This window comes from Ambystoma mexicanum, chromosome 1p (assembly GCF_040938575.1).
Source record: "Ambystoma mexicanum isolate Mex_15411 chromosome 1p, UKY_AmexF1_1, whole genome shotgun sequence".
Taxonomy (NCBI): Eukaryota; Metazoa; Chordata; class Amphibia; order Caudata; family Ambystomatidae; genus Ambystoma; species Ambystoma mexicanum.
This window is the reverse complement of record NC_090921.1, coordinates 607,327,561-607,471,739: the sequence shown is the minus strand read 5'-3', so window position 1 is coordinate 607,471,739 and position 144,179 is coordinate 607,327,561. Positions and strand designations below refer to the sequence as shown.

Here is a 144,179-nt window from a genome sequence, read left to right as displayed (position 1 = left end):
CTCTTTGTGCTCCCATGCAGGTGATTGAGGCTATCCCTTGAAGCCGTGGCTACTTACCCCTGTGCGGAATCGGCATAGCAGGCACAAAAAGGAGTACAATCTGGTTCATACCCGTACACGTGGTGTGATTGAGCAGACCTTTGGCCTGTTGAATGCACGGTTCCACTGCCTAAGCAGGTCTGGTGGAGCACTCCTTTATGGCCCTGAGAAGGTGGCAAAGATCCCCATGGTCTGTGTCATGCTGCACAACATGTGCCTCCGGAGGAACGTACCACTGCCACCGGACATTGACATGCATGCACCGGGTGAGAATGATGAGGAAGATGATTGAGGAGAAGCAGCACCCCTGGCAGTACGTGATGCACAAGATGGCCGTGCTGTACGCCAATCACTTATTGACGAATACTTCTGAACCACAGGGATGTTGATGGTTGTTTCAGTACTACACTGAGCACTCGGACTGTGCGGACATGGACACAGGGTGTGTGGGGAGTTGGGCACTGTGCGTTGTCATGAATAGAATGAACACACAAAATGAGAAATGTCCAGGCATGAAATGATTTTGAACACAACGGGTGTATTAAGAAAAGTGACAACATTGTGCTTCCTCCCTCCACCACTCACACGCCCTCCCCCCTCCCCAAAAACACCCAAACACCCCATATCCCCCCCAACAACCCAACCCCCTACCCCCCCAACAACCCAAACCCCCCAATGAACACCCCCTTGATCCCCTCAACACCACCAACACCACCTCCCCCCTCACCCATCGTCATCCCACACACAATGTGGTTAGAGCGGCTATTTCCTGACTTTTTGTGTGTTGGGGAGCCGCATTTATGTGTTCCTTGCACTGCACCTCGTCATCCCCACAGGGCTTGAGGGAGTGAAGCTTGTAGGTGTGGATCATGGGTGGAGGCAGAAAGGTTTTGCACCATCGGTGCTGGTTGTTGGTGCTGCATGTGCTTCAGCATCCTATTTAGGACCTGTGTGACGGCCCCCAAACTGTCACGTATCATTATTGCACTGGAATTGATGGCTGCAATGGTTCCGGCATTTGCCTCCCAGATCCCACGGCGTGTTTCCTCGCCATCGGCCACATACTGGCACACCAGCTCGATCGAGTCCTGGCGGGCCTCTACCCTTGACAGGCGGGCCTCCATGTCAGTGGATGCTGTGGAGGTGGAGGGTGCTGCGGTGTGCCATTGCAGGGCTGGCCTCTGGGGGTCTCGACAGTTGCGGACTCTGCTGTTGAACTGCTGATTCCAGCATGGGGCTGGACGGTGTGCCCTGTGTGGATTGGTGGGGGGTGGATGGGAGGCTTGGTGTGGGAGACAGTCCACATGGATGTTGCCGTCAATGACCTCAAATTCCTCCACTTGCATATCCTCATCAATGAAGGGGAGCTGTGGCTGCTGCCTCACCCACGGAACTGGTGGCAGCGGACTGGGAGCCATCAGGCTCACATTCAACAATTGTTGTGAACTGATTTTTGGCAGTCTCGTCCGTTGCTGTGGTCTCCCCCCGAGCCGGACTAGCCTGTACAGGTGCCCTGGGTTGCACTCTTGCCTGCGGTGCTGTCCCAGAGGTGGAAGGCCCAGTGCCTTGTGGTGTGCCCCTGGATGTTGATGCCCTTGGTGCAGGGTCCTGCCCTTCACCGTCTGCACCAGTGCCTGTGGGGGAACAAGAGATGCAGGGCATCAGTGATGGTGTTACATGCAAGATGAGTTGGTGCAGTACAGTATTTGATTACTCATGCATTGCATTCTTATAAGTGTGTTACACAGGGTACTTTCAGGTGGGGGGGCATCTTGGCATGAGCCGGGGCCTCTCCATTTGGTACTGATGTGTAGCAGGTGGCATACTGTTGTATTGTGGTTTGTGTGATGTGTGACATGCAATTTGTCCCTGTGTTGGGTGTCTGTTGGTAATGGGATTGGCACACAGCATGCATTTCATTGTGCCAGGGGTTGGGCCTCCATCTGGACATGGATCTGTATGTGTTCGTATGATGGGACATGCATTGGCTTGGCTCACTTTCACATCTGTTGTACTATGTCATGGTTTGCCCTAATGTGGTTTACGTGGTCACTCACCTCCATCTTCTGATGTCGCCGCACCCATCTCCATTTCACCAAAGTCCTCTATGAACTCCATTCATATGGTGGTGCTGAAGGTCTCTTCCCAGGGCATCAATTTCACTGGTGAGTGGGCACCCCCACCTGTGGCCATGGCAGGATATTACGGACTCGGAGACGTAGGTCATCCCAGAGTTTTTTACAGTCTGACTGTGCGGGGGGGTGGTGCCAACCGCTGACACCTTGCGTGCAAGCTCCTCCCATATTTCTTGTTTTCTAATGTGTGCTTCCCTTTTGAGGTTGGTGGCAAAAACCTCATCTGCACGGGCTGCTAGAGTGTCAGCCACCATGTTTAGCTCCTCATCTGAGAAGCGCTTCTTGCGCAGGCGGGGGGGGGTAGTTTTGTGTTTAGCCTTCGACAGGCTGGATGGTATGGCCCTGCTCTCTACTCTGTAGCACTGCTGGAATTAGAGGATTGCAATGGATTGTGTTTTTAAATCTGGCCGCCGGCACATTTCCCATTCCGCCGCAATGACGATACTTCCGGGTCCGGTATTACGAGCCCGTTATTAGCATGATGTTAATACCGGGTCGGTATTAAGGGGTTGCTCCTTGGCAGAGGTGGTATCGGTGGGTCCCGTGATGGCGCTATCGGGTGGTTGGAGGGCCTTTACCGGCATGGCGGTGCAGCCATTAACGGCATGGGGGTTTGCACGTGCTCACGCACTCGTAATCAGCCGCTATTAGCGGCGTCAAGGCTGCACTAGGCGCTATTACCTCCATGCCGGTAATGACTCAGTTTTTAGCGGGATTCTTGTAATGAGGCCCATTGTGTTGAAACACGTGTTGGCTGGTCTTTTGCACAAGCAAATAAACTGAATTTAACAAGCCCACTTAAGACTGTATGACTTAACTCAAGCATTACTAAAAACCGAATAATCTTTTGTCAAACATGCTCTAGAGCTGTATTTACCAAGCACGAAGCACAAGGGGTTTTCTTCTTTCTCTACTTAGTTTCAAGTGGTACAAGGGTTACCATATATCACTCTCCTCGCTGCCGGTAGACTAAACACCTTAGAACCCAGCGCAACTGGACACAGTCTACCCTTGCCTAATTGGGGTTTGGTGTATGTGCTACATCTAAAGTTGAAATGTTCAACCGTCAGCGGATCATTGGGATGTTCACTGGGATTAAGAAATGTCCCACTGTCAACAAGACAAAAAAGGTGTGCGGTTTATACACAAGAAAATGTAAAACAGGATCACTGTTCCAACAAAATGTTTGTAGGTTTTCTGGCATTTTGGACGGGCAAAATTAATCATCTTTACGAAGGACCAGGCGCTTGGCCTCGTTTCTAGACTTGTTTCTGGCTCTTCGGTTCCCAGAAAAATACACGTTTTCATATGACGTGGAGGTTTCTGCACGCATTGTTAACTTCACATTTGCATCTATTCGTGCCTTATCGGGTTGTTCAAGAAAGATTTTGTCTCCTCCATGGAGAACAGAAGCGTAACCATCTGGAGCTGGCTTAAGACTTGTCAAGTACCATTCTGAGGGGGCTGAGCTGGTAGGACAGTGGTTCTTGAGCCATCAAGTTTCAGTACCTTCACAGGAGGTGTGTAGCGCGGTCCAAGTGCTTCTTTGTCATGGATTTCATTCAGGACATAGTGCCCAGATTTCAAGGTAGTCTGTGACTTGGCTTTGCCTTGATGCTCTGGTGCTTCACCATTGATGGAATCACTTAGGAGATTTATGAGAAGCAGCTGGTCTGGCCTGGTGAGAGAACTACAAGAATTGTGTAAGTCAGGCATATACATAGCAGCGCCAAACAGCAACTCAAGGTGTTTTACCCTCACATGGACACCATTAGCTTGTGGGCAAAACTGGTTAGAGAAATGCAGAGTACATCCCCAGCTTGACAGGCTTTCTCTTAAGGCTTTGCCTGAAAAGGCTGGCCCATTGTCAGCTTGGAGCAATTTCGGTGCTGTAATGGCTAAGGACAGCACACCTTTTATGACCTCCTTACAATTCACTTTTTCTTCTGAAGAATCAGCCAAGTGATCCTTGTACACGAGTACACCACGACAACAAATATTTGAACTTGTTGACGGGTGTCAGTGGACCCATGTGGTCCATATATTTTTTTGTATTTAAGTGCCTTTGGTCAAAATTACCTTTAACACTATTAATGAAAACCATTAAATACACAAATAGACCATTAATAGATACATATGAGTACATATAAATACACACTTTACATACGAAATACATTTAAATTTATGAAAATATCCTTTTACATGGTCCGATCATAAAATCAATTAAAATAGCAATTCATATTTAGGCTACCCATGTCTGAACATGTATTTCCCTCCACTGTATGACAGCTATGATTATCCATTTTCTTTTTCACTAGCTGCCAAATATGGTACGGTGCAGAGGTCACTACCAGGGACTCGGCACCCTATATAGTGCTCCAAAACTGATCAGTACAGTATGTAGTAAAGTCATGATAGGCTTTCTCGTAAGCTTCAGAGTATTTCATGCAGAGAGTCAGTAGATAGAATCTATTTCTCTTTTGTAAAAAACGGCAAAGACGCTCTTCCCATCTAATACCAGGCCATGGCCCAGTGTTTTCTAAAACTGGCAAACTTTCTAGTTGCAGTAATATAAATCGGACCAGGTTAGGGGAGTATGTTTTAATTAGATAATTCTGGGAACGTCTGCGAACAGTCCTTGTCGGGAGTAGAGAGCATATTACAGGTCGTTGCCAGATAGGTCAAGGACTGAATTCGATCATAATGTTTAGATTTCTTCTCAAGACCAGATGTATAAAAAACATTAGCATTTTCAGGCAATCCTTGCATACCAAAGTTGAGGCAATGACTTTCAACCAACTTCTCCATTTCCCTATACCAAATACTTCATGAACAGCGTTGCTTATGACATAATGTGATACTCAATAGGGTACCTTTATCAGGGTTACTAAAACATATTGAAGACCAAAATGTGCACACAGCCACTTTCCGTATAGATGTTAATGATTGCAATCCTAACTCTTATCTAATGGCCTCATTGCTACAGCTCTTGGAAGATTGAGTAGCGATCGCAATATTTTTGCCTCTATTCTTTCCAGCCAAGTTACCGCCCTCTCAGGCAGCACCTACAGACCATAAAGAATGCCTGGCACAATTGATAATTTATAGGCGTTTAACTTAGCTTCAATTGAGCATCCACCCTGCCGATGAAGTATATTTTTGATCGCCAACCATTCTGACCAGGTTTTTGGTGCAGGGGTGCGAGGGATGGGCAGGGCACTTGTGCAAAGTGTGAGAGAGTCTTGGTGGCCATAATCAGGGTACTGAGATATCTATACTCAGTCATTTGCTCCAAATGTGAGCCCCCCACTATCCATGCAAACTTTGAAGCCCCATACGTCCACCTACCCACAGTCATGATCTTTGTCTTATCAACATTGACCGGTAACCCATTTATGTTGCCATATTGATACTTATCAAATGAGTTTTGAAGGCCAATTGCCATGCAATCTATAATGACAGTATCGGCAGCATAAATAAGACTGTGCACATGCTCGTCTCTGTTAAGGATTTCAATCAGGCGACACACACCTTGGTCTCAGCCTCGTATGCAGCGCACAACTGAAATACTTATCTTTTTATATTGATTCAGTGTTGAGATGGTACACCACTCATATAACACCCCCTTTTAAAATACCCCGAGTCACAATGGACCATGAACCAGGCTGGTTGGTTCTGAGTGCATAAACAGAAGCAGTAGGTAATGAACAGGAAACAGAATGCAAATATAACTTTCCCTCATCAAATAAGAGATTTTAAACCGCTTGCAATGTTACGAAATGGCACTCGGAAATTGATAAATAATTAATGTGCGTTAAAAACCTTGAAGCAAAAATAATTCATCACTAAAGCAACAATGCAAAGACACTAACAATAACAAAGGATGGATTACCAAGAGCATACAGTTAGAAAATGAGTGGAAAGTTTAAAACAGATTGCAGCAAAATGACACGTTGGAAACTTTGCAATTTTACAATTCCCGCCTGAAATTACTCAAATGGTTTTTAATAAAAACAGGTGAAATACACTGATTTGGAGTTTTTTGGTTTGGAGGATATTGATGTACATCTCAGGAACAATATGGAAGTGAAATTATGCCTTTAGCTGGTAAATTGGATGAGTTATGCAAGATCTAGAAAGGTGCACTTTGAGTAAAAGGCGCAAAATAGGAAAGGAAATCAGTGGTGACAAGAACAGTTTTACTTCACACTAGAGGATTCAGGCTAGTCCCCCAAAGATGGACACAGTAAGCTCCAGGGTTGATTTGCGAGTTCAACCCTATCACCCCAGTGCCCAACCCTGGCGGAAACCAGTCTGATCACTCGAAATAGGACTAATGGCTTAGGATTACACAAGACAAAATGACTAAAGAGATGGCGCTAGCACTAGAAATCAAGGGCAGGGTTGCAAGAATGATTCTGACAGTTTGAACAAGTTAGCAGGGTAAGGATAGGATGGCTTAGAGAGTGGGATAAGGACAAAGACAAGATAGGCTATGGGTTTAGATGGTGTGGCGATTATACTCACAGTTAACGTTTTAGTTTTGGATTTTGGACAGTCAACAGTTCGGGTCACTACACGGCAGGGCGTCTGGCAAACAGCTGGGCAGTTCTGTTCACTGGATGGCACTTCTGGAAGGACAATTCTGGTCACTGGATACTAAAGGTCAGCTGGATGGTAGGATTGCAGCAAGCATGCAGTTAGTGGTATCAGAATGATTCCCAAAAACACTACAGCTTTCTCCATTGGTTATTTGGACATTTTAGTGGGATTACAGAATTGAGGCCTTGCTGGGAATAGGATCAGCACTGCTTGGGTTTTGCAGTGGACCCTGGAGTAGGGTCAGAAATACTTTGGCCTTGTAGTTGGGATCTGGAGTCTGGATGGATGGAACAGGAACACAGCGCAGGAACGTTAGGAAGAGTGTGGGTCAATATATTCCACATCTCCAAACCTTATGGGATGATTCTGTGCATATCTTAGAGCAGAGACAATCAGCCACATAGAGATTATACAGCAGGGGTGTCAGAGCACACCCCTGCTTCAAGCCTACATTTGTGAATAGGGGATGGGTAGCTCACCCGCCTGGGACAATCTCACCCTTACCATTGTGTTACTATGCAAGAGCTTGATCAAGTATAATAGAAAACGATCAACACCCCATTTTTCCAGTTTTCTCCACAGGCTCATTCGATCGACGGAGCCGAAAGCAGGGCAATAATCTACAAAGCAAAGATAAAGAGTGGCTTCCAGGTATTGTAAGGTATCCGATATTAGTATTAGCACCCAGATGGAATGAGTGGTGCTGTATCCTTTCCTGAAGCCAGTCTGTTTAATGTCGAATAGGGAGTTTTGGTCAGTCCATGCAGTCAGCAGTTCCAATAATAGGTTAGAAAAAATGTTAGAACTACTGTCTAGCATGGCTAGGAGTCTAGTTTCCCAAATTGGTTTGTATACCCTTCTTAAACACGGGTATCAAAATGTACTTGTTCCAGCTAGTCTCACAAATGTGCTGAAAATATTGTTCATAATATTTCAGCCCAGAGCAAGGGGTTGCTCTTAAATACAATATTACAAATGCCATCGGGCCCAGAGCCCCTAGAAGCCTTCGTTTTCAAAATTGTTCTTACAATGTCAGCCTCCATAATATCATGCCAAACCAGTGACCCAGTCATTACACTACACTGGACTGCCATGTCAATCTTAGGGACTTGCCAATAGGTTTCGGCTATGAAAAGAGCACAGGTTTCTTCCACAATCCTACATAGAGCCAGAGTAGACTTCCCCATTCTGAAGGTGCATAGTGCCAGAATTTCTTAGAATCCAGAATCCTAATCAGTGAAGTTATGAAGCGCCAGTGTGTGTACGTTTCATTGTATTTGTATTCCCTTAAGCAGGTTTTATACTCTGCTCTAACTTTGACAATACGAGTTCTATCATCCACAAATAGGGAATTGCTTCTCCTAATTCGTTGTATTAATCCATTGACCTCTCTTTTCTTCTTGGCAATACCCATATCATATAGGACCCAAGTAATACCCTGAGATGTTTTACTAGCAACATGTGGCAGTGCAAGTGAGCAGTACTTGTCCAACATATCTTTCAGTTCCCAATTGTATGCATTCAGAACAGCAACACTTGACTCTTCTGCAAGTCTTGAGTAATGATTAAAATGTGTAATATTGAAGGCAGTCCACAGAAGTCTATTTCCCTGTACATTTGGAGTAGGGTTAGCAAGTAGACGCTCTTGAGACTTCCCAGGGAAAACCTGGCGTTTTAGAGTGAGAGTGGCATGATCACTTATACTAATTGGGCTGTGTAGGTCTGGAGAACATTTTAGGATTACTGAGTTGGCAAAGAAAAAATCTATACAACTACTATATGTAATCCATTAGACCAAGTAGGTAGAGAATCATTATTACTCATTCTTACCAACTGAAGACCAAATTCATCCAAGCCAGCCGCCACTCTGCCCTTTTTGCCTCAGCTGCACTTCTTCCCCCTTCTTAATTGTAGTTGAGGCAACCTTGCAGTCCACATTCAAGTCCCCCGATAGTATAATCCCACCCCGCGGATATCTAACAAGCCCTACTCTCAGAGTGTCAATTGCAACGGCCACCATTTTCCCACCAGGAAGATCGTACAAGGTTAGCAGCAACAGATTGGTCGTTCAGAGAGGCAGCATAGCACCTAATGGTGGTCATGCCTGCGGACGTCTTGCAGCTCCATCAGATTGTATTGAGCCTTTGCACCTATACACAATACGACTTTAGGTCGTCCCTTAATTGGATGGTCTGATAAATAGAAAACCAAAGTGTACTCATTCATAGAAAAAGATGTAGTGAACCAAGTTTCTTGTAACAAATACTTGGGTGGGGATTAGATGATCCAATCCAAACAGATGATGAAGGAATGAGTGGGATCCCAGTGTGTTCCAAGAAATCACACTTTTAAGTTCAGCGTGTCATTTGCCACAGCTGCGCCCACTTACCAGCAAGCCTTTTTGAATCTGACCCAGAGCCGATATAGTTGGTATCAGAGGAATGTAGGTTGGCAGAGGAATGTAAACTGGAATAAATAGTCCAATTATTTTGACACTTTTGCTGATCTCAGCAGGCCGAAACACCAAGAAGTCAAAACCCAAATCCATGAAAGCTTGAGCAGGTTTACCGATATGTTCAACAATAATAGGGGATATAAAAGCCACTACTGCCTAATTTGGAAGACTGTTCAATCAAGCCAGTTCTAGCCTCTCAATATCCTTAGGCATAATCGTAATTAGATCAGGGATAACCTGCAATAGTTCTAATAGCCAGGATCTATTAATAAAAAAGGGCTAAGTGCATTGGGATTAACCTCAACAATCAATGTGCTTTAACTCAACAAACCAAGGCGTGTCAGAAATTAACAGGGGAGAGTTCTACATGGGCTTTTGTAATGATTCCATTCGAGCAATCCAGGCATCTGGGGTATAGTTGTCTTCCTTGCTTCCTGAAGTGTTCGGGTGCTTAGGACCAGAACAGTTCCAGATGGATTCCGCACCCATTATCCACCAACTGTTTCCCTTGTGAGTAGGATTGGAATCATATGTTTTAGCCGCTGGTATGTCTAAATGTCCGCTTGCCGCTAAGAAGTGTGTGGAACATATTAGGGTCTCCTTTTTCACTTACCAAAGGCTGATCAGGGGCCGAAGTTGCCATCTATCATTTAATAGTGTAGTCGTATGCCCACCTCTGCTCCCGGATTGAGAGTCTGCCATTGATGTTGAGAGAGGGCCATTATTCGTTGATATCCATTTATCTAATGGTCCTTGAAGCCCAACTTGCATAACCCTGTCATCATCCATTTCATTGGTGGTGGTGGTATAGTAACCCAAGGCAGAGGGCAAAGATCTCTGGAGTGGAGGTTTGGCCGTTTTGTTCAAATTAATGGCCTTGTTATGTATTGCTCGTTTACAAGGTTTGCATATTTTTTGTTTCTTGAGGGGCTTCTACAGATAGAAGGTGAGGGCGGGCTATTTAGCATCGAGGGCTCTGTACACTGAACTTCAATGGCCTGGTCCTCGGAGGCAGTCACCCCTCTACACCGCCCTGACACACATCTATCCCATCAGCGATTAACCTGTTATCAGGGTCCGTGCTGCCACCTAGCGTGGACCGCCTCCGATTTCCTAGGACTTTGGTATTCGTCGTATCATTATGTTTTAAGGCTGCAACTTCCCTCTGACCTCGCTTTTTGTTACCAACCAAATTGCGAAATTTACAGCTCGAAAAGAGCTGAATCATGGGCCCCAGGGTTCGATGCTTCAATCAATACTGATGCCCTGCTTGGTTTCTCATGTATGGAAGTGATGTTCCTAAGAATCAAATCAACAGCTTTTGCTAGAATGTATTTAAAGTCCCTCTGTTCTTCAGACACATTAGAGCATAGTTGTAACAGCGCATCCATTTCTATTTCTAATGAGATTACGGAGGCCATGGTGCAAACCTGTCCCTGATTTCGTTGTTCAGGGGAGACCGATTCATATCCGCAAGAGGAATCCTCTGTCACTTTCACTAAAAGAGGAGTCAGAGGAGGAGAGCAAATCAGTAAGGTCCGGGGTCGCTGAAAGGTTTGTTCCAATTATATTGTGATAATTTGAGGTAGCTAGACCCACTGAATTCCGTCTGAGATTCAGACAAGAGATATTATTATCGATGGTAGGGGAGCCATCATTGTCTGAAATGGTAGTGATATGGATTGTGCCAATAGCTTGATTAAAATGTTCACTACTGCTAGAAACGGCTTCAGCAGGTGATAGAACCACTGAATTAACCCCCTCACTGCCTACGGGTCCTATGGCTTCGAGGAGAGCACTTATTTTACATTGTGCCACATCCACTTTACTAGACTTCTCCCGTTTATCCCTTTTTGGGAGAGGGAGCATATTAGTCTCTTGCTGGTTATGCACCAGCTTTCCCTTGCGGGGTGCCAAGCTCTGTATCACATACGGGTGCTGTTTATGACTAGTTATGGTGGAATATTTGTTGAATATAGGAGGTACAAGTATATGTTGAAAGTGTGTACTGAGTAAAAGTTTAGGACTACTCGCTGGAATATTCTCACCAGTCTCAGCCCAGAAGCTGCAGAACTGCAATACTGCTCTCGCCTTTGCTCCGCTTTCACGCACGCCTGCAGTACTTATGTGGACCAGGATGGGTTAACGCTCAGAGCGCTGGATGCACTCAGGCTCAGGTAATGGAAAGCCGATGCCGAGCCCATAGTGCTCCCAAGCAGTTAAAAGCGCCCGTATCAGAAGTGTAACACGCAGGTCAGCAGAGTAACAGGTTTCTGTGCTCCGTCTCCCCTGCAGAACTGCTCTCACCATTCACAAAAGGCAATGTTGCCTTGGTTAGTGTGCTTACTGGCGATTTGTAGGAATTGTGCGTCGTCTAAACATATGGTGCAATTTTCTATGTACTGTTGTACTTCATTACTAAGCCCTGGCGACCAGAATCTATCCTGCAAGAGTTGTGTAGTGGCCGAAATCCCAAAGCGGGTTGAGGCTACACTTGCATGTGTTGCGGAAATTCATTTGAATCTATCCGGCTTGTTTGGTAGTACCCGGTCAACAGCGCCTCCTTTTGACCTAGGTATAAGGACTATCACTACAGCATAGGTATAAGTAGTGGGGAACCCTTGAGGGTTAGGACTGTTGGCATCTAGGCATTCTTTTATGTCCTCATCTATTTATGTGGCTGAGTGTTTTAATGCTGCTACCACTTTGTGTACAGTCTATCTTGCAGACTGATCTTGCACAATGGAATATTTTCCATGTGTTTATGCATACCTCAACTGAGAGGTCTAGCTTTCTTTAAGTCCTATATTTTTTGACAAATTTGTTTTGACAATATTGGCTTTCCTTTGCAATCTCTAAATGAGTTGGCTTGCCACCATTGAAGGTCAAAAGCTATAACCTTGAACTCTTGTACTACATCATCTGAATCAAACACAATTAGAGTGGGCATATTTGAATCAATCGATCTTAGTGCAAGGAGGCCTTGTAACTCACCAACCTGAGCTGTTGTATCTCATAAATGTTTTTTTTTTAGTATCCTGGTGTTCAAACTCATTGTAATGTTTCAATCGCCCCTTTACAGCAGGACAGGCAGCGTAGTAGTGTATACCAACTGCTAGAACAGCACTTCCATCACTGTATAGTACGTTTGCAAACATCTAAAGTTGGATGATGGTTACTGCTGCATCTGCTTCTGGTTGTAGAGACCATTCCAGATCATACATTAGTAGCAATTCTCGTTTATGGTGATACTTTGTTTGATGCTGTCATTGCAGCCCACTGAACCCATTTGGTGTGTAGTGCCTTTGCATTTATAATACTAGAGCATATAGCTGCTTCTAACTGCACTAACAGTGCGTTTATGTGCATGATTTTGTTTGCCACTAATGTGCGTTCCTTCTGCACCATCATTTGTACAGCACCCAGAATCTCTTCTGGAGCAATTTTTAGCTCAGGAATTGTATAGACATGTGAACGGTATGCTATGGGGTTTGCCTCTTCATGGTTACATAAAACATTACTAAAAATAATTTCTACCAGGAAATAGTGTCACTTGTAAGTCCTTATCTGTGTTCCTGCCTGAAGAGGACCACCGAGTCATGTGTTGGAAGACATGGTGCAGGATGTGTGTGCTCTCCCTTCCAGTCTGTTGGACAGAAATCAGGCTTCAACAAGTCAGTGGTTTCACTAATGCTCAACGACCAACTTGGGTCCTTCCTATCATATATCTTCCCTCTCTACCTGTGGTGTTCCCCAGGAGTCTAACCTCTAGCCCTGGCTTTTCTACCAATACCTGGCAACTCTTGCCCACTACATTGCCATTTTCTGCTCACATTTCCAGTGCTACGCTGACAACTCATTTTCAGCCTGCCCTCGGCCACCTCCTCTCCTTCTCTCATCTCTAATTGCCTAACTGCCATTCAAGATTGGTGTGCCGCCAATGATCTTTGTCTGAATGCCAGCAAGACGGAGATCCTTCTCATCAGCACACCTTCACCATCCTTTCCCCTCACTCCCTGGCCGGCCTCCATTGGCCCTCCTCCTACCCCCACCTGCAAGGTTAAGAACCTCAGGGTCATCTTTGACTCCACACTTACCTTCTCCGCCCAAATCTCCGATGTCTCTAAAGAGTCAAACTTCCTACTGCACCTCCTGCCTTTCCTCTCCTTCCCCACGAAGCGCTCAGTCTCCCAAGCTCTGGTTCTTTCTAGGTTGAACTATTGAAACAGCCTCTCTAAATTTACCTGCCTTTACTCTCAGCCCCCTGCAACTAATCCTGAACAGGACTGCAAGACTTGTCCTTGGCCTCAAGCCCTGGGATCGTATTTCTCCAGCTCCGATATCTCTCCATTGGCTCCCAGTGGATGCACAGATTCAATTTAAAAACCCTCTGCATTGTCCACAAGGCTTTCTGGGGCATAGGTCCAAAATACCTTCAGCTATCCCTCCCCAAATACCACTACTCTCGAGCTCTTCGCTCCTCTAACTCCCTCAGGGTCAGTCGTTTTTCAACGAGCTGGGGGTAGATCTGTCTTCGGCTGGGGCCTCCCTCTGGAACAGCCTCCCTGCTACTCTGAATCTCGAGGAGAACCATCTCTAGTTCCAGAAGCACATCAAGACCTTCCTCTTTGCTTCTGCATTCACCCACACCCTTCTCCCCTGCTGATCCGTTCTCCATCAGCACTGTGCACCTGGCCACCCTCTGTCCTCCGGGCCTAGGTACCTGCTCACCCTGCCACCCTCCTGCACTGCCTCCTGGCCACCCCTTGCAATGGGGTCTGTATCTGTATCCAAAAAGTCTCCCCCCTTTTTTCTTCCTGCACTTATCAGACCTAGCCTGTCTGCCGCCTTTAAGCCAGCGCTTGCCACTTTCTGGCTGCACTACGTTTGTTGCCATTATTATTATTAATCAGTTTCTCCTTTCCTCTGCACTTTCCACTTCTCCCCCCCCTTCCATGCACTTTTCCCCTCTCCTCTCCCATGCACTTTTGCGTTCTGAATGTCACTGGGCCTAGTAAGATAGTCACTTCATTCTCCCCCCGTTTCCCTCCCTTGCCTTGTCACGCACTGAAACACTTGTGTACGAGCACAATAGAAATAAAATATCATTTCTATAGTCTGCCATCTATGATCGCCCAAAGTTCAAAAGGCCAAGTATGGCCTGCAACTGCTTAAGTGTACGTGGACTTTGCAAGTGTGGACATTTCTCTAGGATTTGTGGAGCAAGTCCCATTTCCTCATCAGATAATGAAAACCCCAGAAATATGATTTCTCTATGGGCTATCTTCGACTTCTTGAAAATGTAGCTCTTAGCTGCTAGTGTCCCAATGATTACGTCCGCCTTCTCCAAGTGTTCATCTAAGTCATCAACTGTACAGTTTAGATCATCTATATATGCCCAGCATGTCTGTATGCTTCTAAGAGTGATTGTATGTTACTAGAGAATAGCCCAGGACTGTTTTTGTACCCATGTGGGGGACTTGTAAACCAAAACTGGTTTCCCCCTAAATGTTATAAGCTGTGTATGTATAGCTCTCTGAATTCAAAGGTTGTGCAAAAAAAAAAAAAAACAATTCCCTAGATACAATTCAGCCTTTTATTTGTACTCAGAAGGCCCGAACTAGACATGTTCTGTACAGCCTCTCTGCATGTATTAGCATTTAAAATCCTAAAGGCAATTACCAGTCTATATGGACAATCTGGTGTGGGTACTGTTCGTAATGCTGTATTGTAGTGGCTTGCCTGTTGTATCAGAAACCCTTGAGCTAATAACTGATCCACAATTATTTTCAAATGTGGTATAGCCTGTGCTTTGATTTGATATTGTCTGAGGCTTTGGAGTTGCAAACACTGGCATTTTATGTGGAGGGCAATGTCATGCCCTGTAAATGGTTGTTGAATAACTGTGCTGCACCTAAAACAGCCCATGAGGCTGCAAAGGAGTTCACTGCACTTCACCTGAAAAGTGTGGTTTAATCACTACACCAAAAAGGCTTTCCCTACCATATAGAATGGGCCAAACATACTCTGCTAGAAGGCAATCGTGCTATATGCAAATTAGGCCAGAACAGAGCCTCCATTTCCTTTGGATGTTCACCTTTACACATTACTGTCCTCAACCACTTCTACTGTGGGAGTGACCCTCTACTTCATGATTAGTATGAATGTGATGTATAAGCGTCTTGTGTCCTTTAAATATGGAAATGTGCGTACTGTAGTCCAACTGTACGACTAACCAATCGCCTGGATCTTTAGTTACTGGTATTAGCTATTATGTGTCTGGTTTAGAGCTTTTGCCATTGTCCACTCTCAAAGCTGCAGTGTGCTTCCCTTCTCCTCCCTCCTGGCAGGCTTCTGCTCTACCTTGGGTGCCGAGCCCTGCTCTCTGTGAAGGAGGATAGCCTTCCACTCTGTATCTTTGTGGCTGCCTAAACTGTGCCCTATCCCTTAAATGTGTACTTTTTTCACCACGTGTGCTATGCGTGGGAATGGTACTCTCTTTCTACAAATATTGTTCTACTACTAAAGGTCTCTCTTTCTTCATTAACAACGGGCATGCTGCAAGCCCTGGTCTTCCCTTCCTGCCTCTAGCCGAGAAGGTATTTCTTCTTAGTACCCGTCGGAAACTAGTAGGTGGTGCTCTTTTAGAGTGCTCACCCTCACCAGATTTATTCCTTTGCCCTTCCCCCAGAGGTCTACCCAGGGGATCTCTGTCTAGGGACCTGTAAGTAGCTGGGACAATGTGACCAAACTGGATTTTCCCTTCCTGGTCACTGGGCAATAATGTTAGATGTCTGAAGATTTCTATTCTTACTTGCTTACCTTTTATTAGGGGCACGAGTACCCCTCTATCATGGAAAATTGGGCCAAGCTATTGCCTCACCCATCGTCATCCCACACACAATGTGGTTAGAGCGGCTATTTCCTGACTTTTTGTGTGTTGGGGAGCCGCATTTATGTGTTCCTTGCACTGCACCTCGTCATCCCCACAGGGCTTGAGGGAGTGAAGCTTGTAGGTGTGGATCATGGGTGGAGGCAGAAAGGTTTTGCACCATCGGTGCTGGTTGCTGGTGCTGCATGTGCTTCAGCATCCTATTTAGGACCTGTGTGACGGCCCCCAAACTGTCACGTATCATTATTGCACTGGAATTGATGGCTGCAATGGTTCCGGCATTTGCCTCCCAGATCCCACGGCGTGTTTCCTCGCCATCGGCCACATACTGGCACACCAGCTCGATCGAGTCCTGGCGGGCCTCTACCCTTGACAGGCGGGCCTCCATGTCAGTGGATGCTGTGGAGGTGGAGGGTGCTGCGGTGTGCCATTGCAGGGCTGGCCTCTGGGGGTCTCGACAGTTGCGGACTCTGCTGTTGAACTGCTGATTCCAGCATGGGGCTGGACGGTGTGCCCTGTGTGGATTGGTGGGGGGTGGATGGGAGGCTTGGTGTGGGAGACAGTCCACATGGATGTTGCCGTCAATGACCTCAAATTCCTCCACTTGCATATCCTCATCAATGAAGGGGAGCTGTGGCTGCTGCCTCACCCACGGAACTGGTGGCAGCGGACTGGGAGCCATCAGGCTCACATTCAACAATTGTTGTGAACTGATTTTTGGCAGTCTCGTCCGTTGCTGTGGTCTCCCCCCGAGCCGGACTAGCCTGTACAGGTGCCCTGGGTTGCACTCTTGCCTGCGGTGCTGTCCCAGAGGTGGAAGGCCCAGTGCCTTGTGGTGTGCCCCTGGATGTTGATGCCCTTGGTGCAGGGTCCTGCCCTTCACCGTCTGCACCAGTGCCTGTGGGGGAACAAGAGATGCAGGGCATCAGTGATGGTGTTACATGCAAGATGAGTTGGTGCAGTACAGTATTTGATTACTCATGCATTGCATTCTTATAAGTGTGTTACACAGGGTACTTTCAGGTGGGGGGGGGGGCATCTTGGCATGAGCCGGGGCCTCTCCATTTGGTACTGATGTGTAGCAGGTGGCATACTGTTGTATTGTGGTTTGTGTGATGTGTGACATGCAATTTGTCCCTGTGTTGGGTGTCTGTTGGTAATGGGATTGGCACACAGCATGCATTTCATTGTGCCAGGGGTTGGGCCTCCATCTGGACATGGATCTGTATGTGTTCGTATGATGGGACATGCATTGGCTTGGCTCACTTTCACATCTGTTGTACTATGTCATGGTTTGCCCTAATGTGGTTTACGTGGTCACTCACCTCCATCTTCTGATGTCGCCGCACCCATCTCCATTTCACCAAAGTCCTCTATGGACTCCATTCATATGGTGGTGCTGCAGGTCTCTTCCCAGGGCATCAATTTCACTGGTGAGTGGGCACCCCCACCTGTGGCCATGGCAGGATATTACGGACTCGGAGACGTAGGTCATCCCAGAGTTTTTTACAGTCTGACTGTGCGGGGGGGTGGTGCCAACCGCTGACACCTTGCGTGCAAGCTCCTCCCATATTTCTTGTTTTCTAATGCGTGCTTCCCTTTTGAGGTTGGTGGCAAAAACCTCATCTGCACGGGCTGCTAGAGTGTCAGCCACCATGTTTAGCTCCTCATCTGAGAAGCGCTTCTTGCGCAGGCGGGGGGGGTAGTTTTGTGTTTAGCCTTCGACAGGCTGGATGGTATGGCCCTGCTCTCTACTCTGTAGCACTGCTGGAATTAGAGGATTGCAATGGATTGTGTTTTTAAATCTGGCCGCCGGCACATTTCCCATTCCGCCGCAATGACGATACTTCCGGGTCCGGTATTACGAGCCCGTTATTAGCATGATGTTAATACCGGGTCGGTATTAAGGGGTTGCTCCTTGGCAGAGGTGGTATCGGTGGGTCCCGTGATGGCGCTATCGGGTGGTTGGAGGGCCTTTACCGGCATGGCGGTGCAGCCATTAACGGCATGGGGGTTTGCACGTGCTCACGCACTCGTAATCAGCCGCTATTAGCGGCGTCAAGGCTGCACTAGGCGCTATTACCTCCATGCCGGTAATGACTCAGTTTTTAGCGGGATTCTTGTAATGAGGCCCATTGTGTTGAAACACGTGTTGGCTGGTCTTTTGCACAAGCAAATAAACTGAATTTAACAAGCCCACTTAAGACTGTATGACTTAACTCAAGCATTACTAAAAACCGAATAATCTTTTGTCAAACATGCTCTAGAGCTGTATTTACCAAGCACGAAGCACAAGGGGTTTTCTTCTTTCTCTACTTAGTTTCAAGTGGTACAAGGGTTACCATATATCACTCTCCTCGCTGCCGGTAGACTAAACACCTTAGAACCCAGCGCAACTGGACACAGTCTACCCTTGCCTAATTGGGGTTTGGTGTATGTGCTACATCTAAAGTTGAAATGTTCAACCGTCAGCGGATCATTGGGATGTTCACTGGGATTAAGAAATGTCCCACTGTCAACAAGACAAAAAAGGTGTGCGGTTTATACACAAGAAAATGTAAAACAGGATCACTGTTCCAACAAAATGTTTGTAGGTTTTCTGGCATTTTGGACGGGCAAAATTAATCATCTTTACGAAGGACCAGGCGCTTGGCCTCGTTTCTAGACTTGTTTCTGGCTCTTCGGTTCCCAGAAAAATACACGTTTTCATATGACGTGGAGGTTTCTGCACGCATTGTTAACTTCACATTTGCATCTATTCGTGCCTTATCGGGTTGTTCAAGAAAGATTTTGTCTCCTCCATGGAGAACAGAAGCGTAACCATCTGGAGCTGGCTTAAGACTTGTCAAGTACCATTCTGAGGGGGCTGAGCTGGTAGGACAGTGGTTCTTGAGCCATCAAGTTTCAGTACCTTCACAGGAGGTGTGTAGCGCGGTCCAAGTGCTTCTTTGTCATGGATTTCATTCAGGACATAGTGCCCAGATTTCAAGGTAGTCTGTGACTTGGCTTTGCCTTGATGCTCTGGTGCTTCACCATTGATGGAATCACTTAGGAGATTTATGAGAAGCAGCTGGTCTGGCCTGGTGAGAGAACTACAAGAATTGTGTAAGTCAGGCATATACATAGCAGCGCCAAACAGCAACTCAAGGTGTTTTACCCTCACATGGACACCATTAGCTTGTGGGCAAAACTGGTTAGAGAAATGCAGAGTACATCCCCAGCTTGACAGGCTTTCTCTTAAGGCTTTGCCTGAAAAGGCTGGCCCATTGTCAGCTTGGAGCAATTTCGGTGCTGTAATGGCTAAGGACAGCACACCTTTTATGACCTCCTTACAATTCACTTTTTCTTCTGAAGAATCAGCCAAGTGATCCTTGTACACGAGTACACCACGACAACAAATATTTGAACTTGTTGACGGGTGTCAGTGGACCCATGTGGTCCATATATTTTTTTGTATTTAAGTGCCTTTGGTCAAAATTACCTTTAACACTATTAATAAAAACCATTAAATACACAAATAGACCATTAATAGATACATATGAGTACATATAAATACACACTTTACATACGAAATACATTTAAATTTATGAAAAGATCCTTTTACATGGTCCGATCATAAAATCAATTAAAATAGCAATTCATATTTAGGCTACCCATGTCTGAACATGTATTTCCCTCCACTGTATGACAGCTATGATTATCCATTTTCTTTTTCACTAGCTGCCAAATATGGTACGGTGCAGAGGTCACTACCAGGGACTCGGCACCCTATATAGTGCTCCAAAACTGATCAGTACAGTATGTAGTAAAGTCATGATAGGCTTTCTCGTAAGCTTCAGAGTATTTCATGCAGAGAGTCAGTAGATAGAATCTATTTCTCTTTTGTAAAAAACGGCAAAGACGCTCTTCCCATCTAATACCAGGCCATGGCCCAGTGTTTTCTAAAACTGGCAAACTTTCTAGTTGCAGTAATATAAATCGGACCAGGTTAGGGGAGTATGTTTTAATTAGATAATTCTGGGAACGTCTGCGAACAGTCCTTGTCGGGAGTAGAGAGCATATTACAGGTCGTTGCCAGATAGGTCAAGGACTGAATTCGATCATAATGTTTAGATTTCTTCTCAAGACCAGATGTATAAAAAACATTAGCATTTTCAGGCAATCCTTGCATACCAAAGTTGAGGCAATGACTTTCAACCAACTTCTCCATTTCCCTATACCAAATACTTCAGGAACAGCGATGCTTATGACATAATGTGATACTCAATAGGGTACCTTTATCAGGGTTACTAAAACATATTGAAGACCAAAATGTGCACACAGCCACTTTCCGTATAGATGTTAATGATTGCAATCCTAACTCTTATCTAATGGCCTCATTGCTACAGCTCTTGGAAGATTGAGTAGCGATCGCAATATTTTTGCCTCTATTCTTTCCAGCCAAGTTACCGCCCTCTCAGGCAGCACCTACAGACCATAAAGAATGCCTGGCACAATTGATAATTTATAGGCGTTTAACTTAGCTTCAATTGAGCATCCACCCTGCCGATGAAGTATATTTTTGATCGCCAACCATTCTGACCAGGTTTTTGGTGCAGGGGTGCGAGGGATGGGCAGGGCACTTGTGCAAAGTGTGAGAGAGTCTTGGTGGCCATAATCAGGGTACTGAGATATCTATACTCAGTCATTTGCTCCAAATGTGAGCCCCCCACTATCCATGCAAACTTTGAAGCCCCATACGTCCACCTACCCACAGTCATGATCTTTGTCTTATCAACATTGACCGGTAACCCATTTATGTTGCCATATTGATACTTATCAAATGAGTTTTGAAGGCCAATTGCCATGTAATCTATAATGACAGTATCGGCAGCATAAATAAGACTGTGCACATGCTCGTCTCTGTTAAGGATTTCAATCAGGCGACACACACCTTGGTCTCAGCCTCGTATGCAGCGCACAACTGAAATACTTATCTTTTTATATTGATTCAGTGTTGAGATGGTACACCACTCATATAACACCCCCTTTTAAAATACCCCGAGTCACAATGGACCATGAACCAGGCTGGTTGGTTCTGAGTGCATAAACAGAAGCAGTAGGTAATGAACAGGAAACAGAATGCAAATATAACTTTCCCTCATCAAATAAGAGATTTTAAACCGCTTGCAATGTTACGAAATGGCACTCGGAAATTGATAAATAATTAATGTGCGTTAAAAACCTTGAAGCAAAAATAATTCATCACTAAAGCAACAATGCAAAGACACTAACAATAACAAAGGATGGATTACCAAGAGCATACAGTTAGAAAATGAGTGGAAAGTTTAAAACAGATTGCAGCAAAATGACACGTTGGAAACTTTGCAATTTTACAATTCCCGCCTGAAATTACTCAAATGGTTTTTAATAAAAACAGGTGAAATACACTGATTTGGAGTTTTTTGGTTTGGAGGATATTGATGTACATCTCAGGAACAATATGGAAGTGAAATTATGCCTTTAGCTGGTAAATTGGATGAGTTATGCAAGATCTAGAAAGGTGCACTTTGAGTAAAAGGCGCAAAATAGGAAAGGAAATCAGTGGTGACAAGAACAGTTTTACTTCACACTAGAGGATTCAGGCTAGTCCCCCAAAGATGGACACAGTAAGCTCCAGGGTTGATTTGCGAGTTCAACCCTATCACCCCAGTGCCCAACCCTGGCGGAAACCAGTCTGATCACTCGAAATAGGACTAATGGCTTAGGATTACACAAGACAAAATGACTAAAGAGATGGCGCTAGCACTAGAAATCAAGGGCAGGGTTGCAAGAATGATTCTGACAGTTTGAACAAGTTAGCAGGGTAAGGATAGGATGGCTTAGAGAGTGGGATAAGGACAAAGACAAGATAGGCTATGGGTTTAGATGGTGTGGCGATTATACTCACAGTTAACGTTTTAGTTTTGGATTTTGGACAGTCAACAGTTCGGGTCACTACACGGCAGGGCGTCTGGCAAACAGCTGGGCAGTTCTGTTCACTGGATGGCACTTCTGGAAGGACAATTCTGGTCACTGGATACTAAAGGTCAGCTGGATGGTAGGATTGCAGCAAGCATGCAGTTAGTGGTATCAGAATGATTCCCAAAAACACTACAGCTTTCTCCATTGGTTATTTGGACATTTTAGTGGGATTACAGAATTGAGGCCTTGCTGGGAATAGGATCAGCACTGCTTGGGTTTTGCAGTGGACCCTGGAGTAGGGTCAGAAATACTTTGGCCTTGTAGTTGGGATCTGGAGTCTGGATGGATGGAACAGGAACACAGCGCAGGAACGTTAGGAAGAGTGTGGGTCAATATATTCCACATCTCCAAACCTTATGGGATGATTCTGTGCATATCTTAGAGCAGAGACAATCAGCCACATAGAGATTATACAGCAGGGGTGTCAGAGCACACCCCTGCTTCAAGCCTACATTTGTGAATAGGGGATGGGTAGCTCACCCTCCTGGGACAATCTCACCCTTACCATTGTGTTACTATGCAAGAGCTTGATCAAGTATAATAGAAAACGATCAACACCCCATTTTTCCAGTTTTCTCCACAGGCTCATTCGATCGACGGAGCCGAAAGCAGGGCAATAATCTACAAAGCAAAGATAAAGAGTGGCTTCCAGGTATTGTAAGGTATCCGATATTAGTATTAGCACCCAGATGGAATGAGTGGTGCTGTATCCTTTCCTGAAGCCAGTCTGTTTAATGTCGAATAGGGAGTTTTGGTCAGTCCATGCAGTCAGCAGTTCCAATAATAGGTTAGAAAAAATGTTAGAACTACTGTCTAGCATGGCTAGGAGTCTAGTTTCCCAAATTGGTTTGTATACCCTTCTTAAACACGGGTATCAAAATGTACTTGTTCCAGCTAGTCTCACAAATGTGCTGAAAATATTGTTCATAATATTTCAGCCCAGAGCAAGGGGTTGCTCTTAAATACAATATTACAAATGCCATCGGGCCCAGAGCCCCTAGAAGCCTTCGTTTTCAAAATTGTTCTTACAATGTCAGCCTCCATAATATCATGCCAAACCAGTGACCCAGTCATTACACTACACTGGACTGCCATGTCAATCTTAGGGACTTGCCAATAGGTTTCGGCTATGAAAAGAGCACAGGTTTCTTCCACAATCCTACATAGAGCCAGAGTAGACTTCCCCATTCTGAAGGCGCATAGTACCAGAATTTCTTAGAATCCAGAGTCCTAATCAGTGAAGTTATGAAGCGCCAGTGTGTGTACGTTTCATTGTATTTGTATTCCCTTAAGCAGGTTTTATACTCTGCTCTAACTTTGACAATACGAGTTCTATCATCCACAAATAGGGAATTGCTTCTCCTAATTCGTTGTATTAATCCATTGACCTCTCTTTTCTTCTTGGCAATACCCATATCATATAGGACCCAAGTAATACCCTGAGATGTTTTACTAGCAACATGTGGCAGTGCAAGTGAGCAGTACTTGTCCAACATATCTTTCAGTTCCCAATTGTATGCATTCAGAACAGCAACACTTGACTCTTCTGCAAGTCTTGAGTAATGATTAAAATGTGTAATATTGAAGGCAGTCCACAGAAGTCTATTTCCCTGTACATTTGGAGTAGGGTTAGCAAGTAGACGCTCTTGAGACTTCCCAGGGAAAACCTGGCGTTTTAGAGTGAGAGTGGCATGATCACTTATACTAATTGGGCTGTGTAGGTCTGGAGAACATTTTAGGATTACTGAGTTGGCAAAGAAAAAATCTATACAACTACTATATGTAATCCATTAGACCAAGTAGGTAGAGAATCATTATTACTCATTCTTACCAACTGAAGACCAAATTCATCCAAGCCAGCCGCCACTCTGCCTTTTTTTGCCTCAGCTGCACTTCTTCCCCCTTCTTAATTGTAGTTGAGGCAACCTTGCAGTCCACATTCAAGTCCCCCGATAGTATAATCCCACCCCGCGGATATCTAACAAGCCCTACTCTCAGAGTGTCAATTGCAACGGCCACCATTTTCCCACCAGGAAGATCGTACAAGGTTAGCAGCAACAGATTGGTCGTTCAGAGAGGCAGCATAGCACCTAATGGTGGTCATGCCTGCGGACGTCTTGCAGCTCCATCAGATTGTATTGAGCCTTTGCACCTATACACAATACGACTTTAGGTCGTCCCTTAATTGGATGGTCTGATAAATAGAAAACCAAAGTGTACTCATTCATAGAAAAAGATGTAGTGAACCAAGTTTCTTGTAACAAATACTTGGGTGGGGATTAGATGATCCAATCCAAACAGATGATGAAGGAATGAGTGGGATCCCAGTGTGTTCCAAGAAATCACACTTTTAAGTTCAGCGTGTCATTTGCCACAGCTGCGCCCACTTACCAGCAAGCCTTTTTGAATCTGACCCAGAGCCGATATAGTTGGTATCAGAGGAATGTAGGTTGGCAGAGGAATGTAAACTGGAATAAATAGTCCAATTATTTTGACACTTTTGCTGATCTCAGCAGGCCGAAACACCAAGAAGTCAAAACCCAAATCCATGAAAGCTTGAGCAGGTTTACCGATATGTTCAACAATAATAGGGGATATAAAAGCCACTACTGCCTAATTTGGAAGACTGTTCAATCAAGCCAGTTCTAGCCTCTCAATATCCTTAGGCATAATCGTAATTAGATCAGGGATAACCTGCAATAGTTCTAATAGCCAGGATCTATTAATAAAAAAGGGCTAAGTGCATTGGGATTAACCTCAACAATCAATGTGCTTTAACTCAACAAACCAAGGCGTGTCAGAAATTAACAGGGGAGAGTTCTACATGGGCTTTTGTAATGATTCCATTCGAGCAATCCAGGCATCTGGGGTATAGTTGTCTTCCTTGCTTCCTGAAGTGTTCGGGTGCTTAGGACCAGAACAGTTCCAGATGGATTCCGCACCCATTATCCACCAACTGTTTCCCTTGTGAGTAGGATTGGAATCATATGTTTTAGCCGCTGGTATGTCTAAATGTCCGCTTGCCGCTAAGAAGTGTGTGGAACATATTAGGGTCTCCTTTTTCACTTACCAAAGGCTGATCAGGGGCCGAAGTTGCCATCTATCATTTAATAGTGTAGTCGTATGCCCACCTCTGCTCCCGGATTGAGAGTCTGCCATTGATGTTGAGAGAGGGCCATTATTCGTTGATATCCATTTATCTAATGGTCCTTGAAGCCCAACTTGCATAACCCTGTCATCATCCATTTCATTGGTGGTGGTGGTATAGTAACCCAAGGCAGAGGGCAAAGATCTCTGGAGTGGAGGTTTGGCCGTTTTGTTCAAATTAATGGCCTTGTTATGTATTGCTCGTTTACAAGGTTTGCATATTTTTTGTTTCTTGAGGGGCTTCTACAGATAGAAGGTGAGGGCGGGCTATTTAGCATCGAGGGCTCTGTACACTGAACTTCAATGGCCTGGTCCTCGGAGGCAGTCACCCCTCTACACCGCCCTGACACACATCTATGCCATCAGCGATTAACCTGTTATCAGGGTCCGTGCTGCCACCTAGCGTGGACCGCCTCCGATTTCCTAGGACTTTGGTATTCGTCGTATCATTATGTTTTAAGGCTGCAACTTCCCTCTGACCTCGCTTTTTGTTACCAACCAAATTGCGAAATTTACAGCTCGAAAAGAGCTGAATCATGGGCCCCAGGGTTCGATGCTTCAATCAATACTGATGCCCTGCTTGGTTTCTCATGTATGGAAGTGATGTTCCTAAGAATCAAATCAACAGCTTTTGCTAGAATGTATTTAAAGTCCCTCTGTTCTTCAGACACATTAGAGCATAGTTGTAACAGCGCATCCATTTCTATTTCTAATGAGATTACGGAGGCCATGGTGCAAACCTGTCCCTGATTTCGTTGTTCAGGGGAGACCGATTCATATCCGCAAGAGGAATCCTCTGTCACTTTCACTAAAAGAGGAGTCAGAGGAGGAGAGCAAATCAGTAAGGTCCGGGGTCGCTGAAAGGTTTGTTCCAATTATATTGTGATAATTTGAGGTAGCTAGACCCACTGAATTCCGTCTGAGATTCAGACAAGAGATATTATTATCGATGGTAGGGGAGCCATCATTGTCTGAAATGGTAGTGATATGGATTGTGCCAATAGCTTGATTAAAATGTTCACTACTGCTAGAAACGGCTTCAGCAGGTGATAGAACCACTGAATTAACCCCCTCACTGCCTACGGGTCCTATGGCTTCGAGGAGAGCACTTATTTTACATTGTGCCGCATCCACTTTACTAGACTTCTCCCGTTTATCCCTTTTTGGGAGAGGGAGCATATTAGTCTCTTGCTGGTTATGCACCAGCTTTCCCTTGCGGGGTGCCAAGCTCTGTATCACATACGGGTGCTGTTTATGACTAGTTATGGTGGAATATTTGTTGAATATAGGAGGTACAAGTATATGTTGAAAGTGTGTACTGAGTAAAAGTTTAGGACTACTCGCTGGAATATTCTCACCAGTCTCAGCCCAGAAGCTGCAGAACTGCAATACTGCTCTCGCCTTTGCTCCGCTTTCACGCACGCCTGCAGTACTTATGTGGACCAGGATGGGTTAACGCTCAGAGCGCTGGATGCACTCAGGCTCAGGTAATGGAAAGCCGATGCCGAGCCCATAGTGCTCCCAAGCAGTTAAAAGCGCCCGTATCAGAAGTGTAACACGCAGGTCAGCAGAGTAACAGGTTTCTGTGCTCCGTCTCCCCTGCAGAACTGCTCTCACCATTCACAAAAGGCAATGTTGCCTTGGTTAGTGTGCTTACTGGCGATTTGTAGGAATTGTGCGTCGTCTAAACATATGGTGCAATTTTCTATGTACTGTTGTACTTCATTACTAAGCCCTGGCGACCAGAATCTATCCTGCAAGAGTTGTGTAGTGGCCGAAATCCCAAAGCGGGTTGAGGCTACACTTGCATGTGTTGCGGAAATTCATTTGAATCTATCCGGCTTGTTTGGTAGTACCCGGTCAACAGCGCCTCCTTTTGACCTAGGTATAAGGACTATCACTACAGCATAGGTATAAGTAGTGGGGAACCCTTGAGGGTTAGGACTGTTGGCATCTAGGCATTCTTTTATGTCCTCATCTATTTATGTGGCTGAGTGTTTTAATGCTGCTACCACTTTGTGTACAGTCTATCTTGCAGACTGATCTTGCACAATGGAATATTTTCCATGTGTTTATGCATACCTCAACTGAGAGGTCTAGCTTTCTTTAAGTCCTATATTTTTTGACAAATTTGTTTTGACAATATTGGCTTTCCTTTGCAATCTCTAAATGAGTTGGCTTGCCACCATTGAAGGTCAAAAGCTATAACCTTGAACTCTTGTACTACATCATCTGAATCAAACACAATTAGAGTGGGCATATTTGAATCAATCGATCTTAGTGCAAGGAGGCCTTGTAACTCACCAACCTGAGCTGTTGTATCTCATAAATGTTTTTTTTTTAGTATCCTGGTGTTCAAACTCATTGTAATGTTTCAATCGCCCCTTTAGAGCAGGACAGGCAGCGTAGTAGTGTATACCAACTGCTAGAACAGCACTTCCATCACTGTATAGTACGTTTGCAAACATCTAAAGTTGGATGATGGTTACTGCTGCATCTGCTTCTGGTTGTAGAGACCATTCCAGATCATACATTAGTAGCAATTCTCGTTTATGGTGATACTTTGTTTGATGCTGTCATTGCAGCCCACTGAACCCATTTGGTGTGTAGTGCCTTTGCATTTATAATACTAGAGCATATAGCTGCTTCTAACTGCACTAACAGTGCGTTTATGTGCATGATTTTGTTTGCCACTAATGTGCGTTCCTTCTGCACCATCATTTGTACAGCACCCAGAATCTCTTCTGGAGCAATTTTTAGCTCAGGAATTGTATAGACATGTGAACGGTATGCTATGGGGTTTGCCTCTTCATGGTTACATAAAACATTACTAAAAATAATTTCTACCAGGAAATAGTGTCACTTGTAAGTCCTTATCTGTGTTCCTGCCTGAAGAGGACCACCGAGTCATGTGTTGGAAGACATGGTGCAGGATGTGTGTGCTCTCCCTTCCAGTCTGTTGGACAGAAATCAGGCTTCAACAAGTCAGTGGTTTCACTAATGCTCAACGACCAACTTGGGTCCTTCCTATCATATATCTTCCCTCTCTACCTGTGGTGTTCCCCAGGAGTCTAACCTCTAGCCCTGGCTTTTCTACCAATACCTGGCAACTCTTGCCCACTACATTGCCATTTTCTGCTCACATTTCCAGTGCTACGCTGACAACTCATTTTCAGCCTGCCCTTGGCCACCTCCTCTCCTTCTCTCATCTCTAATTGCCTAACTGCCATTCAAGATTGGTGTGCCGCCAATGATCTTTGTCTGAATGCCAGCAAGACGGAGATCCTTCTCATCAGCACACCTTCACCATCCTTTCCCCTCACTCCCTGGCCGGCCTCCATTGGCCCTCCTCCTACCCCCACCTGCAAGGTTAAGAACCTCAGGGTCATCTTTGACTCCACACTTACCTTCTCCGCCCAAATCTCCGATGCCTCTAAAGAGTCAAACTTCCTACTGCACCTCCTGCCTTTCCTCTCCTTCCCCACGAAGCGCTCAGTCTCCCAAGCTCTGGTTCTTTCTAGGTTGAACTATTGAAACAGCCTCTCTAAATTTACCTGCCTTTACTCTCAGCCCCCTGCAACTAATCCTGAACAGGACTGCAAGACTTGTCCTTGGCCTCAAGCCCTGGGATCGTATTTCTCCAGCTCCGATATCTCTCCATTGGCTCCCAGTGGATGCACAGATTCAATTTAAAAACCCTCTGCATTGTCCACAAGGCTTTCTGGGGCATAGGTCCAAAATACCTTCAGCTATCCCTCCCCAAATACCACTACTCTCGAGCTCTTCGCTCCTCTAACTCCCTCAGGGTCAGTCGTTTTTCAACGAGCTGGGGGTAGATCTGTCTTCGGCTGGGGCCTCCCTCTGGAACAGCCTCCCTGCTACTCTGAATCTCGAGGAGAACCATCTCTAGTTCCAGAAGCACATCAAGACCTTCCTCTTTGCTTCTGCATTCACCCACACCCTTCTCCCCTGCTGATCCGTTCTCCATCAGCACTGTGCACCTGGCCACCCTCTGTCCTCCGGGCCTAGGTACCTGCTCACCCTGCCACCCTCCTGCACTGCCTCCTGGCCACCCCTTGCAATGGGGTCTGTATCTGTATCCAAAAAGTCTCCCCCCTTTTTTCTTCCTGCACTTATCAGACCTAGCCTGTCTGCCGCCTTTAAGCCAGCGCTTGCCACTTTCTGGCTGCACTACGTTTGTTGCCATTATTATTATTAATCAGTTTCTCCTTTCCTCTGCACTTTCCACTTCTCCCCCCCCTTCCATGCACTTTTCCCCTCTCCTCTCCCATGCACTTTTGCGTTCTGAATGTCACTGGGCCTAGTAAGATAGTCACTTCATTCTCCCCCCGTTTCCCTCCCTTGCCTTGTCACGCACTGAAACACTTGTGTACGAGCACAATAGAAATAAAATATCATTTCTATAGTCTGCCATCTATGATCGCCCAAAGTTCAAAAGGCCAAGTATGGCCTGCAACTGCTTAAGTGTACGTGGACTTTGCAAGTGTGGACATTTCTCTAGGATTTGTGGAGCAAGTCCCATTTCCTCATCAGATAATGAAAACCCCAGAAATATGATTTCTCTAGGGGCTATCTTCGACTTCTTGAAAATGTAGCTCTTAGCTGCTAGTGTCCCAATGATTACGTCCGCCTTCTCCAAGTGTTCATCTAAGTCATCAACTGTACAGTTTAGATCATCTATATATGCCCAGCATGTCTGTATGCTTCTAAGAGTGATTGTATGTTACTAGAGAATAGCCCAGGACTGTTTTTGTACCCATGTGGGGGACTTGTAAACCAAAACTGGTTTCCCCCTAAATGTTATAAGCTGTGTATGTATAGCTCTCTGAATTCAAAGGTTGTGCAAAAAAAAAAAAAAAACAATTCCCTAGATACAATTCAGCCTTTTATTTGTACTCAGAAGGCCCGAACTAGACATGTTCTGTACAGCCTCTCTGCATGTATTAGCATTTAAAATCCTAAAGGCAATTACCAGTCTATATGGACAATCTGGTGTGGGTACTGTTCGTAATGCTGTATTGTAGTGGCTTGCCTGTTGTATCAGAAACCCTTGAGCTAATAACTGATCCACAATTATTTTCAAATGTGGTATAGCCTGTGCTTTGATTTGATATTGTCTGAGGCTTTGGAGTTGCAAACACTGGCATTTTATGTGGAGGGCAATGTCATGCCCTGTAAATGGTTGTTGAATAACTGTGCTGCACCTAAAACAGCCCATGAGGCTGCAAAGGAGTTCACTGCACTTCACCTGAAAAGTGTGGTTTAATCACTACACCAAAAAGGCTTTCCCTACCATATAGAATGGGCCAAACATACTCTGCTAGAAGGCAATCGTGCTATATGCAAATTAGGCCAGAACAGAGCCTCCATTTCCTTTGGATGTTCACCTTTACACATTACTGTCCTCAACCACTTCTACTGTGGGAGTGACCCTCTACTTCATGATTAGTATGAATGTGATGTATAAGCGTCTTGTGTCCTTTAAATATGGAAATGTGCGTACTGTAGTCCAACTGTACCACTAACCAATCGCCTGGATCTTTAGTTACTGGTATTAGCTATTATGTGTCTGTTTTAGAGCTTTTGCCATTGTCCACTCTCAAAGCTGCAGTGTGCTTCCCTTCTCCTCCCTCCTGGCAGGCTTCTGCTCTACCTTGGGTGCCGAGCCCTGCTCTCTGTGAAGGAGGATAGCCTTCCACTCTGTATCTTTGTGGCTGCCTAAACTATGCCCTATCCCTTAAATGTGTACTTTTTTCACCACGTGTGCTATGCGTGGGAATGGTACTCTCTTTCTACAAATATTGTTCTACTACTAAAGGTCTCTCTTTCTTCATTAACAACGGGCATGCTGCAAGCCCTGGTCTTCCCTTCCTGCCTCTAGCCGAGAAGGTATTTCTTCTTAGTACCCGTCGGAAACTAGTAGGTGGTGCTCTTTTAGAGTGCTCACCCTCACCAGATTTATTCCTTTGCCCTTCCCCCAGAGGTCTACCCAGGGGATCTCTGTCTAGGGACCTGTAAGTAGCTGGGACAATGTGACCAAACTGGATTTTCCCTTCCTGGTCACTGGGCAATAATGTTAGATGTCTGAAGATTTCTATTCTTACTTGCTTACCTTTTATTAGGGGCACGAGTACCCCTCTATCATGGAAAATTGGGCCAAGCTATTGCCAGCCCTAAACTTATTGCTGCTTCTGCTTCCTGGGAGTTCACGCTCTCCCTCAGAATGGCAGCAACACTGAAAACCAACTATCACAGTGTTCCACAGGTAGAGTACAACCTGTTGGCATTAGAATTGCAAGCACACTTGGTCTCTGCTGAGGAGTGACCTGTGGGTAGGCTGCCTCTAGCTGGCTCAGCTTAGTGGAATACCATCAAGGGATTTCTTGTTGCCTTGTTGGGAAAGGGCCCAATAAGGCTTTGAGGGCCTGGAATTGAAGTGTTCCTTCCTCCCCTGCCATTATTGGTCTGGGTGCTGCTGAAGCAGCTCCCAAGGCTCTATATTCTACAGCTTGAGCGTGGACAGTGTCAAAATGTCGATTAGAATGTGATAGTGCTCCCTAGTAGATGGGTCATTTGCCTCCCTATTTGTGTGGAACCTAAGGCTGAGTACTAAAGTTAACCCTTCCCATAACAACTGAACAAGGTCTAGCCCTTGTAGTGGGATAAACACTCTTGAAACCAGTACCTGCTGCATAGGGTGTGTGCTACATTTGATCGAGATACCTCCTAATGTGTAGGGTCTCTAACACACCTCCTGGCTGGTTACCAGGTGCCTTCATATATGTGACCAGGGTTTTCCCCGTCAATCCTCCAGGCACTGCCATGGTGAAGTTGGTGTTGGTATTCCTTACACCTCCTTTCTGTAACCACCCGGTTACTGCTGGGCAGCAGTTCACAGGTATAGGGACATCAACATGTGGGTTAGCCATTTCGCAAAGCTAGATAGACACACTGCTCTTCACTAGTGTGCTCTAAGCTTTATTGTTAGACACCCTGCTATCGAGTGTGTTAATGCCTCTTAGATAGCTGTTAAGAGGACTTGCTTGAAAAGCTACCGTGCTATTTAGAGTGCTTTATGCTTTGTTTTAGACCCTGCTCTTCACTAGAGTGCATATTATGCTTTGTAACACTAGGTATGTAGCATCCTCACTGGCCCCTCTTCAGTAGCCAGGTGGGGAGACTATCATTAGGGTGTTGGAAAGGTAAGAATATGCCATCTGGGAAGCTGGAGTGACGTGACTTATCAAGCCTACCTCCAGAGCCTTCCCTCCACCCTCAGGGTACAAGGCCTCCCCAGCAGGGGCTGTGGTAGGAATAGGGAAAAGCATGTAGCCATCGCAATATCAGTGACCAACATCTTTTTTCTATAGCAAGGACTTTGTCATCCAGGACTATGAATCTTTCTAACAATAGTGTCAGCAGATGGCGTCTAGTCAAAGGATCGAATCAAAAGGGTCAACAGGTCAAAGGAAGATTTTTTTTAATTATATATATTTTTTTAGGTTTTCGTTTAGGAAAAAAAGTGGTTTTTAGCAAAAAAAAGGGGGATGGGGACCCCCCCCCAAAAAAAAAAATATGTGAAAAAGAAATTTAAAAAAATTCGATCCTTTGACCCGTCGACCCTTTGGTGTCGATCCTTTGACCGGTTGACCCTTTTGATTCGATCCTTTGACTGGCAACCTCAGCAGACAGCACCAATCCTGTGTAAACTACAGCAAGGACATCGTTTTGTATTTCTTCCACATTTACCTATTTTGCATGGTTATATTTCGTTTACTATTTATAGGAACATTGGCCTTCGTCCCAGAAAAAGTCTACAGGGCAATGAACAGCTTTGCGTATACAAAATAATCATAATGTACCAGGCTCAAGGTTTCTGGCCATCGGCACATACTACTGAAAAACACCCACTGATGTAATGTATTTCAATATTTGTAAGACCATGCTCGCAGCTCACATTTACTGAATATGCAAGGGTTTGCATCACTTTTTGTATTCGCATCAAGTCCGGGCCTCCCGCTCATACCACATGTCGCTTTAAGCATGGCAAAATTACAGGGCAACCCAATTCAACAAAACCACAATTTCCATTGGAACAGATCCAATCCTGCTCGCACTATCGGCATAAGATGACCTAAACAGACATAAATTAAAGATCATATTTACAACCGGTGTAATCGTGACTGTTGTAACAAATGCGCGCAATATATCACAAATGTACCACTAATCACTATGAATGTATATTGCACTATCCCCTTTTTGCGCCATTTTTACCCGCAGCTCTTTGCAGTAACTTGGCTTGCATTAAGTGCACTATAAAACAGCCAAGCCGCTTGACCTCAAATGCACTTAAACACCACACTAAATGATAGTAAGTAAAGTGTTGCTGTTTGAAGAGCCCGGGTTCCCTTTGATTTGGAAACGTGCAAGCAACCCTTATGTTCCACAAAGAATTAAAAGGTAATTTGCCGCATTGCAGTGGAGGGGATGCAAGACTTTGACCAACATACCCAGAGAGAAGAGAAGCTCGCCAGAGCTGGTACTACCTGCTCACCCAAGTAATTTGTTTGAATTGGGCCTCCAAATTGTCTAAAGGAGCAGAATATTTTAGATCCACTTCATATATCCAGTACGCTAGAACCAGAGCCAATATACGGAAGGGATGCTCTTCAATTTCTATTGAAGAAAAAGTTCCAGGCACAGGAGAGCCAGATTCTTTTTGTGCATTCCAAAGAACCAGGAAATTAATTGCAAGTCTGTTTCAGAAGTGGGTACTTTCTTCAAGCCAGCATCTGAATCAACTTTTCCACTTCCACATATAAGGTAAACTGACCGCAGCTACAGCAGATGCAGATTGTTTTGGGGGACAAAGTTCGAGGAGCTTTCAGGTGGTTCGGAATTCACCCCCAAACGGTGAGGAATGAGCCAGAAGAAGGGGAGTTTTGTTTAGGCTTGGACTCTGGAGAAAGGACTGCTCCCCAAACAAGCAAACAATGACAGCATCAAACTGCTTCTACATTCAGCCCACTGCCATATTAGTCAATCCTGGAACTCGCAAAATCCCCCAAGATAGAAGAATTTGAATGGTTGCTTTGTTAAACTAGCATACTTAGCAGTCCGGGTCAAAGTCTTTTTCAGTTCATCACTTGATGCATGAAATGGATCAATTTCTTGAAACGTAAGGTCCAGTATGTTCTCCTGGACGTCCCACTGACACTTAAATGCCTTGGTTGCTGACTGTCCGTGCCAGGACACATCATACCTGCAGTAACAAAGTAAGATTGAGGTTGAGAATGTAAGGAGACATCTTCTCAGACATTCTTTATTAGGGACATTTATACGTTTTTTTACACTGGAGGTTCCGATTAAGGCTCGTACACACCTTGATGACTCCCCCCCCGCCCCTCTGTCCTCGTTGAAGAAGCTTCCTGTTTTTGCGGTTACCCAAGTATTCCGGGGTGCCCTGCATTCACTCGTGTCAATCACAGGCAGAAGATACCAGCTATTTCTCTGGGTGAGACCAAGGATAAGGGTAATCCCTTGTCTGAATCTGGTTGATCGTTTTCATGGTTTTTGGGATGTTCAGTTCTTGGGAAAAGGAGGAAAAGGGAGGGGTCGAGGCATTGTGATGTGGCAGCAGTGGTGGCTGGTTTACCAGTAACTGTGGAGCAGGCAGTGGAAATGATTCTACATTGTCAGAATACTACCCAATGGGGATGAATTGATGGGAAGATTTTCTCCTCAGTGTTTTTACCTCTACTGAAATCTAAATAACCCCTTATTGCCTTCAAAGTCACCAGCTTCAGTACTTTAAAAAAAAAATGATTAAAAAAGGGTCCTTGCATGAAGATGGGAGGGATTAGATCCAGCCATGTCCCATGCCTGTAGGTGGCAGTTTTTCATAGGAGGATGGTGAGAGGCTGCCCAAATCTTGGTTTAATGCAAGGGTGAAGAATTTGACTGAATCTAAGAGGCCAACGTCAAGGAGGAGGGGGGTGTTCAATCCACTAGAGAAATGAAAAGATGTATTTTAAAGACTAATGGATGGAAGAAGAACTATTTGGCATGACCATGGGCCCCATCAAACCCTCAGGATTATCTACAGGGGTGTCCGATCTGGGTAATCTTGGAATGACTTGGATGGAAGAGGATATAACCTTTTTACAGCATGTCCTTAGACACCAGTGTGACATTCTGGGAGTGACGCCCGTCGATTGGGTCTGAAAAGTCCTCTCCACCTCATTGGTCCTTTATGGGGCCAGAGAAACAAATAAACCTGTTCCAAGGGTGGGGAGGTAGAGGGTAAGAAAAAAGGGCAGCAAAGCAATACTTATTTTTCTTTCTGCATATCAGCATGGCCCTAATGCCATCAAAGGATGCTTGGCAAAGAACCCTTTCTTGAGCCATCCTCCAAGAATACAAACAGTGCAGGCTGAGATCTCAGGAGCAGTCATGCTAAAAGCAGAGATTCCAAGGACTGGATGTGCTACAAATAAGAACTACATAAAGAAAACCCCATCATATGAAGCATAATGGCAGTGAGAAGCTTTCAAAGTGAGAAAAAAAAACAGAAGCCCAGAAAAGCAAAATCCACATGAGCAGAAGAAGGTTCCCAGTCTGGTCTGAGGAAGGCATGGTATCACAGTAGACACAGACACAATAGATGCAAGTTTGGAAAACCTTTATTTTATAGTTAACTTGGGTTGAGGAAATTCCTAACAGGCCCCAACTCTGAAATGGGAGTAATCTCGACCATAAAATAAACAAGTCCAAGTCAGTCTAGTCGAATTAAAAGGCCTAAACTAAGAAAACCTAACCTTACCCTCCTTCTCAAATGACATGTGTAAAGGGAATACAAAAAGGAAAAATAGGGTCTTGAAAGAAATGTTAGAATGACTAAGATAACCAACCCTCTAACCCACGTTCAGAAGCACAGGGTCTTGAGAGTTTAACAAGGATATTTGGATAGCACTGGTTCTATCAGTCTTGCACACACTGGCTTTCTGGTACAATTCAAAAGTACAGACTTGGGCTTCAAGCATTTCAGTCTAATCAATTCATTAGGCGTCGTCAACCTTACCGCAAATACACAGCTCTTCTCCTGGCTTTCACATTGCCACTATTCAACACAGGCTTCCCTCTGCCGGGCTCGAGTAAGCCTCTCTTCACATTCAATGCTTCACTTCATCACAGCTCAGTACAGGCTTCCTTCGGCCGGGCTCGAGCCTGTCGTTCTCTTTTTTAAATGTTTTATTTGGTTCATTACAAACCTTTAAACATTTTGTGATTACACAAGACAAGAAAACAGATCAAAGATTATTTGCAATATTTTTATCACTGGTTTCACTGGTTTAGGGTTATCAGTCCTTTTTATACCAATATTGTTCACGCCCCAGGATTTGTGGCAAGTTGCTCAGCGATTACTTCCAACAGAATTGTCAGTGCAAAAGTCAACTTGTTGTTTGTTTTGTCAAAGCACACTTGCCACCAGTCTTCTGCAGACACTGAGCTATTGTTTATTATCCACGTGCCAAGGTGTTTAGTTCTTTCATTTCTTAAGGCTACACAAAACAATATCAAGCGTTTTAAGGTTTCATCCAGTTTGTTACAGAACCTACATTTTAGGTCCATGCCAACGTGCTTAGACCATCAACTTACTTCTTTAGTTCTGAAATGATTTAGCCAGAACTTTATCAGCAGTGTTCTCCGGTATCTGTCTGGAAATTTCTCCAAGTATTTGGGAATTCTATTTAAAGTTTTGGCCTTTTGCATGATTTTGAAATAGTTTCTTAGATCCCCTGTATCTATCCAATCCTGAATCCAGAGTTTTCTTTTTTTTAATGCATCAGGATTGTTTTCAAGAGTGTCTTTGTCAGTACTAAGATTGTCTAACATTTTCTCGCAGCGTTCCCCCCCATAGACTGAGGATGTTGTTTTTATCACCAGTGCTTGGATGATGTAAGATGTTAAATTGCGGAGGTCCGGTCTTCATGATCATCGTTCGATACATTGTTAGCATGTTGCAAAGAATTCTTGCGTTCAGAGATAGCAGACTCAGCTTATATCGGACGCACAGTGTAGGAGTTCCCTTGTTCAGCCGTAGAACTTAGACCAAAAGAGGTTTTCAAGGGTATCCCAGACAGACAAAGGGCATCCCAGGGCATTTTCATCTCCATATATCATTGCTGGAACTGCGTTTATAGAAATTTAGCACAGCCCGTTTTACTGTCAACGGCTTTAACTCAAACGATTTTACGTAGACCTCTGCATGACCTCTTCAACCTCCTTTTAATAAATCGCAATCTTCACACCACACCAATGCTGCTTAGTCCTGGTAGTTTTACTTTTGCCCTCTTGGCAGTTTGAAAAGCAATCATTATGAACTTTGAAATCAAATCAACTCTCGTTCGGTATCGTGGTTACTTTGTCTTCGTTTCCCGCTTTCCATTACTCAGACCATTTCACAGAGACTTTTGAATGTGCGATTCCACTTCGCAGGACCACTCTTACTTTGTATACTTTTCTCAGCATTCAATCATGTTTCTCTTCATTACTCAGCACACACGCAACCTTCAACTCTTGATACATGCCTCTTTTGCCCTTAACAAAAACCAGGTTTTTGTTCGCCTTTGATAACTCACCGGATGTATTAATTAGGCTCTATCTTCAATGCTTTTGCCATAGCAGTCAAGATCGTTACCAATGCCTCGTCTGTTCTCCCACACCTTTCTGCTAACTCGTTTTCGGCTGTGGAACGCAAACAGCTTCAAAAAAAGATGGAATTCTTGCCTGGCTCTCCGTCGCAGCCATCGGCTCCTTGGCCTTCCATATTCCATAGCTTGGTTTGCATCAGCCCTGAAAGAGCTGTTCCTTCACGCAATCAGCCTCGCTCAGAGTGTGTGTGCGTGCCTCCTTTTAGCCCAACAGGCAAAGTTAACAAGTGGCAGGTGTATGTAATTCGGTTACTTGCCCGACTGCCTGAGCTCATTAGAGTGACAGCCACTGCAAGTCAGTGGAGGTAATCCTCGAGCATAGAATTATAGGAGTTGTTTTCCATAAAATAAGCAGGGCTAAGGGTTAGATGAGTAAAGGAAAAAAGGGGCATACCATGTCTCACCATCCGGTGCTCACCCCCACTCCACAAGAACCCCCTAACCCAGGTGATCCTCCCTCGCTTGTCCACCCCACAGGATCCGGATCCAAAAGCGATTGACTTTCCCTGGCCACCCGAGTATGGGTTACTCAGGGACTACGCTGTGAAACACCCTCTGGTTTTTCACACTGGTCATTGTGGAGAAAACAGGGGGGGGGCAAAGCCAGATAGCAGAGGTGCAAGTCCTGAAGATCTATGAATTAATTCTTCTTCTGTGCAAAAAAAAACCATCAAGTTCTGTCCCTAAAGACAGGACCGCTAACAGAGCTTGGAAATCTGAAAAACAATAAGGTTGCCAGAGCAGAGATAGCAAAGGGTTATCATTAAGGAACAGGCTTACAGCAAACTTTTTTTTCTTTTTTTCTTTTTTTTTTTAAACAGCCAATATAGGCTGAGCAGTACTCAAAAGACTAGGCCAAATCTTTGCGTCCCCCAAACCAATCTGACAACAAAGATCCGAAAAATATTATCTTGAGTAAGGTTATGTATGGTTGGTTAAATAACTGTCCAATCCAGAGTTGCTAAGAGTCTATGGGCCAAGTGGATGCCCCGGTTGAAGCTCCTATATGTCAGACAGGTTTCTTGCTCTGTTCAAGGCCCTACTTTTGGGGCTTTCCATAATACCATTTCACAATCCAGAGACATTCTTCTTCTGTTATTTTATAGACTTGATGCAGGGGGTAGATGCAATGCTCACACCTTCTAGTATGGAGGCAGGTTTGTCATTTTACTCTTGTATAAAAACTTAAGTCTGTCGTTGCATAAATGTATCAACACAAAGATGATAGATTTTCTCCCTAAGGGGCCAGCTTTTGAAATGGAAACATCTCTCACGTAAGAAAAACCCTGCCAAAAGTGCATTTTAAACTATGACCAACACAACAAAAATAGTTTAAAAACGACATACCTATCTGGGGCCATACATATTCCAGGTTTGCATGTTCACATCCAATAAGAACTGAAGCAAAGTAAATATGGAAGCAATAACCTCAGGAAGTAGGGGCAGGGGGGGCATTACCAGCAGATGAAGCCCCAGGTGCCACATTACAGGCCCGAGCAAAGGGGGCCTTTCCAGAGGGCCCTTGGGACATTACCTGCCCGTAATACTCCCAACCGAGGGGTTTAAAGCCATTAGCACCCAGACATGAATTTCCTGAAACCAAGGGCGATTTTATTTCTTTAAGTTGAGAAACAAAAGAGGTGACCGTTTCTCAAATGAATAACTACAATACAAAATGTCCACCATGGACAAAGGGAGAATGCTCCTACTTCTAGCCACTACACCCTTTCCATGACATCTATTGCTGCAGTGGAGAAGGAGGGGCTGAAAGCGGGCTTTGTGGGAGGGTTGGGGGTGACAAAGTGGGAGACCCTGCTACTTAGTGGGCAATAGTAATATCAGTCTTCCGAGAGCCCAGACTGTTTGGGATCGCAAGAGACATCACCTCCAGTGTGCAAATTTGAAAAACAACCTACAGTCTTACCTTGATGCATACTCCTGAAGTAACCACCTCCACAGAGCATTACCCCACCTTGTGTGGATTTTACTGCAAGATCAACTTTAAACATTCTCATCCAGACTTACACACCACATTATGTCTGAATGAGAACAACTAAGCTCTGTTTCGCATACATGTGCATATGCTTTATTTTCTAATAGATAAACTACAGAAGAATTGAAGAATGTACAACAGTAATATGTTTCATATTTTACAGGCCATGATGCAAAAATGTTGGGGTCTCAGTGTATCTTGTTCCATGCTTTGAGTAAATTTAAAGCCGTGGTGGTCCCATGATTCTCCAATTTTCCAAATTGGCCATCTTAGCTACAGCCGCCATACTGCCAAGAATCAGGCACGCCGAAGTCCCAGTCATATAGCTGTGAGCTGCAAATTTAAAAACAGGCATAGATCAGTTATCATTGATAAAAAACAAACACAAACCCTTTAAAACCACCATTAAATCCTTTTGGAGAAGCGACCAGAAAGATAAGGTTCTGATGTCAGACACGTTTATACGTTCTGTACAAACAGTGATCACAGGCAAATAAAAGGGTGTTGGTCACGGTTACAAATTACTCAAAAACGGCCCATTTGAATTTAGCATTCATCTTCTACCTTGACAAATCAGTACAAATTCAAATACACAAACTGTACTCTAGGGAGGGAATTGGGGAAGGGGTGGAGGTAAGTTACCTTTGCTGTGTTTTTTTCACACAGTTTTGTGTGTTATTTGTAACAATGTTAGGTACCCGATCCACCTACAGGACTGCCTTTGTGCACTGTCAGCAGCAATAAAAGGTGTGCATGCAGGAAAAGACTTGCAGCCCTAATGAACCGTACCTAGCTTCTTCATTTTTCCATCTAGATCAGGGGTATCAAATTCAGTCGGATAGAGGGCCGGTTCGGATTGCAAAGAAACTATCGCGGACTGCACTACTATTAAAATTAACTGCAAAGTACATAATGGCAGCCAGTGTGCTATTAAAATGGTTAGAGCAAGCAAGCAAGTTCAGTAAACCAGCCCCAAACTACTCCGGAGGGTCCAACAGGCCAACATTTTTCAGCATATATATAGGTTAAAAAGCCATTGCATTTACATGAAATACTGCAAGACTTCAGACGTCGATAACCAACAGTACACCGATCATTTCACTGCAGTGGATCATGAACATGCCCATCAGAAAAGCATGCTTCGACTAAAACAATGTATGCAGTGTAGACCAACATATAGATTTGTCGCATATCACTGAAGAAGGGCATGATAAAAGTTACCAATGACAATGAATGGGTAAGGGCTGTTTTAAAGTAAGGATGATATACTCCTCAAGAAATGAGAGCTGGCAGCTAAATAAGGATTGAAGATGGATACTAGTTTCAGATACTAAACAGCTTTGAAGCATGGCAACCCTTATATTATTTTAAAGAATCAACCACTGGTGATAATGGCTTTCTCTCACACTATCTAATCAGAGTACTCTGCATCAGAAGAGAGCCTTATCTTTTCTCTCCTCTGTCAATGTGCACTGTCCATGTGTCGAGCCTCATGAAAGGGATTCAGGGGCCTACTCATGTGCCTTATGTTGGACAAGCCAGATGTATATCACAGTAGAGGAGTTTGAAGATTCTTCAGGTTTATGCTACCTAATCTGCTTTATTAGGAAGATTTTGGAAGCTAGCAGAAAAGCAAGTCTTTAAATGAACCACCAAGACCGCACTGAGCGTCAGTTTCATGGTCCGCGATTCCTTTTCCTCAGCCCATGCAAACAAACCAAAATGTATGCATTTCCAACATACTGTGGTTGGACAAGGAGAAATGTGATGCTGCAGACCTTTTCAATTGGATCCCTTTCTAATCATTGAACCACAAAGATTCCCATTTATATTTAGGTCCTACAGTGGGCCTGTCATAAAAGAACAACTTGAGCTGCTCCTATAGAAGAGATCTTTCCTTTACCACATTTATTAGCCACCTCATTTTCCATTCTCTGGTTAAAGCTTTATTGCAAGTCATGAGGGAGTTGCCCAAATTTCAATGGTGGCCCATTTCGATGCCCGACGATGAGGCCAACACTTATTTGATCCAGTAGGCTGTGCACAAAGTATTCTTATAACACGATTGTCTTCACCGCTGGATGTAGCCACAAGTTCTAGGTTGTCAATTAATGCATTATTTAATGACAGATGTATTCTCATACTTTTGAATTACCAGTACCCACAAAACAATTTTGGCAAACCAGGAGATCTTCCATAATTAGTTACTAGTAAACATGGATGCAATGGGATGCACAGACATTACTGTCAACCATTTCCAAAAAATAAATCTGAAAAACCGCTTCTAGACTAAATGGAAAGATATTGTGTTCGGTCTAACAGTTTTATGTGATTTAAAATTCAGGTCTTTAATTAACTAATAGTTCAATTGCCAAGGACAAAAGATTACACATATGGCATACGTAGAGCAAGGAATAAGTTACTAACCTGGAACTCCTGCTCTGCATCATTGGTATCTTATGGATTCACATGCTTTGAATATTCCCTGTCGTCAGCATGGGAATCCCTGATAACATGAAATCAATCTACCTTTATATATTTCTAAACTGCTTGTCACTTTAGTGCTCTATAAGAGTCATGTTGGGTCATACAGAACACAACAAGTTAGAGAGGTCCACTCCTGGTGTCCATCTTCAGATTGGCAATGCACCTAATGTAGCATTAAGACCCAGGAAGAGCCAGAGAGGGGTATGAGGGAGGGTCACACATAAATCCATCAAAGATATCAATGCTGGAGAACAGGCGTTACAGGAAAGTAACGTGTTCCTTTTCCAGCATTGGATCCTTCATGTATTCACATGCTCTTGAATAGGATTTTATAGCAGTACATATACACAACCAAAACGGGCGGAGGCACAGCTTAACAGAAGCAACCAACTCCTCATGCGAAGCGGCTGCGACGCACCCCCTGACCGATTCATGACTCCTCCCTGGAGTCCCCATCGAAAGTGATGGATAGACCTCCACATGACTGCCCAGCAGATGTCGAGCAGGTGAACACTGGACAAGATCACCATAGTAGAAACCACGGACCTCTTAGAATGTGCCTTCCGGGAACAGACATCTCGCAATGGAAGACTTTGAAAGGGCGTTGCCCTTGCAGGCAGGTCTGAAGGTACCAAACAATTGTGACGACTTTCAGAACTCTTTAGATCGAGCCACATAGAATTTGACAGATCGGGCGACGTCTGAAGCCTGAATGTACAACAGTCCCGAAGTGTCAAGTTGTACACCATATCCCAAAGCACTTCCAATTGCTTCTGTAGCAGGACAATGTAGATGGCGTTCTTGCCCCCACTAAGAGGTTCTGCAGGCTACAGGCAGGGGTCTGTTTTCCGAAATTCTAATAATGCAGGTGCCAGGCCTTCAAGTTGGACACTAGATCGTGATGTAGGACGGACCCGACGTCTCTGAAAAGATGGTTGAAGAGCGGGGGCAACCTGATGCAGGCAGCCACTGACCGGTGAAGCAGGTCAGACTACAAAATTTCCCGGGCCATCAGATCATCATGCAGCTGTTCTGTTCGAGTGTATTGAGAACTCAAGGTAGAGGGATAGAGCGGGGGGGATGGGGAGTGCAGTGCGTCCCCCAGGTTCTGATCGCAAACTGGTGCATTACTTATGCAGTAGGGTACAGGCTGATCTTGGCCTTGGTGAAGCTCCCATTTCTGGCCTTGGGGAAGTTCACATGCGTGGCACAGGGCCAGAGTTCCCTGCTGTGCGAATCCGCTATGCTATTGTGGATCCCTGGAAGACGGAGGAACATGTTGCACGCCTCACAGACAGTAGCAGAGAATAAGTCCCCAGCTTGCAAATATAAACATGGTGGTGGTGTCCATGAAAACACAAACCACCTGTGGCTTGAAGGACTTCAGGGCCCCGAATGCTACCCTCAGCTCCAGAAAATTATTGTGTAGGACTTTCTTTGGGCAACCACAGGCCTCTGGCATGGAATTCTCCCGTGTGAGCTCCCCACCCAGCCAGGGAGGGAGGCTTTTGTGGTTACTGTGACTTGATGTGCCAGAAGGTGAAAGGGGGCAAAGTGAGGATGGAACGGCAACCCCACCATAGGAGGACATTTCAAAAGGAGGGTGTGAGGCAAATCTTGTCCTTTCAAGACCCTGACATTTGTTGCCAATAGGCATCTAGGAACTCCTGAAGCGGAAGTGGTCTCATTCGGAGTCTGCAGTGTTGGACCAATGAGATGCACAAGTGCATCATTCCCAGGAGGGATTTGAGAAAGCGGACTGAAGCAATCGGTAGGAGTGACAGAAGCTGGGCTCTTCAGAATAGTATTCACCCTCTCCTCTGAAGGCCTGGTGACACATGCAAGAGTGTTGAGGCATGAGCTGAAGAACAGCAAGTAGTTCTGAGTAGGATTTAAGCAGGGTTTAGCAAAAGTTCACCGAGAACCGCACTGATGTTAGACACAGCATCATCGCTAATGGAAGCGATGGGGCGTGCACCAGTCGTCCAGATACAGGTAAAGGTAAATGCCTGAACTCCACTACTGGAGCCGGGCATTTGGTGAAAACCCTTGGTGCCGATTTTAACCGAAAGGGCAGAGCTTTGAATTGGTAGTTTTCCTGCGACATAGAATTAAAGGAAACGCCTATGCCGCTGGTGAATGGGGACATGGAAGTACACATCCTCTAGGTCTAGAGGATAGAAGAAATTCCCTGATCTGGTCCAGGATGCGCTGCAGCATCACCATGCAAAACCTTTGCGACTTGGAGTTTGTTGAGCCTTCTGAGTTCTAGTATGGGTCTCCAACCTGCAGATACTTTCGGGTGAAGAAAGAATTAAGCCGAATACTCCAGTGCCCTGCAGGTGTACTAGAAAAACTTTGATCACCCCTTTTTGTAGGAGGGACCGTACACCTCTTGTAGCATCAGGGATAATTGTTTTTCCACCTTTGGGACAGGAGGAATGGAAGGAAGTGGACAAATGATCTCCAAGGTATGGCCCTGTTGAATGATAGATATCACCCATTTATCGGTGGTGATGCATTTCCACTGTAACAAATTTGGCAGGCCACCGCATTACAGGGCTGGGGGCGGGGTCAGGCCTGCTTCAAAACTTGGCTTCTGGAGCAATATCTGCATTGTCGCTGGTTTCCTCAATAAGCCTGATCGTCTGTTAGGGAGTTTTACTAAAGACCACCAGCAGAGGGAGTGTAGAAGACTCACTCTTAGGAGTACAGGGCTCAAACACTTAGGTTTGGCTTTAACTAGCCTTGATAGCTATCGTCGAACAGCCAGGCTTAGTCTAAAGAGGAGAAGGGCTGTAGGAAAGTACAAAGACCCGAGAGCACACTTCTAGTCATGAAAACACTCACACACTATAGCTTTATAAAAATATGGTTATTTGAAACACTAAGGCAACTAACACATTACTAGGATTTCGGGTAAGTTAACTTATTCACATATCTACAATAAGACAGTTGCGCATGACTCAATTCACTGGTAGACTTTAGATGTAGTCAGAGTAGTATTCAAGTTAGCAAATCCATTCTTTAGCCAACTTTCAATATAATGCAACAAGGATGCTGTTAAGTAACTTCTAGGCAGCATATACTTTAGAAAGCACTGCTCTATCTGGGAATGAGAGGCTCAAAGTCAGTTGGGACACTGGGTGACCAGGGCCCATGGGCAGAAGAACAGAAGAAGGCTGCTGTCAACGTTAAAAGTTTAGCAGGATTCTTCAATGTTGCAGGTAGGTAAAATGTTTAGTATAAAAGAGGGTTTGGTGTATTGTAACCCAAAAGGACAGATGTCCTTAGGCCTGGGAGAACACTTTTGGGTTGTCCACCCCAAAGTGTCTCAGGCAGCTCAGGAGGAGAACAGATCAACACATCGGGCACCCAGTAGGCACCTAGGAGTGGGGCAGTACCCTTTCAGATGAAGAACAATGTCACCGGCAGGTCCCCAAGACGAAGCGACAGCAGCCCCTACTCGGATAGGACACCCAGCAGACGATCTTCATGATACTGGCATGTTGGAACTCGGCACAGGCTTCAGAGTAGCGACAGTTGTCACACAGCAGCCTTCCCCGTTTCTCAGTCCCCGACTCGGAAGAGGAGAGGTCTCAGAGCGGGAAAGAGTCACTGTAAACCCAGAAGAATGCCCACAAGGTTCCAGCTGTAACCGCTCTTCAATAGACTATGCACATCAAAATGGTCCAGGCGCAGCCCTGGAAGTTCGCAGTTCGAGGGACGGCTCAAAATGCAGTTTAACTTGCGACTGGTTAGGAGCACCAGTCCAAGGGAGGAAGAAGTCTGATCTAGATCTTCTGTCTCAAGTAGAAGAGGAGGTTGGAGCAGCAGCGGTTACCAACTGGTTGTCGCTGCTGATGTCCTTCTGATTCTTCTTTCCATTGGTTGACTCCACTTTTCTGCTTCAGGACCCTCGCCTTTTATGCAGGAAAACCATCGGGATTCACCAATCACCATTCAAGCCTTCATGCAAATCTGGGTGCTGGCTTGTCCAAAAGGACAGGCAATCTCCCAGCTCGAACTGGATCCAGGAAGACACACTGCAGGACGTAGACCAGGATAGTTTTGGTCTCTTCCCCCTCTTCATGTCCTTTCGGGCACACAGAGAGCCTTGGCGGGCTTTCACAAGGAAGCCAGCCAAAGACTAAAGACCTAGCAGGACCTCCTCCACCCAAGTAGATAGATGAAGGCTCAAGAAAGGACAAGACATCAAGAGTAGGTGGAATAAAAAAAGGACAGCTATCATGTAGGTCAATGGTGACCTATGTGTCCCTTAACGCAGCTGCGGTCTACGTGAAAAGTTCACAAAGTCAGTAGAAATCATCCACTGCGACCAGCCACTCAGATTAATTTGTCACTGTAATTAGAAAATTACAGGAGAAGTGGAAGGGATACATTGGGCCCCCTCAGTATTCTACAATGTCAGGTGGTATCCCCCCGTCCTTGGTAACTGGTATCCCCCCCGTCCTTGGTAACGTTTGTTATCAAGGAAAATAAATGAAAGTGCCATTTGCTGCAATATTAAAGTGCAGATGCCTTTAAAGATGGAGGAAAGCAGGACTCCAAAAAGATACAGCCAAAAGGGTGGAAAAAGGTTCCCAAAGGTAAGAGTAGAAAGTGAGTGTGGAAAACGGTTCCCACTCACTCAGGAGAACTGACAGACATCCAAGAGTCCAGCAAAAAGTGTTGGGGGACTCACAAGTGGGGAGAATTACTCCCATACAGCGTCCCCGATAACTCTCTTGAGTCGTGCCAGTGCAGGATGTCTTTGGATCTATATTCCTTCGAAGTCCTTGAAAACCTTAATTTTCCAAAGTGAAAGGACTGTTGACGCCGTTACAGAGTGCCCAACAAACGAGCCGATTCGGTGTCCAGGATCTCAACAACCTTCCGTTAGGCAAGATCGTATACAATACCCTTTGGGTGCAATACAACAGCCCGACCTCCTGGAACTAGGAGCCCAATCTTTGGTATAAACTTGTACTATACAGGTTGGTAGCGTGTTGAGCAGCCAGGCTTATCTCAAGAGGGGTCAATGTGAGCTGAAGGGGAGTTACACAGGGATTCACACTGACAAGTATTCAATTAAACACTTACACACAAGGTTTCGTGAATAAACAATTATTAGTCAGTTAGGATAAGCCTTCGTCAGAAGGGAGCAATATAACATAACACTCACATATACTTCACAAAATACACACTCTTAATATCTCTAAATCAGTGAGTACCCTTTTGGGATGACCCACAGACACAACCTAGACCCTCAGGTGACTTCAGTAGCTAGGGTGCTGGGGAAAATATATCACTGTTGCATTTAGAATCATTTAGGAGTAAGCCAAATGAAAAGGTTATTTAGAACATACAAGAAACCACAAATATTCTTAAGCAAGCAAATACTTTCAGATCCCCCAATAAGAGTCATTCAGTAGAACAGGCTAAGCCAAAGTCAATGGGCAAAAGTCTATATGAGCTGAAGTACTTCTTTGCAGGCAAGTAAGAAAAGTCTTTACTCACTGTTTTAGAAGTCTTTGAAGGAAAAGAAGAATCAATTTAGGGCCACAAGCCGTTAACTCTTGCAGTAGAGTTGCTTGCATCTTCTACTACTCGCAAGTCTAAGTTCTCTAAGACTTTTACAGTACCTTTGTATTGAAGAAAAAAGTGCAGCAGATGACTTCTGTTCCTGAGCAGCTCTGCAGATCTCACTGTTCCTGGGCCTCAGGCGTGGGGACAAGAGGGCAGACTTCTGGGGACTCCTGCACTGCAATGGGATGGTCACCGCTCGCAACCGGCAATCTTCAAACAAGTGGCTGTTCTGTGTTTCAGCTCCTCGAGTCTACCGCAAATAGCAGTTCCTGGCTGTTGAGATGGGCTTTCCTTGCTTCTGGGGTCCCGCATCTGTTGAGGGGATTCAGGCTTGGTCGGTTCTGCTTCCAGGGAGTCTGGAGAATCTTCCTGGAGCTCTTGGCAAGCTTAAAAGCAACGCAGACAATCTGGTGTTTCTCTCCCTGGCATTTCGATTTCTAGCAGCAACTGGAAAGTCAACCAACTCCAAGAGAATGTCCAGGTGGCTTATTTTGGAGTGGATTTGTCCCTCCAATTCAAGTGGGGGGGAGGCGGGGTGGGTGGAGTCGTCCTTGCAGGGCCTTCTCTACCGATACGAATTTGGGGTTTCAGCACAGCAGCAGGGCTTCACCAGGCAAACCAACAGTCTAAGAGGATGCCTGCTACAACTCCTGAAGTTCTTCTTCGGTTCCTTCGACCAGTGGTCAACTGCCTTCCAAGCGAAAAGCCTCGCCTTTTATTCAGTTCTCTCCCATTCATTCCAGCCTAGCTGTCAGTCAGCCAGCCAATCACTACAGAGTGCATTTGGGTCTCCTAGGAGACTAAGCACAGGGAGTTTCGGGCACCTACCTAACGTCCTGCCCACCCCAGACACCCTGGAGCCAGGGACAGGCTTCACTCGTGAATCCCACCAAAGGCAAAGCAAACAAAGGGACTAAACCTGGTTTGGCACGCAGGGTCAATCTCAAGAAGAAACTTTCCACAAAGAAACGGCGAAAAAAGAAGACCGGGCCATTTTGACAAAAATGGCACCCTTGGGTGCTTTACTGCAGCTGTGAATGCAGCCTGCAGTAAATGCACACTATGGTAGTTAAAAGTAAACCACTGCCACCAGCCATTCATCGAGGAAAGGGTAACATAAAAAGGTTACATGAGAAGCTAAGCAAAGGGGCTACTAGGTAACCCCTCCAGCACCCTATTGCAAGATAGTGTGTGCTGGGTCTAGAAAGTTACAAATGTAAGTAAAGTCAATTTCACTTTACTGCTCTGGGAAACAGTAGTTTATCCTGGAGAAGGTATTTAAACCTTTGGGAAATCTTGAAGACTTCCCTGTGTCACTGCACTGAAGGTGCAGTGTGACCCAAAGCAAACGATGATGCCTTTGGAGTTTTGTCAGACTCCATAACCAAAAGAAACAGTTCAAAATCACATTAAAATACATCAGTGGGAAAAGTGTCTCACTCTCCAAGTAAAAAAAAAAAATCAACTCCTCAAAATCCAGCAAAGTTGCTGGGGGTCTCTAAGGTAGAGGGAATATGCAAATTTCTGAAAATTCTCCCCAACACCTTCTCCCCAAATAGATTGATGCTGTCAAAATGCATAATCAACACCTTTGGATGACTTTCAGACAGAAATGTGGTGCCTTAAGCCAACCTCTACAGCGTAACACTGCCCAGTTTCCCCATCTGGCAGAATACTGTGTCCGCAATGTCTACAGCAACAGACGGCATGAGCCAATGCAGCTTCTCCCTCAGGCAGCAGTGTAAGTGCCTCATCTCGCTTGTCAGAAAGAAAATCCAGGATACAAAAGGACGAAGCCGCACATACGGGCGGCTGCAGAGGCAATGGAGTCCAGGCAGGGGTGTGCATGTGGGCGTCTGGGACTTTCTATTTCTTCTCAAAGTGTTACGCTCACCCACCTGGTCTCTGCGGAGGCGTTGGGGCACGGTTGCAGCCCTCCCTGAACTTGAATCACCCCGTCAGGCCTCTCCCCCAGTAGAAAAGCTGTGAGCGGTGGTACATGGTGATACTGCTGCTGCGTGGAGATAAGAGTGTGCGAGTGCGCCAATCTGCGATTGTTGTACCGCTCGAACCCTTCACCCCAAAGTACGTTTTCTGTGAGCATACGCCGGCCCATAAAGCTCATCTGTAAATTATGGAAGATAAGTTCTCCTTCCTGCTACTTCTGGCAGGGGGCAAATCGAATGGGATCTAGTTCCTTCACTGATCCCCAATAAGGATTAGTCTAGTCCAGTCCAGCTGCGACTATGCTTCTCTTTATGATTGGTAAGTCTTTCTTGAGCTCTTGTGATGCTGTTCGTTCTCTTTAATGTCTGTATATGTTGCTCCTATTTATGCCTGCAGTAATGTCTCTCTTCGGTTTTCTTCCCTTAGATGGAAATGCGGCCTCAATGCAGCTGTGAGACGCGAGACGCGGCCGGATGGAAGATGGATGTAACCGCAATGCTCGACAGCAGGTTTAAGGGAAACCGCGAAGTATGGGAAAGCGCAACCTTAAACTGACTGTTTTTTCGATGTTTAACTGGTCTTCTGTTTTTCCTTGCAGGCACTGCTGTCGACGATGGAGCGTGTCGTGCTGCGGTGCCAAGATGAAGATTTCGGCGTTCCGGAAAGTGTAAAGATGAATACTTGGTTCACCGAAGAGATGTACAGGCAAGAACAGCTTCCCCCAGTTGCTAAGTATGCTGGCAGGAACCAGGATGTCCAGGAAGCAGGATCTTCAAAGGCAGGTCGGAGCTCAGGCGACGGTGAGCGTTACGCTGCTAGCAAGTGCAGAATAACGCGAAGCATCGGTCTTGAGGATCGGGGCAGTTTATATAGCTGAGATCGTGGGCACGCCCATTAGGGCTGGCTTACCAGCCACACCCTGCCACTCAGTGTGAGCCCGTGCAAAGGCAATCCATTAGCAGCCACACCCAAGAATACACTTGGGGCTGCTTAATGGATGGAATGCTCAAGGTTAATGCATCTGAAGTGCCATGTCCATAATAAAAGTCTTTTGGTGTTAAATGGATGTTCTTGTTTACTTTTGTTCATGAGCCTGGTGCCAGGACAGTGCCCACCCAGGTCTCCTGTGCATGCGACCCCTGCATGCCTGTGCCCCTGACTTCATGACCATGACAGCACTCCCCCCCCCCCCCTAAGCCCCTGTCTAGGGTGGTTCTCCTCCCGGTCCTGGTTTGGTGGGATTATTGCGATGGAACTGTCTGATTAAACGCGGAGCATGGACGTGTTCACTGGGTTCCCAAGTTCGGTCTTGAGGTCCGTAACCTTTCCAGTCAATTTTGGTAATAGAATTTTGATCAAACCACCTTGGAGTCCAGGATGGATTGGACTTCATATTCTGGTTCTCCATTTTAGCGGAGTACTAAACCGTGTATTGGATTTCATTGGTTTGAGGAGAGAGACATGAAATATGGGGTGAATTTTCATGTGAGATGGTAACTCCAATTTCATGGCGACAGGATTGATTATGGACTTTATAGTATAGGGGCCCAGGTATCTTGGGCAGAAAGCTCTTGGCCCCTTCAGGGGAATATATTTGGATGCTAACCACACCTTTTCTCCAATCTGGTAGGCGGGAGCTTCCTTCCGATGTCTATCAGCAAACAGTTTTTGTCTTTCCTTAGCCTTGGTCAGATGCTCGGTCGCCTCTAAGAACCTGAGTGATGGTTTTATGCAAGTTTTTTATAGCTGGCATTTCCAGTGTATCATGTGGATCAAATACTGATGCCCTCAGATGTCTTCCATGTTCAGTGTAGAATGGAGTTTGCCCTGTGCTTGTGTGAACTGAGTTGTTGTATGCATACTCAGCTATCCAGAGTATATTTCTCCAAGAATCCTCGGACTGTTGCAACATACACCTGAGATATTGCTCTAAAGTTTGGTTGGTTCCTTCAGTTTGCCCATCAGTTTGAGGGTGATGTCTTGTGGACAAGCAGTTTGGCAATTGTACAACACTTTCTCCAAAAGGCAGAAACAAACTGAGCTCTGCGATCAGATACTAATATTGATGGAAATCCATGCCTAATGATTTGCTCTAGTCACACAGAAGCGAGAGTTGACGCAGTTGGGAGTCCCTTCAGAGGGATGAAATGGGCCGTTTTGGAGAATAAATCCACAACGACTAATATGGTGTTGTATCCATTGCAGGGTGGAAGATCTGTGATGAATTCCATCGACACGGTATGTCAAGGTGTTGGCGGTACTGTTAGGGGATGTAGTAAGCCAGCGGGGTTGTATTTGTGCACAGACACCGCAGGTTTCAATAAATTGGGCAATGTCTTTTCACCAGGTTGGCCACCAGTGGTTTTGTTTCACCTTAGCCTGAGTTTTGGCTATTCCTGGGCGTCCTATTCCCTAATGAATCGTGGTAATTTGTGATGATTTGCTTTTGCAGTTCTTGGTCTTGGACATATAAACGTCCTTGGAAATACGGTAGATTGTCTTCGATGGTGTACTGGTCACCTTTTAACAGCCATTCCTGTTGTGTTGATTGACCCATCTGGGATTGAAAACTGGTTATTTGGTCATCCACACGCTATTCTGGTTTGAATCCTTTCCTCAGGAATTATGGCCACGGGGTCGGATGCTATAAAAGCCTCTTTCTTCACTCATGCGTGACAAGAGCGTCTGCTTTCCCATTGCGTACTCCAGGTCTATAAGTGATAATAAAATTGTATTCTGCGAAAAAGAGCCCAACGAAGTTGACGCGAGAATTGTGCTTTGGCGATTTTCAATTATTGCAATTTACGGTGGTCCGTGATTACAGTGACCGTATGTCTCGCCCCAAGAAGTTAATGTCTCCAGGCCTTGAATGCTGCTTTAATTGCCAGCAATTCCTTATATGTGATGGCCTACATGTTCTTCCATGGAATTTCAGTAGATAAGAATGTCGTCAATGTAAAAAAGAGCGCAAACGTCCAGTAGTTCACATCATTCATAAAGAATAGGAACGCTGCAGGGGCATTGCATAGCCCGAAGGGCATGACCTGGTATTCAAAGAGACCGTACCTTGTGCGGAAGGCCGTTTTCCACTTGTCTCCCTCTTTTACTCTTACAAGATGGTATGCTCCTCTTAAATCCAGTTTTGTGTTAATTTGAGCATGTTTCACTTGGTCCAGGAGCTCTGGTAAGGATATCAATGTTTTACTGTGATCTGATTGATGGCTCTATAGTCGATGCAAGTTCTTCAGTCCCCCTCCTTTTTAGGCACGAAGAATAAGGGCGAGGAGGCATGTGACTTGGAAGGGCGAATGAAACTCTTCACCAGGTACTGATCCAGGTAAGTTCTAAGATGCTGATTTTCCTGTTCTGTCAGAGTGTAAATTCGGCTGCAAGGGATCTGGGCTCCGGGTACAAGATCTACTTGACAATCGTAGGGCCTGTTAGGAAATGAATTTCCTAACCTAGCGAGTCCCCCAGCAGCTTTGCTGGATTTCTGGAGTTTGTTTTTTTTCACCTGCCAAGAGTGAGACTCTTTCTCCCACTCTTGGACACGATTTATGGTGTTCCTTTAACTGCTAATGTGTTTTATGGGCTATGGGGTCCTTTACTCCATAGGGTCTCATGTGTTTTTACTATGTGTCCATATGGTCTCATGTGTTTTTACTATGTGTGTTACACAGCACCCTCCGTGCAGTGACACAGGGGTGTCATAGTGACACCCCACCATAGACTCCATACCCTGGGACTGACTACCGTCTCCCAGGGCATGTAAAGTCACCCTTGGCTTTACTAGTCCCAAATTATGAACAGAAACCCGTACAAACCATCATATTGTGGACGTACTGGTCGGGGCAATTCGATTGCCCCGGGGTCTGTTAGTCGAGGGGGCACGTCTCCGTCCCCCCCCTGATCGAGTTTTGGCTGGTGGCAGTGGATACTACTTTTTATATTCGACCGCGAATATATCATTATGGGATTTTCCCATTGTTCGAGGCTACCAACTTTAATTATTTAATTCTCATAGCCTCGAACATACCGCCGGTTTATTTATTTAATATTAATTTGCCGGTTGCTATTTTTTGCCAGGACTCGATTCTAAAATGGCATTTGTGTTCTCTTCTGTGACTCCAACCCAAGTCGAGCCCTTTGTTCCACTTTTTGGTGGGCTTCTCCACAGAAGCCTCCAAAAGTGGTGCCACTCTGTCTGGGTACCACAGGGGGTGTGGGAGGGGGTTTAGGCACCCTGGACTGAGTTACCTTGGTAACTCAAGTCACACTCTCGTGTGATTGGCCCAAGTGGTGAGCCGGCCGGCTCACCACTTAGCATGTTTAATTGACAGTTTGATTGACAGCTAGGCTGAGTGAATGGGGGTGTGCTGCATAAAAGCAGGGCTTTGGGGACTGGAACTTCAGAAGTCGCCACAGGACCTGAGAATCCGACGAGGGAGAAGCTGAGCCGACCTACCATGACGACACCACCGGTGGAGCCCTGCAGAACCGACTCCCCACTTCCCGACGACAGAGAAGATCTCCCGGCTGGAGAGGCTTCTTCCCCTGACTGGTGGGCACAACCAGTTTATCTTCTTTTCCTCGCATCCCAGGATGTCTTGTGGTCGAATTGCCTGTGCCAAGCACCCCGGCAACCGGATAGCCACTTACCACTGGACTGCGAATAAAAGGACCGCTCCTTTTACCTGAGAACTCCGCGGCTGGTTTCTTCCCTGGCAGTGCAACGGACTCCTGTCTTTCCCCTCCCCTCCCCCCCGACGAGATCCTCTCTTCCCCGGACGAAGCACCAACTTGCATCCGCTGCCAGGAACAACTGCCCCCGCTGGAGTATTCTCACCACTTTAAGGTACCGTGTCCGCCAGGCCTCCCTTTCTAAAGATTGCTACAAGGTAATAATAATCCCTTAACCTTCTGGACTGGGCTGGCCGCCTTGACCATCTAACTGGTCCCTTTCTTTGGTCCAACTCTTTCTGAACCTTTTCAAGACTTTTGTGCACTTCAACCGTGTGACCTTGGACACATTTTGTTCTGATCCTCTTAAAGTGGATCCGGCCTTCTGAACTCTAACTTCACGGTTTTACTTTGCCTTCCTCTCTTTGTGTTCTTGTGAAAGTGTTGGGATCTGTTTCAAATTATACTCTGCTTTTCTCTCCCTTTTTAAAACAAATTATTAGAGTGCCATCTGCGTTAAGCGCTCACCGCTGTCTGAAAATAAGTGGGGCTTTCAAGAATTGTCTAATATTCTTTTAAGGGAGTGTATATCTTTTAGTGACCGTGTTTTTGAACTGCTTAACATTAGTGCCTGTGTGTTTTACTAGATGTGGTTTTAAATAAATAATTATATCTCTTTTACACAAAGCTCTGGTCAGTGTTTACTTGTTCTACTGTGTTCTTTTGACCTATTGTGAATACTCTGTATACTGCCCAACTCTTCTTGAGGGAAGTCTGACTGCTCAGCCACAGCTACCAAGTGAATCTGTGTGGTACAGAATGCTACCAAGTGGGTTTACTGCCAAACACCTGTAGTCTTAAATCTTTTGCAGTGGTCCCAGAGGGAACTGCACAGGTTTCTGCCTAACACCTGTGTGGGGGCAGAACGTTGGCTTGCTCTTTTTTGAAGACATCCTGGTAATCTTGGTATTCAAGCGGTAAGGAGCTGATGAGACCCAGCAGGATTCCCTTCTTTGGTTTCAGATTGTTGTCATTTTTTTGTAACATCATGAGGAAATGTCAGAACTCGTTTTCGCCCGTCGATCCTAGGAGTGTGGGTCTCCAGCCAGGGCATTCCCAATATCATCTGGAACTGAGGAGCACCGATGAGATCGAAAGTAATGTCCTCTTGATGCCCGTCCTGACACAGAAGCTTGACTTTCTCGGTGTACTGTGTCACCGGGTTGAATGATAGCTGAGAACCATCCACAGCAGTGACTTTTCGATTTCTGCTTCTGTCGGAGAGGAAGGCCTATTCGGAGAGCTAGATCCTGGTCAATGTAGTTAGCCACTGCTCCACAATCAATATATGCCTCCAAGGCATGTATTTTTGATGGTTGCTTGTGATTCACCAAAAGCACTGGAAGGACTAGATGTGAGGTCAGTACAGATTCCTTTTTCATGCTCGACAAGCGATCCCCTACACTTGCCGGGCATTGGCGTTTCGTAGAGTTCTGTTAATCAGTTTTGTCTGTTGCCCCAACCGTTTTCTTGGGTGGTTTTTCCACATGCGACCCCTACATGCCTGTACCCCTGACTTCATGACCATGACACAAAGCAATCTTTCTTGGGTTGGAATTCCTCATCACTAGGAGGCCGTCTTCGCAAATATAGTGTAGCACTGGAATGGCTACCACTGACATTCTGGCCGATTCCTGCCTTTGATAAAGGAATCCCTCCTTTTTCTCCTCCTCTCGAAGGAGATCAAAGAGCTTTGCTGCTCATGACATTAGAGCATGAAAGGAGCCAATCTCATCAGGAGATGAATCTCTTGGAGGTAGATCTGCTGGCTCACCATCACCTGGCACCAGATCATTGAGCTAGTCTGTAGAGTGAGTATGTGGAGAAACGTCATTCGGCTAGTCAGTGTCTGAATCTGTGAGGGCGACTGGTGGCAAACGTGGGGCCCCTGCAGGGAAAACATGGGGCTGTGTTGGAGACAGCAACAGTGCTGGAGAAGTCAACAGTGGAGCTGGAAATCCCTGCTCCGAAATTAATGTCTGTAGCATGGGCGAGATGTCTGTATACACTTCCCTTGATCCGGAGGGCACAGGAGTTTAAGGCGGCCCAGTGCATGCCCATTTGGGGCAGGTGCAACTGGAGAAGGTGGAGCAGGGCCTTGCTTTAGTGGAGCTGGTGGTGGCATGTCAACACGAGAAGGCACAGCATCCTCCTTGTCAGAGAATACTTCCTCCAGTGCATCCATGTCCGAATCAGCACCCTGCCATACTAGGTGTTCAGGAAGGGCCATGGTCGGACAGGGTACTGCAAGCGGTGCATATGGAGCCACTGAAAACAGTGGCTGAGCAGGGGTTGGCCTCGGAGGTAAGACAACACTGACGGGACATACTTGTCCACAGCAACTCTTTGGAAAAGAGGAAGCCAAGGGCCTTTGAACAGTCGTCGTGGACAATGCAGACGTGCTTGGTTACAGAATAAGTCGAAGATGACGACAAGGTAGTTGGCATAGTGGACATTCAGTAGTCGCTGGGACCAATGCAATGGATTTGATCAACAACGTAATTGATTTTGTAGTTGACGAGGTGCTTGACAGTCATCGATGGGATGATGGTCGTTATCGACAAAGATGACTTGGAAAATCGACGAGGATGGCGCAGAAGAAGGAACTGTAATCGTGGACGAGCATTGCTTCTCCCAGGAGTGCTTAGATGACAAAGCTGCTGACCAAGGCGTTCTCAATGCCAGTAGTTAATGAGGGAACCGTAGGCGTAGATGAAGACGATAGTCGAAGGGGCGGCCCGGGCATGTGATCCTCCCACAGGAAGATTCTTCATGCGACCTTGACCTCTGAGTGCACTCTAGGGCTATGCTGTGCCTGGCAGAAGCATAACTGCAGACAGAGGCAGAGTTGAAGGTCCGGCACCTTCATCCAACCAAGCCACTAACCTCCAGTGTGTGTTTTGGCTGAGGTCGACTGGCAGATGGTACCGTTGTTACAAGTTGTGATACGGGTACAGACGGACATTGCTCATGAAGATCCTCCATGTACACGTTCTTAAGGTGACGAGTTGAGCAGGCCTTAAACAGGGTTTTCTTCCTAGTGTCCGTCATGATGTCAATAGACTCCTTAAGGCCTAAGATGGAAGTAGAGCAACCCCAGAGGCAATGGAATGGGCCGAGAACTTCACACCAATCGGCAAGAAGCAACAGCACCTGGGTGATATGATGGAATTTTTTTTTTTAGATTTTCTCAGACTATTTTGGACAAATTCTTCTTCTTCAATACGAGGAGCATAGTCGCATACGCACATGCTTTACATTTGACACGTCTATAAAGTCCAGCTGTTGGCTGGGTGAACCATGTACTTCCCTGTATAGATTATTTTGGAGTATGGTAACTCGAACATATATGGCCACCTAGATTGGGAAGCCTTCTAAATGTTGAAGACTGAGCGCACAACCCAGATCAGGACCCTGGCATAATAACGAAGATTATCCAAAGGATTTGGTACCGATTTCATTACGCTGTGAAGAATAAGATGCACAATCTAAGATGCACAATCTAATTTGGTCATTTTTGACAGAGGTTGGCCTCAAGTCAAGCAACTGGTCTTCAAACTCCTATTGTAACCTGCTTTAACATGCTGTTGCCAGTAGTCATGGGCTGAAAATTAAGACTTGATATTTGCAAGCTATCTGGAGCACTACATCTTTGCTATAGTACCTACCACAACATATGAATTCTCCTGCTGGAACACGCCAAAATGATAGAGCAAGTGTGGGTTTAGCTGGCTTGAAACATACAATTTACTACTCTAGATCTTATAGCAATTCTTGAAGTGTATTCCATGAGGGGGGGCGTGGCCAACAGCCATGCTGTGAAGAAACACTTGTCAGCTCCTGCTATATCAGTCTTGATACGAGCTTTAGCTACAGCTGCCTATATGGTACAGCGTGCATGCCAGTGGTTAGCAGCGGTCAGGAAGACTGTAAAAAAATGAAGTTCTCACCGGTACGTAATTGGTGAGCAACGCCAGCATCCGACTGAGCAGTAGTCCGCTGTGTCGGAACTGCGGTGGCAGACTGCATGATCAAGATGGCGCCCTGTACACAGTGGCCGTAGAAGTCCAGCCTGTGATCCCACGTGATCCATTAATAGCCTCGGCAACATCAAGTACCCACCAACTGAGCACCCCCACCACCCTGAACAGCTACACCGAACACTGCGGCAGGCAGACTGTAGCACGGAGGAAGGTGCCAGCACGGTCTGCCACTGTTGGAGGCGCTGCAAAGCAGGTACTTCGGCCACTGCAGGGGAAGGAGCCAAAGCAGAGCGCTCTTGGGAGAGGAATATAGGCTCAAGCACATGCCTTTCATAAGATGCGCGATAGGCGACTCCACAACCTGCAACGTTCATCTTAATGGCGCATCGCATCAAGCCTATGGGTACCAACAGATCCTCGTACAGAGGCCTCATTGTAGCTTCAAGACCATGCGATTCAGGAAATACTAAGGCTACCTTCATACAATGAAGTGGGCATGTGGGACCCACTTATTCCATAGGGTTTGCTGGAGCATTGGGATAGTGATAAGGCTGGTATAGTGCAGAATGTGGAATATAAATAGCCCAACAACCAGACCCGGGCAGTACAGGCCCCAATGGTCACATGCAAGCTTCCCTACCAAGTGTAGCAAAGGATCCAGCAGTACAAGAAGCACTTCCAGGAAGACCCGGTGCAGCCTATAACCCTGTAGTACATAAGCAAGCAATTCAACCATGGAGACACCATTGTTGTGCAGGAAATAGAGTGCGGCAACTATGAGACACCGCCTAAACCAGAATAACTTTTTCAGCAATAAACAGAACTAGGAGCATATGTGCCATAACTTCGGCAAGGGATTTGCATAATTAGTAAAGTACTGTGTAAAAACTAATCACAGCAGAAGAGGGCGCATAAAATACAAGAAGGGGCAAATCCACAGGGGGAGGCAGCCTGGCTTGAGAGGCCAAACAACAAGCTAAATAATTTGAAGCCTGTACAGGGAAGTAGAAAATACAAAACTTCCAACAGGGTGTGACTGCTAGGACTCCTACCTGTCACCAACCACAATAGAAACATACACGAAACCTCCAATGGCTGCACCGGACACAAAGTTGAACCTGCTTCACTCGGCATCAACGAAATAACAAAAACAAGGGGGAACAGCAGATCCTTTTGGCCATTATAGCCTTAAAATCCTCCTTAGAATTCAAAATGGGCGCCATTATCGTTGACGTAGGGCCCCTAAAACAAGATGTCTGTGCGTTAGCAGAGGGAACTGGTACATTAGAGAAGCAAGTTGCGTTTAACACTTCAAATGTAAAGACAAAGCTGGGAGACATCAAGATATTGCAGCTAAAAGTAAACCAACTGGGTCGAAGATGCATAAAGGAGGGCTCAGAGAAACATCATCAGAATAATAGGCCCCCTAGAGGGCACAGAAGGAGTGTATCCCACAACATGTGGAAAACATGCTGTTGCAAAAAATAGACCCTGGCAAGCTCACCCAAGGCTTCACAGTAGAACGCGTGCATAGATCGTCAAGTACAAAAACCCTGCCAGGTGCGCCACCCCAAACCGATAAAAGCAAGGATAATGATTTACAAAGACCGGGAGAAAATCCTGGCGTTCTCAAGATCCGGATCCGGGAGCTCCGTATGAAGAGCATCAACCAGACTATACCTTACAAGTACAAAGGCGCAGAGCCCAATTCGGCTTGGTGAAAGAAAGAGTCTGAAAGGTCACCTAAAATAAATGCCGATCTATCTACCACGACTAAAGTCTTATACAAGGGCCGCACCACATATATATATATATATATACACACACGCACACACACACACTGAAAAACAGGCATCATTGCAGGAATGATGCCCCCACAAGTATGCTGCATCTGCAATCAACTACACTTTCAGGATGGTCCGTGGATGAGACGACAATGCTGCGAAGCATCACACTCTGCACTTTCCCAGCACCAGAGCATCGGGATACAGCGGGCTGCATGCGACTGGATGGCACAGCCTTTCGCGCAATGATTCTACAGCAAAACAGGAGCAGACACGTGTAGGACCTCCCATGCTCTGTTGCAAACAGGGGCAACAGGCGGCTTGAACCCCATTGTAGTTACTCTTTTGGATACTAGTTGTACGGTATCCACCCACTACACACTTGCCACCACAAACTTGGACTGGGTGGTACTCGTGTGAACAGCGGGAACACTTCAGCATTATAGGTATAGCTGGGCAACAGTTGGGAGTTGGTTTGTGGAGGGGGAGAGTTTCTTATGGGTTTGTTAGTACAGCCTATGCTAGCGGCTGTGTTGGTATTTTAGGAATGAACGACAAGTTGATATTTTTAAGTTCAACGGCCCGTACTCACTGCAGGCCTCCTTACATTACAGGTACAACACATGTGGTACAAAAAGGCAATGCAACACCAATGTTACAGCAAATTTACTACAAATGACATAAGGTCTTAAAGTGGTAACCTGGAATGTCTGTGGTCTCAGAGAAATAAGGTAATGACGTTCTTGGGTAGACACAAAGTCGATATAGCATTACTTTCAGAAACATCTCACAGGATGTAAACAAATTACACTCGAGAGGAAATGGAGTGGCACAACAGTAGGGTCGACATATTCAACATATGCTAGAGGAGTATTGATCTGACAACGAAGGCAGGATGATCCTAGTGTACGGGTTGCTAGAAAATAAGGTAACATTTATAATCAATACATATGCCCCAAATCACAACGCTACAGCCTTCTTCAGATCATTGTATTCAAGAGTGGGGCCCATTTATAAAATAGAGCCATAATATGGGGCGGTGACAAACTGTACCTGAAATCCAATATTAAATAGATCAGATACCAAATTCATGCATCCCGGGCCCCCCGGCCAAGACATTGAATACCTTACTAAGTTCCTTCGACTTGGTCGAAATCTGGAGGGAACTCCACCCAGACTCGCACTACTCTGCTCCACATGTCATTCACACTAGAATAGATTACCTTTTTACCAGCATAGAAACAGTAGGTGAATTCACTGTAGCAGAATATAAAGCATGTGTTTTATCAGATCAAGCCACACTCCTTTTCAAATGGCAGGCTGTTCCCCCTAGGGCGAGTATCCCGACTTGGAGATTAAGAGGAGAAACTCTGCAGGATGAGACGTTTACAGACCACCTGCAAGAAGGTTTTAGGAGATCATTGGAAAACAACACTGGTAGGGTTGCCACGGCGGGCACACTCTGGGAAGCATTCAAGGTGGTAATCAGAGGCGGAAACGATAGCCAGGTCGGGAGGGATCCAAGTTACAATACTTAAGGATTTGCTAAAACGGAATGCAAGATTGAAGAAATAGAAAAAAGCGTTTGGGGAGGGAGGCGACGTGCACTCAGCCCCCATACGCAATAAAACCAAAACAAGAATGCATGAAACACCGGGATAGGCTTGACAAACAATTATATGAAATATATAGAAAAACAAAATGGCAACAAACCTGGAAGGCTACTAGCCTGGCTCTATAAGAGAGAGACGTTAACGTGACATGATCAGCCCTGGCACCTTACACACAACGCAAATAGATATAAACAGAACCTTCCACGAGTACTATAATTCCCTGAACAAAGAAGTATCCGAAGTTCCCCCACTCAGAACTGGAAGCAGCTCTGGGCCGGATTACACTCCCTAGTCTAGACGCTAGAGGCCCCATCACAATAGAAGAACAAGTAGCCACAATCCAAGCGTTGGCCACAGGTAAAACCCCTGGTGCAGACGGTTTGCCGAGTGAGTTTTATAAAGAATTTGCAAGTGAAGTGACACAGCCTTTACTAGACATGCTTAACGAAGCATACAAGGTGGACACATCGTTGAGAGAATCTATAATTACACCCCTCCTCAAGCCAAACAAACCTGCCACAATCTGTGGCTCCTACAGATCTCTATCCCTATTAAACCAAGGCAGCAAAATACTTACTGCATTATTGGCAGACACTCAAAAAGGTAATCGCAGATCTAATACATCCAGACCAAACAGGATATGTGCCGAGGAGGAATACAACATGGAACTTAAGAAGACTACACCACATCATAGGTGCACCAAACATAGCACCAATCATTATGCAGTAGCTTCCCTAGATGCTGTTAAAGCATTCTATTATTTATTCTTACATTTGTAAGGTGCCCAATTCCAGGGGCATCGGGCGCCGTTGCAACCGGTTACACTTGAGGGAAAGAATTATGCGGTAGGTGATTACAGTCGGGAGTACGGAGGTAGGAGTCCAGATTATGCAACTAGCCACGCTTTGAGGGCCTTTTAGAACGGCCATTAGGACACGTCTGCTCTCAGCTCAGGCGGAAGGGAGTTACAATGTTTAGCTGCCATAGATGAGAAGCTCGCACCTGCTCCTCTGGACCTTTTTGCCTTAGGCATTTTCAGTCCGTTTGCATAAGCTGCTCTTACTGGTCTGGTGGAGGTAAATCGTTCCATCTTGTGGCACAAGTAGGGTGGTGCCGTATCAGATAGGCATTTGTGCGTGATGGAAAGGGTTTTGAAAATTATTCTTTCCCTAACAGATAGCCAGTGGACTTTTTCATTGTGTCCGAAATATGGAGTCTAGCAGATCAAACAGAGGCGTAGTGAAGATGTTGTATCCAATGTAATCTCTCGCAACATCAATTGTTGAATGCATCTTTTCCAGGCCCTACTTTCCCACTGTGACCCAAATACCCGGAGGCCCTTCTGCAGCTCAGTATGTACGGAGGACCCCCAAAGACAAACCATGGTGACCCCTGCAAGTGTAAAGGAGACACCTCCCTATCCCTGTAAAGTCAATGGGGATTCCTCCCTTCTATCCCTGGCCTGCCGTGAACCTGCCCACTCCTTTGCAGGGAGGGTGTGGTCTTTGGGTCAAATTTCCTGCATCGCCTCTAAAAAGATACCACCAAGGAAGCAGACCGCACTGGAGGGGAGGGCCAGCTTATTGCACAGTGGAGCCGAAACTAGGAAATGGGGGAGCAGGTAAGTGGATTGTTGGAGCTGGGAGTGGGTGAAGGCGGGAGGCAGTCGTGGAAAAGACAGGTGGGAGGGATGAGGAGGGCGAGGGCATGGGGCATCCGTGGGGGTGAAATTCCTTCCTCCCTACATTGGTAGCAAAATCCCACCAACCGGAGGCAGTCTTTTTTTTGGGGGGGTGGGGTGGGGGGTTGGGTAAATCCGCCTCCAAAAGGGGCGATAGAGAACCATGTGTTCGGGGTTCTGAGAGCAGTACTCCTCCGCATCCTGCAACATTTGAAGTTATTCCCCTACCCGCACCCCCACCTCTTACCTGTACTGCCCCTGGAGAAACCGGCTTCAGCAGCCGCAATGTACTGTGGGAAACCCAAGGGTATTCTCACTCCTACTCCTCTTGGATTCTCTGCGCAGGTGGCCAGGGAAAGGCCATCGCTTTTGGATCCTGACCCTGAGGGCGGAAAAGCGAGATAGGATCGCCTTGGTGGAGGGGTGGAGGGTCCTTGATGATTGGGAATGGGGTACCCTCAGGCGAGACATGGTATCCCTCTTTCCCTATTGACGACCAACCTAACCCGACCCGACCCTTATGACACTTGACAGTACTGAGACGAGGAAGAAGCAAAATCAGAGTAATGAACACTATACAATTTCCACACTGGTACTGGGATGAAGAAGATGCCTGCAGTGTGTTGTGAGGGTCAGGCATGTCTCCTTAATCATGGTCAAGCAAGTCTAATTGAGAAAGCACACCTGCAACCCGTTATAGGGTTGCAGGTGTATGAAAGGAGCAGGGAAAAGCAACACAGGGAGGAGCATCAGGGAGGCCTGAATGATCAGCAGGGAACCTTGTTGAAAGAGGCAAGCCGCTGGAGGCAACTGCTGTGGGACGGTCTGTTGTGTGCAGCACGCGGAGATGCTGGGGACTACAAGGAGAAGTGGTCTGAGAATGCGTGGCGGAGCTGGCACTGCATGGAGCAGAAGGCAGAGAAGGTCACTGTGTGGAGAGGCTGTACCTTTCATCAGAAATGCTTGTTACCCTGTGTCAGTGAGTCGGCACAGGAGTGCCCAAGTGCCTATGGGGCAGAGGGTGGAACCCTGACAACAGAAGCAGGAGTGTGGGTGTTCCGCTCTACTGGAAGAGCCATTACAAAGACCGGGAGTTTCTACCAGGTGAGAAACCTGGTGCGCATATTAATGAACATTTCCGTTGTTACAGAATACATCATATTGGAGTGGCTGTGTGTCTTAAGAAGAATGTTTCCGAAAATCTCAAGAGTGCTGGGCATTTAAATTAAAGTGAAAACAAACATTAAACAGCGGGCTGAATTAAAATATACTAAACCAGAGCAATACCTTTTGTGTACCGAACTGAACAAAACCTTCACCATTAAGCAGAACTTTAAGCTTGTTGAATCCCGAAGTGAAGGGAACTTTACAATTTAAGCAAAACCATTACATGTTTAATTCTGAATTTAATGGAACTTCAAACTTAAGGAAGATTGAATTAATAGAACTTTACAAAAGGGGCAAAAGAAAGGCACAGCGGATATCAAATTAACTGAAACCTTCAAAAGCCTAAATATATCTCGAAGTGAATCCTATTACAAGAAGAAGTTTCTGGTCCATGGAAATAGAGAAAATAGCCAAGAGTCCCACCTGTAAAGGGGTGATATACTTGGGGAAGGGAACCCTGAGACTTCAGGAGCTACACTTGTTTTGAGCACGCGGTCTCAAGACCCTATTGTGTTACCCGATACCTGGCGAAGGGAGCCCTGAGGATGGTTTAGAACTGTAGAACCGTGAGACTTTCTGGAACTGGTTCATACTTGGGGGAAGGGAGCTGAAAGTAAGCTGGAAGAAGCTCGGAATATTATTTTTGAACACTGTTCCTTTGGTTGCCGACTTCCCTACACATTGTTTAGCTTTAGTCACGAGGGCAAGGATAGGTTTTGGACACAGACAGTCTTAAATTGAACTATACGACTCAGACTCAACTTAGTTTTGTTCAGGTAGGGAAACAAATAAATCAAACTGTAACATAGGCCAAGTCAGGCCTTCCACCATCCTGACATTTATTTTAATAAAACCTTTTGTTTTGAACCTGTAGTCTGTGTCTTGCTTCAAGATGCCTTCACAGTACCCTTAGAGCATGAGCTACAATAAGCAGACCAATGTTCATCAAACCTGTCCTGTAAGGGAATGGGCTTGGGCGAAGCCGGGCTATTCCATTTTGTTACATGTAGACAACAGTGTGTTGATATCCAGGACACAGACTGCATACCAGAAGTTGATTGACGCATGTTCTTTTCCTTACAGATAAGGGGTTGACAGACAATCATCCAAAATCTAGGTAATGCATCTTACAAGAGCAAAGGCACTAAAGTCTTGTTGGAGAATGTGTCACCACGGCTGGTGGTTTAACAATAGTGTTATTGGAGCACAAGGATGTTCCTCCAACTTATTCCACATCTTTGACATATTCCACATCTTTGACATGCAATGTCCACAGCTGTGCACTTCAGAAACTTTTTCAGCAGAGTGCGTCCTGTGTCGATGACGTCAGGTCGATGTCCCTCAGAACGTGTGGCACCAGTCTCATGCCTGCTTGACTGCACATAGCCTTGCCCAAACATAAGCTCACATAGCAAATTCTCCAGCGGGGCAGGCTCGGAGGGTGATGTGGAATACGTTGGACGAACATCCAGTCGAAAGAACGTTACCAGTTGGTAAGTAACTTGTTCCTCGAATGGATTGTGTCCTCCAACGTATTCCACATCTTTGACAGACTACCAAAGCAGTACCAGTAAAGGGAGGAGGGAAAAGAATTTAGAGTACCCAATCAGATTGCGGAATAAAGAACCGCCTTCCCAAAGGCCCTACCCTGACCATGGATCGTATCCAGGGAGTAATGCTAAAGGTATGGAGCGAAGCCCATGTAGCAACATCACAAATATTCCTAACAGGAACACCCCGCTGGAGCACAGTGGAAGTAGCCAATCCCCAAGTGGAATGAGCTTGCAGCCCTTCAGGAGGGTCCTTTCCCGCCAATCGGTAACACTCCGTATTGGTGAGGATAATCTACCTGGACAAGGACTGTTTGGTAACAGCCTGGCCCCAATCGGTGTCCAACATATCCTATAAAGAGTTGATTGTCCACTCTGACCCTGGACATCCTAGAAATGTAAAAGCTCAGAGCTCTCCTAGGATCCAACCGATGGAGTCGCTCCTCTTCCTTACCAGGAGGAGGAGGAGGAGGGTAGAAAGATGGAAGAACCACCTTCTGACTAAAATGATATTCAGATACTACCTTAGGTAGAAAGGAGGGACGTAACCGCAGTACAACCCTGTCCTTGGGAAACACAGTAAGGGTGGATTACAGGATAGTGCCTGCAATTGACTCACTCAGCGAGCTGAACTAACCGCAACCAAGAACGCAGTCTTGAAGGACAATAATCTCAAAGGACAAGAGTGCTAAGGTTCAAACGGAGCACGCATGAGTAATTTCAAAACAAATTCAAATCCCAAACTGGCACCTGGAAAGGGGACAGCGGGAACACATTAGTTAGTCCTTTAAGAAATTGAGAAATCAAAGGAATCTTAACGAAAGAACATTCTTCAGACGAGCCCTTAAAGATAGACAGCGCCGCCAGGTAAACGTTAATGTTTCCCACTTGAAGGCCCCTGTGGGCCAAAGAAAGTAAGAAAGACAAAACCATAGGAATGGAGCACTGAAAAGGATCAACATTGTGATCTCTGCACCATTTTCAGAACTTGCGCCAACGGTACAGGGATTTTGTTGCAGATCCTCTCGGTAGGGAAGACTGTGTGGAGGACAGATGGACATTTCTAGAAGGTCCGGGTACCACGCTCTCCTGGCACAATCCGGAGCAATGAGGATCATGTGGGAACTGAACCTCCTTAGCCTCCACAACACTTGAGGAATGACGGGGACTGGAGAAAACGTGTACAGCAGTGGGAATGACCAATCCACTACGAACGCGTCTCCTAAGGCTCCTCTTGGAGGAAATTCCCTTGAGCAGAATCTCTTGCACTTCCGGTTGACACTCGTGGCAAAGAGATCCACTTGCGTAGTTCCCCAAAGGGTAAAGATCTCCTGAAGGACTTCCTGAGCCAACTCCCACTCGTGACACCGTGCTCCGCCTGCTCAGAGCGTCCGCCGCCGCATTTTTGTCTCTGGCCAGATGAACTTCTGAGATCAAAATTCCTTGCTGGATGGCCCAGAACCAGAGCTGCATTGCCTCTCTGCAAAACGCGAGTGACCCTGCCCCAAGCCCCCCTTTTTTTGTTGAGTTAATGCATGACCACTGCGTTGTCCATCATGATCAGGATACTCTTCCCCCGTACAGACGGCAAAAAAAAAAAAAAGAGTCTTCAGGGCTAGCCTGATGACCCTCCGCTCTGACAGGTTGATGTGGAGATTGGACTCCGACTGAGACTAACGACCGCTGGCGGTCAAGTAGTTGGCATGAGCGCCCCATCCTGTGAGGTAAGCATCCGTCACTACCATCACCTCTGCCTACGGTTGCCAAAACGGTTCATCAGGTTCCCTTCGTTGGCCCACCACAGAAGGTCCTGGGAGACCGAGAGTGGAATCTGAACAGGATCCAACACCCTGGCGGAGAACTGCGACCACTGCATCTTGAGGACCCATTGCAAGGATCTCATCCGCAGCCTGGCCTCTGGCACCAGAAAAATGCAGGATGCCATGAGGCCGAGCAACCTTAAGAATTCGAAAGCCGTGAGACTCTGGGCGTGTTGAAACTTGTCCACCATCTGCACAATGTGATGAGTCCTCACCTTGGGAGGCAAGCACTTCCAAGGATGTGTCTAACACAGCCCCAATGTACTGGAGCTGTTAGGAAGGTGTCAGATGGGACTCCTTGAAATTCAGGGAGAAGCCCAGCCTGTGGATGATGCGGCAGGTGAGAGATCGGGAGAGCGTGCCCGGATCAACCAATCGTCGGATCAACCAATCGTCCAGGTAGGGGTAGACTTGAATCCCTCCTCGCCTGAGGTACGCTGCCACCACCACCACCACCATTAGCTTGGTGAAGACCCTCGCAGTGGAAAGTGCGAGTCGCCAGCCGCAAACCTCAGGTACTTTCTGTTCTTGGGATGAATCGGCACATGAACGCAAGCATCCTGTAGGTCCATAGACTCCAACCAATCCTGAAGCTGGAGGACTTAAGAGTAACCATCTTGAACTGGTCCTTCCTGAGAACTTTGTTCAACCAACGCAAGTCCATGATGGCCCTCAATCCCCAGTCTTTCTTTGGGATCACAAAATAAGGGGAACACCATCCCTTGTTCCTCTTTGCTACAGGCACCAGTTCTATAGCGCCTTTGTCCAGCAGGGTTAAGATTTCCTGTGCAAGGAGCGGATCTGGAAGCTTCAAAGAGTTTTTCCCCGGTGGATTGTCCCGAGGCCACTGAAGGAAGGGAAGGCAGTAGCCATGGGCTACGGTATCCAGAACCCACGCATCTGAAGTAATGGCCCGCCATTCTTGGAGATGCTGAGAGAGTCTGCCCCCAACCGGCGAACCAGGAACATGGCCTCATGACTGTTTGGAAGCGGCTGCAGCAGTGTCTGAAGGCAAAGAGGAAGCTGCCTGAGCGGCTTTGGCACCACAATATCCCGGACCACCACAGGTACTTTTTCGCTGGCCCCTTTGACTGGCGGGCCCTCTCATTCTACCAAAGGAGTAGTAACGAAAAGAACCTCCCCTCCATTGCTGTCCCCTAGGACGAAATTGCGGAGGTTGACGCACAGTTGCGCTTAAAGATTTAGCCGCAGCTTTTGAGGTCTGCAACCTCTCATGGCTCTCGTCAGCCTTTCTGCCAAACAAATGTGCGCCAACAAAGGGCATGTTCAGAAGACGGGCCTGCACATCCGGAGCAAAACCAGACTCCCGCAACCACGCAAATCTGCGTATAACTGTGCTCGCAGCCATGGATCGGCTAACACTGTCAGCTGTATCAAAACCAGACTGAAGGGATTCGCACATGGCATCCTTGCTGTCTTGCAGGAGAGCAAGGAAACCATCCCTTTCTTCCCCCTCGGGAATATGCTCAGCCGCTAAAGAAACAGTTCCACAGAGTGTGTGAGAACCTTGCCAAGGCACAATTTCAAGGCCATGCTCCCAGCAGAAAATACCTTCCGAGCCCAACCGTCGAAGCGCTTGTCGTCCCAATCCGGAGGGATGGTAGGGTATGCCGCCTGCCTCAAGGTGGCCAAACTCTCAGGAGTGGGATGAGTGGATAAATAGCTGGGGTTGCTAACGGAAGGGCAGTACTTCCGTGTCAACGATTTATTAACAGCCGGAAGAGATTCCAGGGACTGCCAAGTAGCTGCCACCCTTTTCTGCAAGGTGAGATGAAACGGCAAAACCGGGTCAGAAGATGGACTTTGATCTAAGATGTCCATTAGATCGTAGGACTGGACCATCCCAGATACTCCGAGACCCTAGGCCTCAGCCTCCTGTATGAAGACTCAGCATGAGCCCCAGGCTCAGGCCAACCAAATTCCACTTCCGGAGAAGCGTCCAACCCACTGGCGTCATGAAGGGTTTGCCTCAACTCCTCCAAAATCAACTGGAGCCACATCAAGTTCACCAGGGTCTTCAAAATCAGACCTTTCTTCCTCTTCATAAATGTAATCCAGAGGGAGTTGAAACCCTGGCCTTACGACAGAAGAGGGCATAGATTCCAAAACTGGCCTTACAGGCTTCCCAGTAGCCTTCCTAGGAGGATCCCCGAGATTCGGGAACTCCACAGGCAAATTGCAGGCAAAAATACCCGAAGGCGTTGAGGGCGCCGAAGGCTTCCACGTCAAGAGGGTCAACAACCTCGACGTCGTGATCGGCGAAGGCTTCAGTGTCGACACCGGTGCAGACAGCGCCGTGGGCTGATAAGACAGCAAAGCGTTGACGTCCGAGTCGGACTGACACAGCGTCGACTAGGTCTTCGAGCCCTTAACAGGTTGCAGCGGTCTCGCTGGAGACGAGGACCCAGACCTGGAGGCATGTCTCTGGTACCTTTCCTGAGCCTTGTCCGAACGGGACCCTGAAGGTTTCCGGTGCGAGTTGCGTCGCAGACCAGAGCCAGAAAGCGTGTGAGCCGCAGTACGAGACCGGTCCTTGCCGGTTTCGTTAGAAGGCGTGACCGGACCGTGCCCTGCGATTGGACTATCGCTAACATTTGCTCCTTAAGGCCAGCCCATTCCTCAAGAGTCGAGGACTTAGTCGGGCATGCTACTTTCCTCAAGGCACCATCCTCCGAAGAGGACGGGGAAGGTGACCAGTGACGGCGCTTCCAAGAGTTCCGGGATGAGGAAGAAGAATAGCAGCAACCACTCCGGGACCGAGATCCCCGGGCCACCTCCCGACACGGAGAGTCGCCCCTCGAGTCGTCAGTGGAAACCCACTTGGATGATTTAGATTTTCGGGACTTACTAGGCTTCGAGTCCCCACCTACCTGGAGCTTCACCTTCCACTCCTGCAAGGCCGTGGCAGTCAGCGACTGGCATTTCGAACAGTCATCTGTGTCGTGCGACTCGCCCAAGCACCACAAACAAAGGCAATGGGGGTCGGTGATCGACATTTTCGACTTGCAGTCTGAGCAAGTCTTGAAGCCAGACCGTGGAGTCGGAGGGGTCGAAAAAAGACATCAACGATGCACACAAGATGCGCCGCGTTTCACAAAGCAACACGTTCGCGGAAAAAACGGAACTGAGGCTACAGGCGCTGTGCGTCCTATGTATAACATCCGGTGACGTCGCCATCGACGGAGGCCTTCGAGGGAAATCGATGCGATGTCATTGACGCAGGACGCCCACTGCTGAAAAAGTTTCCGAAGTGCACAGCTGTGGACATTAAATGTCAAAGATGTGGAATACGCTGGAGGACACAATCCATTCAAAATGCTCTGGTCAGATCATTAAAATCAGCATTCAACTCCAAGGCCAAGAGACAGTAGTCATCATTAGATCGCACTGGTGCTACAGTAAGGACAGTGGCACCCCCATTTCTGAAACAAGACAGCTGTGGCAATTGGTTTATATGATGACATGGGATTGAGCTAGAGTAGAAAAATTACAACATACTAACATTTCGCCATCGCTTGGAGGAGTGGGTCAAACCAACTACCATTATCTAGAATATTAATATGGAACTACATAACTGATCAATTAATAAGCAGCTCACTTGGGCTCTGACAAAAGATTCTCCCACAATATTGCAGCTTGTTCTAAAAGATTGCGCTAAGGGTGCTATCACTGACAGATTCCCCCTGCATCATGAACTTGAAGAGCACGATTGCATGTCTAAGGTTCAGGGAATGATTTTGGCAATTAACTGCTTATATTGTACCTACTGAAAAGAAACAGCAGACAAAATTCAACCTATGGTTCAGGCTTATCCTCCTTTCCCTCCATCCTCACGCCCTAGTGAAATCATTAATCAATTAAACATTATCCTGGTGGTGGGGATGGGTGTGGAAGTTTGCTCTCAAATACACAACTTGGCTATTTACCATTATGAATACCGATTGGGCACAGTGCAGATTCCGACATGGTGTGCCTTTGTGATTCTCCATCCAAAGAAACATCATACACTCCTAAGGGTTTTGCCATTTGAGCATATGAGAAGTTTTGACTTTGAGAACTAGCTGTACACTGCATATCAAATGCTTATCTGCATCGGTCATATTTATTGTCACTCGCTACCAGTGGGCTACAATCGCATTGTCAGGGGTGCTCACTGATCAGCAAGTACATTCTGGTACACCGAGTGGTCCGTTTCTCTCTTTCTCTGCCTTAATGCATGCATGTTCTCTCCATTTGTCTTGCTCTCAGTCTTGTCTGGTACACATGCCCATTTCCATCAGGATTCCTCTCCTCCCCCATTCCCACCTGCCCCCTCAACCTAACCACCTTCTCCTTCTCCCTCTACCCTACTTCCTCAGTCATTTTTCACAACACTCGTCCTAACAGTAAAGCATCGAGTACTCCCTCCAACACACTCACCATTCGGAGGGGAGTAAATTGGCCATGACGGGAGTCATTCCCGTTTCTGTAGTGAATGCGTCCTCCCTAAATTCGGGGATGGGGATACCTCGAGTTCTCAGCATTTTATAGGGAAGAGCTGCAAGGGGGTGCAGTCTCAGGTTATGGATGTCTGCATTTGCGGCTGTGTCCATGCACATGCTTAGTCCCCAATGCAGAGACATCATTCAAGAAGGACATGAGGATTAAGACAATGCAAACCTATGCTATTCTTTCTTTTACTGATGCTCAGACCATGGACTTGTTGAACAATGGAGGCATGGAAATGGGGCCCTTAGCATTAGATTCAAGAGGACCACTGGATCTAGGTAGTGTATTCAATCAACTTCTATTTGTGTTTGTTTTAATCCTTGCCATTAACCTATTGCAGACTTAGCCATGTGAGCTACAATAATTCATTGCTACTTGAAATATTGCATTTATCGATTCTACCTCTTCATATCATGAGAACCTTACTCTGGGATGGCCATCTTCCTTTTTAGAACTGCAATCTCAGTTTGTCAGGAGAGTCCTTCACCCACCATTCCTGTTACATGGGCATTCCACAGGTGTCGATACCGTACCCATGTTAATCAACCTCAACAGAGAGCGGTCGGAAGAACTGCTTGAGGTCTCAGGCATCGCCATTCACCAGTACGCCGACAACCCCCAATTATGGGCAAAGTTGTCTTTGTTGGCAGACGTCCTCCATCTGGGTTACTATCTGGGTGCCATTGTACACCAGACACTCATACATCCCTTAAGGTTAAATCCTCACAAAAGTGCTTCACATTCTACCTCATTCATCAGTTTAATCTTGGTTAGCTTGTTTATTCTTGGGAATGTCTCCCACTCTGCTTTCTTCAGTCTATTCCTTAGAATCGACTTTAGAGTCTTCTCTGAATTTCCATCTCCACTCTCTCAGAATGGTTTCCTTTATGTTTACTAAGAGGCATCAAACCATTTCTCATAGTTTCAGACTGTCTATAATTCAAGGATGGATCATGGACCGAAATGTGCTCTTAAACAGGTCTACATGGTTCCACTGTTGCACCCTTGAAATCTGTTTTCTGAACAGTGGCACGGTTGGTAGTGGGTGCGTGAAATATAATCATATCAATCAATTTCTGCTACCTTTAAACTGGCTTCCCATTCACCTTCATATTTAGATTAAACTGTGCTGCCTAGACCGATGGGAGTTCTGTGGATTAGGTCATTATCACTGTAATAGCATTTTTTGCTTTTTTAAAGAAAATTACTATTGCATTTTTATTCCGTGTATGTTGATGGATGTTTTGTTTGTAATTATGTAGAAGATATAAATGAAATAAAACAGTGTTTTAATAGCTTTAAAGAAATTCCAAAATAAACCAACCGGGGGATGCTGATAAAGTATCAAGCATGTCTTCTCAGCAAGCATATCTAAGTTACAGAAAAAACGACCCAGAATTGTATAATTTAGTCCGTATTTATGAAGTTTGTCATGCTGACAATGGAGAATTCTCATTTCTGTGCTAATTCCCTTCACCCTTAGAGACCCCCAGCTATTTTGCTCGATTTAGGACTTTTTTTACCCTGAAGTGAGATTTTTTTCCTCACAATCGTGTTTTGACCTGATTTTGATTATGTGTTTTCACTGTTTTTGGAGTCCAACAAACTCCATAGGCATCTACTTTTTCTTTGATGACACACAGCACATTCAGGGCAGCATCACAGACAATTCCTGCAGATTTCTCACAAGGTTTAAATACCCTTTTTTGAGTGAACTACAGTTCCCAAGAATAGTAAAGGGAAATTGGCTTTACTTACCGTTTCTCTTTTTAGGTCCCACACACCATCTTAGGTTGAGTGCAGGGGGGGGTACCTAGTAGCCCCTCATCTTACATTCTCATTTAACATTTTTAGGTTGCCCTCACTATATTACATGGCTGGTGGCAGTGCCTTAAATTTTCCTACCATTGTGCTTTTCTGCCGCCGGCTGAACCCTCAGCTGCAGTACAGCATTCATGGGTGCCCATTTCATCAAAATGGCCCCCAGTCTTCTTTTTTGCCATTTTCAAATTGTGAAATCTTTCTTGGGTTTTACTCTGCGCAGAGACAGATTCAAGTCCTTGGTTTGTCTTGCCTTTGGCGGACTTCAGCCTTGAAGCCCGTCCTTGGCTCCAGCGTGTCTGGACGGACAGAATGTGAGGGAGGGTCACGAAACTCCTCTCGTTGTCTCTACGAATGCCTGAATGTAACCAGTCCTGATTGGCTGGATGTCCTTTCAGGACAGCCACCCTGCTGTGCGATTGATAGACTGAGCTGTGCATGGATGGGTGAAACCTGCTTAAAAAGGCAAGGGTTTTAGGACTAGAGGTAGAGTCGACCACTGGGAGAAACACCCGACGAAGAAACTGTGAACCAAGCTTGCTGCATTCTCCTGGACCTTTGAATTGACCAGTGAAGCGCTGCTGCTTAGCTGATTTTGACAGAAGCTCCGGAAGGGACAACTTCTCCCCTTGGGTTAGCGGGACCAGCTAACCCCGAGACAAACTCCACTGGACCATCTTCCCAGACTGGCTGTATTTCTTTGTTGCTGCAAGAACCGAATGCCTGGAGTAATCTGTAGTCGAGTAAAACGTCTGATGCAAACAACAAATCTGGCTAGAAGCGCCAGAAGACCCTCCAGAAGCAGGACGACCAGAGCTAAAGTCCCCTCACTAGAGTGCAGGACCCAAGGAGTGAAGGAAGCCAAACCGGTATTCGAGATCCACGACGGTGCGGTTTGCTAAGCGCTGAAACCGCAAAGTGCCGCTGGACCAAAAAGAGACCGTAGCTGCCAACGAAGGCGTCCAGAATTCATCCCTCTTGTCCCCACGACTGAGGCTCAGAAACAAGGGTCTGCAACGCTGTAGCAAGACAGAATCCAGCTGGACCACACTTCTTCAAACCAGAGGAACCGTTTAGGATTGGGGTACTTCCTCATTGCCTTTTTAGCTGTGAGTTTTTCAGTTGGGAATTGCATTGGCTTACTTTTAGAGTTTGAGTCCTTGAGTCCAACTCTTTTTCCACATACAGCTTGTGACCCTACAAGTGATTTACCACAAACTCTCTAAAGTTGTGCAATACTTTTTCTGATATAAGAAGTGCCTTGGTTCCATAGACTGCTTTCCATTTGACATTGGCTATCCTGGCTCCCTAAAGACTCTTCTAGTCCACTGACTTTGATATTGTTTGTCCCTCATAGGTGGTAACTTGTTGTAGACGGTTACTGCTGGGAAGGGCTGGTCTAGATTTCATTGGAAGATTTAGTTGTCCTCACATTTACTGAGAACCTGTTTAACCTTTTCCTTCCCTAAACATTTCCTTATTTCAACCTCAGAATCAACCTCTAGTATAACTAGCATGATATATAAATGCCATTACTATTCTTGTGATTGAAGTCACCTCAGGGTGTAGTAATTGCGCAAGAAGCATATCCTTTCTGAAAAGTAATTTTAAAGTATATTCACATTGTTACAGGAATTTAAAGAACACTTATTTAACATTGAAGTTTTAAATAACTATTTATAACTGAAACCTTGAGTATAATAAGTTACTTGTATTTACGGATTTCAATTGTACAGCTCTCATTTACCCCTCGTGAGATAGGCCTGTCAGTCACACTACCAGCATGTGTAGTACAGACCTATACCAAAAGTTGGGTTACCTAATTCCAAGTAGATAAGTGTTGTGTAGTCTCACACAGTGTGATTGCATCAATTCTTACGAACAGACAACACTATCAAAAATGTCTTCTCTACAATCACAAGAAGTTCACATTGTGAATCCTGTGGAGTCATCACAGAACCCCAGCCTAAATTCTCCTCACAACTACCTGATCCTAACCGTGGAGGTGGCATTATGAGGGAGGATTACATGGGAGGAGATGGCCATCACGGGGAAGTGGCGACTCCTTTGGGAGAGACGCAGTAGTTGTCTTCTTATGAGGACCCTTCAATTCCCAGATACCCAATGGCATGCCGTCACTGCACAAGCCCCTCCCACGAAACTACCCAAAAGATCATTCTATGAAATGTTATACTGACAGAATCAGGTTCATCCCTTAGGAGTCCATGAATCAAATGGGACATCCTCTAATTATCATAATTCTGTTTTGGGTAGAAGTACTAACCCCCAATGTTAAATCACTAGCTGTTTATATATCTCCTAACTCTGATAACTCTCAGTTCACAAAGCAGTCAAAACTAAATTAATGTAAAAGAACTAAAACTGCTATTCAGGATCCATAATGCCTGTGGTAGCAGCACGAGGAATAGGAACCCAGAGTTAGTAAGGATCCGAAGTGGACATTTAAACTTGAGAATGAACCACAGCTGTGGGAAGGAGTAGTAGACGCAGAAGCAGTTCAAAGCTTTGTGGTTGTTGCAGAAGGAATGCGCCAGCTGAAACCGATGTGGGAAAAGAAGGCATGCGGTTTTGCAGAGTATTCATAGCAGGAAGCAGAAGCTGTGTGGAGATGTGCTGCCAACCCAAAGTGAGTAGCCAAGGGGTGCGGGTGGACGCAGAGACCCAACGGAGCCTGTGGAGCTCCGGAGTAGAGCCATGCAGAACTATTAATCTATGCGCGAGCCGTCAACGGTTTGGGCAGATCGCAAAAGGTCCGCCACAGCAGCAGGGAATAACGCAGAGATTTCAAAGACCGGTGAGTTGGCCTGAAGGAAAAGGTAACCCCGGGGCACTCCGAGCAGGACATTATGCAAATAACTTTGTATACAAGTAGAGTAAAGAGGCAGCAAAGGTAAATCCTCCTTGTATGAAACATCAACTTGGGGAAACCTGTAACCCACATTGCCAACAGCCAAGAATCTATAAAGGAGCAGTAAAGAGGCAACTTGGGTGCAATTCTCCTTTCTTGAGATGCCAGTTTCATGTATCGAAATTGAGATTTGGGAGCAGGAGCCAAAACTAGCTCCTAGGTGTCTGACAGCACCCAGTAGGTAGGAGCTACCTCTGGGGAACCAGGAGCGAGTCTCCAGCGCACTGTAAATCTCACTGCCACATAAGTTGTACACTTTAACTTTTTGCCCATTATTTATGATCCAATATGTTTCGAGGTGTACTAGATGTGTTCCAATTCTTACTTATTAACATGATAACAAAGTTAATGTGTGATATGCATGTTTGTAAGGCACCATTTGGCCTCAGGAGCCAGAAGTAGTTCCAGGTAGCTCTTGGTTTAAACCCAACCAGCCTCTACTAGGCTAGACACAGGAGCTAAATAGTTCGTAGCTCCCCTAAAACCCTGCAGTTTAGGGAAACCTGTAACACACATTGCCAAGAGTCAAGAGACTATAAAGAAGGGCAGACATTGTTCAACTCAAATCACGTAGGATACTGGCATGGAGAACCTTGGCACAAACATTGCCAATGACCGAGACCAATTGTAGCTGTAGGAGTTTCTTCCTTACAGGAGAGTACATCAGGAAAGAAAGATTGTTTTGAAGAAACGTGGTTGTGAAAAAGTGTTATGAAAAGAAATTGTTGACTCAGTCATCCTGAAAAAAGACATTTCTTGTGCTATCTTGACAAAAGTGTTCAACTGGAAGAACAATTAGGATGTTCTTGCGTTTACTTTATCAAGTGGAAGAAACCCATTGCTTTGGGTTGTGAACAAGTGTTTTTGCAAAAGACATGGTGGAAAGACGTCTTGGATGAAAAAGCCTTTTTTTGTGGTAAACTGAATAGTACTTTGTTGAATCAAAAGCTTTGCAAAGGACTTCCCTGGTCACAAGTTGTACTTTGGGGGTGGAATTATAAGTTAGAACTTTTACGCTGTTTTGCTGAACTAAAAACACATATTTACACTAGGTCATATTTCTTTAGTATTTAGTTTGCAAGGTAGGGGCACTCTCTTTGGGATAGGGACAGATAGGAGTTTCTTTCACCCCTCTTTAATTTTAAATAAAATGGTAAACACTGAGAAAATTACACCTCGTGTCCGTCTCGCATTCTGACCCCTCACAACAAATCGTCAAGTCAATTTTCTCAAAGTTATCTGCTAAGCACACCTCACTGATATGGACACAACAGTTCAGGGAGTTCATCTGGCAATGAAGCAAAATCGTTGTGTGCAAATCCGCTGACTGTCTCCATCTAAGGCTTCATAAGACTATTGACAGATAGGTTTGTGTTAACGTCCTTCAGCCACTATTGGAGCATGGCATTGGTCAAAATCGAAATCATTAGAGAATCTAGAATATGCCAGATTGTGTCTTCCCTCACATTTATTTATTTCTTTTTACAGTAAACCGTTACCTACTCCTGAGAGTGTGGACATGTTGCAGGGACTTTCTGGTTCGCCAAGCGGCCTCTGAAGGCTGGGACTACTCCATGAACATGAGATGGTTTCAGGACCTGAGGATCTTTGGATGGGATGGCTATCCACGTGGAACCCAAGGCTTCCCAGATGTATTTGCCCATAGGACAAATATGAGGTTTTGCAAAAGATGTGATAGAAAGATCTGCCAGACCGCGAATCTCGCATCGAGGGGGGCCAGGCAACCTCTTCCACTAAACCCATTAGGTGCGGAGTGCCGTAGGGGGCCCGTCTATCGCCTATCTTATTCAACCTGGAGATGCGGCCTCTCTGTACCCTCTTACATAATCTTGGGGTGTGCTTCATTATCTATGCAGGTTATTTTCAGCTGGTCATAGAGGCTATAAGAGATTACTTGGCCGACTCTGCTGCTTGGTCTACCATCTACTACCAAATTAACGACTGGATGTCATCCAACTGGCTCTGTTTAAACTGCAATAAGACTGCATTATTAATCTTTGGTCCGAAGGCAGCACAAGCTAATTTATGCCCGGCATATTCCAGCTTTCAAATTGGTAGAAGTAGCTTCCCTGTCCTCAGCAGGGTGAAAACCTTGGGCATTTGTTCAGAGGCCTCTAAATTCAGATGCACATGTCGACCTATTGACAAAGAGCTGTAATCACACTTTACACCTTCTAAAAAATATACAGCCATTTATCTCCAAAGACAATACTGGAACGATCGCCCGAGCTACAGTCCTTGCTGGATTATTGCAACTGCTTGTTGATGGGAGCTTCTTCCAAAAATCTTAGTAAGTGTCAAGTGCTGCAGAACAGTGCTGTGCACATTAATCTTCCCAGGTGGGAGCATGTCATCCCTCACCCCCCTTTCATTGGCTACTCTTGGCTACCATCATTCACAAATGTGTGCACGGATATGCCCCCCTCCTAGTTAAAGACACTGGTCCCACAGTACTGTCCGGCCTGAGTACTGTATTCCTCAACTAAAGGGCTGATTATCTGTCCTAGGTTCAAAAGAGAAAAAGGACTGGGTAAATCTTCCAGGTTAAAGCAACTGAATTCTGGAATTCCATTCCTCTACTTATGACTCGAGACCACAATATGCCCAGTTGCCATCAAATCTGTCCTGTTCCATTTGTTCGTCCCTTTGCGTCTGTCGCGCCCTGATGTCTGCAGGCTTCCAGCGCATTAGAAACACATAAATATCAGTATTCATCCCAAGGGTCCCAAGTTCCATTCCAAATGATTTACCAAATATATCAAACTGTTCAGGACTTGATGTAAGGGATACCCTTTCCAACCTGGGAAAGGCATCTCCTAAAAGAACACTGTCTCTATGAGACACCCCACTGCATCATCAATTCCACCCACCAACCGAGTTCAAATCAGTTGGAATGGAATCTTGCTCGATCTATGCAGTCTTAACGTCCCTCAATTTCCCAGCTCGAATACCACCAGAAAACTGGGAGTTATTAAATGTGTGTACCCAGATATGGAGATTTCAATTGTGCCCTAGGGGTATACTTAGCCAGGTAGGCCATTCTGAAGGTTAGCTGACTGGAAAGTGCATACAAGGTACTAAGTACAGGGAAGGTCACAGTAGAATCACATAGCCAGTATGTGCCAGTACTATTCCTAACCCAAGGCCCACACTATGAACTCTGGTTAAACCTTCATATGACAGTATGTCTAACAAAACAGTGCAACACTGAGAATTTAGGATGCATGTGCTTTCCTGCTGTAATAAACTCAAGTATGACATTTGCCATTCTTTAGGAAATGATGCAGCTTACTTCTCACTCCGAGGAAGACTCCAGATGCGCACCCGCCAACAAAATAATTCAGTGGTTCATTTGGCTTCTCACGGATCTGTGCAGTGAGGCAGGTGGTCATGCCAAAAATTGCTCCTAATGTGGCTGTAGGGAGAGATGCACAGCAGCAGTGAAACAGCATAATCAAATTAGACACAATAAAACCCACTCAATGAGGAAGCAAAAAGAAATCAATGAAGAACAGACCTGTGACCGGATACCTTAACACAACAGTAATGGGAATATACCTGGGAAGTCAAACAATTGAGTTTTGGTGATATACAGATATATTTTCAATATCGATATAGGATATGACAACATCAAGATATATACATAATTATATATACACACAAACAATTTTGCATTTACATTTTGATATTAAAGCTGTGGTTATTCAGAGGAACCCTGTATTTGCATTTGATCAATGTGCTATAAATAAGAAGGTGTTTGCGACATCTCGCATGTAGTTGGCGGCTAGGATTTAACACAAACGAATATCGAGATATAGCCCAAAAATATCGATATTTGACTTTTGGTCCACATCACCCAGCCCTACAGAACTTAAAATTGAACCAAGCTTTGGCATGATTACGACTTAATGTCCTGCGACTTATAATGCACAGGATCAGAGTAAACCAATTTACTGCATTTGCACTTATAAAGTGTGCTCATTAGGCAGAAGATGCCATCTACTACGTTCTTGGAAAGTGCACCTTAACATTTTCTCCCCTACTGCTCCCATCTTGCCATTGCTCTGTCATGGCTCCTTATGACCCAACTGGACAGGTACTGTGTTTTAATGTTCACTCCTAATAGGACTTCATTTTTGTGTGCATTAAGCATCACCTTTCCCCGGCTCTTTAAGTGTTGTGAGACACCAAAGGGTGTCTCCCCTACTAGACCCCATGGACATCTCCCTGGGGAGGTGTACAGGGCACAGCCATCATCTTTGGATCCAGACCCTGGGTGTGAACCAGTGTGGGAGGATCACCTAGGTGAGGGTTCTTTGGGGAGTGGGGTGGGGGTGGTGAGGCAACCGATGGCGAGATGCAGTACTCCCCCCCCCCCCTTTCTCGTACCTATTCCACCCTTCTATTTTATAGGATCCTCCATGTCCCAACCCCCGCCCCCTTCTAGCAAAGAGTTCAAGAAGGAAGATATTAAGGAAGAGAGTTGAAGGTATTGAGGCCCAAGGCCTTGTGGACAATGCAGAGGGTTTTGAACTTAATCCTAGCAGCCACTGGGAGCCAGTGCAGAGAATGCCGTCCTGGAGAGATACAATACCTGGGCTTAAAGCCAAAGGCAAGTCTCACAGTCCTGTTTTGGATAACTTGCAGAGGGCGGAGAGAAGAGGCAGGTAGATTTAGAAAGAGGCTGTTGCAGTAGTCCAGCCTAGGGAGAACCAGAGCTCTGGAGACAGTGAGCTTCTGGGGGGAGGAGAGGAAAGGAAGAATACCTTTGAGGAGGTGCAGCTGGTCGATGTGAGGAGAGAAGGAGAGTGTGGAATCGAAGATGACCCCGAGGTTTTTAGCCTCACAGGTAGGAGCAGGAAGAGGGCTGAGAGAAGCCGGCCAGAGCGACAGAAAGGAGGGAGCGGGTGTGCCGATGAGGAGCATCTCAGTCTTTCTGGCATTAAGGCAGAGATCATTGGGGGCACACCACTCCTGGATTGCAGACAGTCAGAGATGAGAGAGGGCGGAGAAAGGGCGAAGAGGTGGCTGAGGGTAGCCTAAAGATTAGCTGGGCGTCATCTGCATAGCACTGGAAGTTGGGGCAGAGTGCGGCAATGCGGTGGGCAAGAAGTGCCAAGTATCTGTTGAACAGCCAGGGAGAGAGGTTAGACCCCTGGGGAACACCACAGGTAGAGATAGAGGGAGAGGTAGTCGCAAAACGTTGAGGTGGTAGTAGGGAGGCGGTAGCAGAGCAAGAATGTTGGTAAGCTCAGAGGTGTAGTAGTAGCCAGGAGACGAGTAGTAGAAAGGAGGGAGGAGAAAATAACAGCAGAGAGGGTATCAGAGTGGTATTTGAAGTGTGAGGAGCCAGGAATGAGACACAGAGGAGATATGTTTGTGGCTACAAACCTATCAAATCAAATGGGGTTTGAAAAATGTCTCTCTAACCCTAATCTAGAAGGCATTTTCACTACCTCAACCAAAACTAATGGGTCCGTCATTTGTCAACGCGTCCAAACAAAAAGTATGTCCTGTGTCCAGAATACTATTCTGGCCTCACGGCTCACCTGCGGTACTCTAAAACGAACTTAAAAAGGTGTAAAGGGTACCGTCTCTTGATTCTCCAAGTGCACAAATGTTCAAATCAAACACAAAGTTCAAATCCAATGAAAAGGTTTCTAATGGACAATATTCAGTTTCAGGGAATGGCTCCCTTGCCCAGATTCCGTGTACCAACACAATAAATTAAAAAATAATCTGGGAGGGGTCCACTCTTGAGCCCCGCCATGATTCAGCATTCATGCAAGCTCCCTTCTAGCCTGTTGTAAATCCAGACAATATCCTGGGCTTGCTGCCATGGTGGACTGCGGAACTGCAGCGTGAGGGTCCCTGCCGCTTAGCGACAGTGAATTTTCTCCTCCACTCTGGTGGCAAGGCCCATCCAGCATTGTGGACGCCTGCCAGCACGGTGCGACAGTCGCAGCTGACCCCGGCAGAGTCCACAGTGGATTGCTGGGTCTGCGGCTGCAGAGGGCAGTCGGGCAGAGAATACTAGCTGTGAGGAATGCCATCAGGAGCAGGGTGGGGGCACTTGAGGTCATACTGTAGTGTGTTGGTCGCGGTTGGAGGTGGGCCTCTGAACACTGCCCAGTGGTGCTCTCCTGCTAGGATCGGTCATCCGGCAGTTCTGTGTACATGGGAAGCAGAGAGACCTGATTTACCCGGCGGGGGAGCGGTTGCGTGAAGATGGTCATAGCAAATACTGGACCCCACGGACACACGTTCTTCACCCATAGGGGTTGCTTATTGATACCCAAACATCCTAGGAAATTTCATAAATGAACTGGTGAGGCAACGTGTGTGCTAGGCGAGCAGTGCTGGGGGGTTGGGCACTACCAGTTGCTGGCACACAGGCCTTGCTACAATGCTCCCAATTTCTGCTTTGGGGCATATTTGGCACCCGAGGTACCATGACTGGGGGTGGGGGGCTACCCTCAGCCAGAGACGGTGCCTGGGAAATTAGAACATTGTGTGCAGTCGCTGGCGGCGGGTTTGCTGGTAGGCTGGATGAGGATGAAACACTGTTGACCTCGAGAAGTGGCCCTGGGAGGGTCCCGATGGCGGTGGACTCAGGCCTCATGGAATAATTGGTAGGTGATGTCCTGGGTGAATATGGCTTTGTGATGGATCTTGATAGAATGGGTGGAACGCTCAGACCGGTTTCTAGAACTACTTAGAAGTTGCAACACATTTGCTCCACTTGTGAAACAAGTTATATCTGGAGGGAGCGCCACCATGGTGAGAGGGAATATACGTTTAGAACTCGGCATGCCAGTTTGACTTTTTTCTAGTTTCCGATAAGGGAACTGGTTGGGTCACGAATGGGATAATATTGGCCCACAAGTGTTCTGATCACGAACCAGTGACTATTAGGGTGGCAGTACCTGGATAAGCGTGTTACGGGGGCTCCTGGATATTTAATAATTAAAGCCAGGCTGATGTGGTGTTTAGAGGGGCCATCCAGGGGAGCATCACTGACTTTTTATAAAGGAAAATAGTTCTGTAGCCTCTGATTCAGTTCTGTGGGAGCATTTAAATGCATTATCCAAGAGGTATGCATAGCAAAAGAATCCTGCGTGCTTAAGACAATCAGAGCGGAGCTGGCACATTCGAGAGATAGAAGCGGCATTGAACCACTCTGCGGACCCTGCTCTGAAAGTCCAGTTGCATAGGAACTAGAAACCTTCCGCAAACCGGCTCATAGGGACAAAGTTTTGGAACAGGCAGATGCGAGTCTGGCAGTACGCCCAGACAGTTTACCGGCTCATGTGATAAAGGTCGAAGCCCCCAAATTCCAGTCATCAGAGACGAATCAGGGGTTTTAAAACACACTGTTAGGGAGATTACTCAGACCTCCCAAGAATTTTACACAATTCTTTATTCCTCCCACATTACAGTCTCCTGGGGATCACTGGAGGGGTTCCCTGATCAGTTGGCACTTTACTGGTTTGACCATGCGCAGCAGGAATGGATGGGTAGCCCCATTACCCTTCAAGAGATTCAGGGTGCCATACGCTCACTACCTGCGGGTAAAGCCCCAGGTCCAGAAGACTTCTCGGCCGATTTCCAGAAGGCTTTCTCAGCGAGTCTTGCACCATAACTTCTGCAGGTATTTCAACAGGCACTGCTGGATGGGATGTTGCCGGAGAAAAAGAGGGAGGCGGTGGTCACTTTGCTTCTAGAAATCAGGGAAAGCAGCTGAAGAATGATCCTCTTACAGGCCATTATCAATTTAGAGAAGAAAATCCTTGCAAAAATGTTGGCCTCTAGATTACCCTCCTCTTATGGCCAAATGTGTTATGGAAGATCAGGCAGGTTTCATACCTGGAGGACCACTTCCTACGCAGGATGTTCAGCCTTTTTTCAGCAATTGATCTACAGTTGCCGCCTTATTGGGCACCGAGAAGGCATTCGACTCGTGGAGTGGCCCTTTCTCTTCACATTGCTGGAGTTGGAGGGGGCAGGGGAAGAATGCATATCCTTGGTGTCCTTGCTGTATACTAACCCGGTGACGCGCCTGCGTATTAACAGGCAACTCTATGGGCCGATTAAGATGGGTAGGGGCACAAAGCAGGGCCGTCCCCTCCGTTTTTTCACTTTAGCTATAGGGACTCTTGCTGAATTGATCAGGGACCGACATATCCACACTGGGGTCCAACTGTTTACTCACAAACTTGCAATCTCACTTTATGCAGATGACATATGTCTCAGACCCTGCGGTTAACCTGGCACCCATTATTTTGGATGTCTGGATTAAAAATGAACCCCTCTAAATCGGTACTCTTTCCAGTGACTGGCCAGATGGAGGTGTATTGGGACGGACTAGGGTTTCAGTGGCACTTGGACAGTTCCAGTTATTCAGGTATAGTGCTGTCAAGATCCTCCATTACCCTTCATCAAAATAAATGTGTCAAGCTATTGGAGCCGACCTGTGTCAAGTGGCAGGACTTTTTGCGTTTCATATCTTTGTTCAGCCCTCAGACCTTCCATGCAGGGGCACCCTTCTAGTTTTCTATGCTTTAAATACAGCGCTTTCTGTAATAGGGTCCTTAAACCAACTAGCAAACAACTCAAATGCACATGATACGGTCTAATAAACCGTACTGACCATTGTACAGCATCACTGTCCCCAGTTAGCTCCACCCTAGGGTGGTTTGGACCACACAGTACCTCCATCCCACTTCACTACACACCACAGGCTCCTGAACCACCTTCTTCCCCATTACACGGTTTCCAATTTACCAAATATGGAACAGACTCTTAGCCTCACTGAAGACCAGATCAACGACATTATAAGGAGGCCAGACGCTCAAAATGCAGGGCATAAACAGAACATAGACAACATCAGGCGATGAATTACTGAAACTCAAAAGAAATGTTTCAGAAAAGGAAGTACATGGCTATTTTCTAAGGGAATATCTGAAGACAAACCTAGACCCCGTTTGCCTCACTATACGGATTGAACTGGCACTCTTTCTAGAAGACAAGGAGTAAATGCTGGGTTTTAGCCAGATTGCTACGAAATGCAGCAGGGACCTAATGATCCTCACGATAGCAACGGCCCAAATTATCCACATACAAATTAAAGAAGAGGATACGTTTATTAACAACACTTTGCTTGACAACACACAAGAAAAACTTAGAGATCAATACAACCATGGACCAGTTCATGGCTGTCGCTCTCGAGAAGAAACAAAGATATAGCCAAAGACATTAAGATAGAAAATGTGTACCCCTACCTAGCAGCAGAACATAATGACAACAAAGAAAAGACACAAAACATCATAGGGGGGCGCAAGACAAAGAAAAAAGATGGGTCACGATTTCTGACACCTCAAGTTCAGACTTGGGTCCCGATGACTATTACATCAATTATGGACCAAAAGCATACCAGAGACCCCCACTGCCTTTTTTACCCAGAGGAACACCCTGGGGTCCCGCGCCAATATAAATGTTCAGCTACCCGAGCTGGAGACAACGACACCCCAACAGAGGCATTAAATATGAATGAGATTCCGATCTTCAACCTGAGGACAGGAGGATGGCTCTGTGGCAACACGCAGGTCTTGGAAGCAAGACAACGCTAAGCTAACACGGGTTTGAATCCTGGACCCGCACTTTTTTTATTTTTTTTTAGAGCGAGTTATAAAATAACCTGCCCTTCCACAATGAAACTAGCACCTAGATACCTACAGGTTATGTGCGTTGTAAATAAGTGCAAACATAAATAAAATAAACCTCCCAGGCCTCAATCTATCCATTGAAAAACAAACTCTCTGTACTAACCAAAGGGCTCTCCTTTGTACCAACCAATTCAACTCATTGGTTCAATCTAGATAATGAGATGAAATGTTTCTTCCGAAGATACGCTTGAAATCATACTTCAAAGATTCAAACAATACTCAGCCACAGGACACTGGCCTCAGAACTAAATCTTTTTTCCCCTAAAGAAAATCAGACTGCATCTGCCATAACCACCTTTGAAAAATGTGTAACACAGGAAATTAAAATACAAACTTGCCATCAAACATTGGCCCTGATACGACCAAGATTAAACAGATCATCAAGACATTTTGGCTGTTTATTCAACTGGAATGGCTCTGAAAAGATAAATAAATCTCAATGAGTACCTTACCCATGCCAGGCTCATCAAGAAACCTACCAGAACCACGTTCTGGAACCTTGGAGACATCTCAGGACACCATCCCTGCAGAACTTGATCTGTGTGCAAATTCACCAGGAAAACCAAAAGCTTTGAAGTAGCAAGTAAGACTGGACCCTGAGACATGTTTCCAATTGTAAAACCATGAATGTCATTTACATCATAGAGTACCCTTGCGGCCTCAGATATGTGGGCCAAACCACTAGGCAAGTCAACAAGAATGGGGAACGGTGCAAGACTGTAGCTGCCCCTTGGTCTACCACTTTATCGAACACAAACACAGCCAAGATGACATCAGCTGGTGGGGGGTAGATAAAGTAGAAAACACAAATGTCAGCAATGCTCTCAACCACAAGGAAGCGTGGTGGATGTTCAATTCAAATTGCAATCGGTTAGCACAGGACTCAACGGGGCTAAATCAGTGAGCCCATATATCTGAACACTACCTTTGCCTGCCAGACATTTTGCAGGCTTAACTACATCGATCACCAGCCAGCGACTTCTCTATTACCTGTCCACTGGCAGTCCCCAGACATGTCAGTCGCAGCGAGCTTCCACCGCGGTCATGCCCTCTTTGCCGTCTTACATCACAGCAAGTTCCGGGCTAACACGTCACTAGCCGGTTGCCCCAGAAGCTCCCTAACACCAAACCGCCCTGATGGTGAGAGCGGCTACATCGCGGCCCTGACAATACTATTTTTATTATGTTGGACACAGTACACACACAACGCGATCATGTCTTCCGTGAGCCCGAGCTCCACACCCTGGATATCACTAACACTGACTGGTTGCCATGGTATCCTCCAAACACAACACCGCTCAGATTCTGGTTGCGCATGCACCCCTCCATCGCTCAGGGATCACTACCTTGGAGCGCATGCGTGAACCCATCTATGTTAAGTCAGTTGTCCTGGTCGTACTATGGACGCAGACAGCAACAAACGCGTTGCCGCCACCCACCATCAAAGTCCTTAGCAGGTAGAAACCTTGCTCCTTCTTGCGTTGCTCTTCCAGCCGCACTGCTCTGCTTTTAACCACTGCCATTCTCCTCTCCAGTGGACCTCGGCTCCAGATCCCTCTAGATCCAGGGCACCACAGACCCCTGTTCCACGGCATCTAACACCAGTGTGCCTTACAAGCTTACAGGTACACGCATTTGGACTTTCAACCATGCTGCCTCATGATACCGCTGTTGACTGTCCTCAACAACTCTTTGCCACAACATCTTCAGGCACCTGCGTTACAACTATAGCGCTTCTTTTTCTGTCACTTTACAAAACCTCTCCCACATTGATGTCTCCTGAAGCTCTTCTAAGTACAGCATCAACTGCTCCTTGACAGCCTGTATCACCACACAGAATTCTCCACTTCAAACCCTGCCAACCTCGGGGTGTACTAACAATGTCAGCGATGACCCAGCAGGAAACAATTCCCCCATTTTAGTTGATTTTACGTACTTCCCCTACCCTTCCACAAGCCTACACCCAAGTTTGCCCTTTTAGCTCCTACCACACTAAGTACTACTGTGTGCTCTTTCCCCAGAGAGACACAATCCAAGACCCAGAAGAAGGTGCCCCCAATTTCATCTGAAACATCTACATACCCAGCAACAAACTGCCTGTAGAGTCCACAATACACAGAGGTAACAATACCCTGATGTAGACCCAGGATTGGTCACGTCTGGTCAGCAGCATGACCTATGTTAGGTCACATAACACTTGCATAGATTCAATAATGTTGTTCTATGTCTAATACGCTTATATTTGATTTATAACCTATTTGGTTTATAAGGAAGCATCATTTACAAGCACTGAAGTGCTCCAAATGTGGGTTGTTTAGATGTCCGGTCTAAGGATCGAATGCAAAAGGACTGAATGCAATAGGGTCGAGTCAATAGGACCTAAAACAAAAAGGGTCGAATTTGTTTTTTTAAAATGTATTTTTTTTGGGTTTCCGCATAAGGAAAAAAAAAAAAAAAAAAAAAAGGATTTTTACACCAAAAACAGGGGTTGGGGGGGCACCCCCTCCCCCCCAAAAAAAAAAAAAAAAGTAGACCCTTTTGTTTTCGGTCCTTTTGATTCGACCCCATTGTATTTAGATCCTTTTGATTCGATCCTTTGACCTACAACCGGTGGTTTACATGTTACACACCATTATTTTTATCACCACAGTACGTTTTGTCTTGCAAAAACACGTAAAGGAAAAATTACCAGGTTACTCACCGTAGTGACCACCTTACTCCTAGTCCATAGTCCCCTTTCCGCCATACTTGTGGGACATCTCTCCGTCCTGTGGGACGGGACCGGAGCACTTTGTAAAAAGCATCCACATTTTTTTCAAAAATGTGTCCCTCCTCTCTTCCCTGCGCGGGGCCCGGCACGCGGCCATAATCCCGCCCACCTTGGCTCCACCACACGCATCGCCCATCAGTCCTTTTCTATCGCAGGGTCCAAGACCCATTAGCAAGAACAGAGGAACCTTATTAGAGGGGACGGCGGGCGGGCGTATGGAGGAAAGGGGACTATGGACTAGGAGTAAGGTGGTAACTACGGTGAGTAACCTGGTAATACTCCTACGTCCCATCCCCTTTCCTCCATACTTGTGGGAGATTCCCAAGCACTCCTTACAGGAACTATGGGTGGATGGAAATACCCCTTACTCAAACAGGTTCTTTAGCACAGCCTGACCAAACTGAGTGTCCGTTCTAGAGCTCATATCGAGGCAGTAATGCTTACAGAAAGCAGATGGGGAGGCCCAAGTAGCTGCTTTAGCGATGGACTCCCAGGGAACATATTTCTGAAAAGCAACCGCGGCTGCCTTGCCCCGCACCAAGTGTGCATGGATACCTTTAGGAGGTTTCAGCTTTTGGACGGTGAAAGACTCCGTGATACAGGCGGCAATCAGTCTGGAAATAGATGCCTTAGACGACGGCCTGCCCTGAGGGTTACTGAAGGTCACAAAAAGTTAAGAACTCCGAAACTCAGAAGTCCTGTCCAGGTAGAACCTAAGAGCTCTTCGGACGTCCAGACAGTGTAGAACCCTTTCAGCCTCTTAGTCAGGGTTCGGAAAAAAGACCGGAAGGGAGATTACTGATTCAGATGGAATTCGGTCACTACCTTCGGTAGGAAAGTCGGGTTTGTCCGAAGGACTACCTTGTCCTTGTGAAAGACCAAGAAAGGATGCTCCACCGACAATGTCTGGAGCTCACTCACTCTCCTTGCTGACGTAACGGCGACCAGAAAGGACACTTTCCAGGACACGTACTTGAGGTCAACCGTAGCCATTGGCTCAAAAGGTTTTTGGCACAGCGCCGTCAGGACATTTAGGTCCCAAGGCGGGTGCGGACTACGAACCAGAGGGTAGAGGGTGTCAAGCCAGCAAAATGTCTCTTCACCACCGGGTTAGTATATAAGAGAATAATATATATAGAGAATAAGAACACAAGTCTGTAGAAAGGTAAGCGGAAACCGCTGAGAGATAAGTCCTGCAAGACAGAACATGAACCCCTGACTCTGCTAGGGAGGATGCGAAGGACAGAACCGTGTCAATCGTTGCCACCTTCGGATCCAACTCTTTCTCCAAACACCAATGACAGAACCTGAGCCATTTACTCTTGTATTGAGATCTGGTCGAGGGTTTCCTGGCTGCCTGGATAATGCGCATGTTATCCGCAGACAAACTCAAAAGCTCTAAAGACTTGAACTCAGGCACCATGCCGCCAAGTTGAGCGATTGTGGGGAGGGGTGCCACATCTGTTCCCCTTATTGAAGAAGATCGGGAGTTACTGGTAACCTGATCGGCGGACACACCGACAGGTGTTGAAGTTCTGAGAACCAAAACCTGGCCGGCCACCACGGGGCAATCAGCAGGAGAGAACAGTTCACAGAGTTCTTCAACTTCCAAACTGCTCGATGAACTAGGGGCAGAGGCGGGAAGGCGTAAGCTCTCATGTTGTGCCATGGAATCTCGAGAGCATCCCCCAGAGAGGAGGTTCCTAGCCCCCCTCTGGAGGCGTACTGAGGAAGCTTCTTGTTTACCGCCATGGCGAAGAAGTCCACCTCCGGTGTGCCCAAACGTGAGAAAATCCATGAGAGGATCTCCGCCTTCAACTCCCACTCGTAACTGACCACTGTCGCCGGCTGAGGGCATCCGCTGTGACATTCAGCTGGCCCGGGATGTGCACTGCAAGCAGCCAGACTCCATGAAGCACGGCCCACTCCCAAATCTGGATGGACAGGTCCACGAGAGGGGGAGACTTTGTTCCCCCTTGCTTGTTTATGTAATACATTGATACCACATTGTCCTTTATTATGCGGACCACCTTGTTGACAATGAGCGGTCTGAACGCCAGAAAGATCGCCAGCAGCTCCAAATGATTTATGTGCAGGAGCTTGTCCTGAGGCGACCAGAGGTCCAAGACCTGAAGAAGATCCAACGTAGCACACCACCCCAAAAGGGATGAGTCCGTCATGATCGTCACCATGGGCGCTGGGTCCTGAAACCACGCGCCCACCGACAGGTTGCTGAGAGATGACCACCAGTCCAGGTCCACTCATGGAATCCGGAATAATTATCCGCTTGGAATCCGGGTCCACAGCCTGACGCCAGGAACTCCGAAGAACCATCTGGGTCCGTCTCATTTTGAGACGAGCAAGAGGAAGAGCCAGTACACACAAGGCCATGAGGCCCAGAAGCCTCTGGAACCACCAAGCCGGCATGCTCTCCGACTGCGCAAACATCTGACACGTGGCCAACAGATCCGCCATTCTGTCCCCGGTCAGATACACTCGGCAGTCGATCGTGTTCCAACGAAAACCCAGGAAAGTCAGGTCCTGTGAGACCGTCATGGAGGATTTCCACCAGTTCACCGACAGCCCAAGATGGAACAGGAGCTGAAGGAGAGACTGGAGGTTGCCCGCTGCTGCCAACAGACAAGGGCTGCGTAAGAGCCAGTCCAAATAGGGATACACATGGATACCCTGGAGACGAAGATAGGCCGCAATCACCGACATCTTCGTGAAGACACACGGCACCGAGCTGAGGTCAAAAGGAAACACCCGAAACTGGAAGTGCTCCACTCCCAAAGAGAAGCAGAGGTATCTCCTGTGTGGATTCCAAATCAGGATATGCATGTACGCATCCTGAAGATCCACTACGCTGAGCCAATTGCCCATCTGCAAAGAGGAGCGAATCTGGCCGGGCGTGATCATCTTGAACTTCCCTTGGGGTAAGAAAAGATTGAACTGGGAAAGGTCTAGGATGGTGCGCAGGCCAGCCTGGTTGGGTTTGGGCACAGTAAACAGCCGGGAGTAAAAGCCCTCCCCTCGCTCCCCAAGGGGAACGGGTTCCACAGCTCTGAGGTGCACAAGTTTCTCAACCTCGGCCTTGAGGGAGGGTGAGCCCGACAGCTGAAAAGGAGGGTTGAGGGGTGGGGTAGGGGGTAAAGGCAAGCAGAAGCCCGAGCGACTGACAAGGCTCTTCTGTGATGGTCTGCCACCCCTCCCAATGAGACGCAATGCATTCTCCCACCGGGGTCTCGTGCGAGCGCGGAAAACCCTCATTTGGCAGGCTTATCGGTGGCGGTGCCACCTGAACCTGATGAGGCTGAGGAGCGGGAGAAAAACCGTGTACGCTGTTGTCTACAGCGGTTATTCCCCGCAGGAGTATCCACTCTGCGAGATTTGCGGTCGAGGAAGCCCCTAAAACCAGAGGAAGGTCGACTTTGCAACAACAGTCTCTGGGATTTGAAAGCAGCTTTAACCAGAACAGACAATGATTTAGCCGTCTGAGTGCTATCCTTGGTTTTGGTGAGCTCTACATCAGTAGAAGAGTGAAAAAGCTCCTTACCATCGAATGGAAGGTCCAGTAAGTACCTTGTCTTGCACTTCCTTCGAAAACTTTGGCATGCAGCCACGCTTGCCGCGAGGTATCAACCCCAAGCATCAGACCCTGGCATCGGAAAGGCCACCTCTGAAATCTTCCAACTTCTCGACCGGAATGTGCTCCTCAAACTCCGACTGACCTTTCCACATCCGCATGTTAGCTCCCACCAAAATCAATTCTGCATTGGCCTGCCTGAGCTGCAAGGCCGAATTGGCAAAGATTTTCCTCCCTAGGGAGTCCGGGAGCCTGTCCTCCTTTCCCAAGACCTGAGTAGCCGTCGCGGAAGAGGAGGATTGCAACATAGCCGCAGCCACCACTGTGGAGGAGGGAGGCGGACAAGACGACAAGGCCACTTCTTCCGAAGAATGCAGCCTGTACCTCGCGTCAATCTTTTTATTGACAAAAAGTCCCGAGTGCGGCTTTTCCTAAACTCTTCGGACCTCGGCCAGAACGTCCTTCTGCAGGAACAGGCCCGTACGCTCCAAGGGAGACAAGATATACGCCCCAGAAAGCACGCCCTCCTGCGGAGCGGGTGCCTCGGGCACCGGAACATCTAAGAAACTCATGTCTAGCATGGAAAGCTCTGATAGAGCGGGGAAGGTCCTCATTGTCCTGATCGCCTTGAGGGTCATCTGACAGGTCAGGATCCTGCTGAGCCGTGTCAGGCACTGCCTTGTCCACTGGACAATGGTGGCAAAGGCGGAAGAGCAGGGGGAGGCACGAGGGGCAAGGGAGGCGCCAGCGGAACATGTGGAGCCGGAGGCGCAGGTGGTCATATCTCCTTGAAAAGCCCTTTGAAATATTCCCTCATGGGGTCGGTGCGCATAAGCGCTTGAAATTTACCGAAAAAGGCATCCTCAGGAGATTGTTTCGGAACAAGAGGAGGCCTCTCATGAGGTGGACAAATCCAGGGACGTAACGGAGAAGGGTGCCACACCGGCCCCTCCACCGACGTATCCACATAAATCAAGGGAGCCGCCCCCGCGGGCAACGAAACATTGTGCGGAAGAGGCATCTGGGCATTCCAATCATAAACCAGCTGGTAAGGATGCGCACAAGGGACCCAAAGGACCGAACCCTACACCAGGGGCTGATGCCGTAGTTGTAGGGGTAGTACCTAAAATGGCCGCTGTGGTCGTGGCGGGAACGGCCACCATTTTGTCCTCATCTGAGGGGAACTGCGGCACGTGAGGAAGTGAGGCAGGGGTCCCAGTCGATGGGTCAGGGGTCTTAATTTTAGCCTCAACGTAAGAAACCTCGGCAGAGCTGGTACTATGAGGCCTGGAATGTTTCTGCGACATACCACCTGCCAACTGAGCCTTCGAAAGAAGGGCCTCGGCACTGCCGGTAAAAGAAGAACCTTTCTTCTTTGCCCCCTCAACAGATCCGGTTTCACCACAAGAGCGGGAACGGTGAGCAACCGCTTTCACCGACAGGGCCTTGCCCGGCCCCTCAGAACTGTTGGTAGCCTTAGCCTCTGTACGAGTGACCTCGGACCTAGGCTCGGTAAAAGCCTTATCGGCACGGGCCTCGAACATCCGTTCGTTAACCACAAGCCCAGCCAAGGCCTCGGGGCGCACCCCGGTTTTGTTTTTGAAGGAAGCCGAAAGAGAGGCCTCAGAGCAAGCTCCGGTACTCCACGACCCAGAACTGGGCCTACAAACAGCCCACACAGAAGGGGCCACGGAGCGTACTCCGGTGTACACAAGCCCCTTACGGAGACCCTCAGAGAAAACTGGTAGAATTATTAGGCCCGACAGGCACCTCAGGGCGAACCCCGGTAACAGAGCGATCAACGCCCCTCCCAGCCCGAGAGGAACCTGGGAAGGTATCCCCCGGTCGGGGTGCTCTGAAAAGTAAAGAACTTACCGGGCGTTCTGCTTCTCGTCGATGAACGCCTGAAAATGAGAAGTAGGAGTTTGTCGGAACACCTCCTCCCACCGCTCCAACCGACGTTGAAGTGCCCGGAACGAAAGGGAGTCACAGTAAAAACAGAAGTTCCAACGGTGTTCCGGACCCAAACACTCTAAACAAAGAGGATGGGGATCCGCCCTCGCGAAGTGACGGTGACACAATGAACAGTCTGGAAAATCTAGTTTAAATGATATAGACAGACTAGTAAACGAACGCTAGCGAGAGCCAGAGAGGAAAACAGGGAAGAAAATCTTCTAAGGATGCAAGTGCGTCCGGCCCCAATCGTGCGGAGAAAAGGACTGATGGGCGATGCGGAGCCAAGGTGGGCGGGGTTACGGCCGCATGCCGGGCCCCGCGCAGGAAAGAGAGGAGGGACACAAATGTGGTGCGAATTCATGAATCAACACATAGCGTACGAAAACACAAACGGGTCAAAAACCAGAACTTGAGAAAACGACTCCACAGACAAGTCAAAGTAACCTTGGCTGCCGGAGAATTTAAGTACAATTGTGTTTTACAGATGCCAAAGTCCCGCTCTGTGATTCTCAGGAACAATTGGATTGTCGTCAAAAGGTAGAGCAGAAGCCGTTGGGGAAAGGGAGGGGGGGGAGGGAATTGCATATACAAACCTAAAAGGGAATGGAAGGGCAATAACGGTGTGCAGCAATACGATTATCGAAGTGGAGTGACAATTTGAACTGTGAATTGTTTTAATATTGCATGTAACTGTCTGCTTCCCTTGTGATAAAAATCACTAAACTTAAATAAAAAAAAATAAAAAGAAAAGGGCAAATCGCATCATGAAGTCTTACATTCCGCCGCCCCCCACCCCTCTTGCCGGTGGTATACATCCCTGGGATGCCTTTAACCAGCGAGAGGATACATACAATGTATGAGTAGGTTAGGTTAAGTATTTCTCATTTCCATGACCTTTTTCCGCAGGGGAAATGTCTTACTTGGGAAGATTTTAAAGTGTTATGACCCCACTAAGTTGGTTTTTGAACTTTCGTTGGGAAATTCATCATCTGTCTAGGTGTGGAGGAATTGCCGCGCAGATCAAGAGGGTGGCTCTTAGTTTAAGTTAATACAATTCAAGTTTCTGCAACCGTTCTATTACACTCCTGTTGTGCTGCATAGATTTTTCCCCAAAACTTCAGATGAATGTAAGCTATGTACACTCTCCAGCGTCCTTTCTCCATCTGGCCTGGCAAAACATGACTGGTCCACTTTTTTTTTTAAACCTTTATTCCATGTCATTATCCTTTGTTACGCAGAGTATGGGTACATTTAATACATTGCTTCAGAGTCTTGCTCTTCCGTACACTTATCGGACAAGTATTGTCTACATATACTCCATATGTCCCTGCGGCGGCTATGTGCGGGTAGCAAGCCAGCATAGACCTCCTCACAATCACTGGCCCACAGCATTTCTCTTTCCAGGTCATTTATTGTGGGTGGGTCCGAACATTTCCATTTCATTAGTATCGCTCGTTTAGCTAGTATCAGTCCGAGATTCAGCAGCTTACGCCAAGTGGGATTAATTTTATTTACTGTGCCCAAGATGCATATACCGGGGTCCCACAAGATAGGATTAAACAACATTTTATCGAGAGCAGTGCACACATCTTCTTAATATTTGGAGAGGCGCGTGCAGGACCACATCATATGGAGGATTCCAACCTCCTCGCCCCCGCATCTGGGACACTTCCCTTCGGTCGAGGGATATAAAGTTCAAATCCTAGCTGGGGTGTAGTAGGCCCTGTGCAATACCTTATAGTGTATGAACCGGTAGCGTGAGTTATATGAGACATTTGCTTGATCGTGCACACAGTTAAGCCCATTGCTGGTCAGTGATCGTGTGACCAAGATCAGTTTCCCACTTACATTTGTCATCCTGTGGAGGTGTCTCTCGAACGGATTGCGCAATTGTATACAATGTGGAGATGGAAGTCTTAGTTACGTTGGCCATGAACATGTATCCTAAACCTAGGTGCATCTGTGGTTCAGTGAGGAATGTATCCGACACTTCTGCCATGGCCGCCCGCAGTCTCAGGTACTGCAGTTTCTGTAGTATGTTTCCCCCTATGGTTTTATTGATCTCCCAGCTAATGAACAGTTTATCTATAAATAGGTTTCCAAACCTGTGTACACCTTTCTCCTTCTAATGTGCGGCAAGGTGCCTTATCCTGTGGGTAGAGGGGGAGAGATAGTGAGCCTCCCATAACGGCATGTTTGGATGATACAGAATCTTGTGTCCTGGTTGTCACTAGTGCAGGGTTAATAGTGTTGTAATTTCTGACTCTGGCTTCTGCCGCCTTACGTAGAAATTGCAATGGCCCAGGTGTGATGGTTTCAACCGCAGCATGTGGTGCCCGGCGATTCCCCTCTATCCAATATATAGTGTAGTATGCCTGCGCCGAGAGGCAATATATTTCAAAATCTGGATCGGAGATGCCACCCCGGGGGTATGTCTGGGTCAGCCTGTGCCAGCTTATTCTGGGTTGTCCGTTCCAGACAAATGCCGTGCAGGCCCCTTGGATTTTAGTGAAGAATGACCTGCTGGGCCATACGGGAACGGTGCAGAACAAAGATAGCTTTGGCAAGATGATAATTTTGACCAGGGCCAGCCTGCCCATTAAGGAGATAGGTAAGTAATGCGTAGTTTGAAGCACAGACAATCTGTGTACTTCACGCTATTTCGACTCCCAGGTATTGCACTCGTATGGGGGCCCATACAAGCCCGATAGTTCATTAGGCTTTTGAGTGGCTTCAGCGAGGGGGAAGATTTCGGATTTAGATGAATTTAGCTTCAACCCAGAGTATTCCCCGAATTCTTTTACAGATCGTAGAGCCCTGCCAAGGCGAGTTTCAGGGTCTTTTAAATACATCATTATATCATCCGCATATAACGTAATGCTCTCTATGGAGAATCCCATCCTACTATGCCGTGCTCTCAGCAGATCCGCGAGCGGCTCTATGAGCAGCGCAAATAATAGTGGGGATAGTGGGCAACCCTGTCTAGTACCACCTGCGCGCAGACAGGATTCGGTGAACACAGATTCCGGCGTATGGTCTCGTATATAGTACCCGTACCCATCTCACAAAATTAGGCCCGAATATATAGTTATCGAGTACCCCAAACAGGAAGGGCCAGTAGACCGTGTCGAATGCCAATGCCACTCCCCGTGTGTCTTTGGGTATAGACGCAATAATATTATAGCAGCGCCGGATATTAGTCGCAGTGGATCTGCCCTAGATAAAGCCAGCTTGGTCTTCGTGGACCATGTGGGGCATAAGAGGATTCAGTCGTGTGGCCAATATCTTAGCAAAAATCTTCACATCTGTCTTTATTAGTGAGAGGGGTCTATATGAAGGTTGCTTCCCAGGTTTTAGCAATAAAGAGACGCTTGCCTCTCTGGTTGTTTCAGGCAGTTCACCAGATTCCAAGGCTTCAGTCCAGACATCTAGGAGTCTCAGTGCCAGGGTTGTGGCAAACTCTTCATAGAACTCGGCACCCAGTCCGTCAGATCCTGGTGCCTTCCCATTTGGGAGGGATTTAATGGCTTCGGCTATCTCTAGCTGGGTCAGTGAGCTATCCAGGGCTTCCCTTGCCTCGGGCGATAAGAGTTGTGGGGATCCCGGAAAGATACCGGTCTTTATCCGTTGCACTACTCTGGGGAGTATAGGGCGGCATAGAAGTCATAAAAGACCTTCCCTATCTCTTCCTGATCGGTGACCACCGTTCCGTCAGGACGTGTTATACACAGGATATTGGTGCTGCCACGCTTTCCCCTCACCATTCTAGCTAGGAGTCTGCCCGGCCGTTATTGTTCCCCCATATCGTCTAGCGGCCGTCGGTCGATCAAAATAACGGATTTCCCCATCACCAGCTTATCTATACTCTGAGTTTTAATGTCTAGCTTAATCTGGGCTGTCGGGTTAAGGGCGTATAGTTCCTGCAAATGTGCTATATTTCTTTCACATCTTTCAATCTCACTACGAATGTCTAAGGACTCCCAGCTCTGTTGACATGGAGGCCCCCCTTATGTATACCTTAAAGGCATGCCACAGTGTTGCGCAAGTCTTAACCGTAACGTTATTTTTTAAATATTCTGCAATGTGTTGGGTCAGGGATGTCTTGTACACATGATCAGTTAATGGCGTTGCCTTGAATCCGTAGGGAGACTTTGGGGGGAAGTGCAGGGCTTGTAGGACCAGGGAATGGTCCGATAGTGTCCTGGGCAAAATTGTAGCTTCGGATACCCAACCTAGGACTTCCTGAGAGGTCAACCACATGTCAATCCTGGAGTGCATGTCATACACTGATGAATAAAAGGTGTACGCTCGCATCCCCCCCGTGTAGGGATCGCCATGCATCAAGCAGATTCAGATCGGTTATATGCATGTGTATTGGGCGTGCCACTTGAGTGAGAGTTCGAGGGCTGCTGGATGTGCGATCCAATTGAGTGCACAGTATCGTGTTAAAATCTCCACCTATGATGAGGTGAGCTGTGGGGCATTTGGCGCACTTCCGAAAGACCCCGGTGTAGAAGTCAGGTTCATCAGTGTTTGGGCTGTAGAGGTTAATGAGAAGTATCTCAGTTTCACTAAGCCTCCCGTGGGCAATCACGTACCGTCCCTCTGGGTCGCTTTCAGTAGCCAAGTGTGTGTACGGTAGTGCTTTGTGTATTAAAATAATTACTCCCCGTGCCCTGCTGGAGTAGGACGTGTAGAAGCGGTGGCTACGCCATCCTGGTGCCACACTATCCGCCTGGTATCCCAGTAAGTGCGTCTCCTGGAGGAATGCAATCTGGGCGCCCGTCCTGTTAATGTAGGCCATCATTTTCAGTGTCTTCACTGGCATCCCTAGCCCCCTCACATTCCAGCTTATTAGTGCAATACCTTTGGAGCCCTCCTCAGCCATGCTCAGCCCATTGTCGAACAGAATCCATAATGATAAAGTGTCCCTTGCTGTCATTATACAGCCAACGTGTATATGTCTGTGCATGTTTAACCTTAACTCCCCATACATTCTTGTTGCCCCCCCCTCACCCTCCCGCTCTTATCAACAAAACAATGCACCTGCATTGGGGGGTGCTTCCACGGCTGCTGAGGCCGGGATCCTAATATAATTGCCTATTGATCACAGACTTGGATGTGACCGGTACATATTATGAATAGTGACATTCAGTAGTATGGCATTGTGACTAAAAGAGTAGTACTAAAGAATGAATACACAGATTCAGAAAGTCTGCTACTGTGGCCTTATATCCATTGTTTCCAATTGTGGTATTAACTCAATTATTTGGTTTTCCCGTTCTAGCAATTGCAAGTTGTTGTCGCCTGCACCGGCTCAGAGTGGCCGAGCGATTCCAGTCCATAATGCGATCGTTAGCATACACTGGCATAGCAATGTGTCACAAACAGGATACATAACAAAATTATTATACAGATCTTTGGCAATTGCTTCTGTAGCCTTGTGTCCATCGATTCTAGTCGTGGTGTCGTATCAATTGTTGGCGTCTTCTAGTCTTGGTGATGCCAAGCCGCTATCGCTCACTCCTGTAGTCCCAGAGGTTTGCTTGGCTAATATAGGAATACTGGCCTCGATGAAGGGGGCGGCTTCCTCAGGAAAAGTATAGAAGTAAGTTTAGTTGTTATACTGTAGTCAGAGCCTGGGGGTGTACAGCATTGCATAAGGCACTCCTCTATCTCGTAGCATTTTCTTGATGCCTATAAATCAGCGTTGTTCCTGTTGCAGTCAACGTGTAATCAGGGAAGATTCGGATGACACTTGAGCCCAATTTCAGTTCCTGTTTGTCTCTTGCTGTCCTGAGGACCAGATCTCTGTCCTTATAATTAATCAGTCTGGCTATAATGGGTCTTGGGTAGGCCCCTGGTTTGGGGCGGGGGCTAGGGATCTATGAGCCTTTTCAACCACAAACATCGATGACCAGCCAGGATCGCCCAGCAGGTCTCAGAGTAGTTCCTCCACTGGTACTTCCATCGGGCCTTTCAGCGCATCTTCCAGCACCCCCACTAGTCGCACATTATTGCGGCGGGACCTAGCTTCCAAATCCTCGCATTTGTGCTTCACTGTTCCCAGATCTTTAGCCATTTCTGTCACTGTGTTCCTTAGTAACTCAAGTGCATCCGCTGTGGTGCTGATCCGGTTCTCGGCCTCTGTGATGCGATTGGTGGCCTTCTCAAGTTGGTTTCTGACTGTGGTTACATTTGCGTTAATTCCGTCTAGTTGATCTTTCTAGACTGCAAAGCCCTGTTGCATCAACGTGAAAACTGCCTGGGGGTCCATGGCGGTCAGTGTGGGTGCGGTTGCAGCCTGCATGATGGTTTCAGGGCAAGTGTTGCTCTTGTTTTTGGGGTCTGCGTCGTATATCTCTCAATGGCTCCTTTCCCTTTTTTAGGCGCTGACCCTTTGGGCATGGTCGATCCTCTTCCACACCAGCAGGGACAGGGTGATGCACGGTGGAACTGTAGGGCTATGTGCCATTGGAGTTGGTGTCACTTTGGTCTCACTGTTGCATAGAACGGGAGGCCCGCTTGCATTGCCGTTCTAGGTCACGGTTCAGTGCCCGGGATGCAAGTCCCAATTGCTGTTACAATCTGTTATGTGCCACCCAACGTCTCAGCCATGCTGGGTGTCCATGGTCTGCTCTGAATGTGTTACCATCCACCTCCTTTATATGGTAGTGACCGTATTGCGCTGGTTGCCCTCTTGGTATGGGTGCTGTATTCCTCGAAGGGTGGTATGAGTCTCTCCTGGGTTAGGTAATAGTTGGTCGGCTTATACCGCTCTGGTTGTGCCACTTCGCCTGTTCCTGTCTGGATTGCAATGACCCCAGGGGTCTGTTTTTAGACACGCCAGGGACGCAGTCTCGGTCACTCTGCGACCTTCCTGTGCTTGGTGTTTACATTAATCTGTAGTGAGTGTGTGGCGCGTGCTGTGTTCAAGTTACTCAGTGCGCCTCTGCACTCTCACACCACACTCCTCGGCTCAGGGCCGCACCCCCACCCGAGGGCACTCCGTGCAGTGTGAGGCCTGCCTCCATTTCTAGTTGGTGCAATATGTTGGCGGGTGAGGAAGGGTGGCGCTGAGCACAGGGGAGATGCCACCAGATGCGTGTTGTCAGTACGCCAGAGCCTTGTGCCCTGTGGTGGGCAGTTCAAATGTTATGACGCGAGTAGTGCACAGCAGGGGGTGGGGGGTGCATCCCATCCAACCCCTATTAAATGTGGATTGTGCGGCCTCGGGTTCCGATCCTTAACTTCTCTGGGCTGTCTGTAGCAGCCTGCGGTGCGGGGGCCGGCCGACTCGTCTCCCCGCGGGGTCGCGCATCACTTGTGGGGAACGGTCTGTTCAGTTAGACGTGCGTTGCCTCCCGGTCCCAGCAGCTCCTGCACGTGGCCAACCATTAAGTCCACCCCTCGCAGGGTGCAGTGCGTGAATGAGAGAGAGGCCAACGGAGGGCCCGTGTCAGTGTGATGGGGGGCGGGCTTGCCCCCGGCGGTGATGGGCACCTCTTGAGGTGTGGGCGCTGTGGGCTCGGTTCAGGTAGCGACAACGGAACAATCTCATCTTAATAGTTGTGTCTGAGGAGGGCAACTCCACCTGCCGTCCGGGTTCTCAATTCAATGCGTACATGTGCAGGCGCTCGACGGTAGCGCACCCGAGCGCCCGCATGTTCTACTCCTGTGTCGGCGAGTCGCGGTAATGTGTCCTTGGTCCCTGTTGGGCTTCGGGTGCACAGAAACCCGCTGAATTCGACACCACGGCTGCGAGTGACGACGCTGCTCCTCAGCGCACATGATCTCATTAGCTATCCAGTAGGCCCCTCAGCCGCGCAGGACACAATATTTCTCACGAACCAGCAGATCAAATAACTTCATCTTCGGTATACTAGCTGGCATCACCTTCATGTACCACACACACACACACACACACACACCCCCACCCCCCATAATCCAGCAGCGTGCGCAACAGCGCCCCCCCAACTTTGACCCACTTGATGGAAACCGGAGTGAAATAGTGGGGAAAGTGTAGTTCCCTCCCAACTGGTGGCATTGCTAGGGTACACTGGCGGGTCTTCTACAACTCTTAAAGAGAAGGGTGGCAATGGTCTGGTTTCGGCCTCTGGACCTTGAACAGTACAAAACGGACATTCTTTGTCGTCATGATATTGAAGCTGAATATTGTGCCGCCCTGTATCCACCTACTGCAAGACCCAGGAACATTTGGGATCCTTACAAACTGTACTTATTATCAAAGGCACAAGAGGGGTCAACGCTGTCTGAGGGGGGGCTTCCCAAGGACTATATTTAGTGATTTGACAAAGATGGGCTGTTTGCTTTCGGTGTATATGCAGTCTTGATGTCTTGGTTTTATTTTTGTGTTCTGTAAAAGAAAAGAATTTATTTTTAAAAAAGGAAAAAAATTCAAATTAATAAGATACTCCAAATGCAAGAGGATCACTCTCTCCCCTTGGTATATTCATGGTTGTCTGGGAAACTGCTCCCTTTCTCAGGTTTTCTCTTCACCTTTAATATTCAACACCATTTAAAGTGCAGGTTCCAAATTCTGGTATCTTCCTTGCCAGACTTTTCTCACACATTTCTAATAGTTCATAATCTTAAGGGCATCGGTAATCGATATTCTCTTTACATTATCATTGGCACACACTCTTCACCTGGTGTACTCTCCTGAAAGGATTTTATTAAACAAACACTTTAACTTCACCTTTAACATAAGCCCGTTACTGGTTCATGAAACCTTGTTTTATACTGTTCTTTTCATTCAATATTTCCGTTTACTCAAAGGGTCCTTTGCCCCTTGTCCAAGCACCTTAAACTTTATTTTGCTTTCTCCTTTAAGATCGGTGTCAATAACCCATTCGTAGTCCGCTTTATAATAACTCTCACTTCTTTAATGGCCTCCCCTTTTAGTCTCTTGCTCCATTTTCGTGAAGCAACCCACTTTTTTAAAACAACCTGGTAACACACTTGTGTTCTTAAGCTTACTGGTTGTTTTAGGCCACCCGTGTGTTCGGTTCCCTTCTGTCTTTGTTATGCCTACGGAGCGGCATATGCTTGTAGGCAACCCGGTAACACTATTATCCCTGGGCTAACCAGTTGCTTTCAGTGTTCTTCGCTTTAGTCTACTTCATTTTGTTGGCTCTGTGTGCTCCAAGCGATGCACTCTATGCGCTAAACTTCATGGTGTGCTGTTCCTGCTCTCTCTTTCCTCAAGTGGTGAACAGCCCGCACTTGGGCGTCTCCTATTCGGGTTTGCCTCCACGCCGTCTGCTACAGCGTGTTTCCGCACAGCCTGGTGCTTAGAGCCGGTACAGGTTGCGATGCAGTCCGGCGTCTGCAGCAGTCAGCTCTCATTCTCTGTCAGCTGTGTCGGTGTGGAACTTAAACTTCCCGGCCTGACATTCTCCAACAACTAGACTGCTGCATCGGTCTCGCAGTCTTCGTGATCTTCATTGCTCTGTTCTTTCTCGTCTCAGTGGCAAGAGGATCATTTCTTGAATGACATTGAAGAAGTGGATAATGAACTTTATGGGAGTGATCATACCTGCTCCCAGCTTCTTGCTCGTCCCAGTTGTCAATACACTATTTTTAGTGGGACGTGGGGGAGTATCCACAGTAGATCTACCAAGAGGTTGGGGTAGTGTGACGTTACGGCATGTGGCATAGAGGAAACATCCCTGAAAGGAAAAAAGGGGGCTAGGGTGTAATGTGGTTTCCTCCAACAATTCCCTGTCATCTCCCCAAGGTTCACCTCCCCCTGGTGGTCCTCCTTCATATAGCCATCCGCAGGGTCAGGAAACAGCTGCTGTCCCCTGGATACATAGGGGAAGGCTACCTTAGGGAAAAAGGGGAGGACATTATCAGATTCATCACAGAAGGAGTTCATAAGACAAGGAAAAAGGGTGGAGGTGGGAAGGAGAAGTGTAAGAGCCAGAGGAATAGACTGTGGTAGGGAGGATAACATCTTGGGACCCAGTGTAGTAGAGCGTCAGCTGAGACTGAACGAGTGACAGCTCCGTGGAACTAGGTGGCAGGCACCATCCCCAACTTCTCTAGAAAACCAAGTAGAGCCAGTCAGAAAAGGGAGTTAGGAATCCATCGTCTCAGGGAGAACCCCATTAGCCCTAGGAAGAACAGACAGTAGGCATCACCTGGCAGTATTACTAACACCCGTTAAGGACCCCTGCGATAGGGAGAGGGAAAGGTTGGGGGAAGTCAAGAATGAGGGACGGCCCTACATCCAAATTCCCCAAAGCCCCAGTGTACCTTATAATCTGCCTTCAGCTGCCAAGTTCATTATTTGTTGTAAAGATCAAAAATAAACACACTTGACCCGACTGCCTCAGTGTGGTCATTTGGGGTGAAGCCAGTCACATTTTACATTCCTCGTAGTTCATTGAGGTTTTTTCTGTTTGTTTGCTCAAATTTTGCCAAACAAAAGTAGATAGTGAGTTGGTGTTAGGCAATACTGTTGAGGTTAGGGGTTGTGCGGGGGAAATGTAGGGGCAGTGAGGGGCGGGTGTGAGCTATCAAAGGGTGAAAGAAAAGAAAAATCCAAATTCTATCGCCTGATAGCTTACCAAACTTTACTGGAATTCACTGAATCAGGCACCTAAACCAGCGAGAGGAAGAAAAAAAGTTTGGTCTGAGGTTTTAGATCAGTCTGGCTTTTTACAAGGGAACAATGTCATACAATCATTAAGTTATAAATGCTAAAAATATGGACTAGGTTAAGCCTTGCTAACTGAAAAGAAACCATCTAAAATAAATTGGTTCAATAAGATTTTCAAGAACATGAAGGTCAAAAGGCACAATTGTAGATGTAGTAAAACAGTCTTAGGAAAAACTAGTAGCCGAAATCGAAAAGATTCCATCTGGGGTGCTTTTCAGAGATTCACTGGTGACTACTGTACACTGCCATGAGCAGGCTGTGTGTGCTCCATACTTCAGAATTAACTTCAGGCCACAAGAAACTCCAAAAACCTAAAGTTTAAAAATGTATAGAAAATTCATCAAGTTTAGTACAGAAGTAGCTTTCAAGGATAGTTGGCATAATAAAATATTTAAATAACAGCCAAGATCCTTGAATAATTGAAACAAGTCTATTTAAAACCCATAGAGACATGCCTACTGTTCCAAAAACAATTAGGAATGAAGTTCATTTTTCTGAAAATACCAGATTTGGAAAGTTTCTATTCATCACGAATAAAATGTGCCTATTATCTTCCATACTGAGAAGGTATATTTAGCCACTGCAAACTGTACCGAAGAAATAGGAGTAAATCACATAGCAAAAGCCTTTGACTGATCAGAAACCATATAAAATTAAAAAACAAACGGGTGGAGCAAAGCAGGGCCCATGCTGGCAGGGTTTCTTCAAAGCTCCGTTCTTCATTGCACTCTAAGCTGGCCTGTCTATTCCAAGGCTCTACATGGGCACCAGACAGTGGAGTGTGATGCTGTGTCCTGTGGCATAGATGGGAGATGGGAGATATGCGATGTTGAGAATCATGTGGCCTCCTCAAAAGGACATTGTGGAATTACCCACGCTGAAAGCTCTGCAACAAGTGGAGAGGCAAAAAGGTGAAAGCGCATCACTGCTGGAGTGGGGAACTCAACGTTACGGCACGCCGCCTACCGAAGGGTCTCGCTCCTCGGCTGCAAAGGAGCCACAGGGGCCCAGGACAAGCTGTGGCTCCAAACGAGGAGATGTGTGTGGCAGAGGCATCTTAACTCGGTCCTCAGTGGACTAGCCATGGAGATCTGAAACCGGAATTGCTTTAGATCTCAACACGTTAGCCTATCCCCAGTTTCCCACAACAGCCATTTTTCCTAGAAGACGTAACACAGGAAATGGCAGAGGGAAACTTTTGTTAAAACTTTGCAGTCATCCCCAAAGCCAATAAATAAGCATAATAGAGAACAGATTAGATGAAGAATTAAAGAGGAGGGACAGCACTTGGTTTTAGTTTCTCTTGCAGGACATTAAGCGCATAAAAGAAGAGGGAGCATTGAGACTTTGGTCAAAGACTTGGAGAACAACATCAGAGTGTTTAGCAGGCAAGGTGCTCCATATGGAGCAGAGACCGTGGATGCGTGAATACAGACGCAGTAATTTCAGGCCAATCTGATGCATCAGCAAAACTATATCAATCATAAGCACCACCTGTAAGCAGAAACGATTAGAGTACACTAGTGGGAGGTGGCATGTGGTGGGTGGGAGACAGTCCTTGTAGGTGTTTGGTTATTTACCCACCCACTGACTTCCCATGCCCTGCTAATCCCCATGGATATTCCCACCCACTTCCCGCCCCTCCCCACCCAAGGATATCCTGCCTGGAATCTCTTTGAGCCATCTTTAAGCAGCCTTAGCCATCAAACTTAACATTCAAATTGCCTGGCAGTGTTTTTTTGATTGTAGCCGTCAACACGCTACTGGTGTAATAAAGAGGATTTAATCCAGTCTGCCTTCCGCCACTTGATTTATATGCAGTAAATGTGTCCTTCATTGAAATCCTGTTAAAAACAAGTAGTTGCAAAGACAACAGTTTTCAGCTTGTGTACAGGTATTAGATAGGCATTTGCCAGACACTGCTTTAAAAGCCCAGGTACTCGCACCATTTTGCAGCGGTTGTCATTATTGGGCAGTTAGTACCATTATGTTAGTGCCTAGCAAATGCTCACCCCAATGCTTCCCCATAAGCCCAAAATGTTAGCATTGCCAATGCTTGTTTTTGTTTGTCCCCAGACTCGTAGCGTTGTTATTAAGCAATAATCCCCCCATTCGAAGGGCATTACCAGCGGGTAATGGCACTTTGCCCAAGTTAAAGGCTCAAGCGAAGTCATGTAATGGCTCAAGGGCCCCCCCCCTCCTTCATTAAACAAGGTTCATGGGCACATAATGCCCAGGACAGCCCGAGGACAGGGTCTATAAAGCTATTAAAATCTGTGTCACTCTTGAAACTATACATAAAAGTTATTAGTCCTACATACAATATTCTGGGACCGCTAATGTGCATTTAGTATGTGACTCGCATAGATTTACATGTGGGTACATGCCGCCTGGCCAGCAGCATTGAACAATCTGCAGGCTGCACTGTTACTATAGCCTGCAGACAGTTCAATGATACACACTTGAACATTCCATAAGCTTCAAAAAGGCATCACGCAATGGGTAGTACCAGGAGTTATGAGACCTGAAGACAGACGAAAGCTGAAGCACTGCAAGGGCCCATAATGAGGTATACAGGCCCACGAGTCCTGGTGCAGCCCGAGCACGATTTCCCTAAAGCAAGCAGATGCCGATTTTGGATTTCAAAAGAACACGAGTAAGCAGTGCATTGGGTGAAGTGTAATCTGCCTTGGTGGTTGCAGGAAATTGCCTGTGAGAAGGGAACACTGGAAGCTGGTTAGGTCAGGGAGTGACACCTGGTGAGGAAGAGGCTAGCTTTACTCCAGTCTCGGGCAGCATCAGCTAGGTATAGCCTGGCTAAGGATCAGAACGCTGGTAGAGTCCAGACCCTTGGTTGCACCTGTCAACAGCAAGGGGGAAGGAATGAAGACCAGCATAGGGTGGCAGGGCAAGGGAGGTAAACATCCCAATCCACCTCTGCCAGGAGGACTCCAGGTTGAGATGGCAGTGGCGTAGCACAGGCGATGACTGAAGTCCCAAACCACATCTCCAGGAGGAGCACAGGTGTAGATAGGAGCAAAGTACACAGTGGAATTTCCGCAATACCAGATTGCATTGTGCTGAGGGACCTGCATGTACCGTGCACAAGCATGTTAAGCTCATAGCAGAAGCGGCTCATATAGCTCAGTGATTAGCCAATGGCTAGGCTCAGCCCTCCAGATAAGGTGCATATTAGGGCTTTTTATGCATAGAAATCTGTCAATACTAATTCTTCCTTGCGTACCACTTACACAGGCTATTTATGGCAGCACCCCCATAAACCATGGAGCTCACTGGCGACATCCTGGCTAGAAGCAGCTTTACTTACAGTTCCTTGAAAGAAGCAACTGGGATGAGTTCTGGTCTGTTTAATTTTTTTACACTCTGCTCTGTGAATGATGCCATCAGATAATACTTTCAGAGTAACGTAAAAGGGAATTTGTGTTTTGTTCACTTTGTAGGTTAGTGTTATTAAAGCATCTTGAATCATGAACATGCTTTTCACTATGCTTTAGGACACAGGTATTGTGTAAAATGAAAATTGGCTTTAACAAGGGCTGAATTTCTGCTCAATTGGCTTTAACAGAGGCAGCGCAGTTGCAGCAGCATGGGCATTTCATACTTGGTTTTCTTTTCATCACAGAAGCACACCAATTGCATAGCTAGGCATGTGGTCTGAACTTTAACTCCCTTTCTGACCACCCACCGCAAGCATGTATAATTGATACAGGTAGAAGCAGTGCTGTATAGATTTTCAGTGGCACAGATTGTACCTGTACCTCTAAACAGGCAAAGTAGCCTATTTATCAACGGAGCTGCTATACCGTAGCATGTCATGGCACACGGCCAAATATTCACAGCAGGGCTGATTGCATCATGCTCACATTTCTTAGCAGGACTGTTATGTTTCGGGACAGTACCCGAATTTCTTAACAGAGCTGCTGTTCAGAAAGCATGAACATGTGTTCACATTTTCTGCAGCTAGCTAAAGTACAGAGCAAGAACAGTGTCCAACCAACCTCCACCAGTTTGGGAAGATGGCACTGCCGTCATACTTCAATCTCTTCTACTCAGTCTTGCGCTTTACAAAACTTCTGCTTCTCATATGTCCGATTACTGAGTCCCACTGGCAAAAATCTAGCACATGTCACAGCCTCATTATGAATCTCCTGACAAACATAGGCTAGTCCAAACAGTCTTAGAGCTTTTGACAAGCCATTTATGTCAGGCAGGCCTCACATGGAACTGCCAGTGCCCTAACCCCATGTGCCTTTCAGTGTCAGCCTGCTGGGAAAGGCAGCTCAGTAGGTCAATAACCCTGATGCAGAGATTGTCTAACCCGTTACTTCAAACCCGTTACTTCAAATCCTGTTAATATGTGAGGTAATGAGTCTGCATCAGAGATATGCATTTAAGATGCAAGTAACATTCAATTGTAACATTTGACTTTTGCCCGAAAGGCCTACTAAAGGTTCAGTGATTCATTCATCGGGACGCTCTACTTGTAATGGATCATAACACACAACTCATCAGGGCTGCTATACCTGCGATTGCTCAGAATAACTCTTCAAGGCTGCTATGCTTGTAATGGCTCAGAGCACAGACTTCTTCAGGGATGCTATACCTGTGATTGCTCAGAATACACATTTCATATACACTCTTGTACTTGTAATGGCATACAGTGTTGGTAAAGCATCTGGATTCAAGCAAGTGCTGCATCTGGTCAGACAAACCTCCAACTCGATAATTCTCATCCTAATGGGCAAAAGAAGGTTTCCACAAATCTAAAAAGGAGCACCCAATGGTAAAGCTGCACTAGATTTTCAATACAAAAGGCATTTTCAGGTTTTTGGATATTTATTGGTGCTATGTTAAAAGACAAAATGAAAAACAGGACAGGAAGAGCAATCCTGAACCCAAGCAATATGAAGAACAAAGGTGTGGCAGGGTGGGGGATGGGGGGGAATGGGGAGGATGGGAGGGGGGTCAGGGGGTTGGACGAGGGGACAGAGAACATACTAGACAATCGAAAACAGGAATTTCCAATAACAGGAAGAGAGCAATGTGCTACATGATAGGGCAACAAAGAAAGTGAGAAGGGAAACAGTGTTAATAATAGGACAAACACACAATAGAAGAGCAAAAGAAACATTTGGAGACAGTTAAATAAAACACAGATAAACAGCAGGTGGGGAAGAGATGGAAATAGCAAAACAAGACTAGAGAAGGGCAGGCCAATAACATAAGAGACAGTGCAAGAAACAATCAAAAAGGAGTAGCAACCACAACCAAGAAAATGAAAAAACAGATATAGCCAGAGTAATGACAGAGAGGAAGAAGAGTTATATCAACTGATACAGAGAGATATAGGGGGGAAAAAGCAATAATAATATGCAAAGATGGGAGAGGCAGAGTGACAGACCACAAAATGTGGCATCGCAAAACTTAAGGGCGAGAGACAGAGCGTCAGCAAGTAAGAGACAGGGTAAAGAAAGTAGCAAAGGGAAGGAGTGAAGGGAGAAAAACATGGAGTGGCCGTAAAGCAGGTAGTGCCAGGCAGCAACAGTAGGACCGAGAGGTGGAGAAGTGATCCTGGTAGAGTGACGGACTAGATTTATGAATCAACCGATCTAACTAGCTGGCATCTGCAGTAACTCTAACAGATTTTTTAACCAAGTAGCATGAAGATGAAGCTGGGGCATTTACAAGGTTCTTGTGTGGGAAAAAATGTTTTCCATAGGTGCAATACATTATTTAGAACCACTTTGAAACACAGCCGTTTTGTCACTTATGTTTTCGAACAAAGTTTTAATCAGACACTTTTTACTCTCTTGTTAAGGAGGGAAATAATTTTTACTCTTGAAATTGGATTTACGCTCCAATTCTAAGTAAAATACTCTCACTCCAAAATCATATCTGGAGCACTGGCTAGGCTCCCTCAACATTATGAGCATTGTAAACGAGAGTTGCATCTTTCACCTTCTTTCTAAAGGAGTACAAGGTCAGACTGAGAAAGCATACATCGGAATATGTTCCTGAAACATTTATCAGGATTTGGGTTGGGTTGTGATTGATGCCTGTAATCCACGTTTGCTGGCCCTAAGCCAAGCCAGGGAAGCGTAGGAAAGGGCGCTGCACCTGCTAAATAAGAATTGCTGTTAACGGGAGCCAACCGAGTTCTTAGATTACCTATGGACACAGACACTGGAGTGAATTTTATAGGGCTCCCAAAGGGGACCCCTCTATTTATTAAACACATTTATCCTTTACACCTCCTCCCCCACCCCTTTTACTGTCCATAGGATGAGCACCAAATGACGGACCGGCTACGTCAGCTCATCCTTCCTTGTAGAGGTCAAGGGTATCCTTAGGGTGAATCTGGTGCAACAGAAGCACCACCTAAACTCAGGTACCACCCACATGGTGTGTGAGGCCAGAGGATGGCATAAGTGTGAGTCTCATCTTGCTAGGTGGAATCAGGATGGCCGCCACACTGTCCCTCTACCTCATGCCAGGGTACCTCCCCTCTACCCTTTTTCTATACTGAACATTCCTAGAATTAATATCCAACTCCTACCAAAATCTATTTTAGCATTCCCCCCAAACGCTATGCTTCCCCCTCCATTACATTTAATGAAGGTCCCTCTCTAGTGGTGATGCGGTGCCCGCCTGTGGCTGGGGATCAGGGCTGGTTGAAAGGCTGGCTGTTTGCAGATAGAGGTCCGGTCCCCTGTTGACCAAAGGGACATGGCCCCTCTTCTTCAGGGTGGATCCCTGCACGAGGTGATTCCTCACATGGTCACAGATGCCCTGATGCACTATTTTCTCTTCTGGGTGTCGCCGCGGGGGGGTTGGTGGGGGAGGGTCGGTGGTTAATGGGGGTCACCCATGAACACCATCACGCCTGCAGTGTTCATTGATCTTTGGGGCTGCCCAATTACTGTGGGAGCCGTAAAACGTGGCCCGCAGCACCATCTTAATTTCCAGTGACATCCCTGTTGGCAAGGGGACGCCGTCACGCGCTCCATCGCGGACCTGCTGCCATTTTGGATCAGGTGGCATGTGTGACCATGGCCTTGATGAGTCAGCCCGCCACCTCTGTAGTGCATCGCAAAATAAAGGGGGCAGGCAACTGGGCCACTCGGGCTACTCCACTGGGTTGCCTGGGGCTTTCTTTCACCGGGGCTGCCCAACGGTGTAGCCCGAGACTTCCTCCCTCCTTCTCCTCTTAACATGGGTTGGCCGGCGAAGCCAACCCGGGACGTTTTCGATACCACTCCACTCTCTTCCTTAAGTAGCCCAGGAGGATTTTTATGAAGGGCCGCCTCACTGGCCACGAAGCAGGCCGTCGGGGACACAGCCGGGCAGCCTGGTCTGGGCCTCCCCCCCCACGACCACACGCAACCCGGGCTAGGCTTTTTCAGCACATGCAGCACTTGGCATGCTGCGGGGCCCTTAAAAATGCTGGGCACATCCGCTCTGGGATCACCCTTGAAACGCGTAAAGCCACAGCACATTGAACTTGAGAAATACGCGTTTGCTTACTGCCACAGCAGCACAGCACAGATATGCGATTAAAAATTCTCGTGTATTTTATGAAAATGTATGCCTCTTGAAATTCGGTTTTTCTTGACATTCATGGATGTAGCAGTATTCATTGAAGCAGTAATTTTACATGTGTGAATTTCTACCTACAACTAGTTACCACCATTGTGGTAGATTGTTGAGTGTGCGAGGGACGGGAGGGTTCCTACATTTGGATCCCTTCTCCTCTTTCTTGTGTATAATGGGGCCTTGTGCCAAGGCCTTTTTTCCTCCCGTGCACCTCTAATAACTTGAAACCAGCTTGTCTTGACTTTTCTACTTATTGAAAAAAACTACTACAACTTGGTGTGCACCTACTAACCCATTTGCTTTTCACATACAGTCTGGCCCCAGGGTGACCCCGCCAGATAAGTCTTTTCCTTTCTCTCTCCCCTCATTTAACTGTCAAAATACTCTGGAATTTTTATTTTTTTTTTACCCCTGCCCAGACTTTTCTTGGGTAGGGCGCTTCAATTCTATCATTCACTTTTTCTTTTAAACATTCCATCCAGCCCCATATTGTAACGTGATGAAATGCAATTTATTGTGTCATTCTTACTGCAGTGAATGTTATTAAAAAGGTTGAATTTTTTTACAACCAAAAATAAAATAACTTTATTACCCCGGTGTCTGGATCCATTTCCAGGTGATCAGCAAAGAACCTCTACTAGCCAGGCCCCGTGTAACCACAGGCTACATGCCTTATTGGCTTCTTTTCTGTCTTTTAATGATTGCTGACTGGATTTAAAAAGAAAAAAAAATCTGTATTTTTTTTTATTTTTTTAAACATGATTCCCAAAAGACAGACGCCGATTCATTCTAACAGTATTACCAACCTCAGAAATGCTTACACTAAAAATACATTACTTTCATACAAATGGAGATAGTACCTTTGGCTCCCTATTACCACACCAACCATTGTATGCAGTTTTACCTGGTCACACTTACTTACAATATTCAGGAGGAAGTCCAACAATAAATAGACAAATCCAAGGCAAACAGCAATCCGTGTGAGCCAGCCACGGCAAATGTTTAGAAGATCATGAATTGTACCTCTGTAGATTTTGCCATAAGGATCGGTACACAAATGAACCCAAAAGCGTAACGTTCTTTAAACTACTGTATTAGGAATCGAGGGTACGACTAGCTCATGTCTCAAAGTAGCTCTTGGGTCAAATTAAACTTTTAAAATGGTTCTTGGTGGTCGGCAGCACAAGGCACAGCTCAAATCCCCATTCAACTGCTGCAAATGGGCTGAAGCCCTACTCTTCTTCATGAAAGAATCAATATGAGCACTTTTTTGCACAATACCCAAATACAAAGCAGGCCGCACTCGGGAGGGGGGCGGGGGAGTGTCAAAGACATTTGTTCTCATAATGTGATCTTTCCATGTATTTTGTCCATTAAAATGTATTCCCAAGAGTTACTTTATTCAGATTTTGCAACGTATAGTGTCTGGTGACAATACTTTAGGTATTTGCATTAAGAGCAGATTCTCGAGATTAAATGCTTTGCGCCTGTCCAGTTTTGATAATTATGTGCTATTTATATAGCGCCTTAATCCAAAGCGCTTTTGCAAGTAGTTTATAATTCAAAAAGGAAAAAGAAAATGCCACCAAAACTCAAAACCTGATAAATTACAAAGTTTCAAAGACCTCAAAAAGGCATTTAGCAATTTAGACAGACTCCTGCATGTTCGCCCCATTCACACTGTTATCTGCATAAAACAGGAATGCTATTAGGAGATTTAAAAATGTTTTTATTGCATTTTATAAACAACAACCAAGACACAACCAACTTCACCATGGTGTAAAGCATATCAACATCTATGTTCATTAACTCCAACTAACTCTAGCACCCCCCCACCAAACCTAACCCATATATCCTATCTAATGATACAATCTCTAATGCATCAACCTCCCCAGGTGCCTACTCCCCAGTCCCTTCCCCTCCTTTTGCAAACAGTTACAGTCAGCGCTATCCAGCTCTGTATATCCAATCCCACATCCGCATTTCGTTCCCCAAGGTGCCTTCTCCCATACCCGTTTCCGCAACACACCATTTCTCTAGCTCCTTCCACCATCTAGTTATGCTCGGCGTCCTTCCAACCCATGGTAATGCTGCGCTCAGTCATTATTTACATAAAATCTTTGAGTTAACAGTTTATCTTTGACATTCCTCTTAAAATCGTCCTAGCATGCAGGCCTCGGTGTCTGAATATCCAGTATTATGCCTCCCCGGGCCGCTTTTCCTGACACCCTCTTCCAGAATCCCTGTACAATCGGTCATTCCCAAAACATATGTACAAGCCCAGCCTCTTCCACCCTACATCTGGGACATTCTTGTTTGGTGGCCCCTTTAAAGGTTGAAATAGCTGCAGGTGTGAGGTATGCCCTTTGTGTGACATACAGCTGTATACGCGCTCCGAAACACCCGTGTAAGAGCGTGATATAAATAAAATATATCATTAGCTGTAGTCTAGCATTCCTTGAGTCCTTCTTGTGGTACAATGTCACTTCTTTCCATGCATTATCCCCAAACTACCTCCCCAATTCCATCCCCCATTTCTCTTTACATTTCAGTACAGATCTCGAGGTTTGGCCTATCAAAATATCATAGATTCTGGAGACGGTATGTCCTCCCTCAGCCACCAACATCTCAACCTCACCCGCAATATCTCCCTCCATGTAGTTTGGCCATCTATTTCTCAGTACCTTCATCACTGTGTAATGCAGCAGGAACTGACCCGTATGTATGTCCGTGTCTATTTGCAGTTCTGCAAATGTCTTCCACCCCATTTCATTCTGCGGGTCTCCCACCGTAGCCACTCCACTCATCTCCCACCTCGTCTCAATCACCGCCCTAGTAACAGGTGTCCCTTCCATGATCGGTAACTGTGGCGAGAGTGGGTCTACCTTTCCCATAATTTGTGGGATGGAGTTGTGCTAAACACCATTGAGCTAAGAGACAACAATCAAAGTACAGTATTTTCTCATTTAATTTGCACCATACTCGATTTACCGAGCGATATATTCGTCCCAGCCAATTGGTGTTTCTTATTGAATCAAGCAGTTTAAAATACATTCAACGGGTACTTACCTACCAATCTCCAGTGTGGTTTCCTATATTTATTGGCCATTTCTAAATCCTTATGCCTTGAAGACGACCCAAGTGTCGAAACACGTGTCGGCTGTTCTTCATTCCAATTCATTAAAATACTGTACTTTGGTTGTTGTCTCTTAGCTCAATGGTGTTTAGCGCAACTCCATCCCCCACATCCCACAAATTGTTAATATAGTATCAACCTGTGTGGCCAGGTTGACCGGGATTGGACTGCTGCTCACACCGTCCCTTAGATTTCATTCTTCTTTAGACCCTAACAGTGATAAATAGCGCACAGGTACCGTGTTGCGAGTCCACAATCCTTGTACCCTACCTTTCCCATAACCTTACATGCCCTGCGCCAGACTCGGATACCCAATTTCACCAATTAGGGGCTCCCTTCAAGTTCCCTGACGGGGATCCATATGTTGTCCCGCAGGTATCTTGTCTTTATGACTCGTAACAGCGCCGTTTCCACAGTGGGGTCATCTGGCATCCATTGCATCACATGTTGTAGCTGGCACGCCAGATAATACAACTCAAAGTGTGGTACCTGTAACCCACCCTGTGCATACAGCCTCTGCAGCGTGCTTAGGGCTACCCTGTTCCTTCTTGCCACAGGAATCCCCCTGCATATCCTATCTAAGTCTCGGAGGTACTGCCTCGGTATATCGCACGGGACATTCCCGAAGCAGTGCATACGTCTTGGCAGTGGAACCATTTTTAGCAATGCTGCTCTGCCCATCACTGACAAAGGTAATTTACCCCAAAACCCCATGGGTGCAGCCAATCCGGCTTTTGCTCGCACTGTGTTAGCTTCGTACTCTTGCTTAGGGCCATGACAAATATTTATACCCACGTATCTAAAGGAGTCCTTGCTCCAGGAAAGGGGAAGGCCCGGTAAGCCCTCGTAAGCCCTCCTCCGCTATCTTTGCAGTGGCGGAGAGTGGAAACAGGCATGACTTGTTTTTATTTATTTGAATTCCTGTTAATTTTTCTAGAATTATCCAATACCTCCAAAATATATGGCAGATTAGTCTCTGGATCATTCACATATAGCAACATGTCTGCATACATGGCATGGCGCCACATGTCTCATCCTGCCTATGTCTATGCCTGTGTCACCACATTCCTGTCTCAAACATGCCAACATAAGTTTGGCCGCTAAAATGTATAGCATCAGGGACAATGGACACCCCTGACTTGTGCCCCTTTATAGTTTCCACGCCTCAGAATACGTGCTCCCCGCCCTGACCCTGGCCATTGGCCTAGTGTATATCAACCGTACCCATCTCATGGACTGCAGGCCCATCCCCATCTTTGTCATGGTGGCATACAACCAGTCCCAGCGTACTGAGTCAAATGCCTTTGTCACATCTAGTGAACCCACTGCACATTCTGAGGCACGGTTCTCTGTACTATAAATCACATGGTGCAGTCTAAGGTTCTCTGAAATGTTCCTCCCTGGTACATACCCAGTCTGGTCCGGGTGGATCAGCGTGACACGTGTATTACCTTACGAAGACTACTGGCTAGGAGAGCCGTGAGGATTTTGCCATCTTGATTAAGCAGCGAGAGTGGTCTATAGGATCCGTAGTCTGTACTTATTTTGGCTGGTTTGAGTAGTGGCACTATTAGAGCTTCCCACATACTCACAGGTGGATGTTATCTACATATGCCTCGTTGTATACCTTGGCCAGCAACGGTGCCAGTGTCTCAGTGTAGGCTTTATAGAATCGCCCGGGAGCCCATCCATTCCTGGCACTTTCCCAGTTGGTAGTGTCCTAATGGTAGCCACGACATCCTGCGGAGTTACGAGTGCCTCCAGATGCTCAGCCTGGAGAGCATCTAGTTTGGGTAGGTGTAGCTGATCTAGAACCGCCTGTATGTCCGCTTCCTCGCTGCTCTGGGGGGTCTGCATATAATGCCATTTAGTACTCAGAAAGCACTGCGTTTATGCACTCTTTCATAGTCACCTCCTCCATTTCCATGTTCTTAATGGAGCATATTGGAGCCCTACTCACCTCCTGCCTGCACAGCAAACCTTTCCAGGTGTTTCACATAATTGAACTTCCCCAACCTGTTCCATTGTACCAGACCTGCCCGTTTCAATGCGATTATTTCATCTAGGTGTTCCTTGCTCGCCATGGCCTCTCTCTGCCGCGAACCTTCAGTTCCTCCTCCATCTTCTCCAGCTCCCTGGCGATGACTAGTTGCACTCCTCCCGAGTCTGCAATCATTTTCTCTCCTACAACCACTTTGTGCGCCTCCCAAACTGTACTCAACTTCTGCACACTCCCTTCATTTACTTTGAAGTAGTCTATCGTGTGCTTCCTAATGGGCTCCACGAATGCAGTATCCAGTGATTCGCTCCTCAACTTCCACGTGGGGATGGGCGGCCAATCTCCATCTCACTTCTAGCGGTGAGTGATCTGACAAAATTCTAGCTAAGTACTCCAGCTCTGTGAACTCAGATTCAAGCTCCACCCCAGTAAACGTATAATCTATTCTCGTGTATACTTTATGCTGGGCCGAGTAGTGAGAGTATGCCCTTCTCTCTCCATAGGTCCCGTAGTCGGAAGCGTTCTAGCAACAAGAGCAGCACCTTGGCAATGGTAATTTATGTTTTATATCAGATCTGTCTCTGGTGGGGTCCAACGTGCAGTTAAAGTCCCCGCCGAATTCAAATTCCTGCTTTCTGCTCTCATAGGGTCCTAGTCTCACATATAGTGATCTGAAAAACACTGTGGCATCATGATTGGGGGCATAGGTATTCACAACACAGACCTCCCGGTTTTCTAGTATCCCGTGTAGCATAGCCATCCTTCCCTCGTTATCAGTTTTCACAGTCAGCACCCTGAATGGAATATCAGGTGCTACCCAAATGAGGACCCCCGTGCATATGTCGAATATGTGGAGCCCACCATCACCCCCTCCCCACATCTTCTCCATTTTCTTTTGCTTTTGTGCATCCAAGTGCGTTTCCTGTAACAAAGCTATCCAGACTTTATTCCTCCCAAGATGCATGCTTACTCGCCTGTGTTTCACAATTATTTAATCAACTGACATTCCAGGTCATAATTTTAACAGTACCTGTCATTGCAGGGCATGTCTAGAGTCTCAATGAGGTTGCCAACCTGTGACCAGTATCAGTAGGAGTTTGATGCAATCCGTTATTGTTACTAATAGGCTCCCTTCTTCTACCCACTGCCCCCATCCACCCCATATCAAACTTCAAACAACTCGTCCCACTATGACTTGCATGCTAGGACTACCCAGTTTCTGCTTTTACTAGTTGAGTACTTATGCTCCTGAATATTACTATTAGAGCCAACAGTATCGGGAGTCTTTCGAATTATGCATGCTGACTCTTTTCCGCCGGCTCAGGGATCTGTGTTCCATCCACTCTTGCGCATCTACTGGTGTTTCAAAGAACAGAGCTTTGCCATTTTATATTACTTTGACTGGATATATCAACATGTATCTTATATCCACCTTCCTGAATCTCGCCTTTATTGCAATATATTGGGCCCTCTTCTGGACCTGGAAGGTGTAATCAGGGTATATTGGATGCTCTGTATCCTCCCTCCCGACCTCGAGAAGGCCAGGATCTTCCCTCAGTCTTTGCAGTTCAGCACCTTGGCCATCACGTGCCTTTGTGTGTGTGTCCAGTGGCGGCCGCCCGACGAGGCAGCAACGAGCTCTTTCAATTGTTAACCCTTGGGTGAGGTCTCCAGCCCTCATTTCCTGGAGCAGCATATTTTCAATATAGTTAGTAGGATCAGCCCCTTCTGTCCCCTCGGGCAGTCCGACAATTCTGACATTATTCGGATGTGCACAACCTTCCTCCTCTTCCGCTCTGTCCTCCAGTAGTTGGACTTCCTGTTGTAGGATGTCAATGTCCTTTTAGAAGCCTGCACTCCGGTTACTGTGTTTTATTTGACCTGCTCTTCCAGCTTCCCAGTGTGGTCCGCCAGGGCACGAACATCTTAACTTAATAGTCCCACATCTAAGCCAACAGCGTCGATCTTAGCTTCCAGTGTTGTTTGTAGCTTCGTGATGGCTTCAAGTCTCGGACGGTTCCCCTCTTCGGCAATGTGTCTGCGGGGGGGTGGGGTGGGGGGTTGAGATGCCTGCTCCTTTACCTTGTCTTCACTGCTTTCTTCCGGGTGGCTGGGTTGCCCCATTGTGAAGGTGTCCACGGTGGCTTGCTTTTGTCTGTTCTGCTTTTGATCGTCATTTCTACCCGCTTGTCTCGTTGTGCTCTCCGGGTCGCAAGAGGTTGCCAACGCCAGCAGTGGCCTGGCTGATGTAATCTGTAGACCCCAGACACCTGGCCTCCTGCTGTTACTGCACGCACTTCGAGTCTCGTATAGTGTCTCCTTGCCACCAGCTCTCCTTCACAATGTTCAGCAGGTCTTTGGCTTCTTGATTCGTGAGCAGGGTCTGTGTGTGGGTCATTTATTCACCCGGCTCCTGTAGCAAATGATCTCGACCCCTGAGGCCTCTATCACAGCTTATGCGCAATCTGTTGGCCCCTTATGTCTTGGTCTTGAGTTAGGACTGCATCTTTCTAGTGTGGAACGCAGTTACCTCTTGGTGTTGCATGCCGGTCCCAGCAGCACTCCCTCTTCGCTTCAGGGCTTGGCTATGTGTTGCATTATACCACCCAAACGCATATTACTTCCACGTTGTGGATCTGGGCGCTGTCGCTCACGTGCAGGTCTCTGTGTTTGCTGCCATGCACAGCTGTCCATCTTGTCCGCCACGGGCTGGTATTGTTATTGCCTAGCTTTTTGCAGGGGCCCCGCCCACAGTGCCTCCTGTCAGTATTAGGCAGCTCCTCAGCTTTCTCTGTGACCCTCTAGGACATGAGGCCGCTACTCATCTGCGGTCTCACAGCCTTGTCTGGAAGGAGGGGAGAAATCCACTCTCCTAGGGGGTGGTGCCACTTCTGGGGATTATGCCCATTTGCCACCGGTTCACCTTTCAGGCTCTTCGCTTATGGACTCACCCAGCCCTTGCACCCCAGGAGGGTGGGGGGGGGGGGGTAACAGATCACCATTGTGCCCATGGTTGTTACATTAGGGCCAATATATGTCTGCCGGGCGCCGTCTGCAATCATAAGGGTGGGGGGGGGGGTGCCCTGTTCCACTTAGTCATTCGGCACCATCGCCCCCATGGATTTCCCTCACTCCACTCCTTACCGCTTAATCAGGCCTCCTGGTTCTGTGCCTATTCGCCTCGTTGTTCGCGCTTACTGCTTCTGCAATCCAACCACAGGAGGTGGAGGGGTGGGAGTAAGGGGGTGGGGTCTCCCTCTGCGCGTTTACCCCTGTATGCAAGCAGCTGCTTCCACCTCATGTGCATACCTCAGTCTGGCTTCGCTGTTTCCCAGCATAATCCACGCACAGTGCCCACAGCACTGTCACTTCCCATGTTGGGCCGCCACATCCCTTTGTTCAGAGCACTCTGCGCTCCGTGTCACACTGAGTGGTGTGCTGCAACTGTACTTGCGGATCTCATGCTGCCTGGATCCTCTCCGGATTACCTCAGATTCCGTCTGTTCCGTAGATCTTCAGCATCTGGCAGTCTGAACGTCAGCCCCCTTCAGTAGGCTTCGGCTCCCCAGGCACTCGTTTCACCGACTACAGACGCCATCTTTGCTCACTTTTCGGTCCGGTCGCCTCAGCACAGCAGATCCCTCCTTAGTCGGTTGTCTGAAGCACCTTTGTCAGGCCACAGCTGCCAAGGGGTAGCCGCACGCCATGCATCACTTTGCAGCAGTTTCAGGTCAATTGTATGCATTTACGGAGCTAACATTTCCTGGATCGGCAGGAGCTCCTCGCCAGCACGTCCTTACATGGCAGTTAGCCACACCCCCTTAAGAGATAGTTATGAGCATATGGCCCTTGGAAACATGCATATTTTACTGGATGGGACACCAGAATAATTCTGAGTCCAAATAACCAGACAAACTCAAGAAGATGGCAAGATGCTGTTTTATTAGCAATTATCTAAAACAGGGAGGCTACAACGAACATCAACTGACGAATGGTCATTCCCAGCCTCGACTCCCGTGACAAGAGACCACGATTCTATTCATTCTGCAAGCTTTTAAATGTTTTAATGAATTAAGACTTGGCATCTTCTGTGTTCTTGCACCTTGAGGATTCATCCTCCGCACACATGTTCCCCTTCAGCGCAGATAACTGACCTCAACTTCAGGCCACACAGCCTCCCAACGCAGTTCCAACAACCTGCTATTCTACTGTGACGCAGTCTTTCATCTTCTCGTCATGGTTCTTTGGCTTACTTATTTCATGATACCAATATCCAGTTTTTAGAACAATGGCCGCTCTGCCTGCATTCTATTCACCAATTGTAGCTAGCCTATATGATGACTTGAGCTATCCCGCGTATGTACATTAATTATACATCAGATTTCTGTAGCACTTTCTACCGTGTAATTCTATTTACACTTTTAAGGTTCACTTGATTCTTTAATTCGTCATTTCTCCTCTAGGATTCATACATCAGTATTTCAGGACTTTGTGCACACTTTCTTATGAAGTATCAGTCCATTCTCTTAGCTCTTTCTCATATTCCTTCAGGGATCTCCTCCTGCAGGCTGTAATCAACTCGAGGGTACATTCGATATGGTTGTCTTAATGGATACAACCTTCCAAATACTTGCTGCAGTATTGGTACAATACCTGGTGTAAGATAGGGCACGGTCTCATGTCTCCAATACAGGGGACGTAGTGTGGTAAGATCTCCTCCAGATGTACACACTGCTCCTTTACAGTTACAAAACTGGAGATTTGCATGTACAGTTTTGAAAGTTTTGTCTAGGCCATTGATAAATATCCCAAAATAGTGTATGGGTCAAGAGCCATGCTTCGCAGACACCTTTTCGGAACCAGCATCTCATCTGCCAAGTTCTATTCTTGCTACATCAAATTGTATGCATTGATTTTGGAAAGCAATAATCGTACGAATTGGATTAGTTCATCAGGGATTTGGCCATTTCATAAAACCAGATAGCTTTTCATGAGTAGTTGCATCCACATTGTACTTATGCTAAAATAAATGATCTATAACATCTTTGTGCAACATCATGTATTTTGATATTATGAGAGAGAGTGATACACTGGTCTATAGTAGATTATTCTTTACAAACCCAGCTTCAGCTGTGGAAATACATTATGTGATTCTATCCAATAACTCTTACTGTCATTCCAATGTTTTTGTGAAAGAATATAAATAAACTAGGTCTGCATTGGAATCATATCACCCCCTTCTTAGACATTGGTATAAACGCTGCATCCAACCACGTAGAGTGCAGGATCACTGTCTTTTTAAGTGTTGAAGAGCCATGGAAGAAAGGGGGCTCAGATGTATACAAGTCTGCTGTTACAGAGTCCAAGTGAAGGGTCATGCCTACCTTCTGTGACAATGTAGCCAAGTTTTGCTGTAGTGTTTTCATGAAATCCCGTGCATCAGGTTTCTTGTGGAAACTAGAACTGGTTTGCCATCCTTCTGACCCCATATGTCTGGCTTCCAGAATAAGGCATTATCTTCTCAATAACAGATGTTGCATCATTCCATGTTTGTGTATGCTCTTTTTTTCACCGATTTTTTTATATTTCTTAGGAATGCAAACCTGCAGATATAACCGCTTTACCACCTTTTTATGGTTTACTGTTCGGGGACCTACGTTCTTCACCAACCATCTTTTTTGGGCCGTTTGAGTTATATCACTATCTCTCTCTCACACACACACACACACACACACACACACACACACACACACACACACACACACACACACACACACACACACACACACACACACACACACACACACACACACCTCTCTTGAAAGAACATGGCATGATAACCTGTTCATTGGTTATTAACCTCTTTGAGAGTTCGCAGGCATCTGCTTTTTGCTCACTGTACCTTTCAGAGATGGGAAATACCCATTTGCATATCAGTCTTTGTCCCGCCCACATGGGCAGTCCAGCACCGAAATGCTATGGCAATTCCCTTCTGAACAAGAGTACCAAGAGCAAACCCCATACACGTGTTTCAGCCTTGTTGGGCCTCATCAGTGATGTGAAGCTGTGCCTCTCTGAGCACAGCGAGGCGAGAGACCATTGCCCCCAGGTAACTTAGGGTGACCAACCTCAAGTTCCTTCTAAAAATACAAAAAAGGTAGCAGGCGCCCCGCTCTCGAAAGACGGGACAAAGACTGATATGCAAATGGAGATTTCCCATCTGTGAAAGGTACAGTGAGCAAAAAGCGTGTGCTACAAATATCTGAACAGGTTATCATGCCATGTTCTTTCTGGAGAAGAGTGTCTGCTACCTTTTTTGAAATGTGTGTATATGGGCTTGATATTTTACAACAAGGATTTTTATAATACAGTCAAATCTATAGACTAAATATCAATATGTGGTGATGCACTCATTAAGGGTTGGAAGTCTATGTTGCAGATGACGGTCTTTGAGGTGTTGGTATTTGCATCTAGTACTTCATGCCAGATTCTGATGACGAAAATCATAAGAGAAGGTAGCACGGCCATGTTTTTTTGCTAATTAAAAGAAGGTTTTACTTTTCAGCACAATAACTAAAGAAATTGGGATCGGCATTGGTTCCTTGTTCTCATACAAATGTTAGAGTTGAACAGCTAAAAAGTAATTTCATATCCCTTACACACAACCGCATGATGCAGTTTTGGGATAGGAATGCATGAGATGGATACCGAATTTTGCACATACAACTAACTGCATTAGGCACTTTGTGATGTTATTATGTGATTTGGATATCGATCTACGTACTGAGGATTGCACCACGCACTTTATTGTGTATGTGACAAATGTGGACACTATGTGTACATGAGACTGTACCTCGTGGGATTGTATGAGACAAATACGAATTTGTGCACACACAAACGCACCATGCACTTTATGATGTCGCGATGTGATTTGAATATTGATCTGGGCACTGTGCATCCCATTATGTTTATTACGCTTATGATAAATGTGGATGCAATATTCATATAAGATCGTACGGTAAGCCACTATCCAATTAGGAATGTTAGATATGGGTCAAAAACAATATGCAGAGATGGTATTTATTTACTTATTATCTTTGGTGGACAACGTGTTTCGAGTTTGTTGAGTCAAAAGAGCACGTAGCACTTACAGCAATGGGTGGTCAAAATTCTGCCCGCATCCACAGTCAATGGGAAGTGGATGAAGTCCTCTTTCTATTCCCATTGACATTAGCCTTTTGAGGAAATAAATGCGTGTCCATTGCGAATGCAAGATCATGTGACCAAGCTACGAGCAGTAGCGAAAAGAGTCATACGTAGTTGGCTTTCCGCTGTCGGCTGGGCAAGGGCTTGAAGCAACAATAATTTTACCATTATTTGTAACATTTAAGGCAATTTAAACTGATCGGACTGAGGTGCAGTTTGTTTGGCGTACTGGAACTTTACTCTCCACTTCGTGAGTGCGGCTCAGGACTACACCAACGTGTTGGTGTAGGCAATTTTGGAATATATATATATATATATATTTTTTTTTTGTTTTTTTAACCTCTATCTTTTCACTTGCTTGATAAAAGGCATACATAATTTGCTTTGTCATTGAAACGATTCAAGATTCTTCTGAGGACAGGTATGTACCATCCAAATTAACATTGAGTGAGTTATGCTATTTAGATAAATCCAGGTGGTTAGTTCCCGAAATTGGATTCTAGTAAAACGTTTTGATGGGACATCTAGGATTGGACATATTCTATACTTACTTGGATTTTTTCGACTTCCTTTTTTTGTCAACTGGAACAATTATACTATCAGTACAGGAAGTCGGGAGCTGGTTAGTAAGGCAAATAGTAGCGAAGAGCAGATGTAATGCTTCTGCCCAGAGAAGTTAATTCGTCTTTAGGAGCACATTACAAACTCCAGCCGGCCCAGGTACTCGCAAAGAATTTATACTCTTCATGATAATGTGAATTTGTGGGACAGTGAGCAAGTAAGTCAATTTCTACTTATCAATGGGGTGGGATCTCCTTCTGGTAATAACCTAATAGTATTGGCAATGTTTTGCTTAAAACTTCAGCCCTGTCAGCTTTTGATCCTCTTGAGGCGAATCTTTGTTGCTAATTTGGTTGTGGTTCCGAGATATGCACTCCAAGTGCCTATATTGTGGCTGAAACAATATTGAACCTAAAACATTTATACTGTACTGGTACTTGTATAATATGCAATCCCAAGAATGAATTTCAGTCAGTATTCCAATATGGTTTAGATTATTTATTTTATGTATATGTATTTTTCATGTATTCATTTCATACATTTTCATTATGCACATTTCATAATTCCATTTTGCACATTAGTTCTGTGCTTTCTTTCTTCCAATGTTATAATCTACCAATCTCCCAACACGTGTTTCCCCACAACATTAGCCGTGGTTCCTCAGGAGAGATTCTTTTGCTTCTATTGCTTAATTTTCAGTCATTTTTTTGTTAAATTCTGTCTCTTTTTAAAGGTGTAGTCTGATTATCAGGAATGATGAATCTTTTTTATCCAAAAGGTTTTCACCTGCAGCAAGGTCCGATTGCCTTGTTGTCACCCAGATCCGCAATAATACGGATAATGAAAATGTATGAAATTAATACATGAAAAATACATATACATAAAATAAATAGTCCAAACCACATTGGAATACTGACTGAAATTCATTCCTGGGATCGCATATTATAGAAGTACCAGTACAGAATAAAAGTATTGGCAATGCAGCTGGTCCAGCCTTCTTTAGAGGCACCGTTTGCTAAGGAGGAGTTTGTCTTAATGCTATTTAATATACTCCAGACGGTTCTATGATCTCGGGTGATAGCACAGTTGGCCAAAGAGAGCCAATGTTCTCCATTCTTTTGTCTGAAGAGCGCTCTCAGCCATTTTGATAGTCAGCTTTTCTGTTCTTGAATAGAGCAGCAATAATCTTCCCTTATCAGTTAACAGGGCCAGAGATTTAAGATCACGCCTTAGTTGTCTTTTGGCAAGTTGCACAGCTCTATCGTACCTATGCCCATTCTACAGAGACCAATACGACGCTCAACTACACACAAGGCATAAATTAGTTTTCAAAAATTGATTAGCAGAGTTTGCTAATTAAATTTGTTTTGATTAGCAAACTAACCCATTTGATTAGCAATGTTGGTAATATCACCAGAGGTTATTTGTACCCAAGACATTAAATTAACAATACAGCAGTTTTTCGTACCCCTGAAATAAGACATTAGTGAGAGGCCTTGCAAATTCTTTAAACTTCAGATAGACCTGCAGGTTGGGTAACTTAGTTTACCTATTCATCCAAGGAGAAATGCACTCTACCCATAGCAATGGAGGACAACAACTTTAACATTTGATTTCTGTAAAATGGTGCATGTCACTACAAACCCACTTTATGTTTGGCACACTGCTGCCACCCAGGGCCAGCCATGCACAGTAAATCTTGTATTTGACCTTTAATGCAACTTAAATTTTAAATAAAGGTTTCAAACATCTCTTGCAAATGCTACACGCCCTTCATAAAATCTACTCTGCGAGTGGGAGAAAAGACTTCATTGATGAGGGTCTGTAAAATGTAGAAGGTTAGCTACATGAATGGACACAAATACACAAAGGCTTTGAAAACAGTCTGGCCATCTGTCTCTTGCAGGTGGTAATATATAATACAATCATGAATCAAATCAAGCTCTGGAGGTGAACTACAGTGTTCGGTATTGCAGTAGTTAAAGGATATGTTAATTTTAAAGGATATTTGTACCGCGCACTATCACCACCAGAGTGCTCCCCCGACTGTACAGACTGGATGGAACTAGTAATCACTACTTTGCATAATCATCTAATTCGCTTTGTGTATTAGTTATGTAAGAGGCAAGAAAGAGACTAAGCAGGGTGAGTTGCGTAGCAGGCAGAGAACCGGGCAAACTAGGTGGAATATTGTAGTTTGTGGTCATCTCACTTTCAGGGTACATGGTACAAAGCAACAGGGTGATAATATAGACTGTCAAGGAGTATGGGTTCGCTCATGGGCACACCAGTTGCAAGATGTATGCAACCTGTAGGTTACACAACTAGTTTTGCCATCAAAAGCATTTGATCATGTACATTGTCAAGTGTTCACTCGTCAATATGATGCATCTTCCCCAACAAAATGAAATGTACTTGACACTATGAAATTTAGACACACTGACCTAAACCTAACTATAATGCATGGAGATGCAGTGTTTTACAGTATCAATACTGTAATTATGCATTATGTAACACCTTAAATTTTAGTAATGGAATTGAATGATTGTCTTTTAAGAAAATATATAAAGTTGACACAGTGATCTTTGCCAGACAGGATATTGAAAATGTAATAAAAGTATCATCCCGATTACATCTGGTTTGCAATTATTTGAAAAAGAAATTCTTGCCTAGCGCTCCCACACATGCTTTTCGCACTTGGAGTGGAGGAGGTGATTACTGCTGCACTTTCTCTCCATTAGCATTTGAAGTTAACAGAGAAAAGAGGGTAAGAGAGCACAGAGGACAAGAGAGGAATGCAGGGTGAGCTGTGCTTCAATTGAAGAGGGGAACTTAAATAGCTAAATTTGCTACACAAGTGCCCATTTGATTAGCAAACCTAAAGAATTGCATAGCAAATTGCTATGCGACACTGCTTATTTTATGCCTTGTACACACATCGCAAAGTTTAAAATGTGACTGAATCTGTCCAAAGGCTACAAGCTCTAAGAAGTCACTTGCTGGTTAGGAAGTCCCAATATTACATCATAAACCAGTCCGCATCGCCTTTCCACTCCCCTAGAATATGCAAGGCCAATATCTTTCTCTATGCCGACCATGCTTCAACAGTCTACCCCACAACACCAGCAGATTCAATGTTCTCTTATCTGTCCACACCAAAAGAGTGCACTCATCTCTCGCATCTTTGCCATTGAGGCAGACAGGCCAATAACGCAATTAATTGAAAGATGTGCTGAAGAGACCAATGGATGGGAGATATGGATGGGCAAAAAAAAAAAAAAAAAAAAAAAGCCAGCCACAACTCCAAAGCCCAACATGCAATTGACCCTTCGTCAGTCCTCTTGACTTTGAAAAGATACCTGCTCGTTAAGTCTTAAAATTTCCAAAACATCCAAGTTCACCTCTTCTCACCTCTCCACCAACCAATTTAACAAACAGTGCATGGCTGTTTAGGTTACACAGAGTATTCAAACCTTTCACTGGCTCAAGAAGGCTGGACCACAGTGGAATTGGAGAGATTTCACATCAGGTGCCACTGCATGACCTCTTAGGAGGGGCACTTCACTCTGCCTAATGTATAAATGAATTAGCCTTCTCTACTAGTGGTTATTTCTTCAGATTTCCCCATAGGACTTTCCCCCACAAACCCGGCTCAAGTCTCACTCATCCAAAACTCTTCAACACACACATTTTAATCCAATATCTAATGAAAACCATCGTTAAACATGCTTTAATTCCCTTCATTTTTTTGATCAAGTTACAGCTTTTTGTTTAGCCGAATTGCTACGTGAAGCTGAGGTTCTGTACACCCCTACTTTCAAGGGCTGTACTAAAACATGGAACAGGAGAAAGCAATAAAAGACCTAGGACACAGAGGCCTGTAGATTGGTTAAAGCAAAGACTCATGTTAAGGGTGGCAAGAAAGAAGCACTAGCGAGGTGGCCAAGTAGCAGAGAGGGAAGCTCACTCAGTTCTTCAGGTTTTACCACGTGCGAGATCACCAAACAAAAGCTCTGTTTTTGCTTGACAATGAGCTAGCCACACCAGTTTGCTGAAATTAATGCTAGAAGCTCATTCCGAGACTGCTGCAGGAGCCAGAGCAGTCATGCTGAAGCCACTTACACTGCCCTACCTGGAGACAGCGACGAATAACCTAGTAATGCTAAATGGTGTTCTCCCTTTTACAGAGAGAACAAGGCAACCTAATTATCCTTGACAGAAAGAAAATAAAAAGGGAATAAAAAATAAATAAAGAAGAAAAGAAATAGATGAGCCAAGTACAAAGAAACTGAAAACACAGCCTCAACATCAGACTAATGAAGCAGCATTATAATGTTACTTACCCATGGTAAGAGTGGCTGAAGATGCCCTTTGTATCCCTTGAAGAGCAGTGTCTGGCTGGTACACGATAATATGATAGGCAGAACCCACCAGGCCTGCAAGTAAAAGAACAAATCTGCAGTCAGACACGTTTAGGTTTTTTGCATTCTACCCCTGGTCACAAACTGGCTTGCTCCTTTCAGCTCTACTGCAAGGTTAGGATAGCAGCACAGGAAGAATGGCAAAGGGCGGCAGGTGATAGAAACGAAGGGAGGGGAGACAGAAAACAATGGGGAAAGGGAGTAAGGAAGTGAGAAAGAAAAAAAGGTCCATGTTAGGGAGAATTCTCAGAAATGTGCTAATTCCCTTCTACCTTGGAGACCCCCAGCTCTTTTGCTGGATTTTAGGACTTTTTTCCTCTCATGTACTTTTAAATGTAATTAATTTGCTGAATTTCTTTTGACTTTGTGGTCTAGCAAACTCCATAGGCATCATCTTTACATTGTTTCACACAGCACCTTCAGTTTAGTGGCACAGGGAAGTCTTAGATTTCCCTAAGGTTTAAAAAAACCTTCTCTGGGATAAACTACTGTTTCCAAGAGGAGTAAAGTGAAATTGACTTTACTTACATTTTGTTACATTCTAGACCCAGCACACACCATTTTAAGGGGTTACTTAGTATCCCCTTTGTCTAATTTCTCATTTTTTGTGTTACCATTTCTACAATTAATGGCTGGTGGCAGTGGTTTACTCTTTACTACCATTATGGGTTTTTACTGCGAGCTGCGATCACAGCTATAGTAAGAAATCCATGGGCCCTATTTTGTCAAAATGGCCCTGGTCTTTTTTCGCCATTTCTTGTTGGAAAGGTCCTTCTAGAGTTTTACTCTGCACGCCAAACCAGGTTGGTCTATTTTGTTAGTTTTGTCTTTGGTGGGATTCACAAGTGAAGCCCGCCTCTGGCTCCAGTAGGTCCGACAGGGGCAGGAGGTAAGGGAGGTGCCAGAAACGCCCTGTGCTCAATCCCCTTGGTTACAGAAATGCTCCCAAAGGTAATTGGCCGGCTGGATGTCCGGCAAGGACAGCCACCCTGCTGTATGATTGACAGCTAAGCTGGAATGAATGTGAGACACCTGCATAAAAGGCGAGTCTTTCTGGCTTAGAAGGCAGACTCAACCACTGGACGAATGAAGCCGAAGAAGAACTTGGAAGTGAGGTCTGCTGCAACTCCTGGTTGCAGCAGACATTGTTGCTTTGCCCGGTGAAACCCTGCTGCTATGCTGAGACTCCGAATCTAGAGAAGTCCTGCAAGGACGACTTATTCCTTTGCGTTGGTGGGACCAATTAACTCCAAAGTAAGCCACCTGGACATCCTCTCGAAGCTGGTTGCACTTCCACTGCAGTTGCTGCTGGAACCGAAGAGCCAGGGAGGGGACACCAGATTGTGTGTGTTGCTTTTAAGTCAGACCCGAGCACTAGGAAGATCCCCCGGACTTCCCTGTTGCATGACTGACCAAGCCTGAGCCACAACAGAGTGCTGGACCCCAGAAGCAAGGAAAGTCTGAAGTGGCATCCAAGACCTGCGGTGTTGCTATTTGCTGTCAGACACGAGGAGCTGAAACACTGAAGGACTGCTGAATTAAAGTTTGCCCATTGCTGCCGCTGACAGTCCCATTGCAGAGCAGGAGTCCCCAGACGTCCTCCCTCTTGTCCCCACGACTGAGGCCCAGGAACAAAAGGATCCGCAGAGCTGCACAGGAACAGAAGCCAGCTGGAACCATTTCTTCTAACCAGAGGTAATGTACAGTCTAGGAGAACGTACCTGTTGTTGTGTAGCCTTGTTTGCTCTCAGTTGAGACCCGTCTTGGTTACCTTACAGAGTTGCTAAAGCTTTGCCCCTCACAAGCCTCCCAGCTTGTGGCCCTTCAAGTGTTCTTATTTTCAACAAACATTTCTACAAACATTGTTTAAGACTTTCTACCTACCTGCAAATATGATCTTCAGTCTCCCTTGACATTGTGCAATTAACATTGGCTGCCTGGCTCTGACTGTTCTTACCTTTGACTCTGTGCTGTCTCTTTCCCAAGGAAAGGGTAAATTTACTCTGCATTGGAAGGTTTCAATAAGTATTTACCCGTTTCTGAATTATTTGTTAACTGTTTTATTCCTCTATTCTCTCTTTTGCACAAACTTCATAGTGCTCTAAATGTAATAAATGATAAATCAATGTCCACAATGTCCTAGCTATTTAAGTCACCTGAGGGTGTAGGAAGTGTCGGTGTGCCAGCCCCAATAGGTATCATCTGATTTAGAGAAACAGAGTGTGATTTGAAGTATATATTTAAGTGTTTCATGTTTTGCGCTCTTTCTAATGAAGGCTTATATAACTACTGTGAAACAAATTAATAATTGTTTTATTAAGAAACCTTCAGTGTAAGTGTTTATTTGGACAACTGTACTGTGAAACTGTGTGTCACAACCTTACTGCTCACACTGACCCCTCGAGATAAGCCTGGCTACTCGACCACACTACTAATCTGCGTAGTTCAGATTTACACCAAAGGTTGGGTCCCTATTGCCAGGAGGTCAATGTTATTGTAGTGCAACCAAACGGTACTGCATCCATTATTATTATTATTTATAATTATCCAATCTTGCCTAACAGTCCACAAAAGTGAGAGAGAAAAAAATATTTAAAATGGAGCATTGCCACTAAGAAGAGCAAAAGGAGGGGGCAGATTACACTCATTTTTCGATAGCAAAAAGGCACACTGAACCACCATTTGGATAGTTTGTCCACCCATAGAAAACATCTACAGTACAACAGCCTCTCCACTGGTGCGCCCTTGGTTTAACAGTTTCCTTGAAGCTTTACAAAGCTATTTAGGAGGTTGTAGCTCTGCATACCTTTTGTTACAGCAGCTTGTGATATTTCTCGTTGGAGAACTGCAGTGAACAAACCTTTCTAAAGTAGAATGAATTGCTAGTTATAACATGAATTCTAAAATATTTCAAAGTCAGGGTGACCACGTTTATTCCCACTGTCCATCCACTCAAATCTCTTCAATCAACCCTTTGTAAACTGCTTATGTCAAAATATAGCTTTATTTGCATGAAGAAAATAGCCATATAAAATCCAGAAAAGGCATTTAAGGGAATGCAAACGAAACCTGGAACATGCATAAAAAGGTGTGGATTAGACATAAAAACACAAAAAGGAGGCTGCAGAGAAAAACAGGGCGTTTAACAAACTGGCAGAAACTATGAAGTGGATTAATTGGGAAATATCTTAGAGGGCAAATGTGCAATAAGTGTAATCAAAACCAAAAGGGCAAGAGGTTTTTGTCCTATGTGGGATTTTCTGAAAAATCATACCCTCTTAATTTACAAAGCCAAGCCTACTGGCTTTACCAACACTGGTCATTGGTTACAGAAGGTCCAGGCTCCATAGATGACAACACATACATTGAAAAGGTAATCGGCATGGTTGGTGCCAAGTAGTTGTTGGTAAGGGTGTCAAAGAATGTTTGCTCATTAGGGGAACAGGCACTGGGCTCAAATGCAGTTAACCCTTCTTCCCAGCCCCTCACTTGCAATATGTCCTGCCGCGAGCATACAAAATAAATAAAGTGGCACATAACTCTGAAGTCTATTCCGATGTTGCACTGTCCTTGCCTTACTCAGATTGATTTTATATTCTCTCTGGCGCAGCAGTACTTCCAGTGGAAGCTCAGCAAGCCACCAGTCTGGATCCTCGCTCTACACAATGAACATGTAATGGCAAGATTGGCGCTGCCTGCTGATGCAGTTGAGCTATGAGCCTAGGAGGCACTCTCTGCCTCACCCTGGGTCTGGTAGCTGCCACCTAGACAGATATCCAGCAAGTTTTCAGCCTCAATGAGCACCTCTGCAATCACTGCCCATGCCCCACCAGACGGCCATTAAACAACTCTGTTACGGACAATATATTCATTTTTCAAACCCCTCACACTACTTCCCTTCCCGAACAGTGGATGTTCTGATGCATAATTTACATACTGATGGGTTTAATGAAAGATCTTTATTGTACCACGGCAGTTTTAGGCCACGTGGATACCCATTTGTGTGCCAACTACTTACTAATCTCAGTGGATACCCATTTGTGTGCCAACTACTTACTAATCTCAGTGACCACTTCTGTGATTTCGTCTAAGAGAAAGCAAGAAAAGACCTGACCCCTCCGTCCCCCAACAGGCAGGGAGATTTGTGGCAACTACTTATGGCCCCAACCTGGAGTTGTGCAGAGTGCGATCCCTCATGCGACTGCCCTGGCTCCGATGAATTCTGGGATGGTTAGCAGGAAGCATGGTTCATAGGCGGATGGGTTCTTATGTTGGAGCTCTACTTTCTGAAATAAATGCATCTTCACTCAAGATTGGCTCCGTCTCCTCAAACACAAGATTCATTAGTTATCAGTACAGATCTACCTCAGATCTGCTTTTGTGCCCCTTTCCACCTTTTTTCCATCTATTAATAAAGTATCTTGAAAAGACACATTTTCCACATTAGGAAGTTACTTTTCTATAAATTATCTTGCTAGATAAGTGAGGAAGGAGCATGGCGTACAGTAGAGGGTCAGTGGTGAGGAGTGCAGAAAATGTGGTGCATGTATTTTCCGCTGACCCAAGGTTATCATTTTGTGTAGAGGCAGTTAGTCTAAACTTAGAGGATGGATGGGGAAATCCAAAAGATCAGAGGACTTACTTTACAATACTTCTACTGGACAAGAGAAAAAAAAATGTTTGTAGGGGTGCACATTGGTCAAGTGGGCTCGGAGTCTATAATACTGATGCGAAAAATTGCACTTTAAGAAACTGGGATTAGGTCTGGTAAACATTGAACACTTCCAGACAGTATTCAGCTCTTCCAGACCTCTCGATTTTATGTAAGAGGGGACCCCTTCAATCCGGATTATTTAGTTGCATAATGGGATTTGTAGCCTTTTCTTGAGAACTGAAAAACAGATCTACAAGTCTCGGAATAAAAACAGGAGAAGCATTAACAAAAGAGACATAGCTGCGCCTGGTGTGGGGCACGTACAGAGCTCTGCGCATGTCATTCCTATAGCTACACATATTTCACATATTAAAAATGTCATGTGTAAATACATGCTTATGATGCCCATTCCATTTAGGGGATATGATATGATCATTTATTTATAAAGCACCTATACACAATGTGTTTCAAAGCGCTTCAAGGCAAAGGAGGGAACAAGGGAAAATACAACCACATTCTTACAGGCCATGAACAGTAAGGATGTGAAATTAACTATCGTTCTCGGCTTGACGACATTTCAGATAGTGCAAGAGCTAAGACATAGATAAGGAAGGGAGGGGGAGAGTGGGAAGGAAATGGAAACAGACAGGCGACTACCACACTAGGCCTGACGACATTTCTGGTAAAGCTGGAGAAAAAAAAAGGTGAGGGAGAGGGGTGCAGAAAGGGAGGGGGAGGAACAAAACAAGCGACTATCATACTAGGTCTGACGACATTTCAGATAGTGCTGGAGGGGAGGTGGGGAGGAAAAAAACAGTAATGGGAGGGTGGAGACGAGGTTGCTATTATATTAGGTCCAGGGACAATTCTGATAGAGTAAGTGTGTAGAAGAAAGTAAGGGGAGGAGATAGGAAAAGTGGGAAGGGAAAGGAGGAGAGAACAGAGAGTAAGCAGTCAAAAAGAGTGGAGAAGCAAGAGTGGAGAGTGAATACAATTGCAGAAGTCAGTAGTGACACATAATGTTGCAAGCCAGGATACAAGATGAAGATGGGAACAGCATGATTCAGGGGCACCATGAGTACAAGATGCAAAGGAAGTCCAGCATGAGAGTTGAGAAAAAGTGACGTCCATAAAAAGTCCATAAAAGTCAAATCCAGCATTGGCCACAAGACGGTGAAGGAAGGCACCGGGTGGGCGGGGCTTGCTAAGTGGTGAAAAAGAGCAGCAGGCAGGAAGGCCCCAGGTGGGCAGGGCTTAGGCCAGGTGACCTAGATCCACTTGCACCTGCTCCCCATCTGCAAAGGAAAAGAAGCTGGAGGGCTCCTTAAGTAGGGTAACAGAGCGGCAAGCAGGAAGGCACCAGGTGGGCGTGGCTTACTAAGTGGTGAAAAAGAGCAGCAGGCAGGAAGGCCCCAGGTGGGCAGGGCTTAGGCCAGGTGACCTAGATCCACTTGCACCAGCTCCCCATCTGCAAAGGAAAAGAAGCTGGAGGGCTGCCTGCGCAGATCCATTTTATTCTGGGACTTCAAGCCCATGACTTAAAGTCTGCCCTCCCTCCCCTCTTTGTTTTGTCTCCAAAAGAGGACCTTCTGTGGCAGTGCAACTACACCCAGGTAATAACATTAAAAAAACACCATTGCCGGGTCATTGGGCAGAAAGCAGTGGGAGAGCAAAAGATTTTAGCTAATGCAAATTTAAATAAATACTTTGAAATTGCACTTATGTTCCAGCTCTTAACGCTTTGGGTAAAGAGCTCATCTAATTCTCCCATTAGACTACTAAAATAAGGAACGGGGTTTTACAACGTGTTCTGGGTTTGAACAGTGACCAAGGGGCACCAAGTAGAATGCAAAAAATAAATATGACTTGTCATGAAAAGGCTACTGCCCTGCTAGGGATACAGGGAGGAGTAGTGGCTAAATCACCTACTGAGCCCCGCACTACAACTAAACCAGCCGTTCTCCCAATCATAAAAGTGAAAGGGCAAAGCCAAAAACCTATACCTCCTTGTGTTGTAGCACAGGCTATAGCTTCAGGCGAGGTGTGAGCTGAAAGCAGTAGAAACCCAAGCAACTTAAATACAATAGCTCAAAATAAATAATGCCCACTGTTTCATACAAACGAAACTTTAATTAAAGAATTAAACAAAAAAAAAACTATTAACTAAATCAAAAACAAAACAAAAAACAGACCCCTGTAAAGAGAATCCAGAAAATGCAGACTGATATAGCATTCTGGGTGAATGAGTTAAGATGTTCTGGCAAGAAAATGCAACAATGCCATTGTTCAAAAAAGTACAGCTCTTGTATAACAAGTATCTTAAAACGTAGTACCCAGCGGAGGTGTGGCTTAGGCCTCTGTGTTAAAACAGTTTTTCTAAAGTCCAACTAAGGGCTTATGTATTGCACCAGGTATGGTTTTATGAAGCCTTTAGAAAAACTGTCCTAACTCTCCCAACCAATAAGGAGGCACAGAAGGAGGGGGAGGGGGGGGGGGTATTTTCCACACAGTAAAGCTCCCACTCCGAGTCTCCTCAGAGCGGGAGGACGCCTTCTTCCCTACCGGATCACAGGTAAATCAGCACTGACACATCCCCTTCCCCCTCCACATCTCTCCACCCCCACTCTAGTTACCTTGTAGTGCCTCATCCCTTTCCGACGCCGTCACCAACCCGGCAATGGCTGTCATGGAAAGGGAGAATAGACTATGTGTAGTTCCCTTCTCACCGATAAACAGCAGGCATCTTTTTTAAGTTGAGAAACAGCTATGTCGTCTTTCCACATCTTTAAAAAGAAAAAACACTATCAGTACCCCGGCACGTTGTACCGCGGTACTAATAGCAATATTATATCACCTCTTCTTCATGGTGTTCCCCAGGGCTCTGTTCGTGGACCTTTTCTCTTTATTCTTCCCCTCTACCAGATATCTCTCATCATTTCTTTGCGGATGATACCAAACTCTCATGACAATCTTGCCCGTTGCCTTTCTGCCATCAAAAACTGGTTATCACTTTCTCGTACTGAACAGTAACAAAATTGAAGTTTTCCTTTTCCCTGCTAAGACTCTTCCTCCTCCTTCCCTCCTTCCGTTTCTTTCCCGCCTTCTTTTCTTCCTATTCCTGGCTCTGCTCATAATCTGTCTTATCTTGATACCGTTTTAACTTTTTCTAATCATATCATATCCCGCTCCTGTGATTATCACCTGTTCAATATTTGTAAAACTCATCCTATTCTTACGTTTCCCACCACTAAACTTCCCCAATTTCCTCCCGTCTATTCTTCTGCGCTACCTTAATCTTTGGTCTCCCTGTTTCTCGTTTAGCTCTGCTAAAGTCTGTTTTTAATACTTCTGTGTGTCTGTTATATTTACTTTCGCCTCGTGATTCTATTTGACAGTCACCATCTACTCTTGGATGGCTATCTTTTCACTCACACCTAAACTTCAATTTACTTAGCATTGTATTCAAAGCTCTCCCTGGACTTGCAACTCTGTATCTGTCATTTATGGTTTCTTTTTGTCCCATTTGGTGTTTTATGCTCTCAGACTCAATTCCTGTTATCAGTTCCTCAACATGTTCCTCGACCCCCTTGTGATCAGTCGCAGTTTTTTTCTTTTTTGTTGCTTTCGCTTCATCAATGAACTCACTTTCTCTTTGCTCCATTACTTATTCCTTATTTTGCACTTCTCTTAAAAGCTACCTTCTCTGTTAAAATGAAATTGTGTATAGTTTGATTGTACTGTAAGTGTACCTTGTTCAGAGCTTTTGTGTCAAGCGCTCTATAAAATAACGAATAAAATACAAAATAGTGGGCGAGCCGGTGGTGAGGGGGCATTACCGGGTCTGGTAATGCCGCAGGCTTACATTAAAGCCCACGCTTGGGCTTGCAACTGCCACCCCAGGGTCGAATCGGCTTCTTGGTGCTTTAGTTTCCGTCAAGCCATTGTTTAGCTGGTTTCAATCAATATGATCCCACTGTCCGTCATGTCAAGTTGATTTGATGGTGCAGGCTCCCAAAGGGTCGAGTTGGCGTTCGAGACAATGTCTTCCAACAGTTAAAGCAGAAGTTGAGGTAAAACTATTGTTTCTGGTGAGTAGAGTCTACATACGTGACAGCGAGCGCGATAGCTTCCAGCAGGTCGAGTCCGTGCTCAAGTCGGTTGCTACCACGAAGTTCTTGCCTGCAGCTGGGTCGGTTGACACTGTCCACAGCAATGTGTCAAGCCGGTACCTGGATGGCTCGAAAACGAATTGAGCAGGTGCAAGAAGTGACATAAGCAACACCGCTGGTCCCTTGTCAGCTCAGAGGCATCTCAAGCACAGTTGAGGCGGCTCAAAGCAGTTAAACATGATTCAGCTTTCCTTGAACTTTCAGGTTGATGGGAAATACAAAACAGGCTCTAGGCAAGGCGTGTCCTACTTATGCACACCCACAAGCTAGCTTAGCTGGCCCCTCAGGGGTACCTTCAGTGACAGGGCCCTGGTTCCAGTGCAGTTCAGGGAGGTTTCGGTCCAAAGGAAGTTCACTGCCATTGTGCCCTGGGAATGGTTAATGATTAGAGTTTTCCTCTGCATTGGATGCATTTTGTCTTCAATTCCCTGGCTGAAGACGCTGGCACAGACTAGATCCCCAACGGAGGTCCTTGATTAATTCTTCTTGAAAAAGTACATAGGTTAATCAAGGAAAGTAGTCCGAGACCCCTTTCTTTAAAAAGCCAACAAGTCACTGAGGACGTGTCCAATGCAAGGAGTCCAATCCTCGTTGTTGTAACAAGCAGCCTTTGCCTTTTGACATCATACCCAGAGTGCCATGGTCTGTAGGAAATAGAAGGGACAGGAAGGAATAGAGCCCCGACAGAAAACTAGGATGGTGGGACCCCTCTTCAAGCCTACCTACCCACTCAGGCTACTCCAACCTCAGCCCTTTTACCCCATACCTGCCCACTTCAAATGGAACTCTGGTGTGCAGAACCATGGTGAGACACTGGTTTTGTTATATCAGTGCTGCCATTGATGCAAAGTACCTGAGGTAGGTTTCTATGCACGGTGGGGGTAGGGGGTGAGGGGTGTACCCTTCAAGAGTTCCAAATAGGTAGAATCCTGGCTAAGTTGTCTCCCTTGGCAGTAGTGGAGCTGCAGAGTTGACACTTGCATGACATATTGTTTGTGGTTTTCATAATTGTATGCTATTCTCAGTCAGTCATATCACAACAAGGCCTAGCTTATATGTAGAGATAACACTGCCAACACTGTCACCAGACAAGCATAATAGTTCAGCTCAGAGATTCAGAATTTAAAATGAATACCACTATGTGCGGTGACTTTGGGACACAGCTGCTGTACGGGATCTACGAGTGGCCTTTATACGTGATACAGCAGAGCTTACACTGTCATATCAGAAGGCTGGTAATTAGAGTGTAGCATTTGGAAGGTGTAGGGGTGCTTATCAGCAGACAACCAGTTTAGAAACAAAATTACCTGCATCGTTTTACTAACAGCAACAAAAAAGCTAGGGCTTTCACACCTTCATGAGATGGCGTTCTGTCACACGACTAGACAAACATCCTAAATGATGCAAGGTGGCATTCATCTGTTTAAAAGTGACATAAAGGCAGCCATTTAATTCTGGCCATTACAGGCTGCCTTTGCTAACCTTCTCGGGCAATCCAGCAAAGTTCTCATCATCCCCTTTGGTCTCCGGCATTAGCACAATGCGGTGAAACAGTGAGTAATAGCTTTTAAGCTGACATTTGGTGTTTCAGCTACCTGCTGGATTCTGTCCAGCAGAAATATGCCGCTAGTAGCCCCCTCGCTACTTTCTTTTGCCTGACTTTATTTCACAACTGTAGTGCTTAAACAGAATGTTCAAATAGGACCCCACCATCTCTGACGGATCGTCAGTCGTCGCAGACTATTGCACCGCCCATATTGTACGTAAGGATATTTGTTATAACCGTAAAGCGGAATGGTCGCCGTGCAGTTCACCCCACCCTAGTTACTCGGATCGACTTTGAGTTACCGGTGGGGTACTTTGCTATTTTGTCTTTACCACATCATATCAGGTAACAAGATTGAATACCGTCGTCCACTGTGATGCGAGCACCATGGAACTCACAGGAAGCAGTGGTGTCACCACTTCCTAGTTTCATCAACATACGCCACTCACCAAGGGCTGCCCCCACTTTGCTGGTGATCCATGTCTTCTGCAGACAGTCTGTCCCGTCCTCGATGTCCCAGTACCCCATCTTAGTGTCACTGACAAGGGCAGTCAGGCACCGGTTCTTATTAGAGGAACGGACCTAAAAACGTCTCCTCACTCCTCCTACACATTACGCTTCTTGCACGTCGTGCAAATAACTCGTGATCTAGCTACGTCCAGTTGCTCACGCACTACGCTGCTCGTCAGCACAATATGGCGGGAAGGCAAGAACTGGAGGAAACGCCACATGAGAATTGAGCATGTGCACACTGGATATGACCCTAGATTAAGTTATTTAGCTAGTTAATTTTGCCAATTTTTCACGATTCCAAGAACTTGAAATCCTGTGCATATGGTTCGTGATGAGTCTATTAACACGGGCCACACAGAGGCTTTGTAGTGGTTGCTTGTAGGGGCGCCAAGTACGCATACATGCCAACATTTTGCCACAGCTGGGAGGGAGATTTTGTGACAGAAATCGTGAGAAGGAAATTTTCCCATTGGATTGAATTGAGGTTACAAATATTTTAGGAGGGAGAAAGTAAAAATGACCAACATTTTGGATGAAAAAATCGGGAGTCTCCCGCCCAAATCGGGAGGGTTGGCATGTATGAGTACGGGGGCTGCGGGGCCCGGCAGAATGAAGTCGGGGCTGAGCCCTCACCCCCACCCCCCCGCCGGAGAGAAGAGACGCAGTACGGATGGCCCTTTTTTCCATCCATACTGTGTCTCTCTCTGGCGGCCCGGGCAAAAGCCGGGACAAACGATGTTTAGAAATTGTGGGACAGGTGCAAAGCAAGAGGCTCGTGCTTTACATCCAGTGCTTTAAGTGGGGTAAGAAATTGAGGGGGGGCCCTCGTTTGGAGGCGTGGCCTCCATTGTGGGCGTGGCCTAAAAGTGCACAAATCATAGTAAGGTGCGCAAACAAATATATAAATGTATTTGAGCATTTATATATTTGTTTGCGTACTACTATGGTTTGTGTATTTTTCAAGCCTTCTTTTATATTCATAGCAATGTTACATATTTCTATGTTTATAAAAGGTGGCTTGAAAGTGCACACACCATAGTAAGTTACGCACACTTGTGTGCTTACCTTACTATGGTTTGTGTACTATTCAAGCTGCCTTTTATAAACATAGACATTTGTAACATATGTCTATGTTTATAAAAGGCGGCTTGAAACATAGGCATCTTTTATAAAGCGTTGAGGACGGACAAAACCCAAGGTGGCTTTGTCCGTCGACAAAGCTTTATAAAAGTAGCTTTGAATTGTGTACGATTCAAGCCATCTGTTATAAACATAGACATATTTCTACGTGTATAAAAGATGGCTTAAACGTACACAGTTGAAGGCATCTTTTATAAAGCCTTGCCAAAGGAGAAAGGCGCCTCGGGCTCAGTGATCTCTGCTCAGAGCACTGACCCCGAGGCGTCTTTCACTCTCTGCGAACCCGCGGGCTCCGTGATCTAATCTACATGTTAGATCATGGAGCCCGCGGGTTCGCTGAGGGTCAGTGACCTGGCGAGGGGAACTAAGGGACTGTAGCTTCCTCTGATGGCCCCTCAGATGAGGGGTCATCGGAGAAAGTTACAGAGACTGACGGAAGTGCCAGCCAGTCACAGCGACGCTGTGGCTGGCTGGCACTTCTGTCAGCTTGCCTGAGTTAAACTGGCGGGCGCATCTCTCGTTGCGGCTGCGGCCACAGCGGGATAATGCGTCCTGCCATGGCGTGGTGGGGCTGGGGGGGCCCCGGCAGGGCCCCGGCTCAGCCTCACTTTTTGGAGACTGCCGGGGCCCGGCCCCGGCAGGCCCCGGCCCACTTAAAGCACTGTTTACATCTGTCCCTCAATTTCTAAAAATCCTTTTGGGTTGGGTATACTTCTATATCTGTGCACCAGGGTGCACAGATGTAGAGGTACACCCAACCCAAAGCGATTTTTAGAAATGGAGGCACAGATGCAAAACAAGTCTGTCTCTCAATTTCTAAAAATCGTTTTGGGTTGGGTGTATTTGTACATCTGT

The 144,179-nt window shown here is 46.0% G+C and overlaps 1 protein-coding gene across 1 annotated transcript; it reads right to left on the bottom strand.

Moving 5' to 3' along the window:
- Positions 1-40,070: 40,070 nt before the first annotated feature.
- Positions 40,071-142,314, bottom strand: NDUFA11 (NADH:ubiquinone oxidoreductase subunit A11). Its single transcript, XM_069649590.1, has 4 exons — positions 142,121-142,314; positions 131,225-131,317; positions 80,934-81,056; positions 40,071-40,333 (listed from the first exon to the last, which is right to left on the bottom strand). Exons 1-4 carry the CDS (start codon positions 142,197-142,199, stop codon positions 40,221-40,223), a joined length of 408 nt encoding a protein of 135 aa, XP_069505691.1. The 5' UTR covers positions 142,200-142,314; the 3' UTR covers positions 40,071-40,220.
- Positions 142,315-144,179: the final 1,865 nt, after the last annotated feature.

Bases quoted from the DNA above. Each gene is read 5' to 3' on its own strand.
- NDUFA11 (XM_069649590.1), bottom strand. From the start codon at position 142,199: ATGGGGTACTGGGACATCGAGGACGGGACAGACTGTCTGCAGAAGACA. The intron at 81,057-131,224 runs GTAAGTAACATT...CTCTCCCTACAG, and splicing joins TTCAGCCACTCTTACCATGG to CCACATTAGGAGCAATTTTT. The intron at 40,334-80,933 runs GTAAGCTGCATC...TTAAATTTGCAG, and splicing joins AGTCTTCCTCGGAGTGAGAA to CTCACAGCTATATGACTGGG.